Genomic DNA, 107,903 nt, shown 5'->3' with positions numbered 1-107,903 from the left:
ATAAAAAAACAGGCATTCACCATTTTTACTGTGTCAGTGTTCCTGCTGTAGATTCATGTTATGATTCATGTTAATCAGACATTAATGGATGGACCTGTGTTAGCAGACAGCAGCTAACTAGTTAGCTAACTGAGCCAGAGCACCAGCATCATGACTGAGGCTCATTATAGAAACACAGCTGGCTACCTGACACCACCTCCATGTCTGACCTCACATCAGTCCAGCACAGCTGTATGAACACAACTGTATTCATAAATGTACCTGTAACTACAGACATTTTTAAATTTGTAGTAGAGTAGAAAGCACAGATAATAGCTGCAACATGTAATGGAGTAAAAGTATAAAGTATGCACTATTATTTTTACTTAAGTAAAGTATAAATACATAAAAATTTACTTAAGTATAGTAACTAAGTACAAATACTTAGTTACATTCCACCACTGTTTAGTAAATAAAAAAACATGCATAAAAGATGGTTGTATTTCTTGAATATAAATAGAAAACACTTTGATATGAGGTCCAGAAACAACATGCACAAACAACACTATCCTGTAACTCTGCTGCAGCACTGAATTGATCTCTAATTAGATTTTGTGTCCATCAGTTGCAGTGTCAATAAGGTCAAAGGTCAACATGGAAACAGAAGGATATCTTGCTATCTATTCTAGTACTGGACTTCCTTTTCATCACATTTCTCAATTTCATTGAGAGCTACATTATATAATCACAGCTATGGTTAGTCAGGTGTAAACCACAAAATCTAGGGTGATTTAGGTGCATTGTTATGGGTTCAACCATACATAGTAGAAAATAAGCCTCTGCTTACCAGTGACTGTAGCACCATTCTGTGTCTGCCTTTATCCTGATCCTATTCATCCATATTTTCAAAACATCACATAGATACTGCAGATTCGACAGCAGTACCTGGTGTGAATCACCTTTTCCACCACATTCCTACAAGCTGCGATCTCCTGCTAAACGAAGCCATAAGGAGATAAAAACACAGTGTGGTTATAAAGGGATGGACCTGGTCTGCAGCAATGCTCAGGCAGGATGTTTAAAAGCAGCTAAAAGACTGATGATGTGTATAGAAATCCTGAAGAATCCTGAATCCGGTCCTGTACATTCCAACGTCCGACCTATAATCTGAATCTTCAGTAGAAATCCACTCACAAGATTGCATCATTTTTCGATCCACAGTTCCCCGGTATTAGCTGGCAGGTCTGGCTTCTACTGCTGTAGTCCATGTGTTCTCACTCCCACCATCAACAACATTACTTGCTTAAACATTAGTGCAAAGGAGCAGTTTAATGCATGGTCCTTTGCAACTCATTCTGACTAATTTGCCAGGATGCACAACACATCCTGTTCTTCAGACTCTATTTCTTTCAATCTTCACAATAAGCGATTTACTCCAGAGCAACATCATCCAGATTTCTGTGTATTTTAGATGACTAAACCAGCTGTTTAAAGCAGTGTGAGTATAATTGTGTAGGCGCATGTAAATGTGCCGAAGAAACACCAACTCAAAGATGTACAACATTTAATTAATAAACAGGTGTGAACTACTTCTTAAGAATCATTCCACACCAACAACTTTAAAAAACACATGGTCAGGAATTCCCTCAGGGCAATGATCACGCTGCTTTCTCCAGAAGTGGAACTACTGAGGTTCAAAAGTATGTGACACAGATTCACCTTCAGTGACCAATGTATCAGTTTAGTGTTTCCTAATTCAACATACAGCAGAAACTATTTTTTCTAACCCTTTTTGTTGTCTCATTTTCCCCCTTTTTTAAATCTTTGCTTTTAACTTTACTTTGACTTTTGTTTCATAACCCACACCTTTTGTTCTTCATCTGTGAAGCACGTTGAACTGTTGACAAAACCACTGTTCAAATTAATGGATGAGTGACTCTTTACCACACCCGTCAGGACAGGGGCAAACCTGTTTGACTGGTGTTTTGTATTTTGCTTCAACAAACTGAATTAATCCATGGTTAAATTCACATTTGTGCTCTTTCTTTTGTCCTTTCCTGAGAAGGACTCACAAACTAGGTCGGCCCTTCCTCGTCTTTCAGGTGGGAGCAGGTTTACGTGGATTTCTCCTTTCATAACCTGGTGTGAGTGTTCACAGTACCTCATTGTTTTACAATATTCCAGAGAACTTCCTCAGTACCAAGCTGCGTGTTTGTGTTTGACTGCATTTAAACCTGCCGGTCTTTGGAGTGCTTCCTGCTTGTTTTGTTAGAGTGTGGCACTGATATTGAATTTATTCATGCTCCATCATGTTCACAACTGTCACACTGTGGGCTGAACATGCTGCAAAACAATACAAATACAAATGCTTTCCTCTCACGAGCAGTGGTGGAGGAAGTACTGAAGTTTGGTACTTAAGTAAAAGTACAATTACCCAGCAAAATATACACTCAAGCTCAGCTATGGACAGGTCTGTGTGTCATGAGGCAGGCTGTGGGCATCAAGTGAGTAGAGAGGCTGCTAATAAAAAAACAGGAATTCACCATGTTTACTGTGTAAGTATTCCTGCTGTAGATTCATGTTATGATTCCTGTTAATCAGACATTAATGGATGGACCTGTGTTAGCAGACAGTAGCTAACTAGTTAGCTAACGGAGCCAGAGCACCGGCATCATGACTGAGGCTCATTATAGAAACACAGCTGGCAGCGTGACAACACCTCCATGCAGAGTCTGACCTCACATCAGTCCAGCACTGTGTTCATCAAATGTAACAAGTAACTACAAACACTGTAGAAATGTAGTGGAGTAGAAAGTACAGGTAACAGCTGCAACTTGTAATGGAGTAAAAGGATAAAGTATGCACTACTTAAATAAAGTATAAATACATAAAATTTACTTAAGTACAGTACAAAGTACAAATATTTAGTTACATTCCACCACTGCTCAAGTATCATTCTTACAGTTAAACTTACAATATTTTTTTTTGAGAAATTCATTTTCTAACACTACCTTAAAGGAAGAAAACATATTTTGTATATAAACTATAGTCCAGTCATAACAAAGTTCACACCATGGAGGAATATCTTTGTTGTGCAACCAACCGAGTCTCTGCTTCAAACCAAGGATGAAACAAACATTAACTCCAAAGATAATTTTATTTGTTAGCCATTTAAATTACACTGTGTTAAATGAACACATAGAAATTAGAAATACTTTCAACTGTACAAAAGGAGTTATAAACAGAGTGGAAGCAGAACAGAACAGACAGCTGCATGGTGGTTATGAAAAAAAAGAAAGAAACGGGGCCTTAATTACACATCCACAGCCATCCATACACACAACCATGCCGTACATATTAAAAATACATGTTTCCAGAATCTTTTTAAATTCCATAAATAATGCATTGAAAAAATACAACAAGGGGTAAACATTACAGACTATTTTGTCAAAATCAATAAAAGCGAAAAGTCTAGGCCTCTCTGTAGAAACACAGAGCACATGCAGCACTTCAGTTAACATTTGTCAATTTCCTGGTCCCATTCAAGAAATCAATATTTCATAACCAGATCCCACACAGTGCAGTCATTGTTTGCTTCATACATGCCAGTAATTCACATGCTGGGTGTGTGTAATGTTTGGTAAACACACACAAATAAAAACATAATTATGGACTGCCGTTAAATAAGAAAAATGCTTCTGCCAGATGAAACCTAATATAAATCAAATAAAGTATTTTATGTAATTGGAGTTGATTATCAGGTTCCTTTCTGACAGAGCAAGTGAAGGTATTTAACCCATTACTGGCTGCAACATTTTATTTTCTCATCACATTTTTTTGTGCTTCTTCAGATTCACATTCAAAGGAAGTGTGACAATTAAAATCATTTAGGAAATGTGTGTCCTTACATTCACACCTATAAAACAGATCCTTTAAAAAGATGAATAATTCTATATCTATGACATGCTGTAGATACAACAGCTGTTTGCTTTAAGTTTTTTATTTTCATGTTTACATTGTCTAAGTAGACTATTTCTGCACTTCGCGGCAAGGCCAAAAGACTGAGAAAGAACTTTTCTGACAATCCTGTAACTACTGTACTGTAATTTTAAGAAGCTAGCACCATCTGCTGGACAAAGAGGAGATCACTCCTTCTAATGTTCAGTTTGATTGTCTGACTGGCTTCAATAATAATCTGTATGCAGATTATTAGCAGTTCATTCTGATTGCAGGTCTAACACATCTCATATCCCTTCATCAAGAAATACCATAATGTCACTGAGTAACTTCTTTAGAGGAGCGATTGGCACATGCATCATGTCAACAAGATTTGAGCATAGTTCATAAATCATGCACTGCTGCGTAACCAGTAATATTGTCTCACATTGTGCATGTGTTACCACAGTGAAGATGGAACATGTTTTTGTTTTTTTGTTTCTTCAAGATACATCTGAGAATTATACGCTTTTCAATTTGAACAACAGGTCAGAAGCAGCACATAAAAGCTCCACAGGTGTTCCTGTGAGCTCTTTAACAGCTAATAGAGCACTATGCACCTTACAAGTACTGTATACATCACAAACTTGGTAAATCACATGTGTCACCATCTCTAATGTTTTTGTGATATCTTCAACAGAAAGCTCAATATCTCTTAGCGTCATCAAAAAGTTTCGACACCCTGGTCCCCTACACAATTCAGCCACAGTTCAAAGGTCTGAGCACCCAGGGTGGAAACTGATTCCCAAAACCCGAAGTTCATGTGCCTTTGTGTGTTATCTTCTTCATATTTAATCCGACAACTGTGACTACTCTGTAGTGTTTTTCAGTAGCAACAGATTTGTGAGATTTTGTCAATGCCCAGCAGTCATTTCAACACAGACTGTAACGTGACCTCTTTACATTTAATAAGGATCACAGTTCATACTTGTGAGTCAGTGATGGTGGATTCAGCTCCTTTATGTCCAGATCTCAGTTGGGACCATGGCCTCCTTCGTTCCAACAGAGGGCATAAGGTTATGCTCGGACAGGAAGTCCAGAGGAAACTGCACGAGGAAGCCTCGGATTTTGCGCAGCTCCTCCTGAGCACGGGCCACGTCGGTCTGGGCCAGACCTGGCTTGGACTGGTACTGCTCCAGCTCGGACATGTTTCTCACCAAGGATGAAGGAAGGCAACGGAACACCTGCGGCAAAACACACACACCGGCTCTTATGACTTGGCACAAACATCCTTGCGTCTAGAAGAACTGCTTCCTCTGGCTCTGGTGGTTCTCATTTCAAACTCCACCCTGTTTCATCTGTGCTGATTTCTCAACAGATCGTTTGTTTTGTTTTTGTATGTGAAATAGTCATCTGCATCTTACCTTCTCATAAATGGTAGCGTTGCGTCCCGCTGTGGTCATCCACACCTCTTTATAGAAGCGATCACTGATGGGGTCAGACAGGTCAATGCTGCTGTCAGTGTGGCCTCCAAGGATGGTCCTGTTTGACAAGAGAGTGTAAGTAGGTCTGAAAATCTTAACATGTAAAAAGGCCCAAATTTTCTATGTGATGTTTGTATTCCTGTAGGACACATTCATAACATTTAAATGTGCACACACTAACTTGAAGCATTCGAGCCGCAGCTGAAGTGCATAGGGTCCAGCTTCATACTCCTGACCATCCATCACTGAGGCAACCTTTTCCGAGTCTTCGACTATCACTGCCACCTCGCTGTCACGTTTACCCAGCATGCTTCTGTCATTGATGTTAGCAGAACCTGCGAAAAACACACAAAATTACCGTCTTGTACTCCCTCTAGTTGTATAAAATGTGTGCTTCAGATGGAGTTAATGATCATCATTGTCATAAATAATAAGAAATAAATACTGTAAAGAGTTGCAACTCATGCACCAGCAGGTGGCGCAGTAGAGCCATGTAGCGCTCAGCACATATTTAAACAGTAATATTATGCAGATTTGTTGACTGTTTACATGGCCAGAGAAAGGGAAGTGGAGGCAGGCCTTTAGTGTTCTCACATTTTGATGGTGTCAAAGCAGGCCGAGCGGTTCGTTCCTTCAAATAGTAGCTGATAAAAACAGTGTAAAAACAAAAAAAAAGTGACAGAAGGTGAGACAGCAGTCAGACTAACCAATGATGACTGTGTTGTCGTCAGCGATGAGCATCTTGCTGTGGACGTAGATGAGCTCTGTGACCAGGCGTCCCTCCAGCTCAGCGTGCGTCCGCACTCCAGCGAAGGAGATGTAGTTCATCCACTGGTCGTCCACTGGAGGAGGAGAGGAGACATTTTCAGTTTCAGTTTTCTCACTGATACACACACAGATTATTTCTGTACTTACTCTCTTTCTTCAGCTGGGAGATGATGGAGTAGTCGCCTCTGATCATGGTTCTGAGGAGACAAAAGAGATTACATCAACTTGAAGGTGGATAAAATCCCTCAGATCTGTGACTTCAACGTCCGCATTTTCATTTCCATTTCATTTTCTCTGTTCCTCTTTCACACACTGAATCTGATGTGTGATGTACCTGTAGTTGAAGTGCATGACAGCCTGGATAGCATTCCCTCCCCCTGTTGTTATGTCTCCCTCAAAGCCAGGAAGCAGAGGGGTGACCACATACACACGATACTTCTTACCCTCCCTGTAAACAAACAGAGCACTTGTTTACTTACACTGTGATCTTTCATGCACAGGAATATAGCATGTCAGAAGTTATATGTCATAAAGGGAAGTACTTGTGCGCCCTGATGATCCTTTCAATGATGGCGTCTCCAATCTTGTTGTAGACCGTCTTGTTATCAGTACAGCTGATGAAAAACTGGTTCTAAGAGTGGAAGGACGAAACAATTATGGTCGTAAATAATAATAATAATAATGCATTTTATTTGTAATGAGCGTTCATCAAATCCTCCTAAAGAGGAAGGTCTTTAAAAATTTTTTCATCCACTGTCTGTGGCACCCTGAAGTGGTCTGGCAGGGCGTTCCACAGACGAGGAGCAGCGGCCTCAAAGGCGGTTTCTGGAATTGGTGTGTGGGGTCAGGAGTTCAGTTAGATATTCAGGGACAATTCCATTAAGACAAAGGTGAGTGTGGAGGAGGATTTTGTGTTCGATGTGGAGGTGAATGTGGGGACAATGGAGTGTGTAAAGGATGGGGGTGATGTGCTCGTATTTCTGCACCCTCATCGGGATTCTGGCAGCGCTGTTCTGTACATACTGCAGCTTTTGGAGGTCTCCTGCCAGGAATCCTGATGAGGAGTGTGCGTAAGTACCTTCATACTGACATCTCTCAATTCTCAGTGGAGCCATTCCATTACTGACATTACAACATTACTACATCCTACCAAATAAACATAAAGCTTTGATAGAAACTATTCATTTTTATATCCCTGGCCTCAGTACCTCTATGTAGATGTAGTGTTTGCTCTTGGCGATGACCTGGATGTAGGCATTATGGATGGACTCCTCGTGGTATTTTATGCCCGCTGACCAGTCTGCTGCCGACCGCAATACCTTACACACACACACACACACACACATATAGGGTTATTATTACAGCAATATTTTTCAAGAGCTGCAACTTCCACCATATTTCATCACAATGTGAGTTTTCTCAAATGTTCTGCACACCAAAGAACTAAAAAGAGAAATGATAAAGAACACCAACAGGGCCCCTGTGTGCTGTCACAATATTTTCTGCCAAGTATGGTTTTCTGTGCATTATGGGAATTATTAGTATGGTGTGAAAATGTCCAACATAAAAGTCTATAATAAGTACAAAACTTTGTTGCCAAAGCAAACAAAAATACTTTCATCAAGTAATTGTTCATTTTAGAATTTTGGTTAGAAAGGCATAGAAAAGGACATCCCTGATTAAAATACATACTTTAATATTATTATTAATAATAATAATAATAATGCAGTTGTCACTAGTTATAAATGTAAAAGTCTTGTTAGACATTTTTGAACATTATGATGTCACACCTTTTAGATAAATGAAACATTTGACCATAAGTAGTGTGTATTCCTTTTTTGAAATAATCAATATTTAATAAGAATTTGAGACAAATTTCCTTTAAGCACTGTTTGTAGATGCACAAACAACCTGAAGAATAATGCCTCCTGTCAGGGGTGTTGCTGCCGTGAAGGCAATAAAAGAAGCTGTTGATGAAACACAAAGGATTATTGATGAGTTCATCGCACACTTCTTACTCACTCTGAGGCTGCTGCCTTTAGGCTAAATATCCCTGAGGTTCAGGTAGTTATGTAACTTTCTGGCCCACTGACAGTTTTGTTCTCTTTGTCAGTTCCCAGCAATGCCTGGGAACAGACAAAGACCTGGGTGTGGACAATGTGTGAAAGTAGGAGTGTGTTCTGTGTGCATTCTTGTGTTTTTCTTTGATTTTCTTCTACTTTGATGTCATGGCTCTGTTTTCTTACTTTGTACAAACATTAGGAGTAAGTATAAGTGCTGCATTCTCTCACCTGCACTTTAGCATTAACACAATCAGGAACTTGGTATCGGAGCTCATCGGCTGTGGAGTGAGACTTCGGCAGCAGGAATGGATAGGACAGAGAGCGATACTTTGGTTTCATGATCTGTAGGAGAATTAAGAATAAATATAGAGTCAGAGACTCTAGGAGGACTGGCAAAGTGTCAGAGCAGAAAGAGGAAAGTTGGAGGAAAAAGCTGGTGCCATGGAAAACACAAGTGTGAGGATGGAGGCATTTTTTCCACAGCTGCAGTCAAATGTTTCCTATGATTTAACCATGTTAGTGTTTATTGTCCTGTTTAAAGTCAACAAGTCGTACTTTTTCCCACTTTAGGTTTACAGCAGCATGTCTGTACTTGTTCTCATTACAACTGTGTAAAACAATTTACAGACAGCAGGACTTAAAAAGGCTAAAACATGATTACTTCACTTCTCATCCTTGTGTGTATTTGTTCAGTGTATGTGTTACAGTGCCTTAGTGAAGTTCCAGCGCTGAATAAAGTGTCTGGCCACATCCCGGGCGCCCCTGCCATGAACCACTGAGGCAATGTCATGCCAAGGCATTCTGGGAGTGGTGTACCTGTCGATGAAGTCTGTACACAGCAGAACAAAAGAGATCAATAAACTTTGAAGAACGTCAGACAGAAGATATGCAGCATGAGCTCCGTATGTGTGTGAGTGCCACACCATCGAAAGGTTTCTCCAGCTGGATCCAGTCCTTGTAGACAAAATTGCAGTAGTCCTTTCCATGCCAGAAGCGAGTGTTTCCCTGCAACTCTCCAACATCTGTTTTTAGGCTTTTCACAGAACCACTCCCTACACACACACACACACACAGATTCAAAATGTTAGTCTATAAAACATCTACTGCTGCTTCTCCCTCTGAACTTCACACACCTGTGCTGTCGATGCTGCTGACGCTGTCCGTGTGCTGCAGTGCGTGTTTGTGCAGGTGTCTGTACAGACTGAAGCGAGCCATCCTATTCCGTCCGATTCCCTTCAGTTTGGGTAAATCCACAGGATCACTGGGCGGCGTCCCTCGGCCGTTGCTCTGAGAGACGCAATCAACAGAGGACACGTCTTTATTGGATGGACTGTCGGTAGAGCCAGCCTGAGGAAAAGTTTAGTAAGTTTAGTAAAGCCGATAAGTTTAGTGTAAGTTCAGGAGAGTTTGATTAGTTTTGGGTCTGTGTGTGTGTGTGTGTGTCTGTGTGTGTGTGTGTGTGTGTGTCTGACCTGCTCCAAGGCAACAGAGCGTGTCACACTGCCCACATCCGTCAGCCGATGCTCTCTGTCATCCCAGCGCCCATATGCCAAGTCGATCCCGCCCACAAAGGCCACCGATTGGTCAATAACCACAATCTTCTCATGGTGTGCCCACAAATAGACGGAGGAGGAAACGTGGTCTGGATGACGCATCACCTGCAGCACAAACATGTGAAACACAACACACGTTTTACTCGAGGCAACACATATATAACTTTCTATCTGATCATTACACTTGAGTTCTTTACAAACCTTGATGTTTGGATGCAGGTGCATGAGCGTTCTCTTGCTGTAGCCGGAGTTGATGCCCAGGGCAAGCTCCACCTCTTTATACAACATCACAAAGATTCGCACTCCTTGTTGCTGTAAATGGACACAAACACATTCACATATTTTACTATAAATTATGAGAAGGAATCAATAGAGATGTGTTTATATTTAGATCAAAGTATGGAAAACCTTTCAAATGTGTGTATGAGTTTGACTTTTATTGAGAGAAGATATGATTATTCATGAGTCTACTTTGCTGAATTTTGGTAGTGCCGCCCACTTACTGCTTTGCGTTTGAGTATACAGTCCAGCCTCCACCTGTTGCCCTCTACGACAGGTCTCTTCAGGAAAATCTCCGGACTCAGCCTGAAACATTAAAAGAGTAGAAAAACAATATTTACTTCAACATTTCACAGCCTCCAACACCTCTCTGCACACAGTATGACAGACATGACATAATGATATAGTCTCATGAGTCACACACCGGGATCCAGAGCTTACATGTCTACAATACCATTGGCTCACATTACACAGACTGAGGACTCATTGGTACAGACCATAAGCCTAGTGATTACTGCCTTGGAACACAGGGATTCCAGCCACGTCAAACACTTGCACATTTGGCTCTGTGGGATCATTAACTATTATATTTGAAATTACAATGGCAAGAATATCATTAGCGCTGCCTGTAGAGACAAACACGGTGTTATTTCCCTTTGGAAAACTCCCTGTTAAGGATCAGACGCAACACAAACAGAAAAGTTTTACAAGTTTAGATTTGCATGTTACTGTTTGCCAGCTAATTTTATTTTCTGGGTATGATAAAGAAGAACAGCCTCCCACAGTGACGGTGAACTTCTGTTGGATTGAGCTGAAAATGTAGCATTTCTTCTGACCTTAATCATCACATTAGACGCCTGAAAACATGAGCGTTGTACAATACATGAACATTTCAAGTGTAACAAAGTAGGGGAGTATTCAGGATGAGACAAAGGAGGTGGAAGGAGGAAACGGATATCTTTCTATCAGTGTATTTCTATTCTTGGTGCAAGGCTGTAATCAGACCCAGGACCATCTCCTGGCAGCAGGGGTGGTAATACATTGTACAATGCAGCACGTACTACACTAAGAGTGTCAAGTTTTTGGTCAGCTGAATCATGACTGAAAATGTAAAGTAAGCCAGTGGAACTAGTGTCTTTTATCTCCTGTACAGGCTGCTCCACTATTCTGGGTAAAAGGTAGTTTGGCATGAGAGGTTAGCAGTAGCACAGGACAGGTCACAGGATAGCATTTCACCAGCTCACACCAGCTCTGGCATGTAGCTCTTATGTATCAAAGTCACATCTGCATTCATAGCATGACCCTGGTTGAGGCCACTAATAGATAGATACAGATAGAGAGATACTTTATTGTACTGTAGATACTTTATAGAGGGGAAATTAATAAAAAATAGTGGGATTTTTTGTGTTATTTGTATTTGCAGGATCAGGCTATATTTGGACATTGTGTATACAGTACCAGCGTGCTGTTTAGTTCTGTTTTCTCACACATGTTTACACATTAGACAAACTGCCAACTCACCACCAGTCAGTGATGAAGATTTCCTCTTTGGCCTCCTCCAAAGCATCAGCAACATCCTCCATGTAAGTCTTTCCATTCACATACCTACGAAGAAATATTAAATACATATGGTGCTTGTGTTAGACATTCACAGACAAACATGCAAATAAATAGTTAAGTATGCAGGTGGATCATTTCATCATATCTCTGAGCACATCTCGCCTCAACACCACACCACAAATAAGCAGAAAAAAGGTGGCAGATGAAACTCTGTTCACTTCCTTAATGCTCTTTACTTTGTAATATACATGAAAGCTTAAGGCTTCAACCATAACTGTCTCCACTCTCCATGATATAAACTCTTTAAACAGTCTGTGTTTTGGTTCACAGGAGCTCACAGGAACACATTTTTCCTTCAGGCTCCCAGCTAAGCACAAAGACAAAGTAATGACATTATCACACAGATGATTCAATATCACAGAATCTGCCAGCTGAGGGGGGAGAGAATGCAAATAAAGAAGCCAAAGCAGAGAACTGACTGCTCAATCTTCTCATACATTTGCATAGCAAGTGAGAGAATGTTGATTTGGGCAATTTCATTTATTTTCCCCCCTTATATGCAGCTTTTGTGAAGACTAAGAGAGAATTCAAATGTGTCACTGTGACACACTGTGAATGTGGAAGCATGCACACAGTATGCCCCCCCCTTTTTTCACACTTTTTATTCGCTCCTCCAGCTGCAGTCTCTCTCGTTGTGCTCACCATTTGGCAGGGATGTTTTCCTGCTCTTGTGCAAATGATCCAAAGCGGTGATCTCGGAGGAAAGCCTTCCCATGATTCCTCACGAAGTTCTCAATGCTCTGACCCCACCAACGTGCATGTCTGTAGCTGCTGCATTTAAACACGAGGGTCCTGCCAGAAGGATATGTATTTATATAGACACAGATTAGAACAAGATAAAGTGCCTATATTGAGCTGATTTTATGACTTTTTTATGACTTCTCTATTTCTTGCATACTCTCAGGCATATGTCAGTTTGTTAAAAGAGGCATTTGTGCTTCTTCTTCTATGTGTTTTATATATATTTTCTTATATGTGTACAGCACTTTGACCAACAAGGTTGTTTTTTAAAGTGCTTTATAAATAAAGTTAAGTTGAGTTGAGAGCTAAGATACGTGTGTGTGGAGTTCATCTCACACACACACACAGGAATATGACCTGGAGAGGCTGTCAATCCGGACTCCGTGTTTGGTCTCTGTGTCTTTAGAGTCCATCTTGATGCTGAACTCTTTATCCACCAGCAGGACGAAGGAGATCGCCCCTGAGTCTGGCTTCATGTACAGCAAGCACGAGTCCTTCACCACAAGCCAACTACAGTACACAAACACAACATCATCATTATCACCATAAAGATTTCTGCCTAAAGTTTGGCTGTGAAGAATTTTGTATATTTTTTTTGTTGTTGTTGTTTAAAGAGAAGGGTGTAGGAAGAAAATTATCATGGGGATGTTCTGTAGGTGGATGGGCAGAGCGTTTCAAACGTGTGGGATTTTTGTGTGTGTGTGTGTTGCCTTTGGAAAACAACAATAAAAACTGCTCACATAATAATTTGGCTGAGATGAAGAGGAAGAGAAACTAACAAACAAAAACAAATGAGGTGAGAAACCTAAGTCAGCCCCAGTGCAACAAGGCTACAGAACAAATACTACAAAAAATATGTCATGACAGTCAAAATGACCACATATTAAAATGTTTTTAAATATGCCATGTTTGGTCACTGTACTTTCACACCCACGGTGACAGCCTCCTGCCAGGATTTAGAGCCTGAATGTTCAGTTCCTTTTTGCACATGGAACCATCACACCTACATGTTATACGAGTTTGCCAGAAAGAATGTCAAGCCTTTTTATATACAGTCACACAGTATATGATGTTAGTACATGATGTTAACATGGCAACTAAAACAGTGGCAGGGAGAGAAAAAAAAAGTGCCAGAAATAGATGGATCAACATTCACACACCGTTTGGACCAGCGATAGCAGGCCTGGCTCTGACCGCAGCAGTTCATTCCAGGGATACGATGTCCACCTGAGCGCTTGTAAATCATCCCTTCCCTGTAAGAGATAGAAAAAAAATAATTTAAATACCCACAGCACAAAGAGTGTAAGACCACTATTGGAAGAAAAAAAAGGCTAAAGAAGAAAATGCTTACAGTCCTTTGGGCCCTAAGTCATGAATGAAGGACAGCTGGCTGACGTCAATGAACTCCATCTGAGAATACACAGGAAGAGACGACAAGATTCACAAACCACAAATTACAAAACTGTACTCATCATCATGTGAGCAAACAAATGCTATGATAACACACCTGGAGGCAACATGACTCATCTGACAATGTGTATCGTTACCTCAGATATTATTTGAAATGCGTAAAAAGGGTGCACAGTGAGTCAATGTTAAATCACAACAATCCACTCTAATTACACAATAAGCACAGATAGGAATGGAAGGGATAAAGTAAAATAATACACTAAGGAAATTATAATAACACTTAACTATGCTTCATGCTGACACAGTAACCAACTCAGGCTGTTTTAGTAGTTGAATCTGTGCCTAAATGAACAGTAGTAGTGTGTATAAATTCCTTGAGTGTGTCAACATAAGGCAGATACACTGCTACGGGTGATTGCATTAATCATCTGACTCATAAGGCCAGACTATATTAGCATGGAGAAACACACAGTGCATCTCATGTTTCTATGGCAGGTGTCAGAAGAGCAGAATAAATTCGATTTCGTAACTTGTTGCATTGTTTTGCATGATTACTCACTGTATGGTGATATTTGCGGTACATGGCCATCTTCAGCAGGTTGTTCAAATAATCTTCTAATTGTCTCTGTAAAAACACAACACACACACACACACACTATATTTGGCCACTGTGAGTATTTTTATGATCATGCATAAACGCACTAACATGCACATAATGTGTTTCATGTTTTTTTTTAGAGGGCACATGTGTTGGAAAAAATGCCATAGCAACAAGCAAGTGTCAGGAGAGAGAAATAAAGTGGAGATACAGCAGGACTCCAAACAAACACACAACGTTGCATCCTTACCCTCCTGCTGGAGACTTGCTCGTCTCGCACCAGCTCGTCTCCTCCACCCCTGGGCAGGGAGGGCATCTCCCTCACCTCGTTCTTCCTCACTGTCCTCCTCCTCACCGTGTGGCTGTAAAGAGAAAGGAGGAAATTCAAATGTTTGAGAAGTACAAACCCTACAAGAAAGACGTTTTAAAAAACTATGCTATGATATTCTGTGTACCTTCCTGTCAGCTGACGTTTTCTTTTCACTCACTCACTGTATATATTTACTCTATAATTGTTCCCTTTAATTTAAGAATGCAATGAAATGAAGTGAGACACGGGGAAAGAGCTGGGCAAAGTGAAATCCTATTAAAACCTTAGTACAACATTCCAGTGTTTTCAAGTGTGCAACACCAGACACAGAGGAGGGAGGGGGAGAGAGAGAGAGAAATAAAGGCAGGCAAACTAAAAGAGCTCATTCATACAGTATGTAAGATGGAGAAAATAAAGAAAGGGAGAGGTTTACATGTTGGGAAAGGTGTTAATTTGTTGTGTTGCCAATTTAAATGAGGGATATACCGTACTTTATTGATCACACAGGGGAAGTTAAAACAAGTTGAATAACACAAAATAATGATATTTTTTTGTGTGTGAGTTCAGGCGTCAACCTGCGTGACGGCAGCGGTATCCTCATGAAGGTCTTATACGTCCGCAGCTCTCTGTGCAGCTCCATGAAATGCTTCTCCTTCCTCTTTACCATCCAGGTAAATTCACCGTGCTTCAGCTCAATTTTAAACACTGCTGGCAGAGACTACACACACACACAAACACGTTAAGGGTCATTATCTGTGTGTAAACAGCCTGCGGTAATGGTTAGAGGGGAACAGTGTTTTAGATGCGTGTGCTGTACCTTGTTGACGCTCCTGTGGTGAGACAAGTTGAAGCGGTCCTGTGCTGTGGTGAACCTCTCCACCTCCAGGATGCGGGCAGTGATGGGCACAGTGGGGAGGTAGACCTTAGCGGTGGCCTCTTTGAAGCCCACCGTGGCATACACGGCTGAAAAGTGGATACGGCAGTCCCCTAGGAGAGAGAGAGAGAGAGAGGCGGATGGTTCGTGGGATTTTTCTGTGAGTACATGTAGGAGTAACTCAGGCTGCTTAGCAGAGAGTAGGCTGCATCGCTGAGAAGTCGCCCTTTTGTTTAAGATTTTTGAGTGAGTTTGAAGCGTCAGGGTGAATCTTTGAGATCTAAATTATGTAAAGAAAAACAACCACCCTCATACTCTTGCACTGTTAGATGTTTGGCAGTTAGGATTCACTGGAAATCTGTTCTTTTGGTCAACCTTCTGTGTAACGCACAACACCCCCAAGAGGACGATCACAGAGTTTTGTTCCAGGCTTATTTGACCAAGTAGTTAAATGATAAATCAGCCACAGTCTGACAAGTTCCTGGAATCTCCTGAGCAGCTTGCATAATCTTAGCAGCGTTCCTCCTTATCACTTATCAAAAAGTTGTTTTTGTTACTTGGCGTAGACAGAGCAACAAAACGCACACACACACCTAAATAGTTCCCATCGTAGTCTGTCTCCTCTGCCTCATCCATGTCCAGCTCTCTGGCATCCAGGCTTTCCACAAGGTCGGTCATCTTGATGCCGTCGCGTACGTCTGGGGCCGCTGTGGTGTCAGAAACTTCAAAGCTCACTAGGTTGAGGCTACTGGTAGTTGGTGGAGCCTTACCCAGCATGCTTAGCAGTCAGACCCCAGAGCAGGGGGTACCTAGAGAGAAATAACAAAAAACTTCAGGCAGGGCTGCAACAGCATTAAAAGGCCTCAAATTATACATTGGGTGGCACTAAAAGTTACATGGGTTGACAAAAGGGCCCTACAAACCTACAAGTGCAGGACCTAAAATTGAAAATTGCTTGTGAAATTCGGAATGAAGGTCAAAGTTATCAAATATCAAACAACCCACTCAGAACATTTTCTTTCTGTGGAAGGAAGGACAGGCCAGATAAACGTATCGTTATTGTGGTTTATGACCTCAGAGACATCCTGGAATTTAAGATTCATTACTGACTAAAAACCAAACTTAGCTGATATGATACATATGATGACACATTTCTCCTCTGCATTCAACAGCCTGCAGCTAATCTGTTGGATCATAACCTTCCTGACCAGCAGATCACAGAGTACTGGTCAATAGCACCCTCTCAGACCTCATCTTCACCTCCACTGGATCCCCTCAGGGCTGTGACCTCTCTCCTCTGCTCTTCATCCTATACACCGATGACTGCAGGTCTACCCATCCAGAGTGTCATCTGGTTACGAATGCTGATGACACAGTTCTCCTGTCCCTGCTCTCAGGCTGCTCTCACCACCATGGCCTAGCAGTCCAGCATTTTGTGGACTGGTGCAACGACTGGTGCACTGGAGCTGAATGTGGAGAAGACCAAGGAAGCGGAGAGAGCTGGCTACATCAGCACAATCCACAGGAAGCCAGGTCGCCGGCTCCGCTGCCCCAGATGCAGGACTCAGAGGAGAAAGACAACCTTCATTCCCTGAACTGTTCTGCTCCTCAACTCCCTACCATCCTTGCCCCACTGCTCTCAAACTATACATCCCTCCCCTTGATTTGATGTGATTTGATTTGATTATGCTCTCATGATCCTGCGGTTAACTTTGAGCTGTGTTAGTACATTTACAACGAGCTAAGATGGGAAGAAAAGCAAACAGCGAGAAACTAAAATGTTTTCTCTTTCACAATTTCCTTATTGTGTTGAGTAGCAGCTCAATATTGAATAATAAACAATTCCCGAGATACCAAAACCTGTTAAACCTGTTGTTAAAATAACTTCCTATGTATTTACCATGAAAATATTTTAACCTAACCCAAAAAAAATGACAAAAAGAAACATAGTCATACTCTTACACCACGTCTGGGCTGTGCACTTAGTCATCCAAGACTACCTGTGCTCATGTGTTAAGAAACCTCTCTTTGGAGTCTATGAAGTGCGAAAAAAGAGTACAAGAGGGGAGGAGAAGGAAAAGAAAGAAAGGCACTGACTCAGCAGAAAGAGACTTTAATAAGGGCAGTTTAAGTATAATTGGAGATTTACGAACTCCCTTATAATTGTATTCCTGGATCATTTTGCAATCTGCACTCTATGAAGTCTCATCTTCTATTAAATTATTAAAAAATATTCTGTCTGTGGGTTTTATAGTTGCTAATGTTTTGGAAATTAGCCCAGATAGAATGTGATTAACTTCACTCCAGAGGATGTTAACAAGAAAGAAAAAAATTTTCTGGGGAAGAAAACATACAAAGTGATTTGTGTGTTAACAAGCAGATGCAAACAGATGCCCTAGCTATCTAATCCCAGTTCACGGTGTTCCAAAAACTGAGCAAAGTCTGTTTAAATATGTAAACATCTGACAGCATTCAGATAAAAGAGATATAAAAAGCAGTCCGCCGCTAAATAAACACAGAATACCAAAAGGAAAAGTGGATGAAAGTTCCAGACGTAACATTTAAAGTTACATTTAGTGACTCTAAGGGCAAACTGAGGTGAGCATCTCCTTTGTTTGGAGGACTTTGGAGGGTGTAACTCTTATGAATGATGATTTTGGTGATTCATCAGATTTCTAAACCATCTTCTCTCTAGGGAGCGTCAAGGAGGGGACAACACCCAAAAAAACAGTGAGAAATTAAAGCTGCAAGCAGCATTGCGGGCCCTCGCGCACCTTGCGATCCGCGGGGTCATCGCAGTCTTCTCTCTTATGCTCTTGTCTCCTATACTCTCCTGTGCTATGCTCTCCTCCTCTCATTTCCACAGATATACAACAAACACATGTTTACAACCAAACTTTCCTGCTACCAGTAGGTGGCGCTATGACCGTATCATCCTATTAGCATATATATCTGTTTAGACTCGGCTCCATGGCAGTACTGTAAGATTTTGTCCACGTTGCATAAAGTATATGGGTAGTACTGCATAAAACACAGCGAGTTCCTTTGTAATGGCGAATGGTCAACTTTGAGGCCACTCCCCCACCACACGGTAATACTTTTGAAAGAGTTTTGGAATGCGTCTATTCCCTATGGTGTCCCGAGTGGACACAGTGAATTTCAGCTCAATTGCATGAAGTATGCGAGGCATGAAAAGTTTTATAGCAGGGTCAGAAAACGGTAAAAATTACAAAAAAAAATCAAAATGGTGGACTTCCTGTTGGGTTTTGAGGGGGGGTCCAAGAGACTTTTTTGTGCGTCTTGGGGTGATACACATGTGTACTAATTCTCATGATCCTGTGTCAAACTGGCCAGCGGGGCTACGCATTAGGGCAATAAATACAGTGAGTTCCTTTGTAATGGCGAATGGTCAACTTTGAGGCCACGCCCCCGCCACACCGTCAGACTTTTGTAAGAGTTTTTGAATGCGTCTATTCCCTATGGTGTCCTGAGTGGACACAGTGAGTTTTAGCTCATTTGGATGAAGTATGCGAGGCGTGAAAAGTTTTGTAGGAGGGTCACAAATCGCCAAAAATTAACAGAAATTTCAAAATTGCGGACTTCCTGTTGGGTTTGGAGGGGGGGTCCAAGAGACTTTTTTGTGCATCTTGGGGTGATACACATGTGTATCAATTTTCATGACCCTACTCAAAACAGGCCAGGGGGGCAGGCAGAAAAACCTATGAAAACACAACATTTTGTGTAGCCAGTAGGTGGCGCTCTGTCAAAGCCTCAATATTGTTGTATAGATGTGTTTAGGGTCAGACTCTGATCATACATGTGACATTTCGTACAGATCGGACAGAAAACGAAGAAGTTATAGAGACTTTCTGTGTCCTCAGAAATGGTCAAACTTTGAGGCCACGCCCCGGCCACACCGTCAGACTTTTGTAAGAGTTTTGGAATGCGTCTATTCCCTATGGTGTCCTGAGTGGACACGGCGAATTTCAGCTCAATCCGTTGACGTATGCGAGGCGTGAAAAGTTTGGCAGCAGGGTCACACATCGCCAAAAATGGCCACAAAAGGTAAAATGGCGGACTTCCTGTTGGGTTTGGAGGGGGGGTCCAAGAGACTTTTTTGTGCGTCTTGAGGTGATACATATGTGTGCCAATTTTCATAATCCTGTGTCAAACTGGCCAGAGGGGCTACGCGTTGGGGGCGCTATAGAGTCATTTTCCTATGTGCCTTTCAAACGTCAGCAAATTTCAAAATTTTTAGGGCGAATGAATTTTTCTACCAAGTTTGGTGAGTTTTTGGGCATGTTAAGGCCCCCAAAAATGCGATCTAAGGGGGGGAAAGAAAAAAAAAAATAATAATCCTAAGGGTTTCAATAGGGCTCTTGCACCATTCGGTGCTCGGGCCCTAATAATAAGTCAACTGTTCCTCACACTGGAATAATCTTAGCTCAATCAAACCTAAATGGCACATCTCAGTTAAATGTCCTTTGCCTGCTAAATTCTTCTGTTTGGAGCCAAAAATGTCTATGACAAGTAAATAACACATGAGCACGTACAGCAACAGATAACAGCTTGACAGTAAACATTCCCACTCCGCTGAACAAGATCCAACACGCTCACACACAGTCAGAAGAGTCACCACCAGCTGCCTGCAGTGACTGTGTGTCAGCCTGCTTCCAGTTTGAAACTATTTATTCTCTCCATTCATCCATTCATGTTTTCAAGCACAAGTGGAATGTGCAGCATACTTTCAAGACATCTTACATTTTAGACAACATTCCTAACTCAGTATGTTTGCCTGTGACTGAGTCAGAAAAAAGCTATAAACAGCTGCATGGTGACATTTTGCACAAAGTAAGAGTGTATACTGCTGAGAATACTGTGAAATACACTGTATGTATGGTGGATGGCTGTGAATGACTTATATTTTGTGCAAAATGTGTGCAATCTCAGAGTCCTGTGGAAGAAATCTCCTTGCTAAGAATATACATGACCCCCCACAGGCATAACCTTCCCACACACACACACACAGACAGACAGAGGTTAACTATCAAAGGAATGTGGTTTTAGTGTTTGCAGAAAACACACACACAGACACACATATGTAAGCAGTGGGCGTGGTAAAAGTACAAAACCTAGGAGAGAGTTATCTCTCTCCTCCATTCTAATGGAAAACTGCCTACTTCCTGCTTCCTGTACTGTTGTCATGGCGATAGTTTGAACAGCTAGCGAGCTGCTTAAGTATAAATATCAACAGAAGAGCATCCGCCTCTTCCTTTATGCACCAGTGTCTCTATTAAATGTCAATTAGTGGGTGAAGAAGAACAGTGGAGCTTCAGCAGAGAGAAAAAAAAATAAGAGGATTCATTAAAGTAAACTTGTGGGAACTCGTCAATCCTTTCCAGCTCGAGAGTTAAGATTTAGTTTAATTATCATAATAAAGTGAGCAGAGGGTGGAGGATTCAGTGATCTCACAGCCTGAGGAAAGAAGCTGCTTTGAAGTGAATGTGGCAGCGGATACATCTTAAGGACACCACCAGGGTGATCCGGCTGTGGCTGTGATCTTTACTGTCTTTTAATATCTTTTAGTAAATGGTCTGCACCTATATAGTGCACAAACGCCTAAAGCAGGTGATCATCTGCCACCAGGCGTGTGAATGGGCTGGTAATTGAATCACCAGCACTCCAATTAAAGGAGCCACGGCCATTAGAGGAAACCTTATATCTATGACTGGTGCTCTTTGCGGACAGAGGACCTAACATAGGGCCTGCCCATTCTACAAAATATTTAATTAGGATTGACTGTTTGACCTCTGACCTAGTAGACAGTTTAGCTTAACTCAGCTCAGGGGCAGGAGAAAAGCTTCAGAATTACCGGAGAAAGGCTTATTTGCCTCAGTGGGAGGATTGATATCGCTTTGGCTCTGGGCAGTTTCCAGGCAACCAGCTGAGACTTCAGGAAGTAACTACTCCAGCCAAGAGCTGGTGCTGCTCATAATCCTTTTACAAAACAGCAAATTGTTTTGGTTTTTGTAAAGATTAAACATGAGAGAGACAAAGCTGGAGCTGTTCCCCAATTTCTAGTCAGCTTAGTCGCTGTATCTGGCTGCTGGCAGTGTAACGTCATGTTCAATGTACACAGGGATAATTGGCATTTAAATAAGCAAATATTCTAACTTTATGGTTAGGCAGGCCATAATCAATACTGCATTCTTGACAGTTAAATCATTCATCTTTCACACCCTTTTATGAACATCATGTGACTCAATAAAGCTGGCAGAAGAAAAAGCAGAAGCAGACCTCATTTTGTCATCATGTGTTTTTTTAAATGAGGCCATAATGAATTTACAATTGTTTGGTTCCATGTATTACCCCGAGATTTACTGTGAAGCACTGCATAGACTTCCCCCTTTTGGATTTCTAATAAGATACGATTGTAGCACTGTTCCTCTAGCAGTGCAAGGACCCGTGAGATTGGACAGATGTGAAGTAAGATGAGGTCACCGCAGCCACAACAGAAAACATTAATCTGCATGTCTTATCAGGTCATTGTCCAAAATTAAGTTCAAGGGGTCGTATGGTTTGAAGCTAAAAGTTTGGCTTACTGTGGCTAATTTTGTGATCTGTGTGGGAAGACACTGCCATTGGTCTAGGCCGGCTTGTACTTTCTTAGATAATTTGAAAAAATCCCATAGGGATGAATAAAGCTTTTATCTATCAATCCACGTGGGAGTGTGGGAACCAGGGCGCACTCACAGCATCCAGGACTCCTGTTACAAAACAGCCACCTGAACTAAGGGGTGTGGATGGACCATCTTTGTTATTATAACCTGAATATTTACATATGTCCATCCTATATGGCAGATAACGCTACTCTGTCTGTCCATCTACACTTTGCTTGCAACACGTGTTTGAAAGTGTCAAATTTTTAAAGAGAACACTGGAGGCGGACTGAACGTCAACATCAGCAGATGTGCCGTTTGTGATTACCCATCAAGTGAAAGGAAAAAAAAAAAACAATCGGTAAATTGTGAAAAATATTCCTGGATGTACCCAACAGTTAAGTGGTGAATACGTTAAAACATTAAAACAAAGACACCACACAGAAGCTCATATGCTTATATACAGTACAATGAATAATACAATATAAATGTAGCTTGGCATTTATAGATTGTATGGTGCCAAGCTCCTCGTGGCACAGATGGTACAAAGAGAGAGAGAGAGAGAGAGAGATGATGGAGGGAGGAAGGGAGGGAGAGAGAGAGAGAAGCAATGAGAGAGGTCTGTGACACCTCTTTTTCTCTGCCCACACTAAAGCTGCCTATTATCTAATCCTTCACACCATGGATAAGGGGGATAGGGGTTGTCAGAGAGGCAGAGAAAGCAAGACATACAGTAGATGCCAGAAAAGAAAGAGAGAGAGAGAGCAATCATCATCATCGCCAAAGTGGCATTTGTGGCAACTGGTGGTAACACAAGAAATCATTGTACCGAAGGAGCGAGGGAACTGTTTCTGTCTCTCCCTCTCTCTCTCTCTCTTTCTCTCTCTCTCGCTTGCTCTGCATTTCAGCCAAGTCTGACTGGGCCCTGCCAGGGCAGCCAGGAAACCAAACTATAACTTCTGTCCAGACCGCTACAGTGACTCATGATTACAGTGGTACAGAGCACAGAGGAGGTTTGTGTTTTTGACCTAAAGGGCTGGTTCACCCAAATGATACTGTAACACAAAAGCAACGTTTCACTTCTCATTCTAGCAGCAGAGCATCGTATTTGGAAATAGACAGTTTTAAAGGAGTGATTGATAACTTCATGCCCTACAGCTGTACATGTGTATGCACTCTTTCAGGTAACTTTGCAAATTAACACTGTCTATGAATTGTCCACTAGGCATGGTGTTTACTCTAAGGATAGATAACCTTGCTAACAGCATGGTGAGGCTGCTCAGTACAAACATAGTAAAGAGGCCCTGGAAGATGACCATAGTCCCAGAAAGTTGGTCACCGCACAAGAGATCATTACCAACATCTGTGACAGGGTGTTTACAAGTTTTCTCCACCAAATTGAAACCATGGGTGTATCATGATGGCCTCTGATTTCTGGGATGTAAAAGGGAGTGTTGCAGGTGAGTCAGACTGTTACAGGGCCGACTACACAGATCTCCTGACACGGCAAAGAGATAAAATCAAGATTTGGCATAATATGAAGATGTGCTTACAGTGGTCATAGCTGTCTTCTAACACCTGCCTGTTGAAGCTTATAGCACCTACAGACAACAACATCTTACACTAGATAAAGAAGAGGATATGGAGAGTTGCAGCATTAGAACAAACACCCTGCTTAACTTCAATGAGAAATAAAGCTCAGACAAAGCACAAAGATGGCGTGCTCCTGAAACTTCACATCTTCTGATGCACATTTCCATCTTTCAAGCTTTTATGTGTTCTGCCCCAAACATAATGGTTTAGAAGCCCGTGGGAAACTTTAACCAGAATATGTCGGTTTTTTTGATTGCCGTTCACTGTGTGGCACGAGTGTGTGAGTCCACATCTGGAACTCATTTACTGTGCCTGCTAAGCCAATAATAAATCTACTTTAAATCCTACCATTCATTACTAAGAAGAGGGGGAAAACTGCAACAGTGTTATTTAGTTTTTTATATTTTAAGTTGACCAAAATTCTCCCTCTGTCTAGTTTAATGACTGATTTGCAACAGAAGCAGGATAGTTAGCGTCAAAGAGCCTAAGGCAGGAATAACTGTAATAAAGTTCACTGTACGAGGACGCTGGCAGCATAACAGAAAAAGCAATGAGGTCACAGCCTGCGTGAAAGACTACTGAATGCCAGGGGTCAGTATCATGTGTATCAGTTGCAAAGACAACAGAAGAAGAGTGCAGAGTGGAAAAGAGGGGGCTGGTTGTGTGTGGATGAACAGCGAAGAGAAAAAATATCTCCAGTATTCCCATGACATTCCAGCTGCAGCAACCAACTTTCACAACAGGGTATGAGAAAAGGGAACAGCGGGCCAGCACACACACACACACACACCTGTGTTGTCTTATGCAACTGGTGGGAAAAAACTGCTTTCTGTTGGATTCTGCTCCACTAAAGGGCGTAAGAACCTCACCTCCACACCACACAAGTCAAGGATCTTTGTGCATATGTCTCAGCTCCACATACCACTACATAAATAGAAACAGCAACAGCTTAACCACATATTTACTTTGAAGGAAGACAACAAGACTCAGCAAGAATAGTAGCAGACTCCGTATACTGTGTGATCACACTGACAACCCAAAACCATGGAGTGTCACAGAGACACATATCCTCCAAAGCCCATGGACGCAAATAGCACAGACAGACAGAGAGGGAGACATTACCAACCTGCTCTTTTTGTGGACGTGTAGTCCACATGTTGGTGAGTCAGATCAATCCACTTGGCTTCACTGAATGGACAGCAAAACTAAAGACACACGCTGTCTCCACCTGAGCAGACAAAAACAGCCACAGAGCAGCAGCAGCAGCAGTGGCAGGGACACCGTTGTCTCCTTCTGTTCTGCAACTCAGTTAAGTGTGGCAGAGAAAAAACTAACTGTGAACTCTCTCCCAACTCCTCAGGAAGGGAGGGGTCTGTTGAACTCTAGACCAATCAGAGAAGGAGAGTCCTCCCTTGTGCTTTGCTGATTGGATAACAACAAGTGGTGGACTTCTGGTCAAGTAGGAGGAGTCCTCTGAGGAGAAATACTGACAGTGGTCCCGCCTGTTTAAGCCTTTCTTTCACACTTTCCCTCTATTTTGCTCAAGCTTCATTTATCTCTCTGTCAGTGTCTTGTCTATACTCACAGGCACTCATGTGCCTATGAGTACTGTAAAAAAAATAAATAGCAAAACAGTTGAATCAGTTAAAAATGTGAAAATAAAATAAATGTGTTTATGAGATTTAAAAATTTGCAAAAATCAAATTGCTTTTGATGAGAATAAAAAATGTCACTGTTTAAAAAAGCATGCTCCATATTGGAACTGTAATTAACTGCATCATACATATCAATTCTAATACAGGGCTTCTCTGTAAAACCACATAAAATATACACTGAAATGGAAAAGTGAAGAAATCTCTCCTTCCATCTAGTGGATGGAGATGTGTACTGCAGCTGAGCACACACATGGTTGTCAAATGTGTGTGCATCTTAATGACAGGGACTTTAACCTGCAATGTAACCGCACCCTGGAAGCTGGTTTGAGACACCCAAACACCGACACACACATCAGATCTGTTTAGCAGTAAATGCACAGAACAGAGTACAGAAACATATTTCATGTTCTGTACAGAACACACAGAGGCCAACTGCTACCATAAAAGCCAAACCAAAAAGTCGATCTCACCACTATATTGAGCCATGGAGATAACCAGTGTTTTGTTATTAGTTAAGTTTTAGAATTTCTAGTGGGTCTTCAGCATACTGTAAAATATAGTTTAATTATACACACACATACACACACACACACACACACACACCATATACTCACAGGGCATACTTACCAGATGAGATGAAAAGACACGGCTGCCCCCAACAAGTGCACTGCTGGTGTTCTGTCCACTGGTAAGATCTCTCTTTACCTTCCTGGATTTATTCATCTCTATCTTGCTCTCTCTCTCTCTCTCTCTCTCTTGTCTCCACCTAAACACACACACATTTACACACACATTATGATTCACGGGTGATAAACATGCTGGTATCTGCAGGAAAACACAGCACAAAGGGCAAAGAGATAACCATATTTGAAACATGAGGATCAGTAAAAATGTACATATATTGCAGCTTACTTATATTGAAGTTGGCCATGTGCTTAACTCAATAGAAATTCCAAAAATCTAACAATGACAACCTTATACAATGAATATGTCAAAACAGAGACGTAAAACCCATTTTAAAATCTAACCACTGCTTCTAAAACTATACAAACTAAGCTGCGTTGAAGAACAGTATACAGATACAACATGTGCAGTGCAGAATACTGTATATTTACAAACTGCAGACTATTTTTTACATTTTCCTTTGAGCCCACTTTATAATCCTTGTACCAGGCAAACACCTGACAGATACACTTGGGGACAAATGCTCTCCTAATTGTGCCAGTAGGTGACGCTGCAGCACTGGCCTCATGGCAGACCCCCACACTTCCCTCTCTCCCTCCATCAGCACCACTCACCTGGCTAAGACACTGTGCGCACTGGGACTCAGGATCCACAGTCTGAGAATCCACCAGAGGAACACCAGTGCGGTACCAACGTGGAGTCCAGTGTCCGTCCTAACATACATCTGTTCCAAGTATTTTTCTGATTATGTTGACAATGCGTCGTTCCTTTGTGGTTTTTGTGAGTTTTATAAAAATGTCTCCCTTCAGTCAAACAGTATTTGTTTTTACTATCGTTGTTTTTTATCCATTTGTCTTTGGTTGAGTTGGAGCATCGATGTCCTTCTCCGGACAGATGTTGACTGCTGCTGCCGCCTCATTAGGACCTTTGGTCTGACTCACCATCACATGCAGCCGGATGGAACACGTCAACTGATCCAACTGTTTTGGTTTCATCTGATGCGCAAACGGGACTTGCAGCTGGTGATGGAAACTCTTTGGGTGTCCTTGGCGCACGCAGGAGCAGGACACACAAGCTTTAAGATTTTTAAAAACATCTTTGCTTTTCTGCTTTTGACTGCGATATAGATCTGCATGTTTATCTGCAGGGAATGCATATCTTTGTTTTGTAACTAGAACACCCACTTCTCTGATGAACAGGTACTTTCGGAACACTACAGAGTGCTTGTTGCAGATGAAGTGGATAATTTGGATTATCCAAAGAGGACTTCCTATCACACAGGCGCTCATTGTCAGCAACGACTTGTGACTTCTTTCACCTTCAAAATAAACGACTGCCTGCAACGCGCGAAACGGCAATGGTTTTACGCACGATTGCCATTCGTTGCTACGCTTTGCCATCAACTTCAGAGGTCAATCGGTGATGAAAGAAGGAAAGAGCAGCGCCGCGGGGCTGAAGGAGTCCCACACACGGGGTGATCTCAGCAGTCAAGGGGGAGCACAGCCCTACGAATAATCGCGCGCTGACAGCATGCCATCTTGGCCCAATCATTCGGAGTGCTTCTCCCATAACTGCAGCTGGGAGGAGACCCACAACACCACACATAACGCAGGATCCTATCTGCCTCCTCTCAATTACTATTCAATCCCTCTCCTCACGATCATCACAATTGCCTGTGCATTGCTCTTTCTGGTCGGGGTGTCCGGGAACGTCATGACCATTTTGGTGGTGAGTAAGTACCGAGACATGCGCACCACCACCAACTTGTACCTGTGCAGCATGGCCGTATCTGACCTCCTCATCTTTCTCTGTATGCCACTGGACCTCTACCGAATGTGGAGGTACAGGCCCTGGCGCCTTGGGGACGTCCTTTGTAAGCTTTTTCAGTTTGTATCAGAGTCATGCACGTACTCCACCATCCTGAGCATCACTGCGCTGTCAGTGGAGCGCTACATGGCAATCTGTTTCCCGCTGCGCGCCAAGGCTCTAGTGACCAAAAGGCGCATTCGCGCCTTGATTCTTTTCCTCTGGACAGTGTCCCTTTTGAGCGCAGGCCCCGTGTTTGTCATGGTGGGCGTGGAGCGGGACAATATTGGACCTAATTTCAGTCTGTGGATGAATGAGTCTGGCCTGAACTTCGAGATTGGGGACACCAGGGAGTGCAAGATGACGCAGTACGCCGTAGAGTCTGGCCTGATGGGAGCAATGGTGTGGCTGAGTTCTGTGTTTTTCTTTATGCCAGTGTTCTGTCTGACAGTTCTCTACAGCCTCATAGGCCGTCGGCTGTGGCAGAGGCACAGGGAAACAAACATGACCTCCCGTGTCGTTCACAGAGACAAAAGCAACAGACAGACCATCAAGATGCTAGGTAGGTTTGGAGTGCGCAAATTACGCACAATGCACCACTTATTCAATTGTTTATTTGGTCATTGTATGGAGTGTTGAATGTATATTAATCTCTGTCCATTTTTCTTTTTCAGTTGTGGTTGTCCTGGCCTTTGTCCTGTGCTGGCTGCCATTCCACGTGGGACGCTACCTGCAGTTTCGCTCTCTGGATGCTCCGTCTCCACTGCTGTCAGTGTTATCCGAGTACTGTAGCCTGGTGTCTGTGGTTCTCTTCTACCTGAGTGCTGCCATCAACCCTATCCTCTACAACACCATGTCCTGGAAGTATCGGAGTGCAGCGGCGCGTCTCTTCGGCCTGACCGACGGCCAGCCTCCACGGGGACGCACAGCCAGCACCGTGAAGGCAGACGCCTTGAACGGCTGGAATGAGTCCACAGTCAGCTTTTAAAACCAGGACTGCTCAAAATGCATGGACATAATTTAAAAATGTGTCAGTCATATTTTTGAGAATACTCACCCAAAAGCCATTATTTCTGTCAGGGCGAGGACAAAAAAGCTGTTGAGTGGAACCAAAAGGGATGAGAAAAGAAGAGTGCATATAAAAGTGCGCTTAAATATAAAACTTTGCAAGCATGCCTGCACACATGCACATAAAAATCATAGACATATACAGTACTAATGCCTTATATTGTATTCATATTCTGGATGACAAGGAAAGCACTGTAGAATTTGTGGCACTGCTCTGTACTCCTTCAGAGAGGGAGGGGCAGATGCAGTGCGAGTGTGTGTGTGTGTGTGTGTGTGTGTGTGTGTGTGTGAGAGAGAGAGAGATGTGTGTATTGTGTGGCAGATGTCATGGATGTGATTCCTGTAATTAGATGTGCAGTTTTATGTTTTTCATTTCAACATGCTCAGTGCCCTGTATCTTGGAAATCCAAGCCCATGTGGTGTTAATGCTGCCAACAGGGATCAATGGAGACAGTGCCTGAAATGAGAAAAAAAAAGATTTTCTAAATCTGTGTGCTGCCTTTTGTGATTGTTGTTAAGTGATGTGCGCAGTTGAATCTGCAGGCCTCTTTCAGAGGCATCAGTACATTTTGTTTTATTTTGATTCAAACAGCTGACTCACATGTAAACCACCACAGCTTTTCTGAGTCTTGTAGCCTGTGCACCATTAAAGTATTGACTATTCTCTCACTATGTTTATGTTTCAGCCTTCACAAACATTTATGTCAGTTATCTTGATCCAACATTGGAGCAGTGTGTCAATTACAACCACAAAAAATAGGTAGCAGGTTTATTTGCTACATATGCTTTTAGAGAAAACATCCAGCCTAGAGCATTAGCTGCCATATGGCTTCACAATTATCCCTGGCACAAAATGTTCCCAAAGCTGATCAGGCAGAGTGGTCTCCTTAATTAAAACACGCACAATGTAAATTGTATAATGTATTTCTTATTTGTCTTGTTTATGAATTTGCTATAGCATGGCAATTGAGAAATATTCATGGGCGTTTAAAGCCCTTGGACTGAATCAGAAACATTCTGAAGGTTTCCAAAACCTGGGAATAAAATGTCACAGCTTTGAAAATAGCATGCTTAAAAGAACAAAAACATATGAATATATATCAGTTTTGTAAAGTGTGTGATCATCTGCCTTTTAGGGTCACAGATGATGTTGTTATTCTTGCTTTAATTTGTAAATAGATGCTTTGTAATGCTACATACTCAGCAGTCCCAATCACCACAGCAGCCTCCACTGATCTGGACTGGATATAAAACATGGCCCTACTGGCTCTGAAGAATGTATCTGACTGTACATACTGATCACATGACCTTCTACAGAATGTAAAATGAACTCTATTTTCTTTGTAATGTCTGTGAATATCTCCTGTTGAAAAGTGTGTCTGTCTCTGATATTGTCTTGTCCAAGTAAAGACAGAAAAAAAGGTTTTATTTGGCATTCATTGTGTAAGCCGACCCGACAGTCATGTGATTGTTTACCCATAACAGGTATGAGATGCAAATTGCAATCAGGTTTGTGAATCTAACAAGCCACTTAACACTACTCTTCCTCCCACACCAAACATCATTGAAGTAAACACTGCTTAGAGTGGACTGAGACACCTTCCGCCTTAACAGTGCATGCAATCTTATCCCCAATGTGACCCTGCTATACAGTGTTATATAATGTAAGTCTAAGGTAAAAACCAGTCACTGGTTTGTAATCTTAACACAGGGACACAGCAGTGTGTACTCTGTCATCTCAGCTGGAAATTTGGTAGTCACCAGGCACAGCACCAGTCCATTACTTCAGATAGCCTCAAAGACAGCAAGCACTGCTGATAGCAGGCACGGCCTTAAAGGACCCATTTGAAGTGACCCTAGGTGGATGATCAAAACACATCCGGAGCCTGCAAAAAAAAAACCACTGAGTACGAGGTGTTTGGCAGCTTGACTGGGAAAGGGTTATAAAATCAAAAAGATAATGGAGACAGTGAGTTAATACAATTAAAGTTGGGATGGTAGAAGAAGTGGGTGGATGATAGGTGCTGGAAAGCAGCGCTGCAAAAGAAAAAAATGATAATTTAGGAGCAGAGGTCCACGTGAAAAATTTGCTATGGAAAGGGTGAACAACAAGAGGTGTAGCCAGTGAGTCAGGCATCGTGAGAGTTTATTTAAATGTAGGCTGTTAAGTACAAACTTATTTAAAAAAATATTGAGAGTTAACATCCAGCTGCATGTACCATATGTCAGTGTGCCAGCTGGATGAGTGGTTGTGCAGGAAAATGGCAGACACACTCGCATAGATTCCTAGCTCATGCCTCAGTCCCTGCAGTTTACCTCTAGTGAGGTAAAAGGCTTGGGGCTGATGATTATAACTTGGGTTAGCAGATGGGATCCCGGAGCAGAGGCTGAGGACTTGGGTTGGTAATAATAAAAAATTGCATCAACAAAAGACAGTCTCATCCTCATACCAGACACACCATGTCCCAAAAACTGGAATTTATAAGATATGCACCACAAAGGGTCAACAGTAATATACCCCTGTGGTCCTTGGATTGCCTCAGGTGGAACTGAGCGTGCAATGCGGCAGTCTCTCTCTCTCTCTGAGGCTGCCCTCAGGGACGGCAGCAGATAATAACATCTGTGATTTACTCCTTTCACAGTTATCTGGCTAAACACTATTGAGGCCACTAGAGAGTAAATCTGGAGCTGACACAAATTTACACTCACTCTATGCCCTTGAGCATACTGGCATTTAAAACAAATTAAAGTTAGATTCATAATAAATATTGATTAATGCTCGTCTGTTTCTATGGTGAGGGAATCATAACTCTCATTAAACCTTGAAGATTGAAATCAATACTGCTACGCAACAGTAATTAAGAAGATCTATCTGTACAGTTACAATAATGTAATCCAGACAAAATCAGTGTGTGATGATGTATAACGGCACAGACACACACACACACACAAAAACATCCTGTGGCAATCAAAGTCAGAAAAAAATTAAAACATTTATTGGGCATAAATATATTATATATACGCTACCGATACAGTTACGTCTTACATACATAGGGTAGTATTTGCAAAAATCTATACATTAAAATTGATATGGCAGTTTCTTTTATATAATGCATATGAAATTGTCTAACATTTACAATACAAGAAGAAATGCATGATTTTCTTTTTTTTTCTCAATTCATAGACCATGACAACATTGGAATGTTTGTTTTTAAATCGTGAGGTAAAAATATGTTTCTTTTTTTGTCTTGCTTAAAAAATAGTTAAATACCTGTGAGTCTCAGTATGTTTGTCAAATCGCCAATCTCTCAGTCAAAATCTCTACTCACTTTAAAACGTACAAAAAAAAAACAAAACAAAAAATTAAAACAAAAATAAATGATCAGAAGGCACAGACGTGGGGTTGCTGGGCAAATCATTGTCTCTTATTCCTGCCAAATGTGCAGGACCTGCAGGGTGGGAGGGTGTCATGAAATAACCAGCATGAAAAAAAAAAAACAAGTATAACAAAGCACATAAGGGGGAGTACCCTGCCCACAAACACTGTGTTAACCTATTCAACACTAGCACAACTGGCCCGACAGTGACCAAACACATGGTGAACCTCTGCTCTCCCACGGGGGCATTAAGGCTTGAAAGAAAAGGTTGGGTAACATAATATCAAAGGGCTAAAAAGACAGGACACCTCACATGTCCTGTTACGATGCGACAGGCTAGGTAGACACACAGTGAGCACATCTGCAGAGGCACCACGCTCCCTGTATGTCGCTGCAGTTTGCATTCTGCAGGGAGCCGTGTGCCATATGAGTAACACAGAAGTGTGCTTCAGTAATGCCAATGTCACGGTGACGCCAACGACACAATAATGCCAATGAATGTAACAGACGGCGTTGGCAGTAGTGTTTGGAATAGAGCGAACAATTTCGCTCACAATAACCTCATCAAGCCTAATGCATAAAAAAAGTGCTTCAACTCTGTTAGTCATAATGTATTACCATCTCATTCTATAGCTCTATAGATATCTCTGTATATCATCTCTTAGCAAAACACTGGATACAAAACACTCACTATACTTCTACACCAGCACTAGCCTGAAAAAGGAATCGTCAATAATATTATTGTCGTCATCTGCCTGAAATCATTGTGTGATTTTTTTTTTGCCTTCTTTACCTTTCAGTGTGAAATCAGGTTGTGTTAATAACTCTTCCAAAAAAAAAAAACAAAGGGGGGGCGCTACACATTTCACAATGGCACATTTTGCTTTACAAAAAAAACAAAACAAACATAAATGATAATATGAAAAGAAGCATAATCACAGATCAAGTTAATGTTTTTTTTCCTTTTGAGAGAATAATAATAACAATAATAATCATAATGCTGTGTTGTTACAGAACAACATCACAGAACCCTTTAGACGACTGCGAACGCGACATCTAGTGGACATGAAAAGCCTGCGCTTTGGCATTAAAAACAGTAAAAAGATATCAGAAGCTTCATTATAAAACTAATCAAACGGAATAAAAGCCAAAGGCAGCAACATTTATCCCAATACAGATGACCCTACGGCCTGGCTTGCTACATGTCTCTCTAAGCATTACAAGAACTGCTCACCTGTGCACGGCCAAAACAGAAGATTTAAAAAAAAAAAAATCAAATCAAAAGGCATTTGGTTACATGTTTGAAACAGCAATGATAACTGCAATGCATGGACTGATGAGCTACAGGTTCCCAACAGCTGTAAGAGAAATACTTAAAGGGTTACTGAGATAAGGAATGCTGGCCTTAATCATACAATCTAACATACATCCATTTAAAACAAAATTAAAAAGAAAAAAAAACATGCTACAAGAAAAAAAATTAGTATATAACTACACTTGTCTCTTAATCTTTAAACAATAAATAAATGAAGATTGCACTGTAATTGGCATGTAAAGTACTGTATGCAAATATATAGTATAAATAAAACCTAGAAAAGAACTCTACCTTAACTTTCCCATCAACTTTGGCAAAGATTTTTTTTTTTGAGCTAGTAAACCACTTTGCTTACTGACACATACAGGAGCAAGGCACAGCATAGACAGAGGACAAGATACAGCATCATAAAAAAACTGAAAGAAAAATGAGGAGGGAGAAAACAGAAGGAGAGAGGAAGAGAGGCTAATATGACGACGACGATGATGATGACAGCGACAAAAAAGGGGGGGCGGATGGCGACACGGTTAGATAGATAGTTGGTTAGATCTCCCCTCTGTAAGGCCTTATCCCTGAGGTACGTTACAGGCTGCCAATCAGAGCTAATAATTACCACTGTCTCCCATCTGGTCCCCTTCACACCCCCACCTGACAAAAAGTGGACATTTCACACATTAACCATGCAGCAGGGTCAGAGTGTCTTCTTTGGATCGTCAGGGTGGTGTATTGGGTTGTACCTTGGCTTTGTTGTTCGGGTTGGGGGTTAAAAGGGTTGAAGGGTTGAAGGGACTCAGACGGGAGGTCGGGGGGGGGGGGGTGTTACGTGTGTCAGAATGCCCTGTTCTGTTGAATTGTGTTCTGTTAAAGGCTTGTTTGGTTAGTGACCATTAGTTCAAGTCCTCAGAGACCACACACTTGCTACTGCTCTGATTACATGTCAATAAAGCACCTTTTAATAGAGAGAGAGAGAAAGGAGAAGGAGAAAGGGGAGGTTAAAAGAGGCAGAAAAGATGGGATGGATCGAAAGCAAGAGGGTATCAGCCAGAGCTAAAAGGTAATTACAGGTAATTACGGGCAGGAGAAGATAAAACGGAGGAGGAGGCTTCAGTTGTATCGATTCACAGAGTAGATAGAAGGAGAAAGCTTCTGCTCTGGCTGGCAGCTGGCTAAGTTTCAGAAGGCGGCGGAAGGATAAAGCTCAAGCTAACCCCTAATGGCTTTCCTGGTTAACACACATACATACACACACACACAGAGCTCTGAGAAAGGGCGGCTAGCTGGCAGGCTGTTAGCACCTCTGGATCTGTGACGCTACGCATCATGTCGCTACTAAAGCTACAGATAAAATAGGCTGGAGCAATGGTATTTGAGATGGTAGAAAATGGAAGGACCGACCAAACACATGCTCAGCCATGCCCTGGTTAAGTCGCAGCCAATCATGATCCCAGCCTGGCTTCTCTAAAGTCAATGTCAGCCCAACATACACATACCTACAAGGGTTCATATTCTGATCCAAGAACCAGTGTGTAAAGGGCTCCTTCAACCTTCTGAGCGAGCTTCTGAACTGACCTCAGAGCTGCTGTTCATGAGCACCTAGAATCTACTCCTCCCCTTTTACACTGTACTTCAGACCTTACATTGCCATCACTTATATTACATCACTTTTTATAACATCATAGATATTTGCTATTATATATACTTATATATTGTGTATATATATTAGATACTGGTTTTCAATTCTTTCTTAGATATAATAAAATCACAGGATAGCAGCATCTTACACCACACATGGATTGCATCACTTTGGTAGATGAATGAGTGAGTGATTGAAAAGCTGAGCAGATATGTGATTGACTTCTTAGGAGGAAATGTGTCTTTTTCATTGTCATTGCATGAGGCATGTGCACGGTTATGTATTGTGTGTATAAGAGTGTGTCTGTGCATTTTGTAAGTAAATTTGTGTGTGAGAGCAGGCGCAGATTGCATGAATCGACCGACCAACAGCCTGTAGAGTCGTTACAAACTGAGTAAGTATTATGAACAGCTAAAGCTTTGAAGGCCTACGTTTGAATATGGCTGAATGAAGCAAAAAAAAAAAAAAAAAAAAAATTAATTAAACACTGAAAAACAAACACAGTAAGGCAATGACTGTCAAGAAATATACACGTTCTCTAATTGAATATGTTTTAAAAAGATACAAAATAAAAAACATGCAAGTCAGTCTGAGGAGCAAGTGCTTTGCTCACAGCTATTTTAAGGCTTGATTATCAGTTTTCTTTCCCAAACGAGGTACAGCTAAGACGAGGCTCTCCTCGACAGAAATCCTTAACAAATGAGACAGACAATGATACAAAGATGACAGAGACGTAGAGAGAAATGAGATCAAACTGAGTGAAGGCAGAAGACAAACAGGAACAAGGTGAGAAAAGCCTGAATTGATACTTTGACTGAAAAAAAAAACATACATAGCCTTTAGAAGTACATCTCAAGTGTTTGTTTTGATTTCATTCGGTTCTTTCATAGACGTTTATAAAAGTTTTTTTTCTGTGATTTTGCTTTCTCTTTCTATCCTATAGTTAAAATTCCCTCACTTCATGAAGAAGTACTGTAGCAAGCAGGCCATGAGGATGGAGAAGCCCGCGAAGATGCACACGATCAGCGCCGCGAAGCGCTCGTCGCTGGAGATCAGGCCCGCCCCTTTGCCTGCCTCCATGGCGCACTGCTCTCCCGACGACGACGCCTCCTGCCTACGCAGCGTGAACAAGGAGGAGGGGCTAAGTGGTCCGCACATCTCCTGGCACGTGTCCTGGCAACGGCGGCAGGCACCCACACGGAAACGATAGTCTGTGTTGCCCTGGAGACCGGAGATTTGGAACATGCCCTCCTCTCCCTTAAAAACCTGTAAGAGGAGAGAAGAAAAGAAAAAAGTTTTCACTGAGAATACTTCATAATAACTCTGCAACACGAGGATAAACAAGTGGACTTGTTGCATTTTCACTAAGGTCACAGACGCATATGACCAGTTCCTTTTATAGCATGGGCTCGGTGACCATCTGAGCAGGAGCATTTCAACAAGGGGAAGTGATTTGAGCCAGCACCGCATGTACAAAACGTCACAGACTGTTTGGGTAGAGTAAAATTACCATATTCATTCCTTGTCCTCTCTGAGAAAACAGCAGACATATCATGTAATGACTGATGAAGCATGCAGGATCTGTTATGGTTCAAATCATAAAAAGCCCTTAATTAGCATTTACAGCTGATCAAGACCGAGCCGTGTCATAACAGCATGTTTTTAGACTTTATATCCTCAATCAGAACATCGTGAGGACTAATGTAAGTCTTTGTGTGCGTTTGCTGAGAAATACATCTGAAAAGCTGTATTAAAGATTTGTATTGACAGCTGATGTGTGTACACACACAATAACTCGAGTAAACACACATCCCATCAGCAAACACAGCTGCGGACCACAGCAGTTCTTTCCTACAACCTCTCAATAAGTCAATATAGGAGAGAGTCCAATAGCTTTGAAGACAAGTGTCTTTTTGTCTATTCTGTCCACACATCACTCCAACCTGCCGTTCTATCCCATGTTTCCAATGTTTCCGGACAGATTTTTCCAGGTTTCTGTTTTATAATGCTCATTAAAAATCCTTCTCTACCTTCCAGGATTGAGCTGCTAGCACTGCAGAGTGCCTTTCAGAGCAGAGCACGTGAGTGTTCAGATGTGTGTTTTTCACACATTTCTTTGCTCCTCACAAGATTACAAAATCCCCCCAGTGGTCGTACACAATTCCACAACAATAAGATTGAATCCAATAACTGAAGCGACGAGCTGCGCTGTGGAGATCACATTCACTACCCTCATATGTCCTTGTATGTCTGTGTGTGTGTGTGTAAAGGGGACAAACCTGTTTGTATTCTGACTCGCGTCCCACCAGCACCTGGAGCACGTAGCTCACAGGATCTCCTCTCATTGGTGGAATAGTTTCCCATGTGACCTCACACACGTTCCCCTCCAGCTGGTGCACTCTGGGAGCTGATTAAATAAATGACAGCAAAAAAACCCAACAAAATTTCAACGCATGACAAACAGATGCTGTTAGAATACATAAATAAATATCAGCTATTTCTAACCACAAACTTATAATTAGCTAGAATCCAACCCTTTATATAGCAGCAGTAGTGACTGTGGTCATTGTTAATGGCTGGTAATCGCTGAAGTGTAGCTTCTGCACGTCATCAAGACAAACAGACTATTTATGTGCATTCATTTTGTTTTTCAGTGCTGATAATTATTTTTGCGGATTGCTAATATCATTGGGGACCAAAAATAATAAACAATTTTACAATTAAATGCTGCGCTAAACACATTTTACTGAACTCTTCACCAAGAGCCCATCTCCTGCTCTTTGCTGTTTTGAACTAATACTGGTTTGAAGGGACCAGTTCACATGACGCACATGTTCTGCTAATGGATATGTCAACATTGTGTCATACCCATAATACCTTCTGGGTAAATTACCTGAAATTCTCCACACTGTGATTATTATTATATTATATTTAGGGCCATTTTATCAGCCGAAATGATTAGAGGATGTGGTTTTCTCTGTAATATGTATTCACCATTGTCAACATGACCTTTTCCTGAACCTTGCAGGTGCCTAAACCAACCATACAGGTCACATATATTCATAGATACCATGTGTATCTACATGTTTGAGGGTAAACAAAGCCTCAAACATTCCCTTTCTGTGGATCAGTTTACCTTTGAGAGCAGGTGGTACAGACTTGGTGGTGCAGAAATTATGCGTGGCAGAGAAAGGACCCTCCCCAGCGTCACTGATGGCCTGTATTCTGAAACTGTAGCTGCTGGACTCGATCAACCGCTGGACCTTGTAAGTGTGGCTGGGGCCACGGTAGATTGTCACAAACCTGGATGTGAGAACATGAAGGAGGAGAAGAACGAACAGGTGGTGAGTCACACGTGTAGGGGGGGGGGAGTTAAGGGGGAGGAAATAGTGAGGGTGTTATGATCAGATTGGAGAAAATGAGAATTATGGTAATAGATTTTATGATCAACATCAGTCACCAAACCAGAACAGGGCTGGTTTTATTACAAGACATTACACGTGACAGTGTTTACTAGTTATGCGGCGCATACTGTACAAAGACAGGTTTAGCATATGCTACCTTGAGGTAGAGAAGTAAAGTTTGGAGACCTTGAAGTGTGAGAGGACAAAAGTGTTTAAAAAAAAAAGATAGTGATGATTTATGAACACACAGGAAAATACTGACAGGCCATAGTCACAAATCTGATAAAAACGAGCTCCAAAGCAGTTCCTGGCTGGCCCTGATGGACAGATTGATGGACTGATGAGAGAAAAGTGGATTTGAAGCTAAAAACAGAGGGGGTGGGGGGTGGGGGTATATATCTCTGCTATCAGCACAATAAGGTAAAGTGGTGGAGAAGAGAGGACAGCATGGAAGGAAAGGGTGGAGAGCAAGGTGGTGGGGCAAGTGAGATGAAAGGAAGCAATGATGGAGAAGAAAAGTCAGAGAAGAGAAGAAATGAAGCAGGAGGTAATTATAAGAGAGGAGGCAGTGATGGAAGGTTTGCTGCAAGATGAAAGAGGAGAGAGGAGAGGTCATGGTTTAGAAGAGGGCTATAACTTTAGATGAGCTCTTTATGTAGCTGCTCTACAGAGAGGTGATGTGGTTTACTGGATGATATATGGCACTGTTAATCCTCAGCTGAATCATGCAGTTAACACTCGGTGCAGGTGGAATTAGTTCAGCTGTTGCTGGAATGTAAAAGCGTCTGAATCTCCTCTGGTTTACTCTCAGCTGCCAACATCACTTTCTAAGAAAAAATTAACACATCAACTGATCCATCATTAGGAATGACCTCTTTTTTGATTCAGACAAAGCTGAGCAGCAGAATTTTAAAACAATTAACACGAAGCACCGCATAGACAATAAACACCAGGACGCAGTTAACGAGATGAACTGCAACCTTGGTTCAAAGCCAAAGGGCCGACCAATTATAACCGCAACAAGGAGGAGGGGAGCAGACAAGGACGTGTTATTGTTCTGATTATCTGCCATTTATTTTTTTTCCTATTCATGTCAATGTAAATATGTAATTTTTTTTAAATAATATTTTGCAGTTTAATTTCACTTTACTGCAGAGATTTGTACATCTTTTGTTAGCATTTGTTGTTCCTTTCTGTTGCTGCTGAGAACATTATTTTTAGATGACAATGTCAAGTATATGCATTTTGTTTTAAGGGAACCTCAAATGTGTTCTGCTAAGATTGTGACTACCAGACCAATAAATAAAAGCAGTGCAAAAAAAGTAAGAGATAACTATTGCTACACTATTAATCTACACACACACACACACCTCCACAATCTGATCAGATGCGATATACATAATTTAAGCCGACTGTTTAAGCAATGATAAACCATTTTGTCATATCTACATGTCTATAAATGTCTTGGATGGAAGAGAGACAGAAGAAGGAATTTAACTAAGGACAGAATAAGTATGAATAAGAGGATGTGAACATAGAGAATACTGTCAGTGGACAAAGCATGACTGGATTTTATGAATAGCCAGAGCTTTCTCTCTCTAGTATCTTTTCCTCCACCTGCATTCATCCTTTGTGTCAGAAGATTGGAGACTTGCACTGCACTGAGCTGCCATGTTGCCATGGCATCCTTACAATTCCCAATACCAGAAGGCATTTTAGGTAATATGGATGAGGAGAAAGTAAAATGACAAAATGACAACAAGATAAAATAAAAACAAGCCACAAGCAAGGGAAGGACGGAAGATGAGCAACAAGTCTGCAAACAGGAAGATATAGAGAGAATAAGGCATGGAAAAAAATGGATGCACAGCTGGGTGGAGAGGAGAAAAAAATAATGAAAATAGGGGAAAAGATGATGAGTGAAGGGTGAAACATTTATGAAAGGGGGCACACATTTCCCCATGGAGTCACCTGTCTAACAATAAAATGAGATAAATAAATATGGATTAGATCAGATGACAGGGAGCGAGACCGCAGAGGAGAGCCGGAAATCACATTCCAGAAATTACAACTGGATATTCAATATATTTGTTTACAAGGAAGAACATTTCTATACTTTCTCTTTGTTTAATAGTGCCCTTCCAGTCTCGCTCCGTCCCATTCATTATCCTTGGAGCATCTGGCTGTCATGACGATTGCACCAATAAGAAAAAAATCAAATCATGCTAATTGATGCTAATAAAGCGTGATCAGAATAGAAACACAGAGGGGGAACACAAGAGTAGTACGCCTGCTCTGTTCATTCATCTAGTGACATCTGTCTGTACGCACGCACACGCGCGCGCACACACACACAGTTCAAGAAGTGGTAATGCAGCTGCTAATACACATAAACGTCTTGTCACAACCACTGGACGCTGCAGGTAATGAATACCAAGGAGAAGCAATCAGGCTAAAGAATCACACATTATCATTAGAGAGCAAATCAGTTCATTAAAGGCCAGTCTTGTTGCTGTTATTCTAATTATTCTTATTTTAATAACTAGTAAATGAGTAAGTATTCATTTGAATACAGCTGGGAACAGCTGCTGCTGAAGGTTTTAGTGTATTGATACACTAAAACCTTCATCGACTATCCACTACCATTCTTGTTTTTATCAGCTCTAAGTCTGAAGTTGTTGGGATAGCCTGTCCGAATTAGGTAATTTAAACAAGTTTGAACTAGATTATTTGATTGTGGATTGTTTCACAGACTTCTGTAGAGTTTAGTATGATGGTAGCCCACAGGTGTTGTTAAAATGATTCTCACTTTATTACATAATTTATGAAATCCACAAACTTAAAAGCCGCTACCAAACAATCAACCTGAGTTTATGTACATATCAGGCTAAACTATTAACTTAAATATTTTTCTTCTTCCTCAAGAAAGAAAAAAGATCCTCTGATCTTTTTTCACGAGAGACATGTGGCACTGCGGAAAAACATCCTTCTTACTGCTACATAGACCGAGAGAACAGAAAGCTTTAATTCAGCCCTATCTGAATCAACCACTCTTTAAAGTCTATTACCAGAGAGAGTGCAAGGGGGGGGGGGGTAGATTAGAAAAACAATGATGAGAAAAAAGAGAAATTGGTCTCCAATTTAAGACTATTATCAGACCAGACAAACGCCACTGAATGTGTTTCCTGTTTCACATTTTAAAGTGAGGAATAGACTCAATCGTGCCAGATAAGGTGCAGTATTCAAATATGACCCAAGAATCATCACAAACAGACTGTCACAGTAATCACTGTGCTGGTTAAAAAGGGTAAATAAAACTGCGAAAGCTGTACTCATTTGGCTGGCAGGGAGTGTGTGTAACAGAGGTTAACTGATCACAGTCTGCTGGATAGGACCCCATCTGTGCCTGCTGCACTCTGGCCCATTCCGGGGATGCCAAGGTAACTGGGTGCCAACTAGATGCCAGCCAAGCCTTAATTTAAACACTGACCGGGGCCAGCCGGTATGGTAGAGGGCTGGATGGATGAAGGGAGGGAGGGAGTGAAACACTCTAACAGGTGGGTGAGTAGATAAACATGGCTCTTCATTTGTATTCAGGTTGCTATTTTGGCTTTAATGTGTTTCTTTTAACATTTACAAAAATCTTCCTTTTTGCACAGTGTTATACTTCACTCCCTGTCAACGGTTACATTCTCCCCCCTTGCTTCCTCCTCTTCCGCCTGTTAACTCTCCCTGTTTCTGTCTATATTCGTCTCTCCTGTCTGACCAGTCGCCTAAACAGAGGCTTGATTGTCCGAGGCTGTCTCCCGGCTGGTTCCAGATGCTCTCAACATGACTACTCCCTGGTACATCTAGTTAAATGCAGACAGAAAAAAAGCACAGTCTGCACAAGTACTTCTAAATGCACACACACACAGCTCCTACTCTATCCTCGCTGTGTGTGGGTCTCAGCAGAATGTGTGTAGTAGTATTGACTTTCTGGGTCCTTATTTGCTGTATCGACGAGCTGAGGGTTAAGGAGATTGAGGAGATTGGTGTGTGGGGTGGCTTTGAGGTTGTAAGAGCTCATAATGGGAGGGCAAGATCAGTTTCAGGTTAAATATAATCACCCAAACAATGAAAAACGATTCATCTTCATGTGTTTTTTCTGTATTTGTACACGTGTCTGCATGTAGCGTACAAAGTGTGTACAAGAACAGTTTGTATCCTGGATGTCTCAGTGCTGTCTAAAGCCGCTGTAGGGGATTAAATGTGAACGGGTGCGTGTAGACTCCACCTGTGGTTCTTGTCCTCCATCTGTAGTGTGTAGACTATGTCGTCAGCGAGCAGGGCACGTGTGTGGCTGGCGTTTTCACCCCACTTGAGCTTCAGGCTCTGAGGGCCGGCTGCTGAGCATTCCAGAGGGGGCGGGGCTGGAGGGAGGGGGCGTGTCCTTGCTAGCAGTGCCGGACTCAAGGTACTGGAGCCGATGGCATTCACTGCCTGAATCTGCACACTGAATAATACGGGAAAGACAGACGTTAGATATGTTACATCGTTGTACTTTATTTCACCATATTAATTTTCCTGGCAATTAAGTTTAGTGAATAAACTACACATGAAAGTGCTGGAAAACATATGTACCATATAACCTAGTATGCTTGCAGTGTATTTCAAAGACCTATTTGTCTAATGGAAAAATAATGCTCAGAGCAGAGTATATTAGCCGTGACCTTAGGTGTTTATGTGAACCTTTCTGCATGTACAGTAGTATGCATGAAAAATGTAATGTCTACTGTTGGGAAAGAAGGTTCTGACAGGCTACACGTGCCGAACAATTATAAAGGACTGACAATCTAAGCATGTACGTATACGTGAATCATTAAATAAACAAATTAAAGTAATTAAATTTAAATACAAACCTACCCACACAAAGACACGCAATCATACCGCTAATTAAAGAGAACAGGCAGAAATGGATTTCTGTTTTTCAGACTCCCCTGCTGCCTTTCTTCTAAGAATCCCCCCCCTCCCATTCCCACCTCTGGTTTTGTTTCTATCAGCATCTGATCAGCTAGTTAGCATCCATATCAGAGACCCTCAAACTACAGAGCATCTACCTTCTGACATTTAATTGCTGATTCTCTGTAACTGTAACCTTTCATTATAATTTGTGCAGCTGAGTGAAGACAGAGAGGAAAGGGCAACATTCATCCATCCTGGTAATTAAGTAGACGGATAAAAGCTGATGATCGACAGGGAAGAAAGAAGAAGGAATGAGAGATACAGAAATGCTCTGATTTTGATGACGAAGGGTTACATTTAGATACGGAGGGATTTACAAATCAAAGTTCAGAATAGATGCAGGTTTTTAGGCAGCAGCTAATGCACTTCAGTTATGTAAAAGTGAAGCAGCCTTAATGAACAGATGTGACAACTTGATATTTGGTGTTTTAATTTTAACAGCACGCACAGAAATGTAGCTTTACTTAATTCTGTGGATTTTTCTGAAACCTTAAATAGCTTTTCATTAGCTACCAAAGAAGTGAGAATATATTTAAATAATCCAAATCAATATTCAGGTGTTTTATTATTCAGCTTGTTTTCTTGTATCCCCCTCTAAACGGGTCTGAGTGTCTAAATATATACAATAACAATTAACAATAACATTCTTAACCTGCACTAAAGCACACACTGTCCTGTCACTAACAGAGCAAAACAACATTTACTGTGCTCCACCCCACAAAGCTGTACATACAAATGAAATATGAATAACACTAAGTGAAGTACATCCCTGCTGCACAAGTAAACAAGCACAATTACGGTCATTGGCACACAGGTAGACTCTCGTGCACATGCACACACACACGTTTTGCCTCAGTGCCAGTCCTTATGCAAGAGAGCAGAGTGACATTGGGACAAAAACAACCTCAGAATGAAAACAATGGCATGTGATCACCCTGCCTCTTCACATGTCCCCCTACCTTGGGTGTTATCCCTTTTTTGGTTGTAAACACAATTCAAACAACGCAGTACTATACTTGCACAAAAATACCCGAACACACTCATAAATAATCACAGAATTATTTAGAGGCATCACAACAATAGCTGGTGATTCACTCCTGCTCAAGTACAAGAGGTCTAACATCACAGCTCATGTAAACAGCTAACAGGCGACCCCTCGTAGCTGCTGCTGCTACTGGATCTTCACTTTACGTACAGCCCTTTATGAGGAGTAGAAACAAACATGCAACCTCATAGACTGGAATATTTTCCAGTGTTTCCTCACATAGTGTTTATGTAGTTTATTATAATAGGTACCTGTATTCACTGTCTGGCTGCAGGCCTGCGATAAGGTGACTTGTCCCTGATTCCACAGTGATGGTTTGGTCGTCCAGGGTGATGACGTAGGAGGTGATCTCCGCCCCATTGCTGTTAGGCTCCTCCCACTTCAGGAAGAGGCAGGTAGACGGGGAGTGACCCGTCTCCGAGGAGGTGGGGAGGTCCAGGAAGGTGAGGGACGAGACCAAGTCAGGATTTGTGGCCGGGGTCCGGAAACTCACCTGCTCACTGTAAGGACCGGCGCCCACCTGATTTACCGCCTGAGTGGAGAACAAAAACATAAAAAAGGTGGTGAGAGAGGTGGAGAAGATGAAGGAGGGGTTAAGAAGAGGGAGATGAGGTGAAACCAAGAAAGATGGATGGATGGATGATGAATTGGTGGGAGTTAAAGGAATGCAGACAAAAAGCACAAGAAGGTAAAATTGAGGGGGAAAAAAGAAATGAAGGGGACAAAAAACCAGCAGAAGACGATGAATTCAAATTAGCTGTAAAAGAACATTAGTCTGTTCCTGGTGCTGTTTGACACACGTTTATATTCCCCTCAAGTAGTCTCTATCGAATGCCTTTCAATCACTTGTTGTAATAGCCTCATGCAGACTTAGTGAGCAGAAAACAAGGGCAAAACATAAAAAGTCTTTCCTATATTTCTGTTAATCAGTGAGGAAAATGGAGTGTGTCTATTGAATGTGAATCAGAACAATATGAATCAATCTCTGAGCTAGAAAACTTCTGAGTAAGATGTACAGCAGTCACTTTCCAAGAACGCTGCAGCAGGGATAACATATGTCGAGAATTTTAGTGTTTACATATTAAAAAACTGACTTACTACTTTATCCTGGCATATGTCTGCATACTTTAAAGGGTCTGACAAGAAAAAAATACATTGCAGTAGTATTTCTGATTTATCTGTAGCTGTCAAGTTTTATCGTTGTGAAGCTTGAAAAACAAAAAGAAGTTTGATTTACAGCATCCTTCCAATAATGTCTGGCTATTTCAAGTTAGCCGTAAAACAAGACTGTGTCATGTTGAAACATTGCTACAGCAGATGAATCATTATATATCGCAGGTAGATAAGAAGTCACTGAGAGTTCAAACAAGTCTGTGCCTCTTGTGTGATCCCTGGACACACAGGTGCATGCTACTAATACATACACAAAGAGCAGACCGCACAAAAACAGTGGTCATGACATTATGATGACCTCGTAACCTAACAGATTCCATAAAGAGGTAAGCCAGAAAGCTTGCTGTTATTGAATTAATAGCTTTAGGGGGTACCATCAAGAGAGGGAGAAAGAGACCGTGATTGTTGATGCATCAGATTAGGAGTCAGGGCTGATCATACTGAAATCATACTGATTCAATTATTATCAACTTTTTTTTACTGGTCTCTGGCTGTTTGTGTGTGTTTTTAGCTTTTAGTGTCCTGATTGTGTCACAAATAACAGTTTTCATTAGAAAAAAGTAACTACACATATGTAAAAAAATCACTTTTTTGTGTTATTTTATGGGCTTAAATCCAGTACAAGCAAATACAGAAAAGGTTGTGCGCGTCTTACTTGTAGCCGACAGCAGTAATTTGTGGCAGGCGTCAGGTCTGACAGTTCACACTGTGTTGCAGACCCACAGTAGATGAGCTCCATGGGTTCATCTTCCCTCGCCCACTCCAACCGATATTCAGAGATGTCTGTACCTGAACCCTCTGGGCTCTGTGGCAACACAGAAACACACTTTTTTTTCCTTGTCTATCACAGATACAATACCACAGATATATTTTGTCCATCTAGAAATGCTGCGTCACTATAACAAAGATACTTTCCTCTTTTCCTCTGTTGGTAACAGCAGCTGATGCAGATACATTTAAAGTCAACAGACTTTTTCTTTAGACATCTATTAGATATGTGTCTGTTTTTTGTCTATGTTGTTCGTCTGTAAAAACACTTTGAGTTTGTCTCACCTCCCAGTTAAGCGTTACACAGGTGTTACTGGTAAGAGTGATGACCGGCGCCCCACACTGGCCAGGAGGACCTGCTGCAGTCGTCACTTCTGTCGGCTCAGAGTACGCTCCAAACTAAAAGACACAGATAGAAAACAACCAGCAACTATTAAACAGCGGTAAACCATTCACCAACCAAAAAGCACTAAACACACTAGACTACTGCTGTTCTGTGTGTGTGCTGTGTTCGTGCCTGCTTTTAACCATTGCTCCAGCCCTGACTAAGTGAAAGACCAAACCAATTTAAAAGCCATGTTCATTCTGCACATAAACCCAGCCTGTGTTAAACTGTCTAGGACATTCTGACCTAATGATGACTGGCCCTGTGTGTGTGCTTGTGTATGCAGATTTTCTTCTTTATCCTGGAATCGAAGAGCATCAATGGTTCTTGTACTCAATGTGCCGAGTAGATTTCATGACTGAGAGTGAACCAGTGCCATTAAAGCATTGAATTGGAAAAACAGGCACACCTGTTGATGTGCCTGCTTTTGACTTTTCTTTTTTTTCTAAAAAAAAAAAAAACCTATGCTAAAGTATTTTTTACTATAATACTACTGCTATTTGAGCATGTTTCTCACCCCAGCCTCATTGGCAGCCCTTAGTCGGAAGCTGTATGTTGCACCAGGTAGCAAACTGCCAACAGTACACTGCAGCTCAGAGCCATGGTACACCTCTGCTGGCTTACTGTCCCCTTCGCTCATCTCCAGACTGAACACACATTCCTCGCACACTCCCTCAGAGACAGGAGAGTCTAAAGGCATGAAAAACAGAAGCATTTACAATCAATGAGGACATCTTTTATGCATTAACTCCTAAATATTTATGTCGAGTTATACGTGTTTTAGATTATGTTTACTGATCAGTTCAGCAAGTGCCGTCCAAAAAATCCCTTTTTCTTTAACTCCATAGGCTTGCTAGCAGCTGGCTGAAAGTAATAAATGATAGAGACAGTTGGGAAAACCCTCCAATACATTATGTCTGACCTTCAGCTCAAGCCAGTAATTGCAGCAGCGCTGCCTGAACTTGAGTTGATTAGGGATGTGACCAGCTCTATTAAACTAGTTAAAGGAAGAACTTCCTCAGCACTGCCTGCCAACAGATAACAGTACTAATCTGCAATAATGCCTCAACATTAGGAGAGTTAAGTTAGATGTGAGGGTAGGTTAGGACTTTAATAGGCTAAATTAGGGCTGACTTAGCTTACATTAGACTTGGCCAGGGGAACATATTAAGCAGCCAGAACGTGATTTAGCAGCCTTTTATGTAAAAAAAAAAATTCAAATGTGTTCTTCCCAAATAAAGCTGAACTCAGTGTACGTGTATGTCTGCACTCACCCCACTCTAACTGCACCTCCTTGTGCTTGGCTTTACCCACAATCCTTGGCAGCTGGCAGGGCCCTGGCGGGACACTTAATGTACGGACCGGAACACTAACAGTACACTTCAAGAGAAGAGACAAACAAAGGAAGTCAAGACAAAAGCAAAGAAACGACAATTATAGAGAAGTTTCATTAATAACTGACTGAAACTTTGTTCATTTGCATGCAGATTGCAGATTTCCATGTATTTCCATTGCAGATTTTCCAGATTTTTTAAAAGCATAAGCATATGCATAACACTTATAAGAATGGAACGTAAACAGTTGAGGGTCCGTTTGTGCGTCTTACTGGGCTGTGTCCTCCTGTGGTGATGCTACACACACGTAGGTGGTAGAAGGTTCCAGGTGTCAGGCGCTCACACACACATTCTGTTGCTGGACCACTGTACGCTACCTCCCACTGGCTCGCTGCGCAGAATATACAGATGCACACAAGCACATGAAAAACATAATTACACAACCGCTGACATTCATGAGAAAAAGTGTTACAATCGTCGGCTGTTGTGTATGATTTCCTGCAGTCGACCTATTTATTTTTCACTGAAACAGAATCACATTGACCCAATTAATACCTGTGCTACACTTCATGTGGGCTGTAAAGCAGCACCTTTGTGCTGCAAATATAGGCTCTGCTTATCATACAGCACAAAAGCAGCAGCCAGAGTGGCTGCGTACGTATTGTGATTACGTAATGTGAAAATGCCATACACTAGGAACATAATATGCTAAATTAATCTGCAGGGGTGTGACGTAGGTGGAGTTCTGTAATTATTGTGTGTTAGTGTCCAAACATCCATTCCCCATAGAAAACATTGCTTGATAATATGATGAATTCTGGACAAGACGAGTTATGTGAGAGTCATTGTGAGCACATACCACTGCATTCACTTTAATTCATTAAAAGATATGACAAGGTTGGTTGCATGGTATATGGAGCTGTACCACATCATTTCGATTGACTTCTTAACTGAAGAACATTCACTAAAATGTTTAATTTCCTAGTATGCGGACTGAATGAAACAACAGAACATTTAGTTATTTGTATTCAAGTTGTTTGTTAAATTGATGCTAAACAATGCACGGCTGTTTGTCTTGAGAGGAAGGGGGGCTGAATGTGGCAAGTGTGGATAGAAGGATGGATGGATGGAGGAAAGGATGGATGGATGGATGGAGGGAGGGAGGGAGGGAAGGATGGATGGATGGAGGGAAGGATGGATGGATGGAGGGGAGGATGGAGGGAAGGATGGATGGATGGAGGGGAGGATGGAGGGAAGGATGGATGGATGGGCAAATGGAGGTGTTGGAGCCGTACCTTCAGAGCATCCCTCTGAGATCTCTAGCAGGTACGTGAGAGCCTCTGAGCCACCGTTATCCTGGGGAGGATCTGTTGGATCAAGAGGGGTTAGATATTTAAGTTTAGGGTAAAAATTCTGCAAAAGAAGACTTGTTGTTGGTTGTTACTATAAAATAATGCAGTGGTTCAATTGTACCCATAGAATATAAATCACATGGCCTTCATTAAAACTGCATTGTGTTCATTGCTGCATCATAATTGAGAGACACACAGTAAAATCCATGCTATGTTTACAACATTTCTAAAAGAACAGGCTGCCCTGACTCCTTCAGTACTAACACAGCTTTTATGACTGCTACCTCAGTGTCAAGCATGTGCGTGTAAAAACAAATGAGTAACCTGTCAGTATATACAAAGGAAACCATTTCAGTCATGTTCCTGTGAGTGTGTATGTGTTTGTTTACCCCATGTGACAGTAAATCCATATGGTGTAGTTCCGGTGATGCAGGGTGTAGATGGAGGGCCTGGTTTGTCTGGATTGGTGGTGCACACCAATACTTCACTGGGACTGCTCTTCCCCTCCATGTTTGACGCTATGAGCTGCAAAGAGAAAAGGCAGAAAGGACAGGATGATACAGAGGCAGGAAGGTGAGAAAGGGGACAAAATCAGTAAGAATGGAGTGTAAGACAAAAGAGGTAGCAAGCCAAGAAGAAAGCAGACAGAGGAATTTATCAAAAAGTGAAGTAAACGTCCTGATTAATAGAAGCCATTACTCTTTGTTCCATCACCTGTGCTCCCCAGCCTTCATTCCTCTTCACTTTACTCCCTACATTACCCCAATTCAATGGCCAATCAATTTGCTTTGTTCCCAGATGTTCACACATGATGGACAAAACAAAGAAAGAGGAATGCTTCTTTGTGTAATTGTGTCATCAGACATCTGAAGGTTTATCTGACCATGTCTTTGACATGATTGCACCACTGCTGTCAGAACATTTTGTCCACAAATTACCACCTCAGCTTTTAGCAGAAACGTGTTCAGTGTTCTGTACTTGATAAATGGAAGGTAGATTGGCTTGTTTCACTACTCACTAAATTGCAGCCGTGTTACTATCTCATCCCATTCCTATTCGTCCATGCTTGTCCCTAAATAACTTCTCCCATTTACTTTGTATGCACAAACAAAAGCACACGTGTCACTTACCCTGAATTTATACTGTGTACTCCTCTTCAGGCCTTGTACAGTACAGGTCAAGTTTTCTCCAGTGTACTTTGGATGAAAGTCTGTTCCCTGTGGTAGATACACTGTCAGTAGGCTCTTTCAGTGCATTAGCATCAGTGTTTTGAGTGATTCCTCAGCTATGGATGCAGTAAATGCTGATTTTTATGAGCTGCGCATCGTCTATACAAAAGTGAGTTTCTTTGCATAAGTATTAAAGGATTTGCGGCTCTGCGTTTGTTGTTATTTTTAATATTTGCTCATGAATTAATGTGGTTTCTTATTTTCTCTTTCTACTTCCTTCAGGGTTTTTAAGTGACTGACAGCCAGGAAGCACAATAAAATATAGAAACACATAAAAAAGAGGCCCAATCTAATAGTAAAAACACAAAACCAAATAAAGCCCTCATGTTTACTGGCAGTTTGTGTAAAACCTCTGTGCAGAACCACTTTCAATTCTGTTATATATGTTTATAATGTAAAAAAGAAATAGGAAAATATATTCTTGCGAGGAACTCACGGTGTTGTCCTCTTGGATCTCAAGTGTGTATTTGAGCTGCTCCTCGCTGGGGCTGCCCTCAGGACGCCCCCACTCCAGAGTCACCCAGGACACCCCCGCCCTGACGAGCCGTGGTGCTAAAGGCAGAGCGGGCAGGGTGCCCATGGTGTAAAACACCACCTCTGTGCTGAAGCCACTGCACAAAAAAAAAAATCATTCAAAATTTTTATGTTTTCATTTAAAACACTGAAGCGAGTGATGGAACGACTTGTGCCGGAGATGCTGTGTGTGCCCTGAATTACAAACTCAGCATGGACTCTGAAATTTACAAGTTGCTATAAGTTGATATAGAAACTTTTTTTTTTCTAGTAGAAATAAAAATATGTAACCTAAAAAAAAAAAATCCATGACATGTACAAGCTTTATTCTAGTGTACGTGCTCATAGCTTCAAATGTGAAATGACCTGAAGGACACATTAAGGCTGCTTTGAGCTCGGCTAGAGAGCTCATATATCCTCTCTCACTCTCGCTCCCCTCTATCACCTCCTCCCTTCGCCCCCTGTCACCCTAACGACTGCAGACGAGATGCTGCTCGCCGTAATGACAAAGAGGAGGCGAGAGGATTGGGGAAATGGAAGGAAAATGGGCAAGAGGAAAAGGGACTCATGTCACATGCAGACTAATAGCTTTAGATAGGTCACTGCATGTTTCTGAACAAGAAAGGCTCTGTCACTGTATTTATAATGGCGAGTACACTGTTCACCTGCCTGTGTGTATATACTGTATATATAATTTATACGTTTATATATTCAGTACCTTGTGCCAATGTCATTATGTGCAGCCACTCTGAACGTGTAGCCACAGGCGGGGAACAGTCGTGTCAGCTTACAGTGTCTCTGGCTCCCAAAGTAACATTCTCTGAAAACACTGTTCTTCTTTCCCTGCAGATGCAAAAAAACAATAAAAAATAGTGTGACAAAGTATCATTGGAAAAGCATAATTTAGCATTACTACATCTGGTCTAAGGAGCTGAATGTTTATCGGTGTACGTGTTGTTTTGAGGTAAGGGTAGAGCATGACAGATGACAGACAGACTTACCTCATCCCACTCAAGCAGGTAGTTTGTGATTTTGGATCCGTTGTCGCCCGGAGGCTGCAGATGACAAGGAAGTAGAGCAAACGAAGCAGACAAGAGAGGGAGAGATGGGGAGATTAGGATAAAAGTCTTTGAAAATGAGATGGACAAAATACCTGCTGTGTTTTCATGACTGGCCTCATATCCTGTCTGGGTGACTGATGTCACTCTTTATCAGTGACAGTGTGAGAGAGGAAAAAAAATTGCTTGTCGAGAAAAGGTCAGAGGGGATGCAAAGAGGCAACCTGACAGAATTTGCAACACAAGAATGTCTATTAGGTGTCGCAGGGCTGAGTCAAGCGAGGACATAAACCATGTGACAGCAAACATACCTTTTTCCCACTGTATTGGTGGGATTGCACCAATGTCTACTATAATTCCTCTTTATAGCTTCTTAAATATTCCTATGGTTAAATCCCAGATGGGGTATGTGGACCTGTGTACCTTCCACTGCAGGGTGAGGGTGCTCTTGGTGCGGTGTGAAAGTTTCGGGGGTAGTGGGACGTCAGGGACGCTGCAGTGTGTGGTGAATGAGCCAGCCTCTGAACACGAGCCTCGAACCGAGTTGTACATCGCCAACACCCTGACACAGAAGACACCAAACATTCACAAAGATGTTGGAGCAACATTAAGATGTGTCCCCATTGTCCAGAAGTACCGAGTCCTTACCGTACGTGGTAGTCTGTCGCTGGCCTTAGGTCCTTCAGATGGTACTCCATTTCTTCGCCACTGAAAGACAAACACAAACCACAAAAATGACACCACAGTCTAGGCTGTTTAAGATGTTTTCCTTCAGTGTGGAGTGGGTTTCTAACCTGTATATAAGGCGATACTTTCCATCTCGTCCTTTATCTGAGAGAGATACCTCATAAGAGCAGGACACAGGCATCCCGTTACCATGCCTGTTCACCAGTCCCGCTGGGGGTGCCCAGGACAGCCGTGCAGCCCGTGCCTGAACATTTGACACCTGTAACACAGGACACAAATAAACACATATGTTTTTACACAATAAAACCGAAAGCAACCTTCAGTTATTTTCCATGTATGTAGTGTGACTTATTGTCCTCGCTCCCAGGGTAAAACAACAAGCGGCAGGAACAATTACTCTAGATTTCAAGCTCAGACGCGTCAATGTCAGGAAACCACAGGAAGAAAAACAGAAGACAACATGTTTCTGTGTGCCTGTCTGAGTCTGCCTGCAAGTGAATGTTTATGGAAGATTTAGGTGCAGTGAATGATGGATAGGCCAATTCAGCATGATTTAGCACAATCTGCTGTCATTCCAAGCCACAATCCCTCTGAATAGACACTAAATATGTGTGATGGCACTGCAAACGAGTGAAGAGAGAGACACAGAGAAGTGTCTTCATCACAATTGTTCAGTTAGAGGACATCACATCACTCTGTTCACATCTGTCTCGGATAGATCTCGGATAATTGATTCATCACCGAGGTCACTTTTTTTACTCACTTTTCATCATTTTTTTTTCTTATATGTGCACTGAGCATACATTAATAAGACGTCATGGCTCCCACATAATAAATGGCCTGATCATTTATGCAGCAGCAGCCTGAGGTGCACGGTGACAGGCAGGGAGAGGGGTAGACAGTGAGAAGCAATGACAGAGAGCATAAAGAGAAGTGGTGGAATGAACATTTGAAGTGAGAACCAGTCTGTGCAGTTGCTGAATCTGACTTCATTTCTGACCAGAGTCTCCTGAGGCAGGCAGTCATTCTAGATGTTCCTGATTTGGATAAAACTGTCTCGACCTTACATTTATGCAAATGAGCAGCTGCCAATTGACACCCCATCTCTATAACTACTGCAATGCTACCAGAAAGCATTGAACAGCTGCTTACATAGACACCAAATCGTGTGATTACTCGCTGATGACAAAATTCAGATCCTTTGGGACCCTCTAGGTGCAGCGAGTACAGCTTAATTGCCAATCTGGCTCCTCGTGCCCATTTTTTTTTTTACAGAATTTTTGATTCAGATTTGTCTTCTTGCAGACCATGATTATAAACACTCCTGAAAAAAGCAACAGCCAATAGAGATCTTAGCGAGATTTTTACAAAATGACACAAGAACTTTGAAAAAGAAAAGAAAATTTGGAGGTTTTGACCTTAAACATTAATAAGTCTGCACCTGCATTGTATGGAAATATAAATATTAACGTCTACTAGGAAACAGGCATCACCATGGTAGTAGGTGCAATTCTCATCTCCGGATAATGACCATTATAAAAACATGCATACATGCATTTATGATGCAAATCCAAGTCATTTCAGGTAAGGTGATTTATGAGTTTACCACTCTTCTCTTTACTCCAATGTTCACAATTCAGCCAATTTTTTTTTTTTTTCAAAAGTGAATAGCGATTAGGGCAGCAACACCTACAGCTGTCTTCAATATGGATGTTGAATGTACGTTCCATTGTTGCTCCTTCCTTTCCTCTGTTTTCTATTTCTTTCCAGTCCCAGCTGTAATAAACTGTTTAAAGGTCATCTGAGGTTACAAGATCATTTTCTGCTGTACATCAATACTCTTTCATGCATTTTTCAGCATCTCCTTTTTACACCACACACCCCCCTATCTTTCATTACTCCATTCTCACACAGTCCATTTTACTTCCTGTTATAAACTCACAGATGTTAAATGGTCCAATTGCACAGCCTGCTGACCAAACTGCTTTAACTATGGGAGAGCAATTCCTCTCTACCAAACCATGTCTGCACAGCGCTCGTTCGTTCACTCGCATTGCCCTCTGGGAAAGGCAAAAAAAGCTGTCTCAGTGTTTACAGTGTTTTGCAGCTGCTGGAGGAACAACTTGGAGTGAATGGCATGGATGAGCAGATGCTGCCCTCGTGTGGCCAAAGCGAGCACAGCTTGCATCTGCTGCCTTTACCGTAAGTCCCATTAATACCTTGAAAAAGAGAAACGGTGTGCATATACAAGCATTTCCTTTTCCTATGAATCACAGAGACAAGATAAACTTATGGAAAACACATTAATATTCTTGCCAGCTATGACTGCACCAGACAGGGAGGTGATTGATGAACGTGGTTATAAATGTGTGTGTGTGTCGGTGTTGGTACTTGTGGGAAGAGGTAAGCATACCAACCTGTGGTTTGTCGATTGTAGACAGCATGTCTTGAACACGCTTCCCTTCTGAATCATGATCTGTGGAGACGGAGATGAAATAAAAACAGAGTAATTATCAGAACAATCTCAGACAAGAATTGTTTCCAATGTAATATTCAGCAAAGAAGAGAGATCATCTGTGAACATGTGGAGACGTCTTGAGGGCATTTGGGTAAAATCTTGGGCCATAATCATATTTTTTCCCCCCAATATAATTCTGTCTGCTGACTTGAAAAAAAATAAAAATTTCCCCATCCCAAGTTTCAAAACAGATTTGCATTTTCATTTTTGGCAGCAATGAAACTGAAAAACAAGGCTGTTGATTGACAAGAAGAGGGCTGCATTTCCCACAGGCCATGTTACAGTGATATCTAAAAATCTACGGCTCATTGTTATTCAAGGTCAGCCAAGGTTTGCATTAAGATTTGAAAACAGACAAAAATGGATTTTGGTTCCTTAACATATCTTATCCAACAAGTCGTCTGTGGATACAGAGCACGAATAGACCAAAAACTGAGTAAAAACAAGCCTGAATTCTTCAGAACATGTGTTGTTGAATGCTGTGTGATGCAACACTTGTTTTCTTGACAAGCTCCGATTTCATCTCATCAAATCCTGATGAACATGCATGGAAAAAAAAAGAAATCATCCAGCATTCCGCAGAAAGCATTAGTCACAAATTCCTGAAAAACAGCAAACTAAAAGGGGATCACCAAACAACAAAAAGTATGACTCATAGTCCGCAGTGACTACTCTGCTCTGTAGGAATCATTAGTTCATAGACATCATTATCCTAATCATTATTATGTATCATTTTCAATCATTTGTCCCTGCACCTGTGAGTAATTATTCACAAACCATGCATCAGTGTGTGAGTTTGTTCTGAATACAGTGCCATATGTAACCCACTTAAACAACTGTGTTGCTAGAATAAAGCCTCCCTGTGTATTTTATTTTAATAACTGTATATGTGTATATTTTATACACTAATAATATACAAAAATAGTCCTTTGGGAAACCATCAACTGTGCCAACATAGGAACATTTTAGCCAAAACGGCTAAAAAGGTCTTTTCCAACTGATTGCATCACAGGGTGCTGGGCAGAGAGGGTCCATACACACAGACACAGACACAGATGGCATAAACACATGCACACAAACTCACTCAAACATGTCCAGAGGTGATTTAGTGGACACTTGAGGTTGTTATGAGTGCATGTGTGTGGGTAATGGAAGTCCGCCCCCCGGCCCCTCGGCATGATTCTCCCCAAAGTTGAGGTTTTTCCAACAAGAGGAGACCTGCTTTCTCCATCTAAGTCTGACCACTTTGAGTCTCACAGGATGCGAGTCTGTTCATGTAAGTGATCAAAACATCTAAATGAAACTACATTTGATTAGTGTGTTTTAGGACTGAGGAGACCGGACACACACAGTTTATCTGTGTACAAGGCAGTTGGTGTTATAAAGATTACTGTAATGTAAGCGATGAATGAGAGATTGTGTGTGTGTGTCACTAGGTTCTATAGAGAAGACCTTGCTGTGCCTGGGGGTACACTTATGAGTCATGGCAACAGTGATGTCATGGAAGCACAACCTCAACTTGACCTCGCTGTGTGTGAGTGTGTATGTGTCTGCATAAAAAAAGCAAGAGCAAAAAAAAAAGAGAGAGACTGTGTGCGTGTGTGTGTGAAAAAGGAGAGGATCAGGTTACAGAAGATTGGTGATGGGCAACAGGAGGAGGGGAGCTAAGCTACTGTGTGTGCACCGGGGCGGGCCGAGTTCAACAGGTGAGGTTTACATTATGCATTACTGCATGACACATTGGCTCATTGGCATTCTGTTTTTATTTTGATATATACACACACACTCAAACATCTGTCCTCTTTTATACATTTAGATAAAATAGAACTTTTATGGATAAGAGCACACTCAGACTCACAGCTCCAGACATGAGCGGCTCTGTCAAATAGGAGGCTGACCCAGCTTATTTCAGCCATTCATCTCAGCTGAGTGAAAACCAGGAGAATACGGTCTGCTCAGCTTCACAGTCCTGTAGCTACTTGTCCCATGCAGCGAGTCAAAAAGAGGCAGAGATCCTTTACAGCATCATTTCAGCTGTCACAATAAGCAGCAGTCATTGGACAACCACCACTGTGTGACCACAGGAGGACATGTAATATAATACCATGGTCTGTTCACATTTATTCTACTGGTATTTACTCTTTTTTATTTTTTTATTTTTTTATTTTTTTAACATAAAAAACTGGCTGAATGAGACATGTTAATATTTCAGTACTGTGAAAAAAAAGTCTGCCAAACCGCAAGTTCAACTTGTGACAGAAGACAGCGACTTATTTAATATTTCAGGAGTAATAAAGTCTAAAAAACACACTACTGCTTCGCCTCAGCGCTGAGTGTTATGACTTGCTGTGGTTGTTGGGTCCAGATGCTTAAGTGTTTAATATAGAGATCGACCACAAAAAGCTGCAGCTGACGGCTGAACCTGAACCTCATCCCAGTGTTACTCCACATAGTCCCAATGTCCTCACTGTCCTCCCTTGTCCTCTGTCTGTTTTCGTGCGGCCCACGCACCCTCACTTCCTCTCCTCGTCTGACCTCACATCCTGTCTGTGTCTAACCGCCTGTGTTTGATTACTGAGGACAGCCAGACTGAGCGAGGGAGCGCAACGGACAGCAGGAAAAGAAGAGGAACGAGGGGGAATGGGGAGCTGGGCTTGGTGGAGGTGGAGGTGGTGGGGGAGCTACAGAGTGAGCCAAAACCAGGCGAGAGGGGAATTTAGAGGAAGAAAGTGAGACACTGAAGGACAGAGCACACAGAGAAGAGAGAGGACGGGCAAAAGAGGAGTCTGGGTAAGAGATTAGGTACAAAAACACAAGGAAATTGAGAGACAAAGAGCGAGCCAGGGATCAACAGAGAGGAGGAGAAAGGGGGGGATAAAAGGAGAGAGGGAGGAGAGGGCTTAGAGGGATGTGAGGAGAGGATTACACACACTTATGTGACATCATCAGAAAGCGCAGAGCAGATGCACACCACTGATCTGAATGTATTAAGTTAGCATGAGTCAGTGATGCAAATATAGACTAGCTAGTTCTTACAGTATGAAGGGCAAATGATAACACTGTGACTTAAGGTAGAAGAAGATAAAGTTACACAGTTCTGCAGTTACCTGCACGTGCAATTCAAGCCTTTCAGTGATTATGCAGAAAGTTTGATATCGTTTGTGGTATTCCTGTTTCAGGTAACTGAAATTTCCAAGTCAAAGAAACCACAGTGATGACTGCAGCCAGCCAGGAATGTGGATCTGAACTCATCCACACCCACCCTATTCATCTGACTTGGCCCCCTCACCCAAACGCCTCTCTTATTCCTCAACCATCACCATTTTGACATTGATAACGATGACGGTGCACTGTAGACCCCTTACACACAAAGAGGGGTAAAGTGTATAATATATATATATATATATACACGACTCTAGCCTTTAAGCTGAGCTAAATAAGCGAAAACAGCCCTTCAAAGGATGCTGAATTCAATGTTTCCTTCTTAAAATTGTGCAAAAGAAAGAATTTTTCCTTCAAAAACTGCGCCACCATATTCGGACAAAACACACACTGCATCACTGTCCTCAAATACATGGAAACGTTTACAACATTCTTTTTTAATGCTGCAGACCTACAAACTCCAAAATTAGTTACGTCACTTGCAAATACAGCTTCAGTAAAACTGAGTCACTTTGACACTGAGGAGGTCGCATTCCTCCTGCATGACGGCCTGTGGTGCTTAGACACAGTCTGTCTGCACTGGGACAGAAAAAGACATTTAAGGCCCAGAGAAAAAAATGTGAAAAATGTGGCAACGGCCGCTCGCTCAGCCCCCACTCCACACACACACACACACACACACACTGGGCCACAGGGTGCATGTGGTGTGTCAACCTAAAAGGAACAAAGTGAGATGTGATACCCATCTTTAGGAGCCTCTAATCAGGGAGAACAAAGCAAAGCAACAGACACTCATCTGGAAATAAAAAGGGGGACAGCGAGGGATGTGAGAGCGGGGACAGAGCTGAGGGAAGGGAGGAGAGGAAAGAGGAAAATGGAGGTAGAGAGGGGCACAGACCTTGGATTCCACACTATTATCATCTGCTGCATAGTGAGCATTCCATCTGCTCAACAGCTGGGCTACACACAGACACACACACACAGTGGAGAAGTTGTTCGGACATGCCTGAAATTGTGGTTGTCATGGTGAAGCTTTGGTTCTCATGGCCAGAGCCCTGATGGTTTATAAAGGGGATTAGAAAGGGACAGAGAGACTGGCACAGAGAAACGAAGAAGTGGAGTAAGAAAAAGAAAGAAAGCAAACAAAAGCAGAAAAAGAACTAAACAATTAAAAAAAATCTATTTACAAAACAGAGGGAAAGGGACAGATATCCAAATAAGTAAGATTTTTTTCAATTCTGGTTATTGGAGAGAATGACAAGATTTCTTCAAGATTGACAGTGCAGTGCAGACCGCACTTCAATGGTATTCAGCAATAAAATTAAAAATAAAAATAAAATATAAAGTAATCACAGTCCAGACACATGTAAGTGTATTCTCCACTTCCTGGGTTTCCCACATTAATGCATGTAAATGTAGCAAGACAGAGACCTTGTCCTCTGCACCACTCCCACTGCAGAGAAGAGATGAAAAACGTCTAGTTGCTTTCCCAAAAAGGAGTATGAATGAGTGCGCACGTATGCCTCTGTAAGTGTGTACGTGCTGCGGACAAATAGCAACCTGGCCAGGCACTGAGGGATTATGGGGGATGCGTTTCTCAGAACCCTGACCCCATTCAACCCTGCTCAGCCAAAGAAAAAAAAAGAAATATGCTGTATATAATACTAATAAAATCTTGAGTGACTGCAGACTGTGTGCAGCCACAGTGGAAGGCAAATCCACAGTCTGACAGACAGCAGAGGCGGATAGAGAGAGAGAGATTGACAGTGACAGAGGAAGAGAGATGATAAAAAAAACACACACAGATAATATGACCAAGGATTACTAGCTAATTATGATAGGGTGGCTCAAAGGTTCAATGGGATGTTCCATATTAATAACCTGTAACTATAACTGTGCTTTTATTAGTTATAAGCTACAAGCCATTGTAGGGTTCTTACATGCTTGGGAGGGGAGGGTGGGTGTTACAAACTCACCACTAGATGTCACTATATCCTACACACTGGTCCTTTAAATGAGGTTTACAATGTAAATGTCATGAATGCTACATGTTTATATAAAACAGTGTCATATAGAAGTCAATTAAAGTTACATAAAAATCAAAAGCAACACATTGTGACACATGCAAAACCTTTAAATTTGTGTTACCAATTTCAGCAGTGGTCATTTGCTTAAGTCAACCACAGTGTTATCTACGTACATGAAGTCAGCCTGTCCTGCTTCATACGGAACAGGTTAGGTGTTGAGGTTTGATAGTGTGAAGAGTTTATCACTTGTATCACACGGTTCATTTGGCTGGATGGGGAAATGTCTGGTGTGCTCGTTGTGATTGGCGAGAACATCCTCCCCTTCTAATCCCTCTAGTCCTGTTACATGATATCAGCGGGAAAGACATTCCTCTGCTGGTAAAAACCATCCCCTGTTCCCTGCCTGTTTTCGGCCCCTTTTTGACTCTTCTCATCCCAAGTCTGTCCCCAATATTTTTCCCTCTTTTATCATTTTTTTCCCTGTGTAATCTCTTTTTTTTGTCTTTCTTCTGTCAAACTCTCCCTTTCTAGTCCCTCTCTCCACCCCGCTGCCCTCCACCTTGCCCTACAAACATGGCCGTATTTGGGTTTGTGGGAAGGGGTTGGAGGTTGTGCGTGGGAGGGTGAGAGGGGTGGGTTGAGATTATCGCCATGGTGATTCACAAAAACAGTCCAGTAAGGCACAAGTAGGAGTGTGTGTTCACACATTTCCAGGCCTGTTACTAGTCACAGCAGGAAGAGGAGCTTGATAATAGTTAATATAATTGCTGAACTGTGACTTGACACAGTCAGTGGCCACAGAAGATAATGAGGATGACATCAAAACCTTACAGGACACTGCACTTAAAAGGAAAACTTTTAATGTCAACATAGTTCTAGAACTCTCACTGTATTATATTATATATTTAACTTTTTAGTGGGAAAATAACAAAAATTAGAGCAAATTATTAACTTAAGAACAATGAGATTGTTCTGTATTAAATGGAATGAAAGTGACTTCCAAGCACTGATCAATGATATACCCTCAGGCGACCTATAATAATACAGCAGCTGTAGTTAAAGCTGCCTTATCAAACTGTGATAGGCAATTATTTTCATGTTGCTTTCATTACGAGTAACTCTTAAGCCCACAAAGAAGTGAGTGACCTCATACCGGATATATCCCTATAAGGATAAAGAATATGTAGCTGTGCATTTGATTCTGGTAAGCTAAAGCTCTCTGGTTTCTCAAGCTAATACTAATTTTAATCCAAATCAAGCTATCTTTTTATATATTGCTGACCTTGTTGTCTGACTTATGGCTCCTCTCCACATGTGCTACTGTTGGACTATATGTTTAAGCATTTACAGTTACCCTGTAATTGCAACTTGGCCACATTTCAGCTAAAGTTAGCCACTTTTAAAGTGGGCTGAGGCAAGAAGTATCTGGTACAGTGAATAAAAATCTTCTAAGAGTCTGTGCCATACCCAGCTTAGTCTGGATTATTATTATTATTATTATTATTATTATCAACTTTGTGATAACGACAGAATTTTCCTAATTTTAAAGCATCCTTCTTGAATCCTTGTCACTGTGTTAAGCAATGAAGAGCAATCTTTGGTTTAGATTTACTGTGTCAACACTGAGGATGCACGAAATTGTGCGATTGTGCAAGGCAAAATGAAATTCCAAAGACACTTTAAGTTTGCTTCAGCTACAAGTATTTTTCCCCTCCCTCTGCAGAATAGATACATGTGTTTCCACACGTCCTGTATTATTCTAAAGCATCATCAGAACCCTATCCATAGAGCCAACATGGTGGACACAGCAGCCACTGCACACATCTGGTTTCTCCTGTGTACACAGCACTTGGCAGTGACGTAGAACCAAAGATGGAGGAGCTGAGGGAACTGGTCCATCTGTTTCTGCTGAAATCCCAGTTTTTCGGAGTGAGAGACAGGATCTGCGGTGGTGATGATGCAGAGCCAAGATGGAGGAACAGAGGGGACGGAGCCCACATCTGTTTCTGCTCAGCAAGCAGCTCAGTTCTGAGGAAAAGGGCCTGTAGAGCTGGCTTTACTGGGGAATGGACAGCGTGCTGGCCAAGTCAGCCTGCTGCCTTACTGGCACTGTGGCAATAGCCACACACACGCACACACAGAAAGCAAGGGCATCAGGGGCAAAGCGTAGGCGGCTGTGTGTGTGTGTGTGTGGTATTCTGGGTTGGACCGTACATGGATGCGCCGGGCCAAGCAGCAACTTTGTCGGAATGTTTGTACTCTGCTCTTTAACTCTCTGTCTTTCCATCTCTCTTTCCCCTGTGATGTAGAAGCTCAGACTCAAAAAAGAAACCTTCTTACAAACCTTCCATCTCTCTCCTCTCTCATCTGTCCTTCAAATACAACATTCCTTCCCTCTCTCTCTCTCTCCCTATGTGCCCCCCACACCCCCCACCATCCTCTGGACCCTCATGCTCTGATTGTTTTACAGGAAGCCCAGTCACGGGGTGTTTGTGCATGTGTGTGTGTGTCTGAGTGTTGGTGTGTGTGTGTGTGTGTGTGTTCTGTGGTACATCTAGCTGACTCAGCCTGATCTCCAGCCCTGTACTGAGACCCTGGTAGACCAGAAGCGACAACCGACGACATGCTGACATGCTCCTGTCCATCATCTGTGTTGCCGCTCTTAGAGTACCACAGTTTCCGTCATACAAACTGATGAAATTCATAAGCTGTCAACCTCACTTTCCTTCCTTTCTCCTTCTGTGGCAGTCATCTTAGATAATACCCTGTTATGTGTTTTGTGTGTGTGTGTGTGAGAGAGAGATTCACACACATACATGTGTGCTTTGCAGCTGCAAATGTCCAGGCATGCATGCATACTGTCTGTGTGTAGGATTATATGTGTTTGAGTGTGTAAGCACTGCTAAGAGACTGATCAAATATGTCAGTTTAACACCATGTAACTATGTCAAACAGACAGATATGGTCTTATGTAGTCAGATTTTCTGTCTGAGATTTCAGCCACAGTACAATGGAGGAGAAAGGAATTTCAGCTATGAAAAAAACACACCTTGTGGTGAACAGAATAATTGCAAATTATTATATTAGAATGGAAGATATTTTTATACAACTTTTTACATGTATGTAAAAGAATGTGTACAAACAACTGTTTAAACTCCTCAGTGTTTTTCATCGCCCTGCATAGTGTTTTAAACTGTACAGATGTGGGTAATGGCAAACCCCTTCACACAACTTCTCTTCAGTTTCGGTGTTTATTTTGGTTTCCCAGCACATGTGTAGTTGATGCCCTTGTAACTATGGGTTACAAGGACAGGCCCACACAGACACAACAAATTGGCGCCTTGCATACAACAACTAATGATTAAAAACTCTCTGCAGACGCTTGTTTAATCAAAGATGTGGAAAGTGAAACACCTGCATCCAATATCTTACAACACTGGCACAAACACTATGGGAATAATCTGGGCGAACTAAAAAAACGAATGTTTTCATAAAACAATAAACGCTACCCAAAATTGTCCATACAAAAGGCATACAGAAGAAATTTAATGTGTGTTCAGACGTCTGTCTCATCACCGTGGCCTTTGGGAAACTCACACATCCCCACACCTGACCCAGATGGAATATTCCTGTGATCTGACACCATGCTGTGAGGGACTAAACCAAAGTTTTATGGGGAAGATAAATTCAAAGAGGAGCTTGACAGCTACAATTAGGGAGTCAACTAATTTATACACGTCTTTATGTCTTGCTGTCATCACCTCTGTAGACATCCTTGTGTGATATATGTGTGTGTGTGTGTGTGTGTGTGCATAAATGATATACTCCACTCTTTTTAGTATATCTGATGTGTCAAAAGATATGTCATTAAGGCGGAACGGTACAACAAGTGTGTGTGTGTGTGTGATTCTTAATGTCTCTTTACATGTCCTTTTCTTTTATGTGTGTATGAGTTGATAAGGCTGAGCTGCGGTGTCTAAAATCTCAGAACTCAAAGGTTCCCTTCATCTCAAGCAGGACTCTACAGGTATGCGACTCCCCCCTCCCCCCCTCTCTCTCACCCCTCTCTCACCCAAACCCACCCCCCTCTCCCCGGCTCAGCCTTCACCAACAAGGCCGGTATTGTAGCGAGCGTAAAACGATAGTGCTCAGGGAAGGCTTCAGCTATGTGGTTACCCAGACAACCCCTCTTACCCCTTTCCCCACCTTCCCACCTCAATCCCTGCACCTACACCGCCGATCCCTTCACCTCAGTGAGGCTGCATTCATCCATTCATTTTTTTTTATTTTTTTTTTTTGCACACACAATTTTCTATGTGACAAAAAAAAGAATGAGAGGAAAGGTGTGTTTTATCTGAATGCAGAGGGGCACTGAGGTTGCAGAGGACAAAGCCAGTCACAAAGAGACAGACAGTGAGAGGTCAGCCTGAATATAAGTTATTCTTCCACAAAGAGATGGCTTTGTTCCTCACTGACATATCCATCATTTGGAGAATGAAAGGCACTATAGTGATGTTTTCAGATATTGCAGATTGTTGCCTGTTGTTAGGCTTGGGATGAATTTTAATGAAGAGAGTTCTGCATGTATGACAACCACATAAAGTGTATTAGGGTCCTTTGATGTCGCTCTTTAGCACTTAGTATAATGTCTATGTTGTTTGTGTCAGGTGTGTTTTTTTTATGTTTAAAAGTTGAAAACGACCAAATCAATGTGAGCTTTCAGGAAAGGAAAACATTAAAGCCTGCTGGAAACCTGTTGCTGTCTCTGTAGCGGCTTTGTGTGGGTGCCTACCTTGTGTGTGTGTCTCTGGTTCACTGTTCCGCGGACTGCTGCGGAGTCGTCTCTCTGGCTTCTTTCCCCCTGGACTGCCAACACCGCCCCCTGACCCCACTGACCCGAGCGATGGGGCGTGTGATTTGTTGCTGCATCACAAACAAATTCACAATAAATCTTCTCTATTCTATTCAACACTACAACAAAACCTCAACACCAACTCATAAAGAAGCAGTATGATCACCTGTATCCGTTGTGTGCTGGCCCCAGACTGCCCTTATAGGGAGTAGATGGAGGGGAATTAAGTCGGTTCTGTCGCTCTAGTTGTCTCTGTTCCTTTATCTTTTTGGGCTGTGGCTTACTGTACTCCTCTCTGCTTATGTAATTTGACATCCCATAAACTGGGATAATTTCTGCAAGGGAGGAGTGAAAAAATATATATTAAATGTGAAAGGAAATGTATATTTATTCATAAAGGATCTTTTAACTGCAATGGGTTGAGGTCCAGTTGTCCAGAAAGTGAGTACCTGGATCGCCGTACATGGGGGGAAGGTGGTGCTGGTAGTACTGATGGGGAGGCAGCTCGCCGGGGCTGACAGGGGGATAGAAAGAGTGAGAGTTGGGGATGAAGTGAGGGTGAGCCAAGTATGGCGGCAGATGGTGTGTGGGTGAGAGAGCCGGAGAGTAGGAGGGAGGGTAGCACTCTGGAGACTGGGGGGTCACCACCACTCTGCGGACCCCTGTGGTATCTTCCAGCACCTGAAAAGGAGAAAAGACAGGGGTGAGAGGAATGAAAAAAAACAAGAGGAAGAACAATGACAGCCATAAAATAACAGTGATGTGTGTGTGCTTAAAAAAATGGACTTTGGAACCCACAAATCATGTGAGGTGTGTAAACTCTTTACAGTCTGTGATTGCTTTCTCTCAAATATTGCTGTAATTTGGGTCAAGTGATTTAGAGGTGCTAGTTAAAAGCACCTCATCCAAAGATTATTTCACTGCTCCTTATTGTACAAGAGCAGGTGCTCGGTCTCTGTTAAAGGAATTAATTACATAATTTATTTGACAACTGAGACAATGTGCCATCGGGATGTGTTTTGTGCTTTGTGCCCACAGAGCGGTGAAAACAAGTGCTGCCATGTTGCCATCAGATGGCCAACAGATTTCAATAACAACAAAGTTCAAAGAGCTGCCTCAAATTAACACAGATTCCATACATGCATCATTTCACAATCATGGCTGGGACACACACACACACACATTCCAGCTATTCAGACACTTTCACAGGCCTGCATTCCAAGCAGAGCGCAAACACACTCCCTGCAGAGAGGGGAAGCTATCGGCCGGTCCCTCACAACAACAACAACAACAACAACAACACACTGTCACACACATACACAGAATACAGATAGAAAGAGAGGGAGTATGAAAGAGGGTCAGGAGGGGAGGTAGAGGGTTATAGAACTAATCCGAGTGAGAAAAACCTAGAGAGAACAAGAGAGGAGGAGGAGAAAGAAGAGGAGGAAGAGGAGGCCCCCCTATCTGCCCCTCATCCCCTCTTCTGGTGCAGAGGAGAAAAACAGTATGTTTACAAGAAAAAAACGAAAAAAAAAGGGGCAAAGTCCATGCATGAGTACATGTGGATCTGACCTGCATACATTTATTGATCAGGAGACACACACACACACTTTCTACATCCATCCAACCCCCCCCCCCCCCCACACAGAAACTCTACCCACCAAAGGCCTGTCTCCCCTATCAGGCGTGTTTATGTAAGAATGACAGTGTTTCCCGCTTACACTTGGCCCAGTCCCTACTAACACACACCCACACACACGCAAACACACACCCACGGTGAGCCAATGACCTGACTTCCATTGGCGTAGGAACACAATCCCACCACATGCAGACCACAGACATATTTGTAACTCTCTACACTTCTACCACCCCCCTACCGCCACCCCCAACCCCATCCTCACAGGGACATTTAATAGAGAACGCAGACACACATGCATAGAGGAGACTCAGAAAAACAAATCGGCCTTACACCCTAAATTCAGCACATTCCTGCTCGGTGCACTGTTTAGGGAGGATGCAGCTTTGGTTACTTGTGTTTGTGAACTACAACTGGTGTAACAGCTGGACATGCTGTCAGTGTGCCACAAATTTATTGTTACTACATATTGTGAAAATCCTTGAACACAACCGTTTTTTTTATCTTTGACTGACATTCAGTTAGATAAATACTGTGTTAAAAACATGTTAAATTACGATTTGTATTCATACCATTCACTTCTTACAAGAAATGAAAACCGCTGGTTAATTAAAAGCAGTTGCACATGTAGTGTGTGTGCCTGCGTCAGACTCCCGTCTGTGTGTGAGCGTGTGTTATTTTGACTGAAACTCTCCCACGCAACACAAACACATGATGAACATAAAAAATATATCAGAGAGTATCAGGCTAAGGGAAAACACACAAACATAAACTAACCTGTGAGATGTATCCAGGGGGAACATGGATGGGGGGGATTGACCCATTTGGAGACATCATGGGAACCTCAGCAGGACCTGCAAGGGAGGAGAAGACAGAATTATTTACTTTACCAGGCGGCTGATGCTTAAGTAAATCCTCATTTGCATTCGACAATTAACAGAACACATGCTGGGACACAAACACAGCCACACACACACACACACACACACTGGAAGGCAGGGGGAGCCTTGAGTGTTAAAATAGCTTCCAAACCTGTCTAAAAAGCCTTAAAATGCATCCAAACAAATGTAAATACACGTTGATTTCCATATTTCCCATCTGTATTCAACAGGAGTGTCATGATAATTATTCTGTAGGTGTAACACATGGGGGCACAAGGTCGCTTACTGAAAAATAAAATCTCCACACTGAAGCAGAAGCAGGAAAAATCTAAATAGAATTAACAGACTGAAAATGATGTTGACTTTTCCACTGTCCATATCTCCTCCTCCTCCTCCATCCCCCTACCCCCCAAAAAATCTCTCCATTTCTCTCTTCCTCCATCTCTGTGTGATGGAGGTCTGTGCCTGTTAAAGTCATTGGGACCCCGTCGGGACAGCTGGAAGCAGACCTGGCCTCAGAATAAATCACACGGCACAGACACACACACACAGAGAGGCCCTCACTGCCTGCAAACACACATGCAAGTATGAAGACACACTAATATTTTCTGTTCAGCTGCAGAAAAAACAACTGAGTTTATTTAAAGGGTTATTTCACACAAATTACAAAATCAACACATTTTCTGTGAGAACTCGTATTTTCATTCCACCTTTCATTTCCTCTCTTTCTCCATCCTTCCTCCCTTCTACCCTGTACATTCCTACGATTAACAACCTCCATCATTTCCTACACTTTCTGCTCTTACTCACTCACTTTTCTTTCCAAATGTTCATCTCATTCCCGCTCCTCTACCTCCATCCTTCTTTCCCTGTTTTCAAAAAATCTTCTTGCGTTATCCTCCCTCTTAGTTATTACTCACATCTCTCACTCCCTCCTTTCATTTCAAATATTACTCACTTTATCCTTCCCTCCCTTCCTAACTTTAACCTTTCCATATTCCCTCAGTCATCTTCTCCCCATCACCGTCATAAAATAAGTCCTTCCCACCCTTCATCCCTCATCCACCTTCCTGACCTCTCATAAGCCAAACAGGTAATAGTACAGTAAACACACACACACACACAAACACAACCAGAGCAAAGTCTGCAGAGTGGGCTAATGTGTGTGTAGTGAGTAGGTCGCAGGTACGCAGAGACAGGCCTCTTTCAGTCCCGTCTGCTCTCCTACCATGGAGACTAGAGGTGGATATGAAAGTCCTCATTGAGTAGAAGGTCATAGCATGGGGAGAACACACAGCACACACACAGAGATCCTCTAAACCTCTTTCCATCACTGCCCATAGCACACTTTTCCCCCTTGCTCACACACTGTCCCAAACACATACACACTCACACACTCTCTCTCAGTCACCCTCTCACACACGCACACACACACTCTTGGCAAACAGACGTGTGTTTGGACAGTCTCTGCTGCCTCTGTGCTCTTCACTCAGCAAACAGCAGCATTCCTCTGCTCACACACACACACACACAGTGAACACTCCCATCCCTGGCCCCCAGGACTGGACCCAACAGGCCTAACTACCCCCTCCTCTAAAATACAAGACACTCTTTGTCCTGCTACCCTTCACAGACACATTCACTCACACACACACTGCTTTAAGTCATACAATATTAGACGGACTTCCATTTAGAAAAGCTCAGAATAATCAAGCATTTGTGCATGTGCATTCAAGAGGTTGTAATTGTGTCCGTGTGCGCGCACATGTACAAATAAGCCAGTGTGGTCCCTTGATCCACGTTGTGGTAACGTCACGCTCCGGCCTTGCCTCCAAGCTCTGTCCTTTAAGCACCACAAATGGCTTCCTCTGCCTAATCCTGCTGGAATCTCAGACAACGCAGGGAACTAAGTGCATTCCCGCCTACTCCCCCACTCTCTCATCTCCCATCTGTTGCTTCTTCCGCTTCCGACTGCTGGGAGAGGTCAGGTCAGAGATCAGTTATGAGGTCATAGCGTGCATATGGAATGACATCACACTGTACCTGAACCACAACAGTGCATTAGCCTGTGTAATGTGACATCCATGATGACAAATAGTTTGCGATTACTTGGTGTATAGTATATTCATTCATATATTCATGTCAGGTGAAAGCATCACTTTGGACAAATTGCTGCCTAAGAGAACAACAAAATATATATTTCAACAATCCTAGTGTAAGGGTCACTGAAATAAATCTATGGTCTGTGGTCAGACGTGGGGTTCACGTGGGGGTCAACATGTGCACATACTCGTCTGTGTCTCCACTGTGCAGAGCAACCAAGGGGACCACAGGAACGATGATAAACCAGGTTTTGTATTGGGAATGGGAAAAGATTGTTGTCATAATCAAGTGGAAAGATTAATATTATTAATATCTAAATCATTGATATATAAATAAATGTCTTTAAAAATATAAATGTAGAGCAATGAGAAGTTTGGGTTTACTAATAAAACACAAACAGTACAGACATAGATTTTAGGCCTCGTCAGGAAGTTTAACTTCAGTCGCTTATGATTTACATAGAATATATACAGACACATCAATGGTAAACATCCTGTCCCACACACACACACACACACAGACACACACATAATATCAGGCAAGCACAAAATCTGCGTCTGTACTAGTTCATTCACAAAAAAGAAGAAAAAAAAAGAAACCAAACACACATATCGGTGGGTTTGCTTTTTGTCCAGCTGCCCATACATACATCCATACACAGACAGAGGAGATGATGCAACATTTCATCAGATGTTTCCCATGATACAGCTGCCTTTGACAGCTGCAGCAGGGCCCCCTTAAGCACAACACAAACTCTTAAACACAGTACAAGTGGCCTCACACAGGCCCAGTTACAGACACCCATAATAAAAACACTTTCATCCATTGATCAGGTAACACTGAGCGCAGGTCAGCTGTGTGTATCAGACTGAAGGAGTACTCAGCTTTTAAAAAGAAGTGAGGCACTTTCCCTTCATTCCCTTCATCCTTGCACATGTGGCCACCACATTGAAAGGAAACACAGACCCTCTTGGGAAAGCATGTGTGCATGTGTGTGTGGTGTTAGTATTGGACCAAAGAAGCCTGTTTGTGAGCTGACCTACATACAAAACAACCAGACTCAAATGGATTTCCCAAAAACACAAAGACAAAAAAAACAAACACACTGTTACTAAATAGATAAACTTAAAAAATATGTTCACTGTATCTTAAAAGTTCAACGCACACACACGATCATTGTTGCCCTAGCAGAGCCCCATGGAGGCAGCTGTCCCATCTAGATTGGTATTCTTGTGTGTGTGTATGTTTATGTGTGTGTGTGGGTGTGTGCACGAGCATCTGTGCGTGCGTGTGTGTGTCTGGGTCAGTTTTGACGTGGCGTTGCCTGGAAGTTATGTAAGCATCAGCAGGGTAATGTTATCTGTCCTTGGAGCTCCAAGAGCAAGACACTCCCACGACAGCTTCCTCTACTGCCCGGCCAATCCACACACACACCCACACACACATATTGTGGAGAGCACAACCTATTGTCATATCTAAGATGAATGTTACATATAAAAAGCACACAACTCCCCTTAGATCTTTAGAACTACTGTTACAGCTTCTAAAAGCTTCTAAAAGATAGAGAAGGAGCAGAGTTTGGAGCATGATGGGAAGTATAATGATAAAGTGAGAGGGGAGGAGAGAGAGTTTCAGTAGGAAATGTGGGAGACAACTTTAAAATAGCACATTGTACAGTATATACACAAGCCGGATTAGCTTGGCTACATGCACTACAAGACACTCTAATAATACACACACTACAGAGCCCTCTGGTCCATCTCCGGTGAGTCAAGTCTGGCGGACATCTTTGCTGTGGGCAGGGAGAGGGCTCAGTGATCGGAGAGGAAGTCAAGACTTCCTGTTCACCGCCCTGCTTTCAGTCCTCTGCCTTCATGACACTGACACTCCACTGCGGAGTGACACAGACACAGAAAAAACACAGACGCGTGCACATATGACCTCCAGGATAATGCATGTAGCTACCACTGCACAACGAAGAACACACTTCTGATCCTGAACCTGCGTTTTCTGCAGCAGGCTGTAATTTGAGTGGGCTCCTGATTTTGCTGTGGAATGTAAATCATAAGCTGGAGAGAGCTGCTGCTAACGTTGGAACGCTGGGTCTTACTGTATCTACACGTGTGTGTGTGTTGCACACGCGCAGGTATGTGTGGGCGCATTCCTCAAGATGAGTGAGCCACTCCGCATCAAGCTTATGAGCTCAAAGTTGCATAACTGTGCCATAAGAAAACAGGCAGCAAATATGATCGTTATGCCAGCTGATGAAACTATCGATGCTATGATTACTTCATCAGCAACGGTGAAGAAAAAAAACAATCGCTAGGAGGCTTGTAAAAACCAGGGCTGTGTTTTACTAGCTCACTGGCTTGGGCTCATGTTTCAAATTAAGCATGTTCCTCTGTATCCAGATGATAAACATTTTTAAAAATATATTAATTTTGTAAAAGTTTCCACCAGCCAAAAACTGCACAGGGTCTGATGTGTGCATTGATATCTTCAGTTCCACCTCTGGGGTGCTGGCAGATGTTGCTTTCCTCATCCATTCAAATCACACCATTCTTCAGCTAATTCAAATCTGTCTTGACATCACCTTAAAATTATTTCATTATTCTTATACAGGTCGACACTTCTTGACCCTTGTTGGACCATTTCATTTTTGTTGTTTACTTTAGGCACCGTTTAGTACTGTGGTTTGGTTTGTTTTGGGTTAAAACTTGATTTACCGTCATTTTTTTTCTTCACTGCCGTCCAGAATTTTGGGAAAGTTTATGTTTTTAACCAGGTTTGTCACAAAAAGCTCAAGGATGTATTTTTTTTAACAAGGAAAGCAGGCCAAGACAGCAGCAGCTTTTTAAGTGTTTAACATCCAATAGCCCCTGAGCTGTGAAAAACATAATCAAGTTAGTATAAATCAAATACTCTTCTGCTTTCTTCTAACTTGTGAAAATTATCTAATTCCAAATGACTTCATCCCAAAAGTGTAACACCCATCATTAGTAGTACACACAATCTCTATGTAGCAAAATGGTATTATTTGTTGCGGATGATTTTTTTTCCCTCTTAATGTCCACTCCTCTTTTGATATCTTGAAAGAAAGGGTTACATTTCTTAAAATATGTTGTTAACATCTTATCCTGTGCTGATCACAGTGTAAACAGCCCTTAACCATACAAGCCCAGATCTGTTTAGTGTTGAGCCTGGGTGCCAGCCCATACCTCCACCCAGCCCAGATCTCTCTCCGGTTCTCCCCCACCCAGAGGAGGGGAGCTGTCGGCCGACCTACTTCTGCTGCTGGGTCTGCTCCAGAGGAGAGCAACGTAACGTCTGGAGGGACACTGAGCCCAGCCATGCTTTGTTCTCAAGATCTAAACATGCACCAGCAGCACACACCCTAACAGCTGCGCACATACTCACAGGCGCTCAGATGTGCGTGCACACACAAAAGTTCAGACACTCAGCGATGGAAAAAAAAAAAAAAACATCAAGACCGCAGATAAGTGGCCAAATTCACACCTGGGCATATGTGCATAAACCAGTCAGATGTCACACTGACATGAAAGAGACACACAGGCACACGCATTTTTTCGCACAATTGACCTGTAGAACACAATAACATTTAGTTTGCCCTGAAATCACGGTCACCTTGGCACAATCACCAGACAGCAAAATAGCATATGCATAAAAGAACTCAAATGCAAATCCAGACATTACAGCTCACACACACACACACACGTAGTAACACATAAAGACACACACTAGCCTGCTCTTTTCCAGCATTATCACATTAGGTTATTCTTGTGCCTGCAGATAACAATTGTTTTGGGACTGGTTGCCAAGCAACACACACTGCATGAGGCCACATACTTCATATATCACTTGTGCATTCATGCACACATGCATGCGGACATGTGCGAATACTCCTGACATACATGTGCAAACATGCACGTGCACATACGAACATACACAATCCAGACACTGATGACTCATTATATCCATTCTCTAATCAACTACATGTCTACAAGCAGAAAGAGAGTGAGAGAAAGAAAGAGAGAAAAGAAGTGCAACAGCTGTCGGTGTGTAAACAGACTCAGAGTCATATAATCATTTCCTGCTCTCCTTCCCTTGCTACCTCCTCTCACTCACTCAAATCCTCAAGAGGCAACAAATACTCAAACCTTGACCCAATAAAGCAACGGCAATGCTTTTAGTCATTTCTACTCATTTTTTCCCCTCAGTACACAACCTGCTGTGTTTGTACCCGGCTGTACTGCTCCCCTTCCTCTTCTCTCCAGGCCTCCCCTCACTTTCCTCCTTCTTCTATCTCTCCACATGTTAATGTGGGGCATTCCTGCTGTATGAGTCACAGTCTGAACAGCACCATGTTTGTGTCCACAAAGAGTAGAGAGAAAGTAAGTGTATGAAGAGAAGAGAAGAGAAGAGAAGAGAAGAGAAGAGAAGAGAAGAGAAGAGAAGAGAAGAGAAGAGAAGAGAAGAGAAGAGAAGAGAAGAGAAGAGAAGAGAAGAGAAGAGAAGAGAAGAGAAGAGCCCAACAGAACAGAACAGAACAGAAGTCATGTGAATATCAATGGAAAAGAAAGAGGGCAGTCTGGAAGTCCAAGATTAGCAGGGACTTTCCCCCTCTCTTCAACTCCAAATTCCATCGTTTCTGAGTATGTGTTTATTTTAGGGCTGTCAAGTGATTAAAAAACGATTTATTTTAATTAATTTCACTCTTACTTGGGGTCAATCCTACTAGGTTGGACCTAGGAACGTTTACGTATCACTTTCAACATGGTAAAAGTCTGAAAAGTATGGAGGCACATTAACTCACACAAGGTTAAAACCAAGAGAGACGTCTAGACATCAGCAGGCTTCTGAGGTTCTGCTCAGGCCTTTGGCCAACATGGACAGAGACTTTAATGAAAGAGGGGCTGTACGCATCCAGGAGCAGAGGGAATATAAGGACAAGGTTCACAGAAAGGCGATGGTGTATGAGAGGTAGGATGGGCCATACAGATGGAGGTTCAATTGTGGTAGTACACAGTACAGTACACGTGAGACAAGAATGATTCCTAACAGCAGAAACTGAACAGAACGCTGCTCCACCTTGGTGGAAATATGGTGGACACTGTGTATGAATGCAGGTTGAAGAGAGCTCCCCAGAGGCCTTTAATAAACCAGTGTCTCCAATCTTTCCTTGACCTCCTGGATTGGACCCACCCTTTGACCATCACCGTCTGCCTGCCCAATCAGATCAGAGCAAGAAAAAAAAAACAGGGGCTTCCCTGTGAAATCCAAACACACACAATGTAAACAATCACATGTGGAACTTCTGCAGCTGTGCAGGAAGACTCTGAGGCTGATTGGCTTTGCTCATTCCTTGATGTATTACCACATGCAACCATGACAGCCTCAAGTTATGTGAGAAACAGCATGGTGAACACATGGAAAGGATTCAACAATTTTTTAATGGGCCTTCTTAAGAAAAGCAACTGCAAGGAGACTGAAAAAATACTACAAAATAGAAACACAGAGAAGCAAGGGAGGAAGTGAAGGAGTTTGGAAAGAGAGCTAGAGGAGGAGGAGAGAAGGGTGGAGAGAGACAGAGAGAGAGAGAGAGAGAGAAGTGCTCCAGCTGTACCCTGAGCTTCAAGAGAGCCAAGAATTTCATCCCTGGAAAAGATCTCTTTCTTTCTCTCTCTGGAAAAATCTGCAAACACTCTCCTCTTCACAGCTGCTGTTCACACACACACACACACACACTCTAACACAGTGTCTTACATACGAAGACAGACGCAGTATTCTCAAGAGTTCTGGTCACCCTTCTCTTTCCTCGCAAAGCCCTCCCTCACCCAGGTTGCCGTAAGTGGGCCAATCCCGACAGCAAACACAGCCTTCCACAGAGCTGACAGACCACACCAACTCAGCAGCAGCACAGGGGTGGCTGGGGTCATCGCATAGAGGAAGTGGCCTCACCCGGAATGCATGGCAGCTGACACGACCAGACATGCAGCGTCTGATTCTCTCACTCTCACTCTCCCCCTTCAGTTTTCTTCCAGCCTGTCTTCCTTTATTTACCTTCTTTCACTCTATCATTTTATTTCCATTTTTTCCCCTTCACTCCCTCCTTTCCTCCTGCTGCCTCCTCATGCCCTACTGTGTGAGGGCATTGAGTTTATAAGTGAGTGCTGGGCAGGGCATACAACAACAATCAACTCTCTCTCCTCTGACTTACACAGACGCACACACTGTGAAGTCAACCTCTTAACTACCTTCTGCAAAATGAACAAGCCCTTTTCTGTCCTTTTGTTTCTTATAAAACATTCTGGAGTGGAAAATGCTGGGAAAAGAAAAAGTCAGGTATGCCACACACTTAACACACAAACAAACTGTGCCCAGAGGGATCACATTCCAGTACACACCACCTGGAGTGAGAGTCCATTCCCATAGCAACCAGTTACCCAAATCCAAATGGGACATAACACAAAATTAAGACATACACACACCAGAATCAAGTTTTACAGTTGGCTGGAGGCGATACAATCTTGTAGGTAAATCCTTTGCCTGGCTGTCAAGCTGCATGCACACACCCAAACACACATCACAGACACACAATGAGGACTTCTCTATTATTTCTCCACATGAAGCATACAGATTTAACAGTTGCCAAATAACCTGCAGCGGTGATAACCTCTCAAAACACTAGACTAAGACGTCACTGTCTGAGACTTAGGACCTGTTATAGCTCTACATGGTTTCCTGACAGACAACCATGGTGTTGGCTTATTAGCTGCAGGTGTTGCAGATACAAGAGCAGGACAATCTTGTAACATGCAGATGTGTCCTTTCAAACCACTATGGTTTATCTGCAAATAAACACTTTAAAAAGACTTCACTGGATACTTTTTCTAATGTATTTAGATTTCTGCACAATAATACAACATGTGTCCCATAAGTATATGATTTCATTCTGATGTCTCTCTCTTTTTTGTCCTTAACTGTAATAACACTAATATCTAATTATTTAATTTGCCACACACGCACACACATTTGGAAATCCTTAGAAAAAGTCTTATCTAAATAAAAAGTATTGAAGTACACACAACATGCTTCATGGTTCATTTCAATATACACACTTCAAATCCTTTTAGCTGACCACTTAACTGGAACATGGACGTCACCCAGCCTTCGTTTACTTGCACAGGGTGGGATTTGGATTTCAAGGCAAGTTCTTAAAACAACCACCTCAGCTTACAAACAACAATTGGACTATTCGAAAAACTACTTCAAGTTATGAGACAAAAAAAAATGCATGCGCGTCTCTCCTCCAGCTTGTTTAGAGCCATCTGGGCTTGGTGTAAACACAGGCTGTGAGACTTTCCACCATCATACTCTCAACCAGCTATTTCCATTTACATCAAAGGGCTCAGAGTGTAGAAGTGCACACTCCGGCAGAAGGCTAAACCTCAGCGAGCTTCTGTAGTGATGCAGTGATGCCAGCAAGAGCAAAATCTGCATGGTCCATCCAACTGCGACGGACACTGGAGGAGGGAGAAACTGAGACAAAAAGAGGGAGGCGGATGGAGAAGAGGCTGAGAGACGCATTCAATAAAAGAGGAAAATTTGAAAATTGGCATTCTCTCTCCTCTTGTAGCCATTATTTATCAAATATTTGTTTATAAGTTCTTTTCAAAGAAATGTGTTTTCAATGCCGCATCCACTTAGTAATGCAAGAGGAGTACCTGTCTGTCTTTAGGACTTCTGCCAAAAACATTGTGCATATCTTTCATCTCAGCAGCAATAAGGTAAGTGTCTTTAATGACAGCGAGGTTGATTGATTTTAGGAGGAGTGCAAAGTAAACAACAGAATTAGGATGTACCTTAAGAGGGACCGATAGGACAGTAAATGAACAACAAACACACATCTGCTGGCAAAACACAAAACAGAACTCGACATGATTCACGCCCAGGTGACACACATGCAAAGAAACATGTGTACACGACTGATGCAATAGGACAATGACTGGACTGAAAAAGCAGAAAGACTGTGGTTAACATTGACATAAGTATTAGTAAGCTGCAGAAGAGCTTTAGTCACTGACCACTCATGAGGCCTCATGATGTCACATCCTCCCTGGCAGGGCTCAAACTTCCATCTCCCCCCACCCCCTACCTGGCCCTCATCATCCCTCATAAAAATCCAACAAAGACCAAACAACACAGTAAACCAACAAGGCCTTGTAAAACACACATGCACACGCACACAAACTCATATTAACACACTCACATTCCAGAGCAGGGTGCTCTAACACACCCTCCAGAGTCTTCCCCTTTGATGTGAGTGTGGGAAAGCTCAGGGGAATGGTCTTAGTGGGGGAGGGAGAGTGGGAGGGAAAGAGGGTGTGTGTGTGTTTGGGGGGGGGGTGTCTGTGAATGGGGGTGGAAGAGGTGGGGGGGGGGTGTCCGTTGGAGCTGACCTCCGGAGCATTGAGAGGTCAGTCTGTTTAAACAGAGGATGGAGACATGCAGACACACACATACATATACAGGACATGCTAATTAGCAGATTGATAGATTTGACAGAAGTAAGGATTTCAAAATAAGATAACAGGAGAGACGCACACAACTTTGCCACTGATAGAACTCAAAACTTAAGTGAAAACTTTTAAAGGCACTTTTAAAGGCACATTCTAAAACTATGTAAACTTTCAGGCCAAATAAAAAAAAAAAATAATCCAGCCAGTAGCAGTTAGCAGCGGTGTGGCTAGTGAGCCGCACTTAACATTAAACCATCAAATACAAATGCGTCTTTTCTGCTCCAGGTCTGCTTGAGAGGTATGGCAGACAAATGAGAGGAAAAGAACTGAGGCAGAGGGAAGAGGAGTGAGCAGTGGAGAGGGACAGCTGGAGGCTCATATGAAAGAACCTCTTCTGGCTTCTGTGTTGACGTCTCCGGGGCTGGTTCTGCCTTGGCAGCGCGGCCGTGCCTGTGTGTACGTGTATGCATGTTTGCATGCATGCACCGCAGTGCAGCAGCTAAACAGAGGTTACTTTATATAAAAGCTGGTCCCTGGTTGTGCCCTGAGGTCTCTGTAATCTCACTCCCTGTCACACACACACACAGAAGTACACAAGCATGCGCAAACATGGACCTCTGAGGTCTCAGTAATCACACCGAGTCGTCTGTCTAAAGAGCGACTTCGCCTTCAGAACACACAGCCACACTCCACCTCTCGTTAAACCTGATGACCTCCTCCAGAGAGAGAGAGATAGGAAAATGTAGGAGTTTGTGTGTGTGTGGCCCTCCACATTAATAATATCTGCATTCAAACATGACCTCAAGCCCCCAACCTCCCAGCCAATTAACTGTCTGCAACTGTAGTAAAGGGCAGCAAAAAAGGGCTCACTGTATATTTTAAGTCAAACTTTTATTCTGCCAACTGTATCTGCACATCTTTACAAACGTCCAATCCTATGATACGCTGCTTTGTATCTGGCATTATCTAACCCCTGTAGGTCTGCCTGGGGCGATCCCTCCGATTTCAGAGGAAAATTGAATTATATGGCGGGCGGAGAAAAGAAGGCGGGATGTCATTTGTTACAACACAGAGAACTATGGTAGTGGTGGGGGCTTTTATTTTGTAGGGGTGGGGCAGAGAGGTGGGGGGGGGGGGGGCTAGTGCCAGAGCCAAAACGGCTCCCTCTCTCTTTTTCTCAAAGAAAACCTTCACTCAGAGGGCAAAGAAATAGAGAGGAAGAAGAAGAGAGGGACAGACAGAAGAAAACAAAGACATCCTTTCAAAGTTTGTGAGTAACAGTTTACACCTCTGACATCATCAAAGTGAGACACAATTCCAGAAGAGTTGGGGGAAATCCCGTGTTACTGCCACCTCCTTCCGTCTTTAAGAGCTTCTAAGTGGCTTACATTTCCAGTCTTTTCATGTACTGGTATCAGATGCAGCCAGAGAGTGCGACCATGGCTGCCCACTCTGTCCCTGTCTGTCATTGAGCAGACTGCTTTCAACTAGCAGTTTTTAATTTTGAGATAACACCCTTAGATGCCCCCCCCCCCCCCCCCCCCCCCCCGCCCACACACACACACACCCCCACCCCACACCCCCACCACCTCCTCCTGTTTCCTTTTCCTAACCCCTCACTGCCATTGTATGTCTTAAGCTGGATCCATACTCCGCGAGACAAAGACATTTTTCCCCCCTGCAGACGTTACGCCCACAAAATGACGTCATTTTTTGTCTCTGACCGCCCGCTGATCCGCACTCCTGTGCACAGGGTCCGGGCCGAACTTTGTCTTTCAAGGCTGTGCGGCAACCATGCTGTGATTGGTCGGAATTTATTGTGGGCGTGATGAAAGTGGAGAAGCGCAAGAGCCTCTCCAGGTATATAGGTAGGTGTATAAACAGCACTGATTCAACAGATTTAGATAAGACCATACCGGTTTGCATGATGAGCAATAAAAGAAAGAAAGAAAGGCAAGTCAGGGTGATGTGTCACCAATAACTCCAGACAGCCATTCACACATACCAGATGGTGACTGTTATTACCATTCTATATACTCCTACATACCCGGGCATAATAGGCTCGTTAACAATGTCTGTATATCTTTGCTATTGTTACTTTTAATGTCGCATCTTCACAGCTCATCACCGGACAGTTTGAAGTATCGCAGGCACATTGGAACACAGTAGATGTGCAAATGTGGTCATAAAGGCACAAACACTGAATCTTTGCTATTGTTACTTTTAATGTCGCATTTTCACAACTCATCGCCGGACATCTCACGCTGTTGCAGGCCCCCTCTCTGTATAATGCCCTCTTGCCATGGCACAAGTCCTTGTGGTGTGTAAAAAAACTCAGTAAAGTCTTTCCTTATGGTTTAGTGGGCGGGCCGCATGAGGAGTTCTGCACACACGCGTCTCGCGGAGTATGGTACCTCAGTGCGGAAAAGACCTTTTTTTTGTATCTCTTACCACCCGTGGAGCGCGTTCTCCGCTCTTTGTCTCGCGGAGTATGGATCCAGCTTTAAGGCGATCCAAACACTTTCACACAAGACTTGTGTGAAAAATGTCTTTGTGTAGCTTTTATGTGCATATTTTCCTTATAAATATGGGGGAAAAATAGTTTTCCATCCAATTGCCTGAGTAACAAAGCAGCTAGCTTGTCAGGTTGGTTGGTCCGCCAATTTTCCTGAATGGTTCTAGTTGAGCCTTGTAGGTGGCTAAAATATGTTTTTCATTCTGACCCAGATTCATATTTCATATTTGTCATGAGCATTGTGGTTTCTCCAAACTGGGCGCATACCAACCTTTTACTTTGTGTAACATATTTGACAATGGATAGGTACCTCATACAATTCGAACTATCCCTTTAAGTGAGTCTTGTGCCTCTAAGACAGTAAAAATGGAAGGTGCACTGGCAAACAAAAACCAAGGTGATGATTTTATTTGCATAAATAGTGAGTGAGTCAAATTATCTGATGCATGTTCAACTCAGAAATGTACACGCAGCCAGCATACAATGGTACAATGGTAAAATGCTATTCACAGGAGCCACCAGGCCACATGTTAATAATGATAACTTAGTGATATAAAAGAAGACTGACCCTGGATGCATTGCAGTGAGCCGTCCTCTGCCCGGATGGTAAACGTCTCACCAGGGTTCACTTGCACCAGGATCACCTGTACCAACACATAGTTAGACAGTATAGGTCAGGCTAATCAAACATGCATCCTTCTCTTACTGTCACAGAACAGGACATATATCCTGCTGTGCAGCCAATAAGATTTGCAGAGATGACATAACACAATATCCAGTGGAGTAGGGCGGGCACAGAGAGTTCACACACACAAATGAGGTGTTAGATAAGCTAATGTGAGACAGTACTGCTGCCTCGCGCACCATGATTTGAGAAAAGCTTTTAGTGTTTAACAACAATTAGCACATACACACAACACAATTAATTACAGACAGGTGAGCAAACGCACACAAATGAAGCTAAAGCACTACACTGTACATGACACTGCTTTGATTGCTGAGTATTTCTGCTGAATGTGCCTGAGGGCAAAACGCATGCTTACCCTTACCGTCATATTCTCCGCATACAGATTGTTGAGAGTGTACACGTGGCTGTAGACATGAAACAGGTGACCCTCCATTGCACACACACACACACACGTATTCAGGCGCACATGCATGCACACACAAGCACAGCCCTGTCTATGATCTACAGGTGTGCTGTTGTAAAAGCCTCATATCCTGCGTTCCTCCTGTAGTGTCTGCATCTTCTCCCATCTCAGCGCTAACCTGCTCCTCTCCCTCAGACACTCACGCACACACACACACTCACACACTTCCTGCTCTGTCTGCTGCAGCGGCTGCTGTTGCTATGGGAACCACAGCATAGTACAGGGCGACCCATGATTCCTCTTGAGTCTTGAGAAAACCCCTATATCAGACCATGTGGGTGGGTGTGTGCCGAGCACTATAGCCTACATAGGCACATGCCTGGATTATGCTACGTGTAAAAACAGCCATGTAACATGTGTGTTTGATGCACAACGGATCACAAAAGCTGTACAATGACATGAAAAACTGGGGACAACCCAGAGGCAAGATATGATGCAGCAATGGACACCAATGCCTGAATACTATACACGTGGTTGTACAGCAAATTATAAATGAAAAGAAAATGACATTAGCTGAGTCTGGGTGAATATTATGACCTACAAAAAAAACAAATCAATAATAAATCAGCATGCTCATCTCTGTTAGGTGACCAGGGATATGAATTCTGAGGACAGAAGCCCAATATGAAATATTAATTTGTAGAAGATTCTTGCAGACATGTCTCCGTAGCATGACAAGTGGCCAGTCTAAGTGAATATGGAACCTGTACATTGTTGGACTTTGTAGGTTCCAGATCACAGAACCTCTAACAGTGCTGCGACATGGGAGGAGAAGCTGGATCAGATAAATAACCTTCCTCCTGCTCCAGTGCACCGTCATCGTACTTAGTAACAATTCATTTCCTGTTCAAATGATGCACATGTTTGGTCATTTCAAAGATATTTTTAACAAGAAAGTCCACCGCTTGTTTTTTAACTGCTTGAGTAACACCGTTAAAATTAGAATGACTGCACCACATAATGTTAGAGACATCATCTGCTGGTCTCAGCATGGACGGACTAGCTGGAATTTGCTGCTTTCCCCCCTCATTCTAGAATCTAAATTTAGCTAATGGTGGTGATGTTTCATTCAAAACTTTTTACACACCAATCATTGTAGGATGAAAAACAATCATTTGTATGTGATCTTGCATGTACCAAAGCAGACACAGGTAAACACATGTAAACAGGTGTAGGCAGGTAGACACACATAAGTTAGGAGAGCAGACTAACACATAAGTATGTACTCAGACTCAACACAGACATTTGTGTGCCCACGCAGACACTGTAAGGGTAAAAAGAAACAAACACACAAATGTGGACACACTCACATAGCGAGTCAAATCTATATAATCATCGGTCTAGATCCCTGATTCCACACTGAGAACCGAGTTTAAACTGCAGGGTGTCACAGTAAAAAGCGCTCCCTAACTGCTGTGTGCTACAGCCAAACCCCCCTCCATAACTGTTATATGTTACAGCCAAAACACTCCCACCATTGCTTCCTCTGAGCTGTGAGGGAAACAGGACCAGGATGACACACAGACATCATCATCATCATCATCATCATCATCAAGCCTCATCTTCCAAAAGCACACGGCGTAAAAATGAATTTGTGACAAGAGGATTAGGTGCAGGTCAATTAACTGTGATGTTTTTAATTACACTGCCTTCCGCCTGTGCAGAGCCCGGGTGGGGTTTTGTACTTTGAAGGTGATCCAGTTGGCTCTGCAGCACCTGATAGGATCAGTCAGCCCAACATATTTCAAGCAAAGAGCTGCCTGGGATTCATCGATGGTGCTTAATGATGCATGTGATCTGACCTGCATGTAACTGAAAGTTTATTCTATTTCCTGTTACATGACAAATGATTTACTGAAACAGCTTGGCAGCTTTTCATTACCTATGGCAACATCCCATGAGGCTTGTGATGAAATGACAACAAAGTGAGGCGCCTGCGGGACTGTTTGATGTGTGTGTGTTCTTGCGTGCATCTAGATAATGTGTGTACGGCAAAAACTGGAATGTTGAAAGAAGAAAGGTGGCTGCATTCGCCAGCTCGCTCTGCAGGGATAATAGGAAGAATATGACGAGACGAGTGAGCGTAAGTGTTTACCTGCTGCGCTGCGTCACCGTTAACCATGTGAGGCATGAGAGGGACCTCCCCGTTCAGGAGGGGGGGCGGGGCCAAGTCCAGTGGAATCTGGTCTGTCATCATCATTGTGACGTACATTCATGGAGAAATTGACTGAACTGCCCTACCTGGGAAAGCACAGAGAGAGAGAAACGCGATGTCATTATTATATGCAGTGACTACTGTTTCAATTTCACGAAAATGAAAGCAGAGTATATTTTCCCCTTCATCGAACAGAGTTCCAGTGCATGACAGAAAGAAAAACCAGTTTCATGTTGATCCTTGCTGCTAGTTTCTGTGGCTACCATAAAAAACAAAAAAATGAGTTTATCCATTTTCCCCTTGTGTTGTTACAAAAAACAGAAATCAGTGACAATATTACAGTTATTTCTGTTTATGTGTTTGGCTCAAATTCAATGGTAACTTAATGACACTCATTTCCTGCAAGCATGGAGACTGATAGAAGTTACCAGCAGAGGTGAGACCACAAGAACAAGCTACACACTGACACAGTCCAGACATTTACATAAGCAGCTTCAATCTTCAATTAAACTCTCACAAAACGTCCTAATACTTTTGCAATTTAAATATAAATCCAGATCATGTCCCGTCTGTATTATGCCTTTCCACCAATGTTATTTATCATACAGGAGCCTCATTGACAAAGCAATTTTCCACTTCACATGAGCGTGAAAACATTCTTGAGGAGTTTTTATTACATTCGTCTACCTTTTCACTGTAGTCATGCAGTTCCCATCCAAATTAGGATTATAAGAAATAAGATGTATTTTGATATAACAGGGGTGTATGTGAAGCATGATGCGTATACTAGAAAAGGCCATGTTGTAAAGACAAGATAAATAACCCTGTTAAAAAAGATAAAGCTGTGAATAACAGGAAACAAAAGAGACACAGAGAAAAAACAGGATTACATTATTCCACTGTGCCCTAAGATGTTTTCTTCTTCTTCCTAAACACTGGCTTTGTACAGGCACATTAGCTTTGGTAAAATCCAACAAGTCATATCACGCTAATATAAAAGAAAACAGATTAAAGAGGCAAAGAAAAAACAGATGAGTGCGAGAGACTGATTCAAAGCCCCTCACCAACAACAGTAGTCATGTAAAATACAGGAGGGATTAGCATGAATATCCTGTTTGGAGGATTAATAATAAAAAAGACACCTTTAGAAGAGTTTTATAGGTGAAGAGGGAAAACTGCACCTGCTGCTGGCTTTGTAAACACAACAAAGAAGACGAGTGTTGCATGCAGACAAAGCAAGAATTGGAAGTCTTCTGAGGTCTTCCGGGGTCAACTGTGTTGGCGCTCTTGCAGAGTAACTGTGAGCTAAATGTGGAGGCAGTTTCTTTGCTTGCATAATAATAGTAGTAAAACCAACAAGCATAACTACGAAAAAAAATCAAAACAACAACCGACGCTATTCATTTAAAGCGGAAAATAACAAGGCATCACCTAATTGGCTATAGGGCAAAGAATATGAAGAAACCAAAGGCGGCGTGCACAAGGTTCACATCAGGGAGCTGCTAACCCGAACCTTGACAGACAAAAACGTATCGGCTAACACACACAGAGCAATAACCGCACAGAAAAATCACACAACTCCCATTCACACTTACGTCAGCAGCAGTATACACACCGTCTCCTGGGGGAAATATAATACACACCCACACGCATATACAGCAGATACATTAAAGCCAAACTGTCTAGCGGGAGCAAACAAACTCACACGCAACACATACATTTGCACAAACACAGGAGGTGGATTAGTAAATGACGTAGGTGAGTTCAGTGCTGCTAAAGAGCTACTGATGAATGGCTAAGCTGCTACTGGCAAACATACTATGCATCAGGGATTCCCAAATTTAGTAAAACTCTGTTTGATAGCCATCTCTGATAAAGATAAAATGCATAAGCTACACACACGCGCACAGAACATTCCTTAGAAAACAGCTGTGTGTGTCATTGCGTGTCCCTTCTTTCAGCTGGTCGTCTTCTAGCGCCGACAGGGTCGCTGGAAGGGTTAGTAGATCATACAGCTGCAGCTCGTGCTGGTGCAACATAAACACACACTCAGGCCTCTCTTTCAACATCTTTTAGGATTCTTCAATCTGTCTTTTAATGCTAGACTTTGTTCCTGCTCTGTCTTTAAGTCTCCTTCTTTCTCTCATCTGAGCCCCGTTCCCAGCTCAGCCTGGCCATCCTGCGTTGAACACACACACACGTACAGAGAGTTGCGTCCAGGACACATCACAGACAGATGGTAACACCACTGTTAGCACTGCCAGGAAAAAGAGAAGAGCGAGACAGGGAAGAAAGCAGAGAGGAAGAGAGGGGGAACTGTAACTGAAGGATGGGCTCAGATGATAAATAGGGTGAACAGGGGGAGGAGGACAGCTCAAGACGTCTCTTCCAATAACCATGCGTTCTTAAAATAACCCCTAATTTCCTGAAGAAATTCATTTTATAATCTTTACTCATGAATACACATCACAAGTAGAAATAAGATTCTATTTGTATGATATTATTAGAAGTCTTGAGTCAGGTAATGTTACTGGCGGAAAAGTCTCTTCTGCAAAGAAGAAATCCACATTCTACAAGAAGCTCGAAAATACATGCAACCTAACAATAAACTATCATTAAAGAGGCATTATGTCACACTCAATCTATCAGCTACATAACAGTTAATATTTTAATGAAGAAAATTTACAACCCGGAAAAAAGTCTTTAAGCTTGCACATAAACCACTATTTAACCTCATGTTAATATCTGTCGTTCGGCAAGTACAAACATTCCCTATCACATACAACACACTAAATGCAAATGCAGCCCCACAATAGTCTCCACAAGGTTGGGTTTTCACGACAAAAAAAAACAGAGAAAAAACAGAGAATCAGACGTCTGTATGGACGATGATATTTGCATGTATTGTGGTCAAACTCTTTAAAGGAAAATGAAAGCAAACAGTTTTAAAAATCAGCACCATGCATTCATATTTTAACATGAGAACAATACTTTGTGTGCAAACCACCTTCAAGCTAAGCTAATTTTCCTCTGGCTGCAACTCCTTGTTTAACAGATATGAAAGGTATCAATTTTCTTCTTGAGACACGTTTTCCAAAAGTGTTCCAAACTACCCCCCCCCATCCCCTCCTCCTCCATTTAAAGTAATCACAGAGCAGCATGTAGAAGAATACAACAGTGTTGCGTTCAGCAAACTGATGTCTTGTTATATAATTTCTTGGCATTGACATCTTCTACATTTAAACAACTCTTTGCTGCAATTTGGAGGAACTGGTGTGTGAAATTGCAGAGTGTAGAACCAACTTTAAGGGAAAAAAAAGATTATCTATTTGTCTACTGTCATACAGACTACACTGATGTTTTTGCCCCCCGTCATTACTGAATGTAGATGCATGTTGTTTTGCAGCTGTTTTGTGTGTGTGTGTGTGTGGCACAAGCCTTCCACCAGATGTAATGTATATTTTTGGAAATTTAATGCATTAATGAATAGATAATGACCTTTTGTTTTCCAGTGGAATCATTACCAGAACCAGATGGATGCTGCTGTTGACAGCTTCAGACATCACCATGCTCACACACACACACACACAACACAACACAGCCATACACACATCCTCAGCAGTGGTTTCCGTTCCCCCGGAGGAATGTGGGAGGAATAAGGTGTCGATTCCCAGCAGGGATAAAATGTTAAAATGAAAAATTCCATATTGGATCCAGAAAACAATCAGCTACTTGTCTGAGCGTATGAATGTTTGTGTGTGAGTGTGTGTGTGTCTGTACACGTGTCTCTACCATTAGACAGAAAGCCTTGTGTAAGCATGGAAACTGCCTCTCTAACATAAAAGATGCATAGAGTAAAACACACAGAGATGTTACACACACACACACAGAAGCCCCAGATATACACGGCAGCACTGACCTCATAACACGACAGTCATTACTCATAGAGCCATTCACCATTCACACACACACACGCCCAATGACTCCAATTCGTCCATCCTGATGAAGCATAATGGATATTCACAACCACCTAACAGACTGTCTGACTTACTTCCAGTCGACTGCTTCACACCTCTTACTACCATCATTCACACCGCCTCAGAAATACAAACACGCGTTTGTGCCAGCTCCAAACACTTCAGACTGGTCTTTCTTGCTCTGATTAAATCTGGCCTTGAACATGACTACTGAATTTTTCATATTTGGCAAAACAAAAATGAAAAAAATGTTCACCCACGAGCAGAATGCAGACACCTCATATAAATATATATACATATATAAAGTGTGACAGTGTGAAACTGAGCATGTCCACTTCTCCTTTTCTACCAAAAAAAAAAGAAAATACACGTAGATTTTGTTCATGATGTAGAGAAAACAAAACAATGTGACATCATGGGGTCTCTGAAACCACAGGTGCTAGAATGCTAACAGCAGCTAATTGGGTATACGTATTTATTTCTTCTCGTTGGCTGCACAATCTGCCTTTCTAATTCCTGCAGATGGGGAGCTTTAAGGGCAGTGAGGTCCTGGTATTCATCATGCAAGGCAGCATTGAATCAATAAGTCAGCAGGCAAGTTGTCCTTTTTTCAGCCTTCAACACAATGCAACCAATAATAACTTTATTTTTAACTTCCTTACGTAGTCTCAAGAGCTTCTGGTTCACACATGACTGATATGACAAGTCCTTTTGTTGTAGAAGTGATTGTATCACAGAAAGAGATAAGCATTGATTTTGGATGTAATCCTGCTGTCCTTCAAACTACTATTATCAAGGGATGGGAAGCAGAGGGGATGGCAATCTATAAACGTCTATGAACTCAGACAGAAAGCAGGTTGAACTTTAAGAGTCATCCAGACTTAATCTACAAGTAGAGCCGCTGACAGTTTCTTATCTTCAGGTGGAATGTGAGTCACAAAGTGCTTTTGTGTAAACAAATTTGATATATTTGATTGTGAGAATACTTTGATGGCATTGATTACACAATATATCCCAATCATAACAACCACGCCTCTACAAGAAACTTAAGATTAGCTAAGAACACCTCTGATTCCTGTCCTGGATTAAGGTTAAGTACAGAAACCATGACCATCTCTACACTGAGTTACTATTGACTGAAACAGGAGGAAAGTCCAGAACACCCTGCTAATAGTGTATTTCTTACAGTCACATATACTGTCACAGTTTCACCACAGAGAAGGTAAATTTCTGTAAATTCCAAGCATGCATTTACTGAACTTCACAGTTCTTAGTAAAGATACTGCATGTTTGAGTACTGCTGTTATGTCACCCTGCATCATTTGTCCTTCATTTGTCACCTGGGCTGTCAGCTGCTGCCTAACTTCTCTGTTTCTATATAAGGGATGGGAATTTTACTACCGTGGAATTTACTAGTGAAAGAACAGAGAGAACAAGAATGAGAACTGAAATTTGGAAATGTTGTTCTCTGTAACTGTGTGGTTTAAGTTGTATAAGGAAATAAACTTGCAGGCATGAGCTCTGTGATTAACCTTTGTCTTGTCAAACACAGAATGAATGTATTTTCAGTATAGATGTGCATCATTTAAACGTTTCCTTTGGGCATAATTAGCATGTTGTACCCGCTTTGTACTGTGCATGTAAATGTGATACCGAAGAAGAGAGATAACAGAGAAAGGGGGACATGGGGAAGGGAGAGGTATCCTCTTCCTCATTCTGGGTGTGTTAAGCAGGAGTTAGGAATGCTCTCAGGTGTCAGTGCTCAGAACTGACTGAATGACAATTTTCTGCACACAGAATCATGCACACACACACACACACACACACACACACACACACACACACCGAGCACAACTGGGATGGATCCAAGTCCGTTTAAACCCATCTTCTCAGCTGACAGCTTCAATCTGTGCTGCCATTTAATACACATACAGATGCACTGATACGAGTAAGTAAGTGTATGTGCGTCTGTGTGTATTTGAAGAAAGGAGAGGGGGGGTACCTTCTAAATATGGTGGGAAAATGCCATCAACACCACTCCCATTCAACCCCAGCTCCTTTTACAAAAGGTATTCAGTGTAGGAGAGACCTGCGCTCACTCTCCCTCTTTCTCTCCCCCTCTCTCACTCCCCCTTCTTCTAATACACACAGGAGAGAGAGAAAGAGAGAGAGAGCGAGACAGAGAGGTGGAGTGAAGAGATGCACAAAAGTAGAGAGGGGGAGGGAGGAGAAAAAAGAAGGGTGGAGAGGACGGCAAAAAGGAATGCTGCGCTTGTGCTTATTCTGTGGGGAGCATGAACACACACACACACACACACACACTTGGGAAAGACAGAGAGGGGATTTATAAAAGATGGAACCTCTTGGTTCCCACATTGGCTGGCAGCTTTCTGCATATATGCAGACTGTGTGTGTGTGTGTGTGGAGAGAGAGTGCAAAGAGAGGGACAGCAGAGTCTGAGTGTCCAAAAGAAATTCAGCTTGTTCTTAAATGTCCTTGCATGTATTTTGCATGTGCATACATTTAGTGCACACACATATGCAACCATGTGTGCACGCATCTGTGCGTGTGTCTGTATAACTCAAGTCCTCTTGCCCTGTAATTGCAGTAATGATATGTCATCCACAAAGAAGAACTCAGAACGGGTGGAGTGGAATGCAATGGAAACATACAAGCGCACACACGTGTTCCACTTGGAGACCATGTATGAACAAGCTACTTCTCAAACTCCCAAAACCGAAGCCTTCAGGGCACCTTTGCAAACCCCCTCTTAAAACAGATGAGATCCAGCACCTCAAGAAACCACATCTGATGGAGAACGAAAGCCTCAACCAGACATCTGCTGCTTATGGCTTTCATTTCACTTAACAGGTCTCTTTTAGAGCTTTTAATCAGGTTGTTCTACAACATATGTAGATGTTTTGTCTTCTTCTGCAGAAATAGCAACTCAACTGGTAGAAAAAAGTCAGAAATGTCTTATTGGGAAAGTTGGCAGCTGACAAGGGAACCCTACACTGACTTGATCAAGGATCATTCTGATCTGCACACTTCAATCTGATCAATATGGAAGATTAACACCCAACCCAAGGGTTCAAAGTCGATTGCCATCATGCTGCAGTTTGGGAATATTTTTTCCCCCCCACGTCTCACATTCCTTGCATGGATGATCATTTATTCAATTTTACAGAATGCAAATAAGCATCCAGCATTATCCTGTGGTCACTGCCTGCACATAACTCAGGGCAGATGAGAAGCCAATGACAATGCGCTGTTCCTGCTGTACACTGCAGATCTTCATCACTGATTAAATCTGAGAACTGTCATGCTGCATTTAATCAATGCAAGATTAGACAGCATAAAAACATCACCATGTTCTTTCTCGGGAACAATTCCTTCTCTTTCATTTTCTCTCTCTCTGTCAGCCTGTCTCCATCTTTTCCTGTTTCCTCTAAATGCCTGGCATTCTGCAGATCACTGACTGAACCGGAGCACAGACAAGTCAGGACTCGGCCTGGTAAACGACAGCCTCAGCACTTCTCCCCCTCCACCACCTCCATCCTTCACCCTCCACACAAAATGAGCACCCTGGGCAAAGCCTTTCTCCCCTGTCATCCATCTATCTACCCAACCAACCAATCCTCTCATCAGGCCCTGTTTCCAGGAATAAAGGCGAGAACACAGAGGACCTGGAGACTTCAAGTCAGCCTCGACCCAGCCTCTCCCTCCTCTCTATTTTAACATTTAAGTAATTCAGCTGTGCAGTATTTTAAACATACTTTTTAGACAACATTAACTGAATAACAACATAAAAAGCCCCTCCTGCTGTGTATGTGGACATCAAGTCTGTTGCACAGTGCCTACAAAGTAGCTCAGCCAGATTGTCCAGGATCTGACTCTTTTGCCATCCACTTCCTGGAAAGACCCCGCCTTCCCTGCATTCCACTGCCCTGTCAAAACACAGCTCTCCTCTCCCACTGGCTGATGGGAAGCTATTGCCTCCCCTTACAGGCTGCTGCCGAAGCTCTGGGCGGGAAGAAGCCGTTCTCAAAGAAACAGCAGCAGCCCATTCCCAGGGATAGACTACAGTTACATAACTGTGCGCACAGTGTCAAGACAACACCCTCAACACACTGCGGAGCACAAAACAGGGTCAGAGAGAAAGAAAAAGGTGAAGAGACAGTAGAGGGAGTGCAGAAAAAGAAAAGGAGAATAAGGGGCCTGAGAGGAGAGAAGTTGAGAATGAGGCAGAAAGAGAGGGAGGGAGGGGCAGGTGAGGCATCAGTTTTCCTTGGGAACAAAATAAAGAGGAAACGGCTATTTTACACTCAGGTCAGGAGCTGTGGGAGAGTACCAACAGCCTATGTGTGTGAGAGAGAGAGAGAGAGAGAAGAGGGAAGGGTTAATTGGTGTATAGTGGAAGATCACCTGCATCAAACCCTGAGCGGAAGAGCAGTGGACCGAACAGGAGGCCAGTGCCAAGAATATACTACCCCTACACAGAGAGAGAGAGAGAGAGAGAGAGAGAGTCCTGTACTTTTGTGCAAAACAAAGCAATCTGGTTTTATTGAATCAATATTATCTGTTGTCTGTCTGTGCAAGATAGAATTGACAGCAATCCGTTAACTGAGAGAAGGGCAGAGAAGGAGAATAAAAAAAGGAGGTGAAAAAGGAGGAGGAGGAGGAGGAGGGGAGGGAAAGAGGAGAAGGGAGAAAAGGGGAGGACCGCGGGGGTGGAGGTTGAGTGTGTGTGTGTGTGTGCATGGAGAGAGAAATGTGTGGAATCCTAATTGTGTTATTGCTGCAGAACCAACATTAGTCCTGCCTGTCATTCCACAGACAGCAGGCAGTAAGAGACAGTGTGTGTGTGTGTGTGTGTGTGTGTGTGTGTGTGTGTATAAGAGACAGAGGAGAGAAAATTGAATGAATCCAGCAAATTAAGAGTCAAGCCAGGAGTTTGAGACATGCTCTTCACTTTTGTGAAGACCCTGTCTATTCATGGAGCCAGCTTACAATCAGCTCTGTGTTGCGCTGCTGGATTCACGTTAGCACAGCACAGTTAGCTCCAGCAGATGTGTGCATCTGCCAGTGAGCCCTCCCTCTTGCAGCTGTGAGTTGGCTGTGTGTGTGATTTTGTGTGTGTGGTTGGGCAGGGGGCCAGTAGGCAGTAAACCCACAGTAACGGCCCTGACAGTCCAACGCTTGCCACGTAGCCACGCAGCAGCGACGTAACCCAAGAAGGAGAGGAGGAGGAGATATATTGAAATATCCTCCTGTGTATGGAAGGAAAAAAGACTCGAGCAGATGAAATAATAATAAAGCCAAATAATGTGGGTCAATGTGTGGGAGTGAGACTATAAACAGAGGCAAAGACACACAGACAAAGTGACTTTGTGATACCATTTATCCCAGCTGGAGACACTGATGTTTCCACCAGTTACATCAGCCAGAGGACGACCAGGCTCACGCTCTTTTCTCCTTTGACTTACAGATGTTCCACAAACTGATGACCAACACAAAACACAACGGTTTACAGAAGGGCACAAACACAACCCCACCCTTATCGTTCTCGTAATAAGGGTGGGGTAAAGCTGGTCATCCGTCGTCATCATCATTACATCCATCAGCCTCATCACTGTCTATAACCATCCACTTCATCAATCTTCATTGTCCAGGTCATTATTATTGATATCACTGTCCCCTGAGAACATGCTGTATTATGTATTATGTGTTTGTGTTTAATACAGAGGAAGTGGCTATTCTCCCACAAGTGCATGAACATGACTCACTCTTCTTCATGGCAGTGCTTCCAGATTTTTCTTCTCCTTTTGTCCTTTTCTCTCTCGCCCCCGTCCTCCTCGACTCTCTTTCCATCTCTCATCCCTCCCTCCTTCTCTTCGCTCCTCCTTCTGCACCACATTTCAGACTTTTCCCCATCAGATCCAAGGAGGCTGATCGCGGACTGAGCGCTGAGCCCGAGGAGAGCTCACAGCAAACCCTTTCCTAACACCTTGGATCTCCACGGCTCAATCTGGCCACACACAACAGGGCTAGTCCCACAGGACAGGAGACTAAAAAGATGAGTTGGGCTGAATGGTGCACACACACACACACAGTCTTGGTGCTGGCTTTGCATGGCTAAGGTGGTAGTTGTCAAACTTGTGGTCTACCTGCTTATTAAATCTAAGATTTAGGGATTCTTACATCGCTATAGGCTCAAGTCCATTTTTCTCTGTGCAAAGCACCACTGATCCCTGCTGATATTTAACCTATTGACAATGCAGTTAAGATGTAGGCTTAAAGACAATATTATTTGTTAACAAACACAGAAAGACATATTGAACGCATAAAGACAGGAGATCCAATTAATAAATAATAAATAAGACAGGAAATCTAGTCATTGATTTCTAAATGTACATATAAACCAATGTCACATCAAAGTAACATCACCCTGGAGATATAAAGGAGTGAACTCCACTTGGGTTTAAACATTCTCTCGTCTCACACACACCAATCTAAAAAGATTGCCAGCTTCTTTGCAGACCTTACAAAAGGCATCAAAAATGTATTTGCATTCCAGACATGACAATATCATACCAGCATGACATTTTACAGACCCGGCTTTGCATTAGCTCCACATTCTCATTCATCTGTTCTCTATACGTCCTCTCTCAGTCTGTCCCTTTATTGCTGTGTAATGCAGTTGGTTCCATGTAATACAGCCCTTTAGCATAAATATGATGCTGCGCCTGCAGAGCTGAATCTTGTTTCAAGTAGCGTCTCAGATAAGGCAGCGTGTGTGTTGTCTATGACTTTCGTGGTTGCATGCTTTTCACTAGAAAGAACCAGTGGCCTATGAACATTAGTTACACTTTGATTTTAATGCAGCGGTGCTCTCGCTGCCTCCCTCCTCTCCTAAAGCTCCCCACTTCCAGCTTTAACCTGTCTCAGGGCTCACCCTGCCCCCCCCCCCCCCCCCCCCCCAACACACACACACACACACACACACACACTATTTTGGCCCTACTTCCCAAACAACCCCTGAGCCTTCAAAAGACAGCCGCCCATTCAGAAGGTTTTGGGGTAGAGTGGGGGAGGAGAGTGGTGCATGCATAAGGAAGGGTGAGGTGGGGGGGTTAGTAGGGCTCTCATTCCCGCTAAATTGTCCCACATGGCTGAGCGTGCTTAGTTTAAACAAACACAGCCACTTCCTCCTCACTGCGCACATCGACAGGCGCACACACACACATAAACATACACCAACTGGGCGCACAGGCATGATAGAACTCCCAGCACACGAAAACAAGCATGGACACACGCATACACATAATATATTGCCCTGTGGCAGACAGCAGACAACACTGACTGCAGCCAGCAAACATACAGCTGAGCAGACTCCTCACCAAAACACCACACATTCCAAGTCCAACAATTTAACATGTGTACCATATATATATATATATATATATATATATATATATATATATATATATATATATATATATATAGTGTATAATTCAAGCTTGGGTTATACCAAGCTGTAGGGTACGAATCACAATAAATATGGCAACTAATGGGTTCCTGAAGTCAAACCCCAAAACCAAAACTACCACAGAATGAGACTCAGGCATCATGTTCTACACAAGAGTGTACAGCAGGCGTGTGTGTACATCAGGTTGTGTCCAGAGAGACTGAATTAAAAGCTCACACACTGTGAATATTAAGATTTATATATACATATCTTAGTTATATGTACATATCTTAGTTATATTTATATAACTAAGATGTTAAAATAACACATTTTTTCTTTATTCATATGAATATATGAAACATATGAAACATATGAAAAATAACACATTTTTTCTTTATTCATATGAATAAAGAAAAAATGTGTTATTTTAACATCTTAGTTGTGCATTTATTTACAACTATGAACTAATTATTGATGCTTCGTTCCTGCCTAAATGTTGGTCAAATGTGAATAATCCACCCTCAAGCCAACATGAGAGGAAGAAGAAGTAGCACTGCCTAGTGAGCATTTTTCCTTATACAATACATGACCTCTAGTCAGTCATGTTGTTGGACAGATCACTCAAAGTGTGAAACAGTAAATGGAACAAAAGCTCAATCTCTTGGAAAATTATCACTGAAGTGCAGGACCACCGAAAAAGCAAGCAGACTTTTGTGTGTTTTTGGCCAAGCACGGATCTTCTGCATCCTTGCACACCACTTCTAACCCCAGTGTGCCATAGAAACTACACTTTTTATGGTAATGGTAGCTTTTAAGTGTACATAAGGGTGCACAACTGCTATGGTGCTAAGGTGTGAACTCACTAGATTTCATATTAACAGATGTTTTTTTTAGCTCTGCATGTGAAGCTTGACCTGGGCAGTGTGGCCATATTTTTCAATCCAGTGACCTATAATCATTGTAATCAGCTCGACATTACAAGCGGCTAGTAAAGAGGAGTGAAGGAGGACAACCACAGAGTCCAGACAATAAGCCCACATTCATTGCCAGTGGACCTGCTGCAGTCCGGGCCTGCACACACAGCATGTCTCTGCCACTAATGCTGAGCTCCATCAGGGCTAGATGCCATGAGTCTTAATTAAGACGGCTATGCCAAGTCAAGAAGTGAATTCTACTCCCCCCTACCTTCTCCCTCTCTCTCTCTCTCTCTCTCTCTCTCTCTCTCTCTCTCTCTCTCTCTCTCTCTCTCTCTCTCTCTCTCTCTCTCTCTCGCTCTCACACACACACACACACACACACAAGGATGCATAAACTCCCATTTTCGGATGGACGAGCATGCAGACGCAGACAAACCACCAAGAGACATTCAGATCATCAGCTTTATGGGCCATGAAAAGGCTTGCTCAGTGGGTGGTGTGTGTCTGTATGTGTGTGTGTTTGTGTGGGTGCTGAGGGAGAAAGAGTATTTAGTCACACCTACATGAGAAACCTGTCTCCTCTCTCAGGACAACAACCAAGTCTGAGAGATGTGCACACAAACACACACACAATTCCTTTCACACACAAAACCTTTAGCAGAGCATGCAAATCAAGAATCCTTTTACATGCTTAATTCTAACTCATAGTTGTGTGTGTATGTGTGTGTGTGTGTCCGGGCATCAGTGCTTAATCCATTAGAAGAAAACCGAAATGGACTGAAAAATGAGAGAAGACACTTCTGGGAATAGCAAGCCAATGGAAAGTGTACATACAATCACTTGCTCCCTAACATCAAACACACACTGCACACACACTTATAACACCCCTCCCCACAGCATGGGGGTCACAAGGTCACATTCCTCCTCCTCAATCAGCCTCAGGATTTCACACACTAGTTCAGGGATGTGTGTGTGTGTGTGGTTTTGTGTGATTCTGCCTGCCTGTGTGTGTGTGTGTGTGTGTGAGGTTTGGGATATTTTAGTGATTTGTGGGGGGTCCAGTTTGAGGACAAGGAGGGAAGAAGGAAAGGAAAATATGAGGCTGAGGCCTGATGTCTACTCATTTTTCAAGCTAAAGAAACTCAGTCATGATTTGACTGATGTCTTCTTTATGGTTTAAAGGGACAAAACACTATTTACAATGTGTGTGTTTGTCGCTGTGTTTGATCAAGTACCAGAGTTACTTATTAAACTACCTAAAAGTCCATCACTTGAGCCAAAATAAAAGGATGGAGAAATGAAAGATACAGTATGTGGAGCTGGTACGGGTGTGGGGAGGGGGTGTCTGCAGGCCCTGGAGGGGGTTAAGGAGGAGGAGGCAGAGGAAGGGTGGCTGGTTTAATAGAGGAAAGCAATAAAAAAATGTGGGTTTGCATTAAAAAGCACCTACTTCCTCCTTTCACAGAGCTCAGCTCTCCATAACTGCCAACATGTGACAGTGCTGAATGTGCTGTCACATGTCAAAACACAGATAAAAAGAGTCCAAAATACTGCACAGAAATATAATAATTACTCCACAGATTCAGTTCCCTCCACTCCAGCTGCACACACATAAACCCCAGTCCCAGAGCAGGGCTTGAGATACACACTCCAAATGCTCACAGTCAGGCATAAAAACAGCCATTAACGACCGGCGGAACTTTCCATGGGCCTGCCAACTAGCAACACCAACACGCCTGGCATGCTAATACAGGCACGTAAACTTAACTCTGTGTGTGCATATGTTTCATGCATGTGTGTTAACTTAGTGCTGTGTGTGCACAGGTGCACACTTCATCCCTTTAGCCAGCTGACCACACGCGCATGCACATACACACACATACACACAGCAGTGGGCAGCTCTTTAATAAGCTATTTCTATGGATGGTACCCCTGAGGAACAGTGAGAGGGCACTAACAGGGCAGGACGACCCAGCGCTGCACACCGCATCCAAATCACTCCTGCTTCTCTCCATGATATCCACAAAACTTTTCCAAGTCACTCTAAACTTTTTATGTCTTTGTCTTAATGGTTTTTAATCCACCATCTACACGGCCTCTTCCTTTCATTGCTGACCTCAAGTGACACGAGGTGATGAGCAACTCAAGGCCATTCAGAGAAGTGAAAGTTTTAGTGAAGTCACGCCTTGCATCATGTGCTACAAATGCTGCATAAAGGAACACATAACTTACAGAAATATCTGCCCAATATCTGCTATAATATAGCATGCATCAAGACGAAGATTTAGATTTAAAACAGTCAGCATCACATTTCTCCACTAAAGCTAGACCAAACTGTCTGATATTGTTTGATATTATGCATTATGCTCTGTGAGAGGAGGAAAGAGAAAGGCATTGGAAAAGGAGATGGGAGGAGGAGGGAGACGGAGGGGTGGGGGATGGAGGGGGGAGATAAGTTGAAAGGCTTCTTTTATCTTCTTTTAAATCAACTGTCAACAATGCAGGAAATTATCAAGAGAGACTAAAAAAGGGAGGGGGGGCGCTTCGGAGAGCAAGAGAGGCATGGAAGGAGGGAGGAAGGCAGGGAGGCAGAAATAAAGAGAGGAGGAGGAGGGTAAACATTACAGCTCTATGCCAAGCAAACATGAGATGCTGGGATACTTCAACAAAAAGGCACCGTTCATATGGGAGCGAATAAGAGAAACCAAGAGACAGAGAGAGGCAGAGAGAGACAGACAACCAGCAGAGACTGAGGAAAAAGCTGGGAAATAGAAAGTGAAAGCATCAAGCAGCAGATAACCCACAGCTGTCATTATACACAGCCATGTTCCTGCTTCACACCTACATGCAGCTCACTGACACAGGGGTTTAGTTATAGCAATAATTTAAATCCATTTGAATTAAAACAGGAAGCGATCTCTGGCTAAATGTAAAAACACAACTTTCAGAATCAGCCAATTGTCTGTGTGCATGTTGGAACACAAACTGTATGCATCATGCCACAGCAGCAAGCAGCTTCACTGCATCATAAGGACAGGAGGCAAGAGAAACTGCAGAAATTCTTCTCCTGCACTCCAGGTGTCGACCCCTTGACCTCACAGTGGAGGAACGCCTAATCGCATCCAACCCACCAATAAGAAAACCTCTCATCACAGGCAAGAGAGCAGGAAGCGGCTCCTTCATTCGGCCAGAACCGCGCCTCAGCTACAGTAACAGTGAAGGCAGCAATCTTTCTGGGAAGCACACCTGTTGCATTTGGAGAAACAGATGGCACAGCAGACTTTATCCAACCTGCAGATGCAGTCTAGGTCTGTACCGGTTAGTGGGGGGGAATACTTAGAACACCTTAAAAGATGCACACAATCTATTAAAAAGGTCACAACTAGAGCAGTGGCATGTGCATGACAACATATTTGATAGTGTTACACTCCTGGAAATCCAACAACAGGAACCAAACAGTGGTGAGGTTTATCATGAGGTTCTTCTCGTCCTCTCTTTCACATGCTCACACACACACACTTTTCCAGGGCAGCATTGTTTTGTCTGTGTAACACTATAGCTGCACCAGCCTCTGTTCCTGATACACAAGCACTGCTCAGTAACACTACCCATCGGATAACATGTTCTAGGTTACCAGTTAGACACACAAGCACATGCATATACAATGGCCTGCATCATCCTGCCCGTTCCCTGACCCCATTTCTACCAGGCGTACCAGAGGGTTTTACTGAGCCAGCAGCAAACCGCAAGCCGGCGCAGGTAGGAAGCAACAACCCAGAGTGTGTCCGAGGTCCTGGCATCACAAGTCCCCATGAAACATGGGAATGACTTCCTCATTGGGAATCCAGTTCACAAATATTACAGAAACTGTCCGTCAAAGACCAACACTTTATTTCTTTACCCAGCTAAGCACTACTGACTGAATGGGATCAAACAGGGTAAGTGTTCCGGTCCCTGCATGAGCACACAGTGGTCCACCATCACGCTGACCGAGACGAGTGTGTGGGTTGTACCTGTGTGACAAAGTTGTTATGGTTACAGAACTCAGACCTGTAACTTATATAAAGTGTTATTCAACCTCTACCTATTCATGTGAAACACAATGGCTAGAAACCTTCAACCTGGCTGCAGCCTATACACTGCTCCGGTATATAAATTCAGTGTGTTTGATTTCACACACAAAAAAAAAACACACACACCAAAAGGGGAAATTTTAACAAACTGAAGCTCAGAGGGGGGAAAAAAAATCACTTGCTTGCAGTTGCATCAGTCTGAATGCGAATCCCTGCTTCCATTATGGTGCCGTACATCCTCTGGCATGACATTGTTAACTCTCCACACACACACACACTACTAACTACAAAAATACAAGAAACTGCTGTCATTTAAAAATGCCGTTTTCCTCCAGCTCAAGGAGGCTTTCATAACGATTTAAATGCCAGCTTTTGCACTTTGTTTACATTCTTTCTGTGTATAAATGTTGAATCCAAAGAGGCTCAGAGAACAGTAATATGAACGGATATGGGTACTTGACCAATAAAGAAAACATCAAGTCTTATTTGTAAATATTGATTCCGATTAGTGACAACTCCTTCACCATTAATTCAAAGGTTTCCTGCAGCTTTCGAGCATTTGTTTCATAGCTGCAGGCCTTGATAAATGACCTCGACCAAAGAAACAACTGGGGGTGTAGAGCAGGGCCTGAAATCCTATCTCACATGTTGAGTTAAGTGCTGAAATCTGAGTTAAGAGTCAGATTTAGTCCATTCTGATGAAGCATTTAAGACAAAAAGTGAAGTAAAGACTGAAAGATTACATTTTTACTTAAAGACGTTCCTCATTGGAGAGACTTTTCTTTATATTAGCAGGGCTGCAGGCTAATTGACGTTCCATCCTTCTGCTTACTGTCCAAGCGAAGACTTTTTGATGCTCCTGACTTGTGGAAGCAAAATAAATTGCTCATTCATGCAGTATGGGGAGAATTCCACCCCACTCTAAACCTAAACACACCTTTTCAGCTGGAAGCCAATTCACCCCGACCTCCACCTCCACCTCTACCCCCACTTGAAATCCCCCCTCCCCCTCCAAAAAATATCACCTTTTCAAGGAATCAAAAAAAGAAAGAAAAAAAAACCTGCATGGCCACATCAGCCTTTCACCATGAGGAATGACATCTGACGTCATGTATTTGGGATCAGATTTCTCTTTCTAGTTCACTCTCTCCCACGAAAAAAGTGAGTACATGTGTGAATGTGTGTGTGTCATTTTCTTTTTCTCCATAAACTTCAGCCCTATATTCTCCAACGTGCCCACTGGATCCAAATCCATGCATGCATGCATGCTGTGGGATTATTATTATGAATATTATTATAGAGCCAATTACAGTAAGACACCCTTTGGTTTCCATCTGCACTAATGATGTCTGCATGACAATTAACCACTCTGCCCTGTTATGATATGGAAAAAAAAAGAAGAGCCACACCACACATCTGCAGCATCTTTACATTTCCAACCTCCTCTCTCTCTCTGCGATCATTTGAATACACGTGTTATCTGTAGGTAGGCTTGTCAGATAATTGATGGCAATGTTTGATTTCCACGTCTGCATCAAGAGAGGAGAGAGAGAGAGAGGAGAGAGGGAGAGATTTGTCTTCCCTGCACAAACAGACACGTAGTCGTTTCTGAGAGAGAGAGAGAGAGAGAGGGAGAGAGAGGCTGGCTGGAAGGAATGCTAGGATATGCTGGAGTTGGGATTTTTTTTTCCTCTCCAAAGCCCTTTTTTACTGCATTCTGCAACACGCACACAAACTCCAGCCACTGCCCCTTCACCGTTTCTCAACAATTATCCAATACGATACCCACCCCCCCTTCCCCTCCCCATAGTGTCAATTCAATGATTTCGCAACCCCCCTCTGTCAAATCTGACTGCCTCAGCATCTTCCACTCCAAGTTATTTTCCAGCTATAAAAAAAGTTCTCATTTCCTGATTTTAAGCAGCCACAACGCATCCGACAATTTCCACAATGCACAGAACGCATTTAACGCAGCGACTGAGATTTGTTAGAAATAAACCAAAGAAAGAAAGAGAGAGAGAGAGAGAGAGAAATGTTTTCTCCTGTTGCGCACTCACTCCATCTGAAGTCCTCGGAGACAAAAACACATTCTTTGGTGAAAGCTGAGAAATCGGGACCACAAAGAGCAGCTTCCAAACAGCACAGAGCGACACATTTACATAGACTAAGCACGATAATCCCGCCACTCTTTTTTTTGCTTTTTCTTCAAAATAATCTGCCCCCCCCCCCCCCAAAAAAAAAGTTTCGATTCAACCCCCCCTCTCGTCCGCAGCACTGAAGCAGTTTTCCTTTTTCCTTTGCGTTGGCCAAGTGGCCCAGACTGCCGGCGTCAGCGCTCAGCTCTCCAAACTCACACACAGACACGCACTTCTAAAAACTTTTTCAACATCGACTCCGCTGGCTTCAATTCCTCGTTCTTCCCGGAGCGGTCAGTACTGTTAAAAGAAGTGTAAAAGAACTCACCTCGCTGTAATAAAATAATCTTCAAACAGACGGAGCTGCGCGTTTTTTTATTCCCAGGGTCGGGTCTTGCCTGTCTGCTGGCGCGGCGCGACGCGTACTGGGAGACTCCGCCATGTCAATCAAAAACGCGACGCACATGGAGGTCAGATCCCGCCCCCTTTTTTTTTACTTTTACCGTAATGCACGGTGCGCAATGAAAAAGCAAAAACAGACAGAAAGCTGGGCTGAGACGATCAATTGGCTGATTTCTGTGGACCCTTTATGCACATTCGGTATGTGAAACAACTAAAAGGTACTTTATATGTAAATTCTTACCAATTATGGAGAATTAGTTGCTGATTATCTATCAGTATAATTTATTTTAGTAGCCAATCATATGGCCAGTACTGTTACTTATTGATAACAGCACACAGGTATAAAGATACAAACATAACACCAGTTTTAGAACCACAAAATAAAATGTTTCTTAATAAATAAATAAAATCATCACCTCTAACTGATGGGTGAACTTTTCCCCAAATAAAAGCAAGGCCGAATTGCTTTATCTTTCATGATGACACAGAACATCCACATACCAGAAGCCTGCAGCAGCGAGTGACCTGCCCAGACCTGTGTCACCGAGCTCACACCGGTCACTTAGACCCACTTAGAGCGTTGGCCAAAGCTCTGTCCCATGCAGCACCTCCAAAACAACTTAGACAACAGGCCAAAGTCCCTCTGGTGGCTGTACTGAAACCCAACAGCTGACAGGTCCAACGGTCACAGGTCTCAAAGTATAAAAACAAAACAGACCTGATTTTTATTACAAATTAAAACAAATCAGCAAAATCTGTGGTCAGCTTGGTGCTAATATGTGTTAAAAGTACCACAAGGCCCCCCTATGTGCTGTTTAGGATGAGATACTACAGATACTAGATTGTATCTTACCTCATAATTGTGTCTATGTGTACAGCTTCCTTCCTCTGGCTGCATCACAGCACAGTTACATGAATATACAGAGTCATATTTATCTGTGGAGGAGATCATTTAGGGCGTGTTGGAGCTTGAAATTATGACAGCAACGTCAGGATCAGATGGTGCAGTGTGCAGTTTAGAAATATTAAACTTTTCGATCATTTTGAACCACAGACATGCATGAATATGACACAGTGATACATTTACTGCACTCATTGTCCTCATTCACAGTCAGTCCTAGAGCCCATGTTTTTAAGAATTCAAGTCCCCAGAGTTTAAAAAAAAAAAAAATCTGAAGAATTCTTAATGGTATGTACACATTTCCCTTCAACTACAATCCCCACAAGCAGACTCAGCCAAATACACTCATTGCCCCCTGAGTTCTAGATTTCTCTCTGATAGCACACACACACATTCCAGCAACGGAATTAAGAAAACAGCCACCAGCAAAACTCAAAGCTAGTACTTTTGGGCAGCGTGCCTGTGTGGAATTAAATTCACATTCACTAATTCAGTTCACACACCAAATATACAACTCAGCTTCATATCAGTGGGCACAGACACACTGTGGAGCCCCCTAACTGCAGAAAGTATGTATAGAATGATGATCCAATCACTAACACACAGCTACTAGTCCAGCAGTTTATCACTTTATAAAGCTAATCCAGTGATATTCCCAAGTTTATGTTACACCAGCAATGTGTTTGCAAATATTTCTTTATTATGCCAAACACTTACTGATGGAGAAATGTGCAGGACTGTGTTTGAGAGTACGTACTTGATCACACAGGGACTCTCTTTTGCCAATTGTATTAACAAAAGGAACTCCTGCAACAGAAGTCCCAAATATTCTTCTGAAACATGTGCCTAAGGTCAGAATGAGATCATAAGTAATAGCAAAAGCATTTTGGAACTGTCGTGATGTATCAAGCTGATAAAACAATGTTGTGGTTGAGGGAACTCAAAAACCCCAAATAAAAGTTTATGTCAGAGGGAGCGCTCGCTCGCTTGAAGCTGTGTGACTTCACATTCAGCTCATATATTCCTTTATGATGTCTATGTCTTTGTCCCACGTGGATCTGCTCTGTAGTGTTATATGTATTAATCACAATGGAGGAGATGTAGATAAAGAGAAGCAGATGAGTTAGGGAAGGGCTTAATGCTTTAACCAAGTGAGAAGTGAATTGTGCAACAGGGTAATAGTAAAATCAAGAAGATGTTCCCACAGTTTTTTTTGCATCGTGGAAACAGCGTCGCATGCAATCAGTCTGTAGATTAAACACTATCGATTTAAATAAATCTTTTAGGAGCAACCTTGTGGACCTTTACAGACAGCCAGTCACTTTAGATTAGATCTGTGGAGGAGAGCGGATGAGGAAAGACTGGAGGGGGCAGATCTTGGAACAGCTATGCAACTATTTCCCCTGTATGTCAGGGCCAGGCCTCTACAACCACCAGATGTTTACCACCAACCCAGCTGCTCTCTCTCTCTCCCTCTCTCCTTCTTTCTCCTCATCTCTCCTTCTCAGATTTTTTTTTCTTCTCTCTCTGAGGCTCTTTAAACCAAGCCCTCCCTGTAATCATGCACACTCAGTTCACCAGAGGTCTTTGAAGTAAGTGGAATGTGTCCAGCCATATGATAGCATGTGCTGCATATTCTTATAGCAACTAGAAAGCAAAGAGGAGAAAGCGGGAAAAGAGATTGTTGGATTGCTGCCAGTTCTCCATTGTGGTTTTCTAGACGTTAATTATGTCCTCGCTCCACTCTTACATCTTACACGTGTGTGTGTGTTTACGTATGCATGTATGTGTGCATATTGTGTCTACACACATGTGTGTGTGTGTGTGTGCATGCATGTGCTCTCTGAGACACTGGGTGACGGATGATAACGGGTGTCTGGCAGCGGAGACGATGGAACATGATGGTGCGTGCATACATGTGTGTGTGTGTGTGTGTGTAAGGTACTTCCTCCCATAGATGTGAGGATGGAATTTACCTCATCATGAGTTCAAAAGAGTCAAACTCAAAGCTCTCTGCACACTAACAAGAGCAGACATGCCTCTATTACTTTCTGTCTGTCTCTCTCTGTGTCTTTGTCTCTTTATCAACCTCTCTCTCTCTCTCTTCCCCCTCCCCACTCCCCCTTTTTTCTGTTTCTTTGAGTTTTTCAAGACAGCTGCTTAGACCATCAAACATCAAACACTTCACCTATATTTGCATGCGTGTGTTTGAATCTGCTTGCCCTGAGTTGTGAGCAATTCACAGGAACAGATGAAAGGCTCAGTTTGTGTGTGTGACTTGGGGTTTGATAAGCCTCGCCACTTTCTATTACGATGAATTGTGTTTACATTTGATCACATTATATTCCCACTGAATTTGATCAGTCTGCGGCCCAAGGCAGGTTTTTGGAAAACTCAGCTGATCCATTATTCAACATCATTTGTTCCTACATTTACACACTTACTCCAGCTGTTGTGGAGCACAGGAATTCCTTGACATCTCAGTCCTGGTTGGCAATCATCTCCATTTTGGCAACAAGTCATCCTGTTTTTTTAGATATTCCACTCCACCTTCTTCACCACCATCTTGTCTGCAGAACTCATTGATTGGGCTTCCTTGGGTGGTGAAGGTGATTGGATAGAGGTGGTTTCATCATTGGTTACAAATAGCTTGAAAATCTCTAAAAAAAATGGCAGAATTATTCTTTGACACGTATTTAACTCATGTGAGTGAGTGAGCTGATATCTTGGTCATCTCTGGAAGATAGCAGGGTTTGTGGCAGTGATCTAGTGTTCATTCATCAATCTGTCAAGATCCTGTCATGGATCCTGTCAGTGGTGTCATGTGTGTTAAGCAGGCGTCCAAGACCGGGGTCATCTTCCAGGTTGTCTCTCCCATGTTTGTCCAATTCTGTGCCAGGCTGTTGGAAGGAGCTGGCTCTCCGAGTGCTGTCACTGCATACATTTTGGACCTTGGGTGATAAGCCCTGAAGATAAAGGTTGCCAGCAACTATACGAGGGCCATTTCCTTAGCTAGTGCGAATTTGCCGTTTTCAATAACCAAAAACAGACATTTAAAGATTTGATGACTACTTTTGGTTCATCAGGAACAAAGAGTTTAGGGTTGGTTTGTGCCCAAGCACAGCTCTCTGTC

General features: G+C 42.5%; 3 protein-coding genes across 5 annotated transcripts; 1 reads left to right on the top strand and 2 right to left on the bottom strand.

Moving 5' to 3' along the window:
* Nucleotides 1–3,117: 3,117 nt before the first annotated feature.
* Nucleotides 3,118–25,175, bottom strand: pld1a (phospholipase D1a). The gene is made up of 26 exons (XM_028394973.1): nt 24,994–25,175; nt 16,209–16,424; nt 15,559–15,728; nt 15,317–15,459; nt 14,682–14,793; nt 14,393–14,458; nt 13,775–13,833; nt 13,584–13,676; nt 12,781–12,933; nt 12,325–12,474; nt 11,584–11,667; nt 10,287–10,368; nt 9,985–10,095; nt 9,703–9,888; nt 9,364–9,577; nt 9,154–9,282; nt 8,941–9,059; nt 8,459–8,572; nt 7,376–7,486; nt 6,710–6,798; nt 6,502–6,615; nt 6,315–6,364; nt 6,107–6,241; nt 5,581–5,734; nt 5,340–5,457; nt 3,118–5,159 (listed from the first exon to the last, which is right to left on the bottom strand). The coding sequence occupies exons 2-26, from the start codon at nt 16,390–16,392 to the stop codon at nt 4,935–4,937; spliced, it is 3,165 nt and encodes a 1,054-aa protein (XP_028250774.1). The 5' UTR covers nt 16,393–16,424; nt 24,994–25,175; the 3' UTR covers nt 3,118–4,934.
* A 2,386-nt stretch (nt 25,176–27,561) lies between these two features.
* On the top strand, nt 27,562–29,116 carry ghsra (growth hormone secretagogue receptor a). Its single transcript, XM_028395616.1, has 2 exons — nt 27,562–28,574; nt 28,687–29,116. The coding sequence occupies exons 1-2, from the start codon at nt 27,737–27,739 to the stop codon at nt 28,998–29,000; spliced, it is 1,152 nt and encodes a 383-aa protein (XP_028251417.1). The 5' UTR covers nt 27,562–27,736; the 3' UTR covers nt 29,001–29,116.
* A 2,938-nt stretch (nt 29,117–32,054) lies between these two features.
* Nucleotides 32,055–104,401, bottom strand: fndc3ba (fibronectin type III domain containing 3Ba). 3 transcript variants are annotated; one of them, XM_028394941.1, is made up of 27 exons: nt 103,796–103,922; nt 84,838–84,983; nt 82,160–82,235; nt 68,330–68,406; nt 66,366–66,597; nt 66,083–66,251; nt 65,857–65,987; nt 55,775–55,833; nt 53,465–53,616; nt 53,319–53,378; nt 53,094–53,232; nt 52,614–52,667; nt 52,331–52,455; nt 51,536–51,710; nt 51,001–51,087; nt 50,260–50,395; nt 49,814–49,885; nt 48,791–48,909; nt 48,459–48,564; nt 47,702–47,874; nt 47,085–47,198; nt 46,687–46,836; nt 45,110–45,390; nt 43,086–43,304; nt 38,542–38,708; nt 37,685–37,812; nt 32,055–36,671 (listed from the first exon to the last, which is right to left on the bottom strand). In XM_028394941.1, exons 2-27 carry the CDS (start codon nt 84,952–84,954, stop codon nt 36,360–36,362), a joined length of 3,630 nt encoding a protein of 1,209 aa, XP_028250742.1. In that variant the 5' UTR covers nt 84,955–84,983; nt 103,796–103,922; the 3' UTR covers nt 32,055–36,359. The 3 variants fall into 3 exon arrangements, with proteins under 3 accessions (XP_028250742.1, XP_028250741.1, XP_028250739.1); XM_028394940.1 differs by lacking the exon at nt 103,796–103,922 and adding an exon at nt 104,286–104,401 and having other exon boundaries at nt 36,360–36,671; XM_028394938.1 differs by lacking the exon at nt 103,796–103,922 and adding an exon at nt 103,390–103,521 and having other exon boundaries at nt 36,360–36,671.
* Between the last annotated feature and the right edge of the window lie 3,502 nt (nt 104,402–107,903).

The sequence above is a fragment of the Parambassis ranga genome, chromosome 22, assembly GCF_900634625.1.
Source record: "Parambassis ranga chromosome 22, fParRan2.1, whole genome shotgun sequence".
Classification (NCBI taxonomy): domain Eukaryota; kingdom Metazoa; phylum Chordata; class Actinopteri; family Ambassidae; genus Parambassis; species Parambassis ranga.
The sequence above is the reverse complement of the archived record's forward strand: the minus strand, read 5'-3'. Positions and strand labels throughout refer to the sequence as shown.

Coding starts and splice junctions, on each gene's coding strand:
- pld1a (XM_028394973.1), bottom strand. CDS start 16,392: ATGCTGGGTAAGGCTCCACCAACTACCAGTAGCCTCAACCTAGTGAGC. Junction 6,616..6,709: donor AGGATCATCAGGGCGCACAA/GTACTTCCCTTT, acceptor GTTTGTTTACAG/GGAGGGTAAGAAGTATCGTG. Junction 6,365..6,501: donor GTCATGCACTTCAACTACAG/GTACATCACACA, acceptor TTGTCTCCTCAG/AACCATGATCAGAGGCGACT.
- ghsra (XM_028395616.1), top strand. CDS start 27,737: ATGCCATCTTGGCCCAATCATTCGGAGTGCTTCTCCCATAACTGCAGC. Junction 28,575..28,686: donor ACAGACCATCAAGATGCTAG/GTAGGTTTGGAG, acceptor TTTCTTTTTCAG/TTGTGGTTGTCCTGGCCTTT.
- fndc3ba (XM_028394940.1), bottom strand. CDS start 84,954: ATGTACGTCACAATGATGATGACAGACCAGATTCCACTGGACTTGGCC. Junction 51,088..51,535: donor AGATCCAAGAGGACAACACC/GTGAGTTCCTCG, acceptor TATCTACCACAG/GGAACAGACTTTCATCCAAA. Junction 43,305..45,109: donor CAGCCAGACAGTGAATACAG/GTACCTATTATA, acceptor CGTATTATTCAG/TGTGCAGATTCAGGCAGTGA.